General features: G+C 41.8%; 1 protein-coding gene and 1 non-coding gene across 2 annotated transcripts; both read left to right on the top strand.

Annotated features, from left to right (window-relative positions):
• The first annotated feature begins 47,686 nt into the window (after nt 1–47,686).
• trnag-gcc (transfer RNA glycine (anticodon GCC)) lies at nt 47,687–47,757 on the top strand. Its single transcript has one exon. It is a non-coding gene; the product is annotated as a tRNA-Gly (tRNA).
• Nucleotides 47,758–49,045: 1,288 nt separating this feature from the next.
• On the top strand, nt 49,046–133,857 carry ankrd50 (ankyrin repeat domain 50). The gene is made up of 4 exons (XM_055647457.1): nt 49,046–50,615; nt 90,854–91,083; nt 117,502–121,067; nt 131,819–133,857. Exons 1-3 carry the CDS (start codon nt 50,155–50,157, stop codon nt 121,062–121,064), a joined length of 4,254 nt encoding a protein of 1,417 aa, XP_055503432.1. The 5' UTR covers nt 49,046–50,154; the 3' UTR covers nt 121,065–121,067; nt 131,819–133,857.
• Nucleotides 133,858–144,179: the final 10,322 nt, after the last annotated feature.

Below are 144,179 nucleotides of genomic sequence, written 5' to 3'. Positions count from 1 at the left end.
CCAATCAAATCTACTTAACCTTATCCACTGCCTCGAGGATATAAAGTGTTGGATTGCCCAGAACTTCCTCCAACTAAATGAGAGTAAGTCTGAGGTCATCCTTCTCAATAGTCAATTTAATTGTCATTTGGACCCCTGGAGGTCCAAATGAAATGCCGTTTCTGCAGCCATACATTACAAACAAATAGACCCCAGACACAACATAATTTACATTTTACATAAACATCCATCACATTGCTGTGATGGAGGCCAAAAAAAAACTTATTATCTCTCCACTGCACTCCCCCCCCCCCCCGATGTCAGAGTCAAAGTCAAAGCCCCCGGCTGGCGATGGCGATTGTCCCGCGGCCATTAAAGCCACGCCGGGTGGTGCAAGGTCGCACACCGGGTCTTGATGTTGGAGCCCCTGGCGTGCGCTCGCAGAGTCCCGCGGCCATTCCAAGCCGCGCGGGGCGGTGATGTCAGGCCCCGCTCCAGGAGCTCTTCGACCCCGCAACTCGGGCGGGAGAAGTCGCGTTGCGGGAGCCCTGAAAAGCGGTCTCCCTCCAGGGACCCGCGGGCTCCCGGTGCCGCGGTCCGCAGACCCGCAGTTGCAGCCTCCGCATCAGCAGCAGCAGCGGCAGCAGCAGCAGCAGCGCTCCACCACCGCTCCACCCACTCTGGACTCGGCCAGCTCCGCGACGGTGAGGTGAGTCGGCACCAGAGTCCCCGGCTTCTTCTGTTGGAGGCCGCTCCTCATTGCAGCCCCAACGACAACTGAGACCCGACAAGAAAAGGTTGGCCCCTCGGACTCAATCAAAATGATAGCAGGCAGCCTTGGAAACCTTATCCCATTACTCAAACCACACATCAAAAACCTTGGTGTGATATTTGACTCAGCATTGAAGTTTGACTTCGGACGATAGCTAAAATAAAACCATTCCTCCAGTTTGACAACCTCGAAAAGATCATCCACACATTTATCTCCTCCCACCTAGATTACTGCAACTCCCTTTACACTGGCATCAGCCAATCTTCCCAGCCCCGCCTGCAACTGGTCCAAAACGCCGCAGCGAGGCAACTGACGGGCACCCGAAAAAGGGACCACATCACCACGATTCTGGCCTGTCTCCACTGGCTCCCTGTGCGGTTCCAAATAAATTTCAAGATCCTTCTTTATGTCTACAATGCCCTTAACGGGCTTGCCCCCACCTACATCAAAAGTCTTCTCACCCACCACACCACCTCCAGGTCCCTCAAATCGGTCGACTTGGGGTTAATGACCATCCCGCGGTCTGTGCATAAGCTCAGGGGCGACCGCGCCTTTGCGGTTGCAGCTCCTAGACTGTGCAACAGCATCCCCCTTCCCATCAGAACTGCCCCCTCCATCGACTCCTTTAAGTCGAGACTTAAAACTCATCTTTACTCTCAAGCCTTTCCTGACGTCCTCTGAGTGAGGGCTATATGTATGTATTTATGTATGTACTTAATCTATGAACCACTGTTGTATAACGTTAGTACCTCCACCAATGTAAAGCACTTTGGCCAACGAGAGTTGTTATTTCAATGTGCTATAGAAATAAAAGTGACTTGACTTGACTTGACTACAGCCTCACCAATTTCCATGTAATTGGCAAATGTGCTAATCATATTAGAAACCAAGGAACTAAAGATGCTGGTTAATACGCAAAAGAACACACAGTGCTGGAGTAACTGAAGCCTGAAGAAGGGTCCAAACACGAAACGTCACAAGCACGAGTTACTAAAGCATTTTGTGTGATTTTATTCATCAGACCACCTACATTTTCATCCAACTCATTAATATATATTTTGAACAACAGACTGCAGACACAAGGGACAGCAGGTGCTGGTTTACAAACAAAAAACATTTTTCAAACTGATTGTATTAAGGGGGAAAAAAGCTAGTAAAGAGATAGGTAGACAAAAGTACTGGAGAAACTCAGCGGGTGCAGCAGCATCTATAGAGCGAAGGAAATAGGCAACATTTCGGGCCAAAACCCTTCTTCAGACTGATGTACGGTGGGGGGGGGGGGGTGGGGGGAGGGGGGGGGGGGGGGGGGGGGGGGGCAGGGAGAAGTAAGGAGAAAAGGAAGAGGAGGAGCATGAGGGCGGAGGGAGTGCTGAGAAGGGGAGGAGACAGCAAGGAAACTAACCTGGTCACAGGCCTCCATTTTAAACAATATTTCCCTCCACAACTATCTTTTGACTTCTCCCTACTACACAAATTGGAATCCAATTGTCTAACTCACCTTTGGACTCCATGCACTCTAACCTTTCAGGCTAGATTGTCCTATAAAAGGCAGACTACCTATTGCTTACCGGACTCATGTCAGTAACTGTACTGAGTTCAGGGGCTCATCTGCTTCCTCGCCACAGGAATATTCTGGATGGAAATATAGTCAAGTCAAGTCAAGTTTATTTGTCACATACACATACGAGATGTGCAGTGAAATGAAAGTGGCAATGCTCGAGGACTTTTGTGCAAAAGACAAACAACAAAACAACCAAACAAATTATAAACACAATCATAACACACATATTCTTTTACCTAATAAATAATGGAAGGAAAAACGTTCAGTAGAGTTAGTCCCTGGTGAGATAGGCGTTTACAGTCCGAATTGCCTCTGGGAAGAAACTCCTTCTCAACCTCTCCGTTCTCACCGCATGGCAACGGAGGCGTTTGCCTGACCGTAGCAGCTGGAACAGTCCGTTGCAGGGGTGGAAGGGGTCTCCCATGATTTTATTTGCTCTGGAGTTGCACCTCCTGTTGTATAGTTCCTGCAGGGGGGTGAGTGAAGTTCCCATAGTGCGTTCGGGCCGAACGCACTACTCTCTGCAGAGCCTTCTTGTCCTTGGCAGAGCAATTCCCAAACCAGATGGTAATATTCCCGGACAAGATGCTTTCCACCGCCGCTGCGTAGAAGCACTGGAGGATCCTTGGAGACACTCTGAATTTCCTCAATTGCCTGAGGTGGTAAAGGCGCTGCCTTGCCTTACTCACGAGTGCTGAGGCGTGTGATGCCCATGTCATATCCTCAGAGATGTGGACTCCCAGATATTTAAAACAGTTCACCCTATCCACAGGATCCCCATTTATCCTCAATGGAGTGTACGTCCTCGGATGATGTGCCCTCCTAAAGTCCATGATCAGCTCCTTCGTTTTTTTGATGTTCAAGAGGAGGCTGTTATCCTGGCACCAGAGTGCTAGATCAGCCACCTCCTCCCGGTAGGCATTCTCATCGTTGTCTGAGATCAGGCCCACCACCACAGTGTCATCAGCAAACTTAATTATTGAATTGGAGCTGAACCTAGCCACACAGTCATGTGTGTACAGGGAGTACAATAGGGGGCTGAGGAAATATATCCAAAGAGATGGTTATTGCCTGACAATATTGGTCATCTAACAAATGAAGCAGTCAGAAAAAAAAATAAATGGGCCTCTCATGCAAGGAAAATGGCTGCTTTGGTCATTCCTCCTCCATATTACATGTCAATTATTCCTGCTGTTTGAAGCAGGCAAATATTAGAAATGGACCGATATGTGCCCACCAATTATTATGGCTGAAACCAGCTGAGAAACGTGCTCCCAATATAAACGTACAGTCATAATTAGTAACTTTCAGCAGGGAACAAAATAATAGCTCAAGGAACTAAATGAATTCCAGGCATAAGATTTTTAAAGATAACCCCATGCACAAGACAGCAGTGTCATAAATAGCTGCTTTGCATTCACGGAAGGGTGCAAATATATGTTTTACCTATCCCATGCATTTCAATGAATCAATATCAAAGTATGTGTCTGCAGTTCTGTCCCTGGACCAAGTGTTGCCAAAAATTCAAGCTGTATTTGAGAATTTAGTCCTTCACATTTAGGCTTTGGTATTACACAGGGTAATTCAACTAATTATTCGACTGGCAGTTCTCTTGATCAAAGAAGAGAGACATGTAACAATTGATTTCTACAATAAGAACACTAATTGCTACTTATAAATACAATTCATAATAATGGCTTACAACAGCGCATTTTTACTAATGATAATAACGAGAAGCTAAGCATCTACATTATTTAAATAATTAGCAGATTAGCATTGCATTTATGAGGGCATGATCCATTTCTAAGAGTTCTGGCAATGTGAAGACTAGGTAATATAGCTCTGTAGATTACAACAGATTATTACTTAATGTTAACAATTGAAAGTATGCCCTGTGCTTTGGGATACAGTCTTGTGTGAGGTATGTGTAAGCTTCAGTTACTACGCAGTCAAAAACCAAGAGCTTTGGCGCCAACTGTAAAGATTAATTCATATTCCTGTCATTACTGCCTTAATTAATTTCATTTCAGCTCTTCCAAATGTGCAGTTTTCAGTCCAAATACCTGGAATAACAAAAATAATGGTTTATTTAAAAAGTGAGTTCTTCTGCCAAGGACAAAATCATTTGTAGATATTATCTGGTCAATTTCTGTGGTTAAAAAGCTGAAGAATCAAAGATTTTCACAAAGTTGCTCTCTTCACAGTGAAAAAATACAAGAACTGTAAAATGAAAAAAAAACCCCCAGCAAAGATGGATGGACAATAGTAAAAAATTATAGCAGCCTGCAAAAGAACAAACTAGATCCACTTGGATGGGGAAATATAACCTAGAAAATAGAATCATAGAATTATACAGTACAGACCCTATTGCCCAACATGTCCATGCCAATTAACATGCCTACTTGAGCTTGTCCCATTGCCTTTGTTTGGCTCATATCTAAACCACTTCTACCCATGTACCTGTCTAAACATCGACTCCACAGTCAAAAAGGCACAACAGAGGATGTACTTCCTGCGGCAGCTGAGGAAACACAATCTGTCACAGGCAATGATGGTCCAATTCTACATGGCCATCGAAGAGTCGGTTCTCACCTTCTCCGTCATGGTCTGGTTTGGCTCAGCCACCAAGCACGACACCCGGAGGCTGCAGCGAATCGTCCGATCAGCTGAGAAGGTTATTGGCTGCAACCTTCCCTCCATTGATGAACTGTACACTGCAAGGGCCAGGAAGCGAGCGGGCAAGATCATTTCTGACCCCTCTCACCCTGGCCACAAACTCTTTGAATCACTTCCCTCTGGAAGGCGACTCCGGACTGTCAAAGCTGCCACAGCCAGACATAAAAACATTTTTTATCCACGAGTAGTTGCTCTAATCAACAGCCAAAAATCTGTAGCCTCCCCTTGATCTGGTATTTTGTTGGTTCACATGCTTGATCAATGGTGTTTTATCATTAATGTTTTATTATTATTAATGTTTAGTGTTTTCAGAGTCATTCGTAACAGTCACTGTATGTCATGTTGTTACGTGGGCGGAGCACCAAAGCAAATTCCTTGTATGTGAATACTTGGCCAATAAACTTACTTACTTACTTATTAAATGTCTTTTAAAATATGTAATTGTAAATGCCTGTCTCTGGATTGGTTGTTAAACTGCTTCTAACTAACTTGTGTATTAAAGATCATCATGGGTTTAGCCTCATCATATTCAGTGGTTGTTTATACAACAATAACCAGGCTGTAATCACCGTTGTGATAATGAGCTACATTTTCCTTAATGCATTAAATTACTGTAGTTATCCCTCTTGCCAACCATCAACTCTCCAAATATTCTGCACAAAATACATAGGACCATTACACCATTAACATATAACATTCGACTTCCATTGTTATTGTCACAGATTTATTCCCATGAAATAATTCATCCATTTCATCACTTTGGGTTCGGAATCTATTGTTGTGAAGATGTCTCACTGAATTAATCTGAGAGCTACATCTACAAATCATATCACACAACATTTAGGAAGATAACATTTTATGTTTGTTAAATAAAGCTTTATGATGTGCCATTTAAGAGACTTTTGGATAGGCAGATTGATGTATAGGGATTGGAGTGATATGGATTGTGGGCAGGCAAACAAGAGTGACATCATGTTCGGCACTGGCATCGTGGGCTGAAGGTCCTGTTCCTTTGCTGTACTGATCTATGTTCTATATATGTATTAGTTACAGAAGCTATCACTTTATGAATATACTGGACATTTTGTAATTTTAGTTATACTCTCTGGAAGGAGAAATGCTTTTTAAGATTCCTATCTTAATACCACATTTATAGCCCAGGAACAAAATCAATCTTACAAACCAAATAATTAAAAAATAATGCCAGCTATTTAGTTTTTTTGGTATATGATACCAGGCATTTTTTGGTTTCCTTTGTTAAAATATTTAACTAGTAAGTTGCTGGAAGCATGAGCTGATGAAGTTGTGGCAAGGCACTGGGATTTTAGTTAGGACCAATGCCATCGCTTTTCAGCAATGCAAGTTAAAACATTAAGGGTCAGAAGAAAATGTTGAAGAATGGGTGAATTGGAGCCAAACTTGAAAAAGAAATAGACAAGAAAATGTATAAATGGAGAATGAAAAAGCACCAAAGAGAAAAATACTTACTTTGTAAAATTTATAATAAAAATTACTGATTGCAATCTGTGAGTCAGGAAGTCAAGTATTCAGTTGCAGAGGGGTTGCTAATTGCTAGGACCAAGAGTTTGTAGATGGGTGTGGCTGGAAATCTGGTGTTGAATGTGGAGCTACAGTCAATAAATAGGAATCTGACAAAGATGTTTTTGTTATCCAGATATTCCGCGAATGAGCGTAAGATCGGAGAGCTGGGATCTGCTATGGATCTGTTATGGCGGTAGGCAAATTGCAGTGGATCAAGGCGATCTGGATGGCGGAAGATACAGTGCACCATGACCAGCCTCTCAAATCACTTCACGATGGTGGATGTCAGAACCACTCGTTAGGCAAGAGGATGATTGTGGTCTTTGAGTAGTTTGGGACCTCAGATTGGAGAGGGGATCAATCAAAAATGTTTACTAATACTCCCATCAGCTAATCCATGCATTTTATGAGGACATTGTCATTCTGAGCAGTCACATTCCACAAATTCACTCTCAAAAATGCAACACCTGTCCCTTCACCTCCCCCCTCGACTCCATTCAAGGCTCACCTGTATCTCCTCCAACCTCATCTATTGCATCCACTGCTCTAGATGTCAGCTGATTTACATCGGGGAGACTAAGCGTAGGTTGGGCGATCGTTTCGCCGAACGCCTCCGCTCAGTCCGCAATAACCAACCTGACCTCCCGGTGGCTCAGCACTTCAACTCCCCCTCCCATTCCCAATCCGACCTCTCTGTCCTGGGTCTCCTTCATTGCCAGAGTGAGCAACAGCGGAAATTGGAGGAACAGCACCTCATATTCCACCTGGGGACCTTGCGTCCGGATGGCATTAACATTGAATTCTCCCAATTTTGCTAGCCCTTGCTGCCTCCTCCCCTTCCTTAACCCTCTAGCGGTCTCCTCCCACCCTCCCATCCGCCCGCCCTTGGGCTCCTCCTCCTCCCCTTTTCTTTCCTTCTCCCCCCCAACCCCCCATCAGTCTGAAGAAGGGTTTCGGCCCGAAACGTCGCCTATTTCCTTGGCTCCATAGATGCTGCTGCACCCGCTGAGTTTCTCCAGCAATTTTGTGTACCTTCGATCTTCCAGCATCTGCAGTTCCTTCTTGAACAAGATAGAATACATTGACTTCATTAGGGAATAGGGTTGTCAACTTCCCAAATAAGGGACAAAAGGTCCAAAACAAGGGACAAATTCCGACTCGGCCGTGGCTGGGTGAATGATGAGTTGGCCCGGGTGTTGTACTGTGCACAAAGCCCAGCCGGTGGGTCAGCTGAGGAGTTTTGGCTCGGGTGCCGGACTTTGCGTGCGACGTTGAGCGCAAAGTCCAGCATCCCATCCAAATCTTGAACCGATGATCGGCCATGAGAAGAATGGGTGGTGGTGTTGGCGGTAAGCGAAGGTCCGTAGGTCGGACAGCTGACTGGGCTGCCAACCGACGGGGCCACGGGCGAGGCGCTGCTGCTGCACTCCATGGGCTGCACTACATCAGGACGGGTGAGGCGGGGCCGGACGTGGCGCTCCGATCCGACAGTCCCCTCGACCCAAGTAGCAGCAGTCAAATCCGGGACAAGCGTGGTCCCGTATGGGACAAACCAATTTAGCCCAAAATACGGGATGTCCCGGCTAATACGGGACAGTTAGCAACCCTTTTGGGGAGGGTTGCGTTGTTGCCAGCAAATCTGTCTGGTTACTTTATTGGCCTGTATAACATGTAAGCCTGCCAGAATTGACAGATGTCTTTGTACTTAGTCTGGGACTCTAGTTGGGTCTCAAATTGTCTGGAATTGCTCTGGTCATATCTAGATTTCCTGTACATGTTTGACTGTGTCGATTGATTAGCTCTTTGAGACACACAGCAGCCAAAACGAAGCGAAGATATAGAGGAGCAGCTATTTTGGAACCAGCCGCTTTGGAAGAGACTGTGTGACGGGGTGTACTGTATGAGCGTACGAGTTGTCGCATTAACTCAACAAGCTTCAACAAGAAAGCTGAGCAGAAAGTGATGGCAAGATAAGGAATAGTCCTTTATTTGAAACCTACTTGTTTAGTCTAAGTGCAGTCGGGATGGCAGTGATATGCTCCTCCTGCAGGATGTGGGAAGTCAGAGAAATGTCCAATGTCCCAGAGGACTACGCCTGTGGGAGGTGCACCCAGCTCTAGCTCCTGACTGACCAGGTGAGGAAACTGGAGCTGAAACTGGATGTACTGAGGATCATTTGGGATATTGATGGTTTCAAAGCTGAGAGTTTTAGTGAGGTGGCCATGCCATGGGCACAGGCAGAAAATAGATGGGTGACACCATGAAAGGGAGTAGACAGTGCAGGATTTCCCCCTGCCTTTTCCCCTCAAATCCTTTTGGACACTGTTGGACGTGATGACTGCGCAGGAGAAAGCAGCAGCAGCCAGGTCTGTGGCACTCGGTTTGGCACTGAAGAAGGGGTGGAAGATTGCAACCTTCACGTGGTCCTCTCTGTTTCGAGGAATGCAACCAACCCGGCGTGCACAGTCAAGTAAGATCAAGTAGAACAAGTTGTCCTACAACTTTAGGCTGTGTACGCCATAAGCAAGAAGAAGAAGAAGGCACTGAGGAACAGCAGGATAAAGTCAGATAGGGCTAAGTGATAGGAGATGCTGCAGGGGGAGGGGGCAACCAAGAGATTCTGAGATTGCAAGATCTTGTTCTGATCCATATTTTTCTCCTGGGCACCAGATGAGACATGCTCAAGCACCTTCTTCCAAAAGGTTCATTGCATGTGCTTTGTAGCGACAGATTTAGCAAAGTAGATGGCCCAATAACTTCCCTGCAACCAGATATATGAAGAATCTGCAAATCCCTCTGTCAGCTTCTCTGATATGAAGGCCAGCACCACATCAACATTTAGATGAGAGGTTATCAAAGGGTTTAGATGAGAACAAGAGGGAGATTCTAGACCACTCATTTAGTCTAGATGAGTTGACTAGGTCTATCCATTCCTTTGAGGTGAATAAAACTCCTAGAATTGATGGCTTGCCGAATGTGCTTTAATTGGTTCTGATTGACTGGACCAGTCATGTTGGAAATGTACATCAATAGTAGCAGGATGGAATCCATGCGTAAGGCTATTATTAATCTCATCTACAATTAGTGCAGAGGGAGGGCATGGTACAGATAACAAATATGCATCCCATCTCACTATACAAGATTCTGTTCAGGGCAAAGATAGATACAAAAAACTGGAGTAACTCAGCTGGTCAGCCAGCATCTCTGGAAAAAAGGAATAGGTGATGTTTCAGATTGATGCTCTTCCTCAGACCCTTCCTGGGTTCAAACCAGCAACTGCAGTTCCTTCCTATGCATTCTGTTCAGGGGCATCGCCAATGAAGACAAATCCATTCTGAGGTTGATTCACCCACTTTAGGCTTGCACTGTCCCCAGTACGAAAATCTCAGACGCATTGGTCTATGATTGCCTACTTGCATTGCAAGGGTTATGGGCATTAGCTTAATCAGCATAGACCAGGATAAGGCATTGACAGATTATCACGCATGTATAAAATGAAAAATACTCTACAAAATAAAGTTTTGAGGATCAAATCGATAATTGGCATGGATATAAGGAGTCAATCCAAATTAATGGATGAGAAAGGGAATGTTTCCTGACCAAATCAAAAGGCAGGCACTGCTGCCCTCTTTCCTCTCGACTACCTTTGTGGAGTATCTAGACAATTGTTGAATCCATCAGAAAGGATATGGACATTAGAGAAGTTATGCTCTCAAGCACATTTTTTCAGTGGCCTGGAATCTGATTCCAAAAGAAAATTCAAAAAGCAATGAAAGCCTATTAGGGTGGCACAGTGGCACAGTGACTTAGCTGGGTGACACAGTGGCACAGCTGATGGATAGAGTCACCCACCTCACAGGAGTAGAGACCCACATTCGATGCTGACCTCAGGTGCTGTCTGTGTGGAGTTTGCACGTTCTCTTAATAACTGCATGGGTTTCCTCTGGGTGCTCTGGTTTTCCTACCACATCCCAAAGTTATGTACGGGTTTGTACGTTAATTGTCCTCTGTAAATTGCCCCAAGCATGTAGACAGCAGATGGGAAAGTGGGATAATGTAGAATTAGTGTGAATGTTGGCATGGACTATCTGAAGGGCCTATTTCCATGCTGTATCTCTAATCTCTCCCTGAACTAAATATGTAATTTAGTGGAGTTAATTGTCAAAAGGACAACAACGAGAGCTTTTTTCAAAAAATGATATAATGTACCAAATTGAGCCTTCTATGTCGCATGATTTTAAGAATTAACCATTGAATATTCAAAGTCAGGCAAGAAAATTTTAAAAAAGCTGCCATTGGATAGGGTGCCTATAACACACATTTAAAATCAAATCTTTTCAACATCATATTTTATGGAAGGATGTCTTAACATATGTACGCTATGTAATATTCCAATCCACACAAATGCAGCCAACTCTCAGCAGGGCTCCAGAGTGGCTTAGGTAGCCACTAATTTAGAGTCAAACCACAGAGAGCTATTGAACGCCTACATTGTCAATGACACCCACATTTTGCAAAAGAAGCACAAAAAATGATCACAAATAATATTATTATCATCACTAAATTATTACAATGTCAATTTTCAAAAATCTGCAAGTGGAACACAAGTAGAGAACTCTAAATTACCATTAACTCATAAATCAGCTTGTTTATTTTTGGTTGGCAATTTATCAATTTTGGGGGCTCTATGAGTCCAACCCTAATTAGACTGAATTTCCCTCAGTTGGCTTTGAAGATACTCAGGCATAGAGAATGTAATAGTTTTCACTACAGCATTCATATGCATCCCATGAAAAAGCCAATTGTCCTTCACAGCTGTCATGGGATAAGTGGAGTTGAGGACAAGATTAAAAAGATTATGGAATAAAAAATAGATAATTTTTAATTAATTTGCCACTGAGTTTTCTTTCTCTTCGTAGATTTTGGCCATGTTGCTGCCATTTTTCCATAGCCGTAGTAACGTTCTTGCATTCTTCCTTTAGTTGTTCTTCCATCTTTCTTTTGCTGCCATAACCGTTCCACGCTCCTAATGAGAGGCTGAAGCTCAATTTCAGAAGTTAACTTTTCTATTTCTTATGAAGAGTCACTGATTTGAAGTATTCATTATATTTCTCTCTCCACAATTGCCGCCTGATTTTTTGGGGTTATTTTGTTCTCTATTGGCAAAACTGTCAGCAAATGACCTTGAGGCAGGGCAGCTAAACCATTAGCAAATAGACAAATGTATGGCAAATAGTTAATTTGCTGAAAGACTGTCTATTTAAAGACACCAAGAGGGTGAACATGAAATAAACTACAACTACTGTGTTTTTGCCAGAAAAATGAAGTGAAAGATATTCTATATAAATGATGTACTTCAATTCAATCTCAATCATTAGTCAAGACAAGTGCGTCTAATTGTCATATGTGCTGTAAATGACTTAGCAGACACAAGTCTGTAGTTTAATCTCCTTTAATCATAATATATAGTACAGTAGGTTGTGAGTTTATCACTACTGTTAACATGACTACTTAATGTAGGAAATGGGTGTTAATATAAAGCGTACAGTAAGTAGCAATGTTACAAAATTTTGAGATTTTCAAAATCAAGTCTGCAATTTATCCCATCAGATAAAACATAAAAATAAGTTTAATTTGACACCTAATTTACTTTCATATCTCAAGTATTTAAAAAGTTATGGCCATTTTCATACTCAGAAATTAGCATCTTGTTCCCTATTGATTTTCTATGGACAAAAAAAAAAGCTGTGATCGTGGACAGTCAAAAGCCCATAACTTTCTTAAAAATTAAGAGAACTGAATGAAATTTTCAGTTGTCATAGATTGAAGCATTCTGAAACAAATATAAATCAATCTTACTTGGATGACCTGAAATTAAAGCATATAATAGTAAGATTAAACGAGAACTTACCAGTTTGAAGTTTGATCTGTATTTTATGAGGAGTTACGATGAGGGATTACGTGAAGAAGCCCGCTCAGGGCGCAGGTGCGGCATGCTTCCAAGCAGCGGTGTGGAATCACAGACAGACACGTATTTGAAGTAACATAGTAAAGAACAAAGAGACATCAGTTTATCGGTTTGATCCATCTAATGAGGGTGGGAGCGGAGGGCACGTAATCCCTCATCGTAACTCCTCATAAAATACAGATCAAACTTCAAACTGGTAAGTTCTCGTTTAATCTTACTATTTTACTTCGGAGTCACGTGAGTGACTTCGTGAAGATTTCAAAGCTCTGTGATTTCAAACCGTGTAACAGTTTTATACACTCACTACCGAAAGCTCTTGAGGAAGGAAGTGTTATTGTAATCAACCAATGAATCTGTTTTGAAAACAAAACGGTATTTATTAACAATAACAAAAGAAAAAAAAAAAATAGCTCCCCCGGGCTTTAAATTAAATATTTGCAGTTTCTAAAATGCTGACTGCAAATATATCAGGTTCCACCAACGGCTTATTATAAAATGTTCGGAATGTGGCTTCCCGTGACCATCCTGCTTTGTTGAGGATTAAGTCCACAGGCACATCCATTCTGGCTGCCGATGATGTGGATGCTGCCCTGGTGGAATGAGATTTAAATAGATTAATATTAATTCCAGCAGCTTCCAAAACCTGTTTCAACCACCTTGAAATGGTTTGACTTGTTACCCTGCCATGTGGTTTCCTGTGGCTGACCCATAAGGCTCTCTCACTTCCTCTGAAGTGATGGGTTGTGTCTATGTAAATATTTATGTGGGTCACCACACACAATCGTGGCTCTAGTGGGTATGCCCGGAATGCCACTAGCGTGTTGGATGTTCCTGGCCTGGACTGTTTTATCAGACCTTGAATAGTGAATGTGATCTGATCCGATGTAGTGTCCATGTTGTCCAGTCGAAGTTTATGTAAGGACTGGACCCTCTGTGCAGATACTAGCGCCATGAGCATGAGTGTTTTTAAAGTCAACTGCTCTAAACTGAGAGATCTAGCTGGTGGTCTGTCCCGAAGGTATGTGAGTACAATACTGACATCCTAGATTTTTGTATATCTAGGGGTGGGGGGCTTGCTGTTAATATGCCCCTCATCAGTTTTACCACCAGCGGATGGGCTCCCATGGCTTGATGTCCCGCAGGTTTGAGGTAATTTGAAAGAGCACTACGTGCCGTGTTGATGGCACTGTAGCTCAAATCTTCACGATGATGCAAGTCTGCCAGGAATTCCAGAACATCCGCTACTGTGGCTGTTTTATAAGCAATCCCGGTTTTCTGGCAGTACGTTTCCCATTTCCTGATGCAGGTTAGGTACTGCCTCTTCGTGGATATCCGTAGGGCTGCTGACATGGTGGCGATGGTTTGTTCCGATAACCCCATATCCAGGTAAGGTCGGTCTAAAATCTGCAACCCAGGAGATTCATATCTTTGTGGCATGGGTGGCTGATGCCTGATACTGGGTGAGTCAGTAACCCTGGATGACTGGGGAATACCATAGGTGTTTCCACCACCATGTCCTGGAGAATTGGGAACCATGGCTGTGTAGGCCAGTCGGGCACCACCAAAACTCCAGACGCTGAATCCGTCTGGATTTTTCGAAGCACCCGACTAATGAGGCAGAAGGGGGGAAAAGCATAAAACACAAACTTTCCCCAATCTAACGTAAAAGCGTCTACCGCTGCTGCCTCCGGATCTGGTTCCCACGCGACATAGACTGGTAGTTGGTGATTCAGTCTTGATGCAAATAAATCTATATCTGGCTTCCCATATTGCTTTACAATTTTAGCAAATGTTTTAGGATTTAACATCCATTCGATGTTATCATTGAATTTCCGTGACCTGGTGTCCGCCACTATGTTTAGCTTACCTGGTAGATAGGTAGCTGAAAGCCAAATATGTCTTTCGACACACCATTGCCAAATCATATTAACCAATTTGTCGCATGATAAAGATTTTATGCCGCCCATATGGTTAATATAAGCCACCACCGTTGTATTATCTATTTCTAATCTAACATGCAAGTGACGCATATCAGACGCATATGCTTTTAAACCATAAAAGGCGCCCAACATTTCCAAAGAGTTAATGCCCAGTGTAGATAGTAATGAAGATTCTGAGTTAGTCCATCTACCACCTGTGCTGGATATGGAGTTAGTTGCTCCCCAGCCTTGAGCACTAGCATCGGTTTGGAGTACTAACGTAGGATTAGTAATAACAATAGGACTATAACCGTGCCAAATATATTGAATCCACCACTGTAGCTCTGCTATTGCTTCAGGGGGTATAGTCATGATCCGATCATAATGACCTTTGTGCCATTTTAATGCTGTTATCTTTGCTCTTTGCAAATTTTGATAGTGCAAAGGTCCATATTGGATAGCTGGAAATGCTGCTACCATTTTGCCAATTACTGCTGCCACTTGTCGAATAGTTGGCCTTTTCTTTATTTTTAAGTTTTTACATGATTGTGTTAATGCAATCATTTTTTCCCTTGGCATGGTAATCGTCATTTGGACTGAGTTAATTGTGAACCCCAAGTAGTCCATAATTGTGGATGGATTTAACTTGGATTTATCTGGATGTAAGACAAAGCCTAGAGTCTCTAGGAGCTGTTTTGTAGCTGATACTGCTGCTACAGCCAATTCCATAGTTTTCCCAACTATGAGGATGTCGTCCAAATATGCCATGACTATATGGTTTTGTTTCCTTAACATTGCCATGGCTGGCTTCAATATTTTAGTGAATAGTCTTGGAGCTGAAGTAAGCCCATTAGGCAGTGCTTTATACTGCCAAAGCTCCCCCATCCAGATAAATTTAAGATATCTGCTATAATCTTTATGTATCGGTACTAGATAGTAAGCATCTTTGAGATCGATGCTGGCCATATAGTATCCTTTGAAAATCAATTGTCTAGCAGTCGCAAATGTTTCCATTTTGAAATGTATATACTTAACAAATACATTCAAGGATGTCAAGTCAATGATGATGCGACATCCACCATCCTTTTTACATCTAGTAAATATGTTGGAAACAAATTCCAAGGGCTCATGAATAGTTTTTCCTATGACCCCTTTGTTTATAAGCCTTACCAGTTCAGCTTGTCCCTCCAGTTGTTGTTTGTTGGAGAGTACAAATGTCCTCTCAGGCATGTGTTGAACTGGCGGTATATTCGAAATAAACTCTATTTTATAACCTTGAATACTATTAAGTATATATTTATCATCTGTGATCCTCCCCCATGCTTTTTTAAATAAGTGTAACCTTCCCCCTGTTAGTAATTCACCCTTATTCACAATATGCGGGTAGGAACCAGATCCACCTACCTCCATGGTTATTGGCGGGGTTGAGGTTTTCTCTTTTTGGATGTTTTCTGTCGACGAGCTGGCGATGTTGGGGGGAGGCGCATTTTCCAGGGGGTCCGCTGCAGGCCCTGACCTAAAAAAAGGTTTCTGGGGATAGTGCGGCCCCAAGCTTTGACCAGTCGCATATGGATGATGCCGACTGGTGGATGCAGCGGTGTGCTGCCGCCTTGGTGTTATGAAGAGCTTCGGTATAGGTGCTGGCGGTGTTGCCCTCATGAGGCTAAAGGTTTTTGAAGCCTCCTCCATTTCTTTCAGTTGCTTATTTAAGTCTTTCCCAAAAAGAAATGAGTCGGTCTCTACAGTGGGAGCTTTGCACAATCCTGCAAATTTAGGATTCAGTGCCGGCCTAATGTTATCTCTCCTGAGATTGTTCAGCTCGTATTGCGTCGTGCACATGAGCGCCAAGACATCCTGTTGATGAGCTGTCATTTCTGTGGTCTCGACTCCCCGTGCGTATGCTGTTATCGCCGCCGTCAGGAGGCGAAGTACGCGCTGGAGTTTGACCTCCTGAATTCGAATAGGTCCACCCACGTTACCCCATATCTGAGGGTTGAGGCTCTTGACCTTCAGGGCCTCACAGTTATCCGGGGCGATGTGCTCGTCCAGCACTTGGGCGAGCACCTTCTCCTGCAGTGGCTTGTTGGATAGATGATTTATACTTGCAGCCATTCTAGGCTGCAGTGGTGCTCCAACCCGTGGGGTAGCAACGAATCGGGTTACTACCCCTAGCAGCTCTTCCTGCACACCCTGCTCTTTCTCGGTACCTTCCGCCTGCCCCATATTCAGACCAGCCTGCTCCTGGTCACCGATGCTGACCTCCCAGTCCTGGTCCGAGGTCGCAAAGGGGGGTGCCGGACTCAGCACCATGGAGGGGGCGCCTGTCCTGTCTGACCGAGAGCGCTGCTGCTCCCGGTAAACCATCCCCTCCAACAGCTGCATGATGCAGCTTAAGCGGCTGTCTCTCCCCCGCTTCGGGGTGGACACGTCCTCCTCCGACGAATCGGAATCGACCGGCCGGTTTGTCTTACGGGTGGCTTTCCCAGCCCGCCGTGTAGGCTCTGGCGTGACTGGGCCCGGCTCGGTCTGAGGAATTTCAAACCGCTGTTCCAGCGGTAGTGCCGCTGGCTGCTGCCCCGCTGGAATAGACTCCTCTGGCGGAGTTAAAGCTCGGGCAGCTCTAGTCGCGAGTTTCTTACGTTGGGACATGTTTTCCAAAACAAAACCAACTCCTACTCGCTCCGTTCCCAACGCACCCTTCACTTACCTGAAAGTGCGCTTTTAAAGTGCAGCTGGAGAGCCTGACTCCAGCTGCCGCCGCTGTTGCACTTGCTGGCGTAATGCCGCACCTGCGCCCTGAGCGGGCTTCTTCACGAAGTCACTCACGTGACTCCGAAGTAAAATTAGTTAGTTACCCAATTGGAGTTAATTCCAAACTTCAATTACGAGATCTAAACATCTATCTATTTCTTAATAAATGATTAACATTTTTAAATAGCCTAAGTGTCTAAATAATATTCACAAATAATTCACAATAAAACATGATTTTTAAATCTCATTTACATTAATTTATAGGCCAAATGGAAGGAATTTAGTGTTCAATTGCTGTAAATTAAAGTCAATTTAAATCAGCTTTCTAGTGGGTTCCTGTGAACGCGCTGGTTTAGAACGTTCACATTGTGCTAGATTTGTACCCTCAAATGCCCAGAAAAATACTGCGGGATATAATGGGCCCAAAATGAGCTACTCGCAACATTAAACTTTGTATAAAGGGATCTTAAGAAGCCCTTTTTAATGTAAAAGTAAACAGCCTACCTTCTGTTGTCTGCTGTATGAGACCCTGCCGGTTGCCAGTGGTCGGGGGTTTAGAGGTTAATTTTTAACCTACTATAACAATTATATAAAGCCTTTAAAACTAAAAATAGCTAAAGTGACAGAATCTTCCAGCGATTTTCCATTAATAATTAACTAGGCTGAACATCCTCGATTTGAACAGCCTAGTGAAAAATTGCGTTTTAAACCCGCCCCCCTCTAAACGGCGCCATAATCGCGCACACGGGCTATGACAGATTTTCAGCGACACTTCAGGTAGGCTTTGCAACATACCTACAGTAAGGTGGAGTTAGTGATGCTACACCTTGGATCACACGCAATAACCAATCTACACCCTTCCCCGTAAAAAGAAAAGGTTGTTAGGTAAATTTAAACAGTGAATGTTAAACACACGTAATTAAACGTACTCGCCGTATCTATCAGGGGGTCGACTAATTCGACCCGAACACGTACGGACGAACCCCTCTCCCTCCGCACGAGCAATGTTAGTGGGGGAGGGAGGCAGAGAAGGATGATGCCGTTGGCGCCAGTTGAGGTGACTGGCGGGGTGAGCATGCGGGAATGTTAACGTGGTTAGAGGGGGTAGCCAACCGAGGTGGAGAGTGCACTCTGGGAATGGGAACAGGAGCAGCAGGGGTCTTAAAAGGCAGAGGTGGAGCATATGGATTCGTTCACAAGCAGCAGATGCTGACGCCTATGTCTGTACAAAACACCATCGGCGTTGATAAGGTAGGATCGGGGTTCCTTAGACGGGCCGATAACGAAACCCAGTCGGGTATGTCCCACATTAGTCTACATATGGACCACTTGAGCCTGCAATAGCGGCTTCAGTGGTTTGCTGGACTTGTCATAGGAGCCCTTCTAGATGTTGTGTTTCTCCTGAATGTGCTTCTGGGCCGCAGCTGGATTAATTACCTGTGGCTTCAGCTTTCGCTGGGCAACTAGTATCGGAGGTCGCGTTGTCAGAGACATCAGGCGTTGAGCAGGTGAACCCAGGACCCCGTCCCTGGAGATGTTTCTGAGATTCAAAAGGTCGAGTTAGACATCAGACTTGGCAATGTGGGAGCGTTCCATCAGTTGTTCTGTGCTCCTGACGGCTTGTTCAGCGAGCCCGTTGGATTGGGGGTATTCAGGGCTGCTTGTAACATGGTGAAAGTTCCATCATCTGGCAAAGTGTTTGAATGCTTGGCTGGTGAATTGTCTTCCGTTGTCAGTTTGCAGACCAACTGGTGCACCGAATACAGAAAAGTGTCTTTGAAGTTTTTGTATAAGCATGTTGGATGTGATGGTGGGCAGTAAGTCGAGTTCGAACCAGTTGGAGTAGGAGTCGACTAGGACTAGGTAATGTTTACCGTGCCATTCGAAAATGTCCACTGCCAGAGATGTCCAAGGCAGTGCTGGTGGGGGTTGTTGTAGCAGAGGCTGTTTCTGTTGGTGTGGTGCCAAACTGTTGCAGATGGGGCAGGATGCTGTTCTGTCCCGTATGTACTTGGACATCCCAGGTCTGTAGAACATGCTCTGTGCATGAGCCAGCGTGGCCTCGGTGCCTGGGTGGCCGTTATGTACCTTTTTATAGTATTCGTCTTGTAAGGATGATGGGATCACGATTTTGTGATCCTTAACACCGTCTTGTATTACCAACTCATCACGGACTAGGAAGAACGGCTGTACCTCCAAGGGTGTGCTGGACTGTTTTCTGGCCAGACTCTTTTGATAATAGACAAGAGCAGCTGTAGAGTCCCGTCAGCGGCTGTGTATTCAGCCAGGTGATGCAGGCGTTCCGTGGGAACAAAGTCGACATTTAGAACAGTAAGCTCATCACATTCATAAGGGATGTCGTTCACTAGAAGCACATGACGCACGAGAGAGAGTGTCAGCAACGAGCATATCCTTCCCTTATTTGTAAACAATTCTGAAGTCGAATCGCTGGAGCTGCAGCATCGTCGTGCAGGTGCTGCATGGATGGGTTTGTTCAGGATGGTTACAAGTGGTTGATGGTCGGTTTCAACTGTGAAAGTTGTTCCCAAAGATGAAATCTTTAAATTTGGAGCAAGCAAAGACCTCAGCTAGCAGCTCCTTCTCGGTTTGGGCCTAGCGCTGTTTGGTGTCTGTCATGGTGCGAGAGGCATATGATCCAGGTAGTACAGTGCCGTTGGCAGGTGTTTGAAGGCAGGCTGTGCCCAATCTGTATTGCGAGGCATCCCAGGTTATTTTGACAGGTCGCTTCAGGTCGAAGTATGTCAAGGTAGGAGCGCTGGCCATCTGTAGTTTCAAAAAGTCAAATACCTGTTGGTGTTGCTGGTTCCTGGTCCATTCAGTGTCCTTGCGGGTGAGCTGTCTCAGTGGTGAACTGAGTTCACTGAGATTGGGTATGAACTTTCCCAGATAGTTCACCATACCCAGAAATCGTTGTAGGCTGAGCACATTGACAGGGGCAGGCATTTCGTGGATGGCTGCAGTTTTCTTCGGGTCTGGCTTCAGACCATTGCGAGTGAATACGTGTCCGACATAGGTGACCTCTGGAACGCGGAACTTGCATTTCTTGGGGTTGAACTTTAGGTTAATCGCGCGTACCCTGTCCAGAATCTACTTGAGATTGTGGTTGTGCTCCGCTATGTCTTTACCATACACCAGGATATCATCTACAATGATGGCACGTGGGAAGCCAGTCAACAGCTGTTCCATGGTTCTCTGAAGGACTTCGCTAGCCGAATTGATGCCAAATGGCATTCTGAGAAATTTGAAACCGCTATATGGCGTGGCAAACGTAGTGAGGTTTGAGGACCCGTCAACCAGAGCAGTGGTTCCCAACCTTTTTTAGCTCATGGCCTCCTTGGGCGTCAATGCGCTAGGCCCAGGACAGAATTTTTCTGTGGCCCTCCCTGACATTATTAGCTGAAAAAAAGTGGCCCCCTTCAATGTGGCCCCCTAAGGCCCCCAGAATTTTTTTCTGTGGCCCTCCCTGACCCCTGAAAAAGTGTGGCCCCCCCATTGAACATTTGGCCCCTAAATCCCATTTTTTTCATTTTGAAATTTGCCCCATGATCCCATTTTTTTCTGATCCCCCCCCCCAGTTATCTGCCAGAACTAGCTTTTTGCGCATCGAGCTTTTTGCGACGAACACTGTTGCGCGACCAATTTGGGCCACGACGTCTTTGACAGTTCTCATCGGATAATGTAGGCACTTGATTGCAGTGTTTAAGTCTCTTGGATTAATGCACACTTGGAGCTCGTCTTTGTCTTTGGTGGAGACCTGGTCTGTAGGGTCACTGATTTCCACGAGTACACCCATGGACACTGTGTTTTTAAGTTTAGTCTGGATTCTGTCACGCATGGCATGTGGCACGCGGTGGGGGGCATGGACAACTGGGTCAACGGTGGGGTTAACGGCAATTTTATAAGTCACAGGCAGCTTGCCCAGCTTGTCATCAAACAGATCAGGGTAGTTTCGAGTTGCGTCATCAGATGTAAGTAACTTGTGAACGGAGCGGTCGAAAGAGACTAACCCAAGGTCCTGGCATGCATTGATGCCCAGTAGTCACAGAGTTTGATTTTAGGACGTAGAAAGTCAGATTCTTAGCTGTATTTTCCAATACACATTTGAAGCTAGTTTTTCCAAGTGGATGCAACACCTCCCCCCCCCCCCCCCCCCCCCCCCATAGGCATAGGCATGCAAGGCAGAGCCGTCTCTCATCAAGGTCTCATTATTTCTTATCTTGTTGGAAACATTCAGGGACATTACATTCACACGCGCCCCGGTATCCAATTGGGCCTTCACAGGCTTGTTATGAATTAGCATAGACACAGAGGGATCCAAGAACTTACCAGCTGTGTGGAGGAGGGTATTAACAGTGGACTCTTCATATGAGCTAATTGGATCATCCTCGTGGGCAGATTCGGGCTGGTCCTGAGAGTCTGAAAATGTTTGGTCTTGTTGCAACAGGTGCAGATTAGAAGTCGAGCTAGAATTGCTATTCCCACGGGACCTGCAGCAAACGGCGAAATGGATCATCTTCTTGCAATAGTTGCATGGCTTACCGTTCGCTGGTCAGAATAGCCGTCCCTTGTTGTGGAAGTAGTTACAGTTTGGACACCTTTCCGGCGGTTCATTCATAAATCCTCGATTAGCCGTTCGTGGCGGTTCATTCACAAATCTTCTGGTGGCTGTCGGTGTGGCTCCTTTAATAAAGCCTGTCAGGTTTATACTCTTTTTCTGAGTGTCAAACTGGTCGCTCAGTGGGGCCACAATTTCAGACATGTGGCAGGCATGCACAGCTTGTTCAAGAGTCAGTTCAACAGTACGTAATAGTTCCATCTTGAGCTTTTGGTCAGACATGCAACTGACAAGTTTGTCCCGTATTAACTCATTGGACATTGCCCCGAAGCGACATCGCTGAGCCATGTATTTTAAATCAGAAATAAATCGTTCAACAGGTTCATCAGGAAGCTGTTGTCGTGTGAAGAACTTGGCTCTTTCCAAGATACAGTTAGAGGGTAGGTCGCACAGTTTGTGGAATTTACGTAGCAGGACATTGGGGTTATGCCAGGGTGGTATGGGTCTTTGATGATGCTGGCTGCATTTTTGAAACAGCACCTCCTTTTGAACCCTTTGATGGTGGAGAAGTCAGTACACATGATGGACCGGGCAGTGACCACTACTTTTTATAATCTCCTTCACTCTTGGGCATTCGAGTTGCAAAACAAGGCTGAGATACAACCAGTCAATGTGCTGTCTTGTGTACACCTGTAGAAATTCAAGAGAGTATTCGTTGACATATCAAATCTCTCCAATTTTCTAGGGAAGTAAAGGTATTGAGGGGCTTTCTTTATGATTGCATCAATGTGCTAGGCCCAGGACAGATTTTCAGAAATATGCACACCTGGGTACGAAGTTATTGACTCTCTCCACTATAAAACCCATTGACGAAGACAGGTTGTTGTTTTTTCCCTTCAAAAGTCAATAATTAGCTCCTCGATCTTGCTGACATTGAGAGAAAGATTGTTGTTTAATGCCAATATGGTCATGAAGTTTGATTGGCATGGAATTACATAATTATGCCTAATCTCTGGGAACAGTGTTGTCATGTATAGCAATTTACGGCCACATTTGGCTAATACGCAGACTTAACTAAATATCATGCAGAGAATATTGCCAAAAGCTCATTTAAGCTAATTTGGCAAATAGATTTTGAGTCTTATTACATTTTCTGTTTATATTTTAATATAAATTAAAAGCTATAATAGTAGAAATAGTTGCAGAAGTACAATAAATACATTAAAAAATAAGAGATTTAAGCAACAGGAATCTCTTTTGGATAGGTTTAATGAGCTAATATTTTCTTTTACTGCTTTGTGCTTATACACATTATTATTCATGGAATCTTTTTGATATGGATGATTTGACAACATCAGAAAATAATAGCTCATTTATATTCTTATAAGAATAGACCACTAATTACTTGGGGAGAACAGTAAATCAATTTGTTTTTGAGGTGGTTGTTCATTTCATTTTGGAGGAAAAGCCTGACTAATCTCAGAAGTGCATTTGCCAATCATAGTTACATCATAAAATGGCAATTTCAAATGTCTGTAAGGAAGCTTCTTTGCATGAAAACAGCTGAAAGCAGCAATATGAAGCAGTGCTGGATTGAGCAGCTTGGTTCACCTACACAAATAATTTCAATTCAGTCTTTATGATTTTGTATTTCTTCGTGTATAAATGTATTAAAGTTAATCTGCATATCATTACAGAACTGTGAGATTTAGTTTAGTTTAGAGCAGTGGTTCCCAACCTTTTTTTGGCCATGCCCCACCTAATCACCTTTAAAATCCTGATGCCCCCCCTTGCTTTCCCTTGAGAGAAAACGGAGGAAATAGATATTATAAGGGTAACTTAGCTAAAGCTCTTTGAATCGCATTTCTAAATCCAATTCAATAAATAAGGTTCTCCCATGACCTCGCGCGCTTCGTGCGACGTGCATGAAGAGCGATGGCGCGGTGATTATGTAATAACTACACAATAAAGACCTTTTTTACCCCAAAAAAAATATTTACTCAAAATAACATCTGAAACATAAACTACATATGTTTACCTGATGGAAAATCCAAAAAAATAAAAATCAAAAATTTGGACCCAGACCTCCTCAGTCGCGCTCAATTGCCCCCCTTAAAAATCAAATTGCCCCCCTGTGGGGCGTACGCCCCACGTTGGGAACCACTGGTTTAGAGAGACAGCGTGGAAACAAGCCCTTCGTCCCACTGAGTCCACGTCGACCTGTGATCAGCCATACACTAGTTCTATCCTACACACTAGGGACAATTTACAGAAGGCAATTAACCCACAAACCTGCATGTCTTTGGAATGTGGGAGAAATCCGGAGCACCTAGAAAAAAACCAATTGGCACAGGGTGAATGTACAGACAGCATCCATAATCAAGATCGAACCCATGTCTCTGGTGATGTGAGGCAGCAGCTCTACTGCTGTGCCATTGTGCTGCCCTATATTAAAATTTAAACATTGTGTTTTCACAAACAGTATTTCAGTATTAGATTCAACATGTAAACCATTGAGACATAATTGAGAAATAGCTGAACTGAACCACTGACAATGATCTTTATTCATTCAATAGGTGGAATTTTGACTGAGAGATGCTTTGACTACTATTCATTGGAAATTGATATTATTTCTAACCAATTTATTGATCGCCCATTTTTATCGACAATAACATTTGGACTTGGGTAGTTACTGGAGAGCATTCTGAGGGATAGAATATACATACATTTGGATGGACAAATGCTGATTTGGGATAGTCAGCATGGTTTTGTAAGTGAGAGGTCATGTTTTACGAATCTGATTGAGTTTTTTGAAGATGTGACCAAAAACGTTGATGAGGGCAGAGCTGTAGATGTATATATGGACCAGCAAACCATTCGACAAGGTTCCACATGGTAAGCTGCTCTGGAAGGTTAGATTGCATGGGATCCAAAGAGAGATGGGTGAATGGATAGAAAATTGGCTTCATGGAAGAAAGCAGAGGGTGATGGTGGAAGGTTTCTTCTCGAACTGGAGGCCTGTGGCTAGTGGTGTGCCTCAGGATTTTGTGCTGGGCCCATTGCTGTTTCTCATATATATCAATGATTTGGATGAGAATATGCATGGCAAGATTAGCAAGTTTGCAGATGATACAAAAATGGGTGGTATTGCAGACAGAGATTTACAAAGATATTGGCAGGGCTCGAGGGTCTGAGCTACAGGGAGAAGTTGAGCTGTCTAGGTACTCTATTCCTTAGAATGCAGGAGGATGAGGGGTGATCTTATAGAGGTGTATAAAATCATGAGGAAAATAGATCAGGTAGATGCACAGAGTCTCTTGCCTAGAGTAGGAGAATCGAGGACCAGAGAACAATGGTTTAGGTAAAGGGGAAAAGATTTAATCGGATTCTGAGGGAGAACTTTTTCACACAAAGTGTGGTGAGTGTATGGAACAAGCTACCAGAGGAGGTAGTTGAGGCAGGGACTATCGCAACATTTAAGAAACAGTTATACAGGTTCATGAATAGAACAGGTTTGGAGGGATATGGGTCAAAGGCAGGCAGCTGGGACGAGCGTAGCTGGGATATGCAAGTTGGGCCAAAGAACCTGTTTCCACGTTATATGTCTCTATGACTCTCTGACTCTGATAACAGATTTTCCCTTTAGATCTGCTTCCCACATGCCTGGCTCATGATCACAAACTGATGTAAATTAATTCCTTATAGAGAGAGAGGGGATTGCAAATTACAAGTAAATCAAATTCAATCAGATGCCTGCCAGAACTTCATTTTGTGTTATGATTACAATGATTTATTTTGCTAAGCCAAGCACATAACCACAGAGCCCAAGTTCATGAATGTCTAGCAGTAGTTCAAGCTAACCAGAAATAACACTGTTTCCATTGCCTGCAACCACCCTCTGTGGTGTATTGCAAGACACCAACAGGTGAAAATGCATTCCTGGAGAAGACTGATATTTTGTCTGATTACATTTCAGGCAGCAGCATGCCTTTTGCTGAAGGCATGTTCTACTTTTCTCATAGATTTCCGAGTGAAATTGAGTGCCAAAGAGTCAGAATCTTTTGGTCTTCTTCTCCTGATAACAAATTTTGTTCCATTCTAGTGACTCAAAGATGAATCACACCACGGGCTAAATGCAAAGTATGCCACCCACAGAATAGATTAGGATCCTGCATATCAGGCCAGCTGCACATTCAGAAAGGTAAAGCCTTGTAATTGTATTATAATTAAATAATTCTTATGTCATGCCCTCAATAGGATGTGCATATAGTTAATAGCACAGGAAGCAGGCAATTCTCATGGCTTACTGAGGGAGTTGCACTTAACTCTGTGGGACTGAATGGACCCAGACCCACTGGAAATGTATAATATTCTGTGTCTAACCAGTCAAGATCCACGAGGGCATTATCACCCTCAACTACAATCAAAAGGAGGAGAGGGAGGACATCAGAAATTGACAACCTAAATCACTGTTGTATGTGGTTTACAGAATCCTATCCAGGGTCATCATCAATTGTTCTAGGACAGGTTATTCACCCAGATCAAACCTTTACCCAACTGGAAAATCTCTGGCAGACTTGTGCTGCTCGAACATGCTTTCACCTACCTGCAGGACAATGGGTGGAGACAGGTGCCTGGTCAGCTTGGACAAGGAGAAAGCATTTGACATAATATCACATGCATAAATAATGGATATGCTCTCCAAAATTGGCTTTGGCAAATAATCAGTGATTGGATACAACTGCTATACACAGACTTCAGTAGTACAATCCCAATTGGTAGGTTGGAAATAGAAAGCTTCTCCGTCAAATCTTGTCATGGAAAGTTATCCACTCCCCTCTGCCTTGCTTCTGCATTGTACGGAACATTTTGCTGAGTCCATTTGTAAGACGTTTACAATACAATACAATTTATTTGTTGTCATTTGAACCCAGAGGTTCAAACAAAATTTGGTTTCTGCAGTCATACAAACAAGAAGAACCAAGACACAACACAATTTACACAAACATCCATCACAGTGAATCTCCTCCTCATTGTGATGGAAGGCAAAGTCTTATCTCTCCCCTGCACTCCTCGTTCTCCTCCCGATGTCAGAGTGAAAGCCCCCGGCGGGCGATGGTAAATAAGTCCCGCAGCCATTAAAGCCGCGCCGGGTGATGCAAGGCCACGCTCCTGGTTTTGGTGGTGGAGCCCCCGGCGGGCCCTAGCAAGTCCCACGGCCATTAAAGCCGCGCCGGGGCGATGTAAGGCCCCACTCCACGTCATCCTCAACCCCGCAACTCGGGCGGGAGAAGTCGCCGTTGCGGAGGCCCCGAAAAACGGTCTCCCAGCAGGGACCCACGGGCTCCCGGTGTTACTGTCCACCAGACCTGCGGTTGGAGCCTCCGAATCACGGGGGTCGGGTCGCAGCAGCTCGCCACCACTGCTCTTCCCGCTCCGGACCCGGATGGTGAGTAGTCCGTAGGCTCCGCGACTGGAGCCCCAGGTCGTTCCGGTTGGAGGCCGCTCCATGGTGCTAGGCCCCAACGACAACGGAGACCTGACAGAGAAAAGGTCGGGTTCTCCGTGCAGGGGAAAAATTTTAAAAGTTTCCCCCCCACCCCCCGCCCCCCACACACATACCCAGTTTAAAAATAAATGAAAACTACATTCAAACGAGACAAAAATTTAAAAAAAGACAGACGGATTGCAGAGGCCGCTGCAACGCGAGTCGCGCCACCCATCCTCTTTATAAGTGGAACTAGATTGGCAGTGGGGTGGGATCTCGTGCAGCTCAGAAACACGTGAGAGGCTAGAAGTTGGTATGGAGGGTGGTAGTATGGAAAGATAGTGGACAGAATAGGCAGGTGAAGGGCAGAAAGCAAGGAAGGAAGGTTGGTTTAAACTGCACGTATTTTAATGCAAGGGGCTTGACGGGTAAGGCAGATGAGCTTAGGGCATGGGTAGGTATGAGCGACTGGGATGTTGTAGCCATGACTGAAACCTGGTTATGTGAGGGGCAGGACTGGCAGCTCAATACAGGAGCTTCAGGAAAGACAGGGATGAGGGAAAAAGAGGAGGGGAGGGGAAGTTGCATTGTTGGTTCAGGAGGATGTCACGTCTGTGTTCAGAGGTGACATTACGGGTAGTTCATCTAGTGAAGCTATATGGGTGGAAGTGAGGAACAAGAAAGGGATGATCACCTTGTTGGGGGTGTACAACAGACCCCCGAATAGTCAACGGGAATTAGAAGAACAAATGTGCTGGGAGATTGCAGACAGCTGCAGGGCAAATAAGGTTGTTGCAGTAGGGGAATTTAACTTTCCCCAATATAGACTGGGAAAATGATAACGTGAAGAGTTTAGATGGGGTGCAATTCCTCAAAAGTGTTCAGGAGAGTTTTCTTAAGCAGTATGTAGAGACCCCCACACGCGAGAGGGCAACGCTGGATCTAGTATTGGGAAATTGGGAAGGGCAAGTTAATGAAGTGTGTGTGTGGAGGAGCCTTTTGGGACCAGTGACCACAGTTCGATTAGGTTTAAGATAGTTATGGATTGGGATGGAGAGGGTTCATGTGTTAAAATGCTCAACTAGGATAAGGCCAACTTTGAGAGTATGAGAGAAGGTCTCGCTCAAGTTGACTGAAGCAGGTTATTAGCGGGGAAAGGAATCGGCCAAGTGGGATGTTTTTAAAAGTGTACTGAAGAAAGCTCAGGATGTTTACATCCCCGTTAGAGTGGGCACGCTAGAGGCAGGAAACATGTTCCCGATGTTGGGGGAGTCCAGAACCAGGGGCCACAGTTTAAGAATAAGGGGTAAGCCATTTAGAACGGAGACGAGGAAACACTTCTTCACACAGAGAGTTGTGAGTCTGTGGAATTCTCTGCCTCAGAGGGAGGTGGAGGCCGGGTCTCTGGATACTTTCAAGAGAGAGCTAGATCGGGCTCTTAAAGCTAACGGAGTCAGGGGATATGGGGGAGAAGGCAAGAACGGGGTACTGTTTAGGGATCAGCCATAATCACATTGAATGGTGGTGCTGGCTCGAAGGGCCGAATGACCTACTCCTGCACCGATTGTCTATTGTGCCTTGAAAGAGGTCAGGGATATTGTCGAAAAAGTACTGAAGGTGCTGTCGTGTTTGAAGGTAGGCAAATCTTCAGGGCCTGATCTGATATTTCCAAGGACATTGTGGGAAACTAGAGAAGAAATTCTAGGGCTGATTAGGGACAGTCAGCATGGTTTTGTACGTGGCAGGTCGTGCTTCACAAATCTAATTGATTTTTTTGAAGGTGTCCAAAAAGGTTGATGAGGGCAGAGCTGTAGATGTTGTGTACATTGACTTCAGTAAGGCGTCCGACAAGGTTCTGCATGGGAGTCTACTCTGGAAGGATAGATCGCATGGGATCCAAGGAGTGATAGCTGAATGGATAGCAAATTGGCTCCATGGAAGGAAGCAGAGGGTAATGGTGGAAGGTTGCTTCTCACACTGGAGGCCTGTGACTAGTGGTGTGCCTCAGGGTTTGGTGCTGGGTCCGTTACTGTTTGTCATTTACATCAATGATTTGGGTGAGATCATATAGAGCTAGATTAGCAAGTTTACCGATGATATAAAAGTTAGTGGTTTTGCAGATAGTGAATATAGTCGTGAACGATTGCTGCAGGATCTGGATCGATTGGCCAGATGGGCGGAGAAATGGTTGATGGAATTTAATGCAGCTAAGTGTGAGGTGTTGCATTTTGGGACCTCGAAAAAGGGCAGGACCCACACAGTAAATGGTAGGCCTCTGGGAAGTGTTGTAGAGCAGAGGGATCTAGGAGTACAGGTACACGTTTCCCTGAAGGTCGAGTCGCAGGTAGATAAGGTGGACAAAAATGCTTTTGGTACTTTGGCCTTCATCAGTCAGAGTATTGAGTATAGAAGTTGGGAGGTCATGTTGCAGTTGTATAAGATGTTGGTGAGACTGCATTCATAATATTGTGTTCAGTTCTGGGCACCATGTTATAGGAAAGATATTGTCAAGCTTGAAAGGGAGAAAAGATTTACGAGGATGTTGCCAGGAATAGAGGGTGTGAGCTATAGGGAGAGGTTGAGTAGGTTGGGTCTCTATTTCATGGAGAGCAGGAGAATGAGGGAATATCTTATAGAGGTATACAAAACCTTGAGAGGAATAGATCGGGTAGAGACTTTTGCCCGGAGTAGGGGAATCGAGGAACAGAGGACATAGGTTCAAGGTGACGTGGAAAAGATTTAATAGAAATCTGAAGGGTAACCTTTTCACACAAAAGCTGCCAGAGGAGGTAGTTGAGGCTGGGGCTATCCCATCATTTAGGAAACAGTTAGACAGGTACATGGATAGGACAAGGTTTGGAGGGATATGGACCTAGAGCAGGCGTGGGACTAATGTAGCTGGGACATTGTTGGCCGGTGAGGGCGAGTTGGGCGTGTTTCCACACTGTATCACTCTATGATGATGCCAGACAGTGGGGATACTCAAATCAAAGTCTCGCTTCACCATCTTCTACCAGGACCTATGGTCAGTTTCGAGGTTCATCAGCATCTGTGACCAGTTTGAGGCCTTGCAGACCATGTAGATTAGCAACTGGCCTGAATGATCTTCCGTTCCCTTTACCATCAAGTCTGGATGTATGGCTAGGAAAGGTATAAATGGACAAGGGGGAAATGTGGACAAGTGGGACTAGTGTCGTTGGTCAGCATGGGCAAGTACGACTCTTTGACCTGAAGGTGCTTGAAATCTGGTTCAGAGGAGCATGTGGTAAAAATTGTCTGGCAACTAGCCGAGTGAAATAGAAATTTGGACTGTGAGAATTGTGCATTCTCACGATGGCAGGCAAGGTAAGTAGGCTTTCTGTGTTGGTGTACATGGTTCAGTTGCAGCCATCTTCAGTTTTATCTGGAGATCCCAGATGAATTGCTTCAGACAGCTCATGATGCATAGGTCTATTGAGAATAAGGGAATAAGTGTACCAGCCTTGCCCTTGTCCTTATGTGTGCCTTTATGTGTGGCAGTTCTTACAAAAGAAATTTAAGTTTCCTCAAGCATTGTCTTTACTGTGATGCATGTACTGGTCCTTTAAAAGGCCCAATTTCCCCCTCTACTCTTCTGACAGGTTGCCCAATTCTACATGGTGTCCCTTATATTCCCCATTTATATATAGTACTAATGGGTATAGCAACTAAGGCCTTCTTGTCTGAAAATAGAGTTTGGTCGAAGTCTGGAGACCAGGACACATTCCTAAATATCATCACACTAGTCAAAATATAATTGTTTTTAAATTTAGAATGGAGTAGAGTGCTTCCTACCATTGTGTCTTCTGTGCAACTTGAAAACACACCATATTCAAGTGTTGAGATCTAATTTTGCAAGACTGTTGATAGCAAGATTTCTGTTGTGAATACTCACAAGGTGCCTAAGTAGAGCACATGCTGCTTTCTTTACAATGACACCATTGATGTGTGACTTGCTAAAATACACTCATGCACACAGATACATTTCAATCTAAATCAGCAACTCACAGCATCCAAACATTAGAGACCACAATTTTCATAGCTCAGTAACGTTGAGATTTTCCTAGTCTTAATAATTCATTAGTCTTGCTTGAAAAAAGTTATAGACTACACCAACGGAATAGCTATATTTGTTTTTTTTTAATGTTTTTTCCACTGGTGATAGAGACATTTTGATAGCCCCAGAGAATCTAGATTTATGACACTGGACCTCACAGTAACCAACCCATAAATAAATTCATGTACCTAACTAAATCTGATCCTGCAGACTGTTTATAAAGCTGCATGTTTCTGAAGCAGAAGGTTGTTGTACTGTATCAGATTGCTGTCTGACACCTGTCCTATGTTGTATATAGATGTTAAAAAAAAACCTCAGAATAGATTCCAATCCGACTGAATTTAGATCTATCTGATCTTCAGCTGTTTTAAAAGCTCTGGGTTACCACAGCAGTAATAAGCACAACACAGATCAACCTAGACTGTTACTAATGCCAATACTATCATTTCATCTATGTACTTTTTTCTTCAAAACTGGACCGATGGATGTGCCCAGAAATTGAAATGATCTTATCAAATCTTCGTGATATACTTACAAACCAGAATCTTCGTAGTTTTGAACACAATAATGAAAACTTCAAAGAAGTGTTTACAAAAAGCATTATTGGTCTGCTTTGAAGGTTAATATAACAGGTTATCAGTACGGAATGAATATTTACAGATAAAAAGGTTATCCTATCCATAAATTCGATGATATCATTATAATCTTTATGCCTGACAAATTCCTTTTTTAATATCTCTCTACTTGTTCTGAAAAACAACCCATCAGAAATGTGTAAATTCGTAAATTTTAAAATCTTGAAAAACAACAATATCCTAAGGGTCTAAGAGCTTGGTAATTAAACGATTTCTAGTTGTTGGCATCATGATGTCAACCACAAGACACCGGGCAACTTTTTATTACATCTGAACCAAGAGTAATGTTTCTACCTTGAGCTTTTACAGCCCGATTGAATTTCAGCATATTGTCACTTACTGTACAAATTGTTCTCACTACTGCTGAAACATCTTAGTAACAATTTGCTCAGAGTTATCATCTTTATATTTCAGCCATTTTTTGCCAACACAACTAAAGTTGAGGCCTTTCAGCTTTGCTTTGTAAAAATCCCTGACATCCAGTTGAGATGATTTGTTGGCATCAATTTAATTCGGAGTGCTCAAAGTGATATGGCAGTCAAACCCAAATCTATTTATTTCTCTTTGAATTGCCATTTGCTATATATGATGGTCTCCGATCCAGAAATAACAACTGTGGAATGTTCTTCTGACTATTTTGATTAGAAATTGTATTTTATTGTTATATCACAACATTCAAAAATTACAATATTCTGGTTAGCATTTTTTAAATACAGATACAATTTATCGTGAATAAAAACTCATTGACCAAAGTATCTGTACTTAAAACAGCACACAAAACTTAAATGGAATATGAACACGCTTTATAAACACATTATCATTAATTTACTTTTACCTAAAGAGTTGCTTCACATTACTTCAGAAACAAATCCCCTCATAGATTTTGTAACAAAGTTTCTTTAGGTACTGTAATTTTTTTCCATGGTAGAACTGTGCAATAATATCTCAGCAACCTTTACTTCCCATTTGGCTGTTTGTGAGAATCATATTGGCTGCTCAGCCTACTTGTCATTATTATTAAAACCACATAGATGGGAACAAACCCAGTATTTGATGCTTATCGCTTTTGTCTTGGAGAAGGCAAGATTGTGCACCTTCTGGACCAACTGATGGCTTTCACTTGTTGCTTCAGGATTTCCACCTGCGACCAAGAAGGAATGTAATATATTTTGGACTTAAAATGGTGTGAACTTGGAAGGGGATTTACAGGTGATGTTATGTTCATGAGCCCACTACCCTTGTATTTCCAGATTGTACAGATCATAAAGAAAGAGATGCTGCAAAAGAAAATATCTTGACGAGTTGCTGCAGTGTATTTTGTAGTTGATGCATACTGCAGAGTTGGTGCATATTTATTGCAGTCAATGAGGAGTGAATCAGACTGGTTGCTTTGTCCTAAATGTATTGTTATTATAACCAACATTTTTTGTTCATCTCCAGGCATTTGGGCAATGTTATTAGCCAAGCCTGGGTATTGCTCTCATTCAATATCTCATCATACTCCCGACTTGAATTGTGCACATGGCAGAAAGATATGGAAAGAGGAGGTGAGTGACTATTGCTGCTATGGATTCTTTGCCTGGTTCATTAACTGGGAAAACTCTCCATTGTTTCTGTAGGTAATAAATATCAACAAATGTTGTCTTTGACTTCTGAGGTACAGCTGTTGCTTGGATATATTATGATGTTAATCCATCGCTTGATATTTTCTAACCACACCTTTAATTTCTTCTCTTTTTCCCCTTTTTACTGAACTATTAAACATTCATTTTGAGAAGTTGGTGCCACCCAAACATGCTGGTTTTCTTTTGTTTATTGTTATACAATATTTTTTATTTGTATTTGTTTGATTTTTAGATACAAAATCCTCAGGATCTTATGCTTGCAAACATTTTTTCTGGCTTGAAGTCCACATTTCAGTTATATGTGGAATGTGTACCTCATCGATTTAGCTACTGCATGCAAAAATACTGTTAATCATTCTGCAGTTCCCATTGCAACCATAGTCTACTACAACAGCTGATGTCTTCTTGGAGGTGAAGTTGAAATCTTGGTATTTAAACATGCTTGGCTTTTTCAAATTCATGCTGTTCATTGATAATTAACATTATTGAATTGAAAGTTGTTAATTAAAATGCTGTTTGGTTCAAAATTATTTTTCATCCTATAAGTGCCAGCTCTTTTTCTAGTCCTGTTACAATTATTGTTCCTCCTCATCCATCAGCTAAATGCTTTCACCAATTCCAAGACTGGTAATAACTCTACCTCCTGTGGATATAATTTCACCCCTATGGATTCAATTGTTTTTTCGTATGGCTGTATGGTAATTCGCATATCACTGTACCTTAATTGGTACACGTGACAATAAAATACCTTTGAAACATTTGAATCTCCTACATGATGTTGAATGTTGGACAAAAAAGGACATCTCTGACTAGCTCCCATTGTTGAAGAGCTGCCATTGCTCAATTTGCAATCACTGCACTGAATTTTTAAGTGGGAACCAAACTATTTTCAGTCTCATTAACACTATATTGTGATCTGCCAGAGTCCAAGATTACAGACACTAATCACCATTCTTAAAAGTGAATATATCTGCAGGAAGCTATCGTGTGTAGGCATTTTTCCCATAATGACTGTGATGAAATATATTTACAAACTATGAAACATCAGACCTGTCCTTCTAGTAATCTAGTGAGTTTCTAGTAATCTAGTGAGTTTCATAGCAAAAGGATTTGAGTTTCATAGCAAAAGGATTTGAGTGTAGGAGCAGGGAGGTTCTACTGCAGTTCTACAGGGTCTTGGTGAGACCACACCTGGAGTATTGCGTACAGTTTTGGTCTCCTAATCTGAGGAAAGACATTCTTGCCATAGAGGGAGTGCAGAGAAGGTTCACCAGACTGATTCCTGGGATGTCAGGACTTTCACATGAAGATAGACTGGATAGACTCAGTTTGTACTCGCTAGAATTTAGAAGATTGAGGGGGGATCTTATAGAAACTTACAACATTCTTAAGGGGTTGGACAGGCTTGAAGCAGGAAGATTGTTCCCGGTGTTGGGGAAGTCCAGAACAAGGGGTCACAGTTTAAGGATAAGGGGGAAATCTTTTAGGACCGAGATGAGGAAAACCTTTTTCACACAGCAAGTGGTGAATCTCTGGAATTCTCTGCCACAGAAGGTAGTTGAGGCCAGTTCATTGGCTATATTTAAGAGGGAGTTAGATGTGGCCCTTGTGGCTAATGGGATCAGGGGGTATGGAGAGAAGGCAGGAACAGGATACTGAGTTGGATGATCAGCCATGATCATATTGAATGGTGGTGCAGGCTCGAAGGGCCAAACGGCCTACTCCTGCACCTATTTTCTATGTTTCTATGTTTCTAATGTAACCTATATCATAGGTGCAAATTAGTATTTGGTCAATTGTGTTCCCCTGGATGACGATTATAATGTATAGAATAACACTCTCTGGCACTTGTATGACGCAAATATTAATTGTTACACATCAACTTAAATTTGAACAGAGATTTGAAATTTGACTTGCTGGGTCTATTCTGAATATATCCCATTTAACACAATGGTAGTACCGTTAAACACAACAGAGTCTCTCTATGTGAAGAAACAATTTAGCCCTTGCAAAAAAAAACTGTGTGGCAGCCACTTTTAGCAATTGTGATATAAACAGATTCATCTATGATAAAATTAGTCTCTTGTTGATTCTCACACCACCACCCACAGGCCCAATCTGCAAGTCATATGCTTTGTGACTTGACTGGTTTGGTCCCTTGTGTAACTAAGCATATGTCTCTCTATCTCTCTCTCTCTCTCAAAACTAAATTATAAATTATAGTGTGGAGGATATAAGAAAATGTTTTCTAGATCAGCATGTTGAGGAACTGAGGGAACAGGCTATTTTACATCTACTGTGCAATGAGAAAAGGTTAATTGATGATGTGGTAGCTGAGGGGCAAGGATAATAATGATAGTTTTATATAACTTTCAGGGTTATTTAGTTGAAACTGAAACTAATATCTTGAATAACAGTGAAGCAAAGGACAGTAAAGACATGTGATGTCCGTCAGCTCTGGATAAATTAAAAACTACATTTAAAGATATGAGAGTAAATAAACAATGGCAGTTTACACATTTGTTGGATATTTTAAGTTTGTAACCAGAATATGGGGGCAAACCATTGGGTGTAAGGTGTCTGGAGTTTGAGGTCTTCTATAAGATGCCAAAGGAGATTATTAATCAGAATCAGAATCAAAGCACAGTGTATTAGGAATATACTGCATGGATTGTGGATTAATTTAAAAAGAAAAAAATCAAAATAATTAATTTGTAACTAGTGGGATGCTGGGTTGGGGATTGTGTACCAAAATGTTCACTATCTACATTGACAGTTTGGATGAAGGGTGCAAATATATATTCATGTTTGCTGATGATGCAAGAGTAGATCGATATGTAGCTGGTGAGGAGGATGCAGGAAACCTCATTGGCAATCAACGCAGGTTAAATTAATGGGCAAAAGCATGGCAGATAGAATATAACATGAAAAATTGTGAGGTCATTAATTTTGGTTCAAAAAAATGTTTTTTTTAATGGCTAAAGATTAAAATGTGTTTGTATTCTGAGTGATTTGCATGAATCACTGAACATGCTCATTTGGATGGCAAGCAGTATGTTGGCTTTCACTGTGAGAGGATTTGAATGCAAGAATACAGGTCTTAATCCAATTAGACTACATCTAAAATATTCTTAGCCAGTACAATCTCCCAAGCTAAGAAACAATATGCTTGCAATTGAGAGAGTGTAGCAAAGGTTCACCAGATTAATTCCTGTGATGGCACCCGTGATCCAATGAGAACAGATAAAACAAACTGGGGAAATTTTCTTGAGTTTTACAGAATGGGAGGTGATCTCACTTTAAGTATAAAATTCAGGGCTTGACAAGGGTATCTTGCTTGAAAATAATGTGTTGGCCATCTAGCAATCTTGTTTGAAATTAATGTGTTAGCCATCTAGCAAATGTTTAAAGTTTTCTACTCATGAGTTATGGAAGTTCAAGATGAAATACTTTGATATTCAGGGAATTATGGGATTAGTAGTACAGAAGTAAAAGATTAGCCACAATCTTACTGAAATGCAGAGTAGGAAGAAGGAGCAGATTGCCCTAGTACATCCGATCATCTTCTTCTTCTTGCGGATGAAACATAAGCCAAAAGAATAGTTAGATCTCAAGCTGGGTGTTGAGCATCCAGGTTGTCTTTGCGTCAATGTCTGCCAGGCCCTGAGCACTATTTGGTGGGTGGTAGAGCGGGCACCCAGAGATGACATGGTTGACTCCGATCATCCATTCTTATGATTCTTGAAGTCTCTGCATAATTCTTGCAACCAGGCAGTGGGGGCTCTCAGGTCAAAATCTCCCTGTACATGGACGATGTCGCCGTCTTCTGCTCAGATCCAGGGTCAGTCTGCAGATTGATCAGCATCTGCGACCAGTTTGAGTCGGCCACGGGAGCCATGGTGAACTGCTGGAAAAGCGAGGCCATGCTCTTTGACAACAGGCCTGACCAATCTCCGTTCCCTTTACCATTGAGCCTGACTTCTTGAAGGTGCTGGGGATCTGGTTTGGGGGAAGGGGGGGCGGAGGTGTGTGACAATTGGCTGGAGCGAATGGACATGGTGGGGAAGAAACTGGAGCTGTGAAAGCAGCGCTCCCTCTCTATACCGGGAACAAATGTGGTCATCAGGTGTGAGATACACTCGGGGATGCTGTACTTGGCGCAAGTGTGGCCTGACCCTCCCTCCTACACCACAGGGATCACCCAGGCCGTCTTCCAGTTCATATGGGGGTCGAGGATGGACCGGGTGCGATGGGCCACAATGCACAAGTTGGCAGACAAGGGGGGTAAAAGCGTGTCCCCAACGTGGCCCTCACCCTGATGGCCACCTTTGTGTGTGGCTGCATCAGGCGGAGCGTAGAGCCGTGGGCACCAAGTGGCACTACCTGCTGAGGTTCTACCTGTCCCCGTTGTTGCAAAGGATGGGCCCGGCACAGATGTCATGAAATGTGCTAGTCAGCTGGACATTGCCGCCCCATCTGTCGCACGTGGAAAAGTTCTTCTGGACCAACGCCTTTGACCACAAGTCCATCCAGCAGTGGTCAGCATGTAACTTCCTGCATGCACTGCAGAGAAATGACTCCATGGATCCTGTGGCACGGTTCCCAGAGCAGACTGCCTAGCTTTTCTGGCGAAATGCCTCATCGCCAGAACTCACCAACAAGCACCAAACCCTGGCAGATCCTTCCTGCACCGTCAGAACCTCACTACCAGCACACGTTGCCCTCGGGACGGCTGCTGAGGAGAAGGTTGCTCACCTCTTTGCAGAGTGTGGACTTGCAAAGCGAGTCTGGAGAGGTTTGCAAGGGTTCCTGTCACGATTTATTCCGAACAGCTCTGTCACAGAGGACTCTGTGATTTACGAACTGTTCCCAGGGACACATTCAGAGACTGACTTTGAGTGCTGGTGGAAGGTCATCAACTCGGTGAAAGACGCCCTTTGGTCTGCCCGAACTTTATCATCCTCCCAGCGGAGCGATATGTCCTTCCAGTAATGTTGCCGACTGGCCCGCTGCAGCTTGCTGAGGGACACAATGAAGATTGGTGCAGCCAACGCCAAGGCTCTGTGGGGGAGGACCACAGTCTAAGGTCCTTCCGCTGCTGGGGGGGGGGGGACATGCGGGGGGGTCAGGGTGTGGTGGAGACCCCCCTCAGAAATAAGGGAAGGGATTCCACACCAGTGGGCCACATGAGTGGTAAGCGTGGATGATAAATTTGTATAAACAGTATTAAATGTATATGTAGCCTCCGAGAATGTCAGATGTTTTTTTTTGCACTGTTCCTGTATTGTATATATTTATTAATTGAATAAAGTCTATTTTGAAATTTAAAAAAAAAATAGGTGTTTGTCTTGGAAGAATACTAATTCAGTAGGTGAGGAGGTATTATCCATGGTTGGAGGTTTCCTTGCCTATTTCATCTAATGACATTAACTGAAGCAAAATTTGGGACACTGAGAGGTTACTTGGTTTGGTAAGAATGAAAGCATACAATCATGTACAATCATATACACAAGTTCGGTGAAGTACAGGTACAATGAAAATCATGCTTGCAAATGCTTCACAAGCATATGGACTCAAACAAGCACAAATTGCACCTAAAATTCTGCAAAAGTAAAAAGACTGCAAAAAAGAACACAATTAGAAAAAAAACAGGTCCATGGTAATGCAAGAGATAGCCAGGTGTTTCATTATTGAGATAGGATTATGGTTGTGCGACTACCAAGAACCTGATATTTGTAGGTATAGGGCTGCCAACATTGGGTGAGAATTGGGAGTGAGAAATTGCGAGAGACCAAGCCCGAGGGAGCATAGCGACCGGGGGTGGGAGGAGGGGTTCCCCCTCCCATTGGTACGGAACATTCGCATTTTTCAGCTTGAAATTGTGCAATATGGTGCTTACTATAGCGAGTCTTTTAACTTACACTTGAATGCAATATATATGCTTTAAATTGGATTGGAGCATTTTTGAAAGGGGGGAGGCTGTGCGATCACTGATCACTGGCCTTGGGGGTACCCGGTGAGGGAGTGGAGCAACTGAGTGGGGAGAGGGTGTGGAAGAAGGGTGTCTCCCCCTCACAGGGTAGGAACTTTTTGAAATTTGATGTATTAAAATCATGTTTTAGTGCACTGTAGGTATGATTTTAATGTTTTTTGTATGAAGTATTTTTAAGAGGTAACTTTTTAAGGGATAACTTTATCCACACAAAGGGTGATGGGTGTATGGGACAAGCTGCCGGAGGAGGTAGTTGAGGCAGGGACCATCCCTACATTTAAGAAAAAGTTAGATTGATAAGATGGATAGGACAGGTTTGGAGGTATGGACCAAAAGCAGGTAGCGTAGCTGGGACATGTTGGCAGGTGTGGGCAAGTAGCGCAGAAGGGCCTGTTTTCACACTGTATTACTCTATGACTACATTATGCCTCCACCATGCATGAATGCTTCAAAATCAAGTGATCCAAGTTTTATTGCCATATACTCAAGCATAGAAACATAGAAAATAGGTGCAGGAATAGGCCATCGGGCCTTCGAGCCAGCACTGCCATTCAATATGATCATGGTTATTCATCTAGAATCAGTATCTCTTTCCTGTTTTTTCCCCATATCCCTTGATGTTGTTAGCCCCAAGAACTAAATGCAACTCTCTCTTGAAAACATCCAGTGAATTGGCCTGCACTGCCTTCTATGGCAGAGAATTCCACAGATTCACAACTCTCTGCGTGAAGAAAGTTTGTTCTCATCTCAGTCCTAACTGGCCCCCCTTTATTCTTAAATGTTCTGAACGCCCCCAACATCGGGAACATTTTTTCTGCAGTTACAGTAAGTGAAAATCTAGCAGGCAAGCAGGATGCTTTCTCCAGCCACCCCCATTTGAAGTCCACTATCTTCCACCATTTCTACCCAGTGCTTGGTACTTCCAGCAGCCACTGGGTTGTCCTCCAGGATGCACCTGGGCGAATTTGGCACAGAGACTCTCACGGCAGCGGCGCAATGCTTCGACGCCTCCGACGGCCTGGGACTCTTGCACTGAGGCTGCTCCATGGCCGGAGCTGCAGTGAGCAACTCGCCAGCCCAGCAAACACTGGCCAGCCCCGGCTCCCCGTCTGCATCTGTCCCCGCTGCTGCTTCTGTCTCCAACACCCGCAGCCCATGCAGTTGATGAGTTTTGAAATGCGTGATTCTCATGCTCAATGCATGGGAGTTGGCAGCCCTGCCTCTCTATCCCCCTCTCCCCCTCTATCTGTCCCCTTCTTTCCTCTCTCCCACCCCTCTCCACCTCTTTCTCTCCCCTCTCTCCCTCCCACCTCACCCTCATCCCTCTCTCCCCTCTCAACCCACCCTCTCTCTCCCCTCCTCTCTATCTTTCCTCTCACCCCTTCTCACTCTCTCCCCTTCCCTCTCATCTCCTCTCTCTCTCCCCCATTTCTCCCTCCCACCTCACTCTCCCCCTTGCTCTCTCTCTTTCTCCTCTGTCTCTATCTCCTCTTTCTCTTTGCCCCCCATCTCTCTCTTTCCCCGTTTCTCTCCTTCCCCCTGCTGGACATGCGGGGGGGTCAGGGTGTGGTGGAGACCCCCCTCAGAAATAAGGGAAGGGATTCCACACCAGTGGGCCACGAGTGGTAAGCGTGGATGATAAATTTGTATAAACAGTATTAAATGTATATGTAGCCTCCGAGAATGTCAGATGTTTTTTTTTGCACTGTTCCTATATTGTATATATTTATTAATTGAATAGTTTATTTTGAAATTTAAAAAAAAAATAGGTGTTTGTCTTGGAAGAATACTAATTCAGTAGGTGAGGAGGTATTATCCATGGTTGGAGGTTTCCTTGCCTATTTCATCTAATGACATTAACTGAAGCAAAATTTGGGACACTGAGAGGTTACTTGGTTTGGTAAGAATGAAAGCATACAATCATGTACAGTCATATACACAAGTTCGGTGAAATACAGGTACAATGAAAACCATGCTTGCAAATGCTTCACAAGCACATGGACTCAAACAAGCACAAATTGCACCTAAAATTCTGCAAAAGTAAAAAGACTGCAAAAAAGAACACAATTAGAAAAAAACAGGTCCATGGTAATGCAAGAGATAGCCAGGTGTTTCATTATTGAGATAGGATTATGGTTGTGCGACTACCAAGAACCTGATATTTGTAGGTATAGGGCTGCCAACATTGGGTGAGAATTGGGAGTGAGAAATTGCGAGAGACCAAGCCCGAGGGAGCATAGCGACTCTTTCTCTTTGCCCCCCATCTCTCTCTTTCCCCGTTTCTCTCCTTCCCCCTCTTGCTTTTACCACCCCTCTCTCCCTACCCCCCCCCCCTTCTCTCACTCCATTCACGCCCCCTCTGTCTCTCCCCCCTCTCTCCCTCTCCCCCCCCCCCCCCTCTCTCTCTCCACCCTGTCTCCTTCCCCGCTCTCTCCTCTACCTCCCTTTGATAATCTGCCCCTTCGGCACAAAGACTCTCGCGGCAGCGGCGCAACGCTTCCGACGGCCCGGGACACTCACACTGAAGCTGCTCGATGGCCGGAGCTGTTGCGGGCGACTTGCCAGCCCCGCAAACACTCGACTGCCCGGCAAACATTCGCCAGTCCCGGCTCCCCGCATCTGTTCCCGGCGCTGGTTCTGCTCCCATCCCTCCCTCAGCCCCGGCTATCCAACACCCGCGGACCATGCAGTTTATCCGAGTTTTGAAATTTTCGTTGATCACAGAATTTCTCACCACAGAGCGTGAAAAATTTCTGATCAGCGTGAGAGTTTGCTTGAGGGCATGATTCTCACGCTCAAAGCATGAGAGTTGGCAGCCCTGAGGTAAGTAGCTGTTCCTGAACCTGGTTTTGTGTAACTTCGGGCTTCTGTATCTCCGGCCCGATGGGAGCAGCAAGAAGGCATCGTCCAGATGATGGGGATCCATGGTGAAAGAACCTTTTTGAGACAGTGCCTTGTGTAGATGCTTTCCACGGTGGAGTAGCCTGTGCCTGGAATGAACTGAATGGAGTCCACGTGCTTAATTTATGACATGTTTAAATTGTGACATACTATTAAACATTGATGTAGTGGGACCTGACTAAGCTAGTTCATGGAGTGCAGAAATTTAACGCAGACACAGCATGCAATTAGGAAGGGAAATTGTGTATTTGCACTCTTTACAAGGTTTAGGAAGCAATGGACATTTGAAGTTAAGAAACTGCTGAAAATGTTCAAAATATAGGGTGCGTGGAGATATACTTAGCATAAAACAGTACAAAACAAGAACAGGCCATTCAGCTGACAATGTCTGTGCTGAACATGATGTCAAGACCATTATTTACCTGCTGGCACATAACCCACATCCCTCCATTCCGTGCATAATCCTTATGCCTATCCAAAACTCTTTTAAATACCATTAACATATCTGCTTCAATCACCACCCCAGCAGCATATTCCAGGCACCCACTACCTTCTGTTTAAAAAAATGTGCCCCACACATCTTTTAAATTTTGCCCCTCCCACCTTAAAGCTGTGCCCTCTAATATTTGATTTTTTGATCCTAAGAAAAAGATACCGACTGTCTACCCTATATATGCTTTGCATAATTTTATTAACAATTCATGTCAATACATTTTCAAAATAAAAAAACATGCTCATCCTGGAAGCATTGCAGCATTGATTCACTAGATTGAATCCTGGAATGGACAGCGAGGAATGGGAAATGAGAATTGGCTTGCTCAAGCTAGAACTTTGAAGAAATTATCTAATTGAAATATTTAAGATTCCACAAGAGAGAATGGACAAGGTAGATGCCAAAAGGAATAGGTAGTTACAGGACACTGATTTAGCCATTTAGAACTGTGATGGAAAAAGATGTGAATATTTGGGCAACTCTACAGCACTTTTCCTTAACGTAAATACTAAGTAATAGTTGTTCAGGTCATTTCTTTTGGGGTGGGAGATTGCAACCTTCACGTAGTCCTCCCTGTTTCAAGGAATGCAATCAACCTGGCGTGCACAATCAAATAAGATCAATTAGAACAAGTTGTCCTACAACTTTAGGCTGTGCACACCATACGCAAGAAGAAGGTCATTTCTTTTCATTTGTAATGGAAATTGAACCATTTCCTACTACTTTATTCTTCATAAATACATGAACATTTGCATCACTGAATAAGATAACTGGGTTTGGATGATTTTTGTATGAAACTGGCAATCTGAATTAACTCATCCAGAATGCATTTCCATTTTTAGTCTGTTCGTATAATGTGTGATGGTAATTCTAAGAGTCGAAAAGCTTATCTAATTTATACAATTATAATTAATTATTGAACATCACGACACAAGAAGTAATAGTTATTGCATCTTTCAAGTACTAGATAGTTTTATGCTAATGTCCACTATTTGATATCTTAATTTCTGGCCAGTGACCGTGACTTCCAGAACTCATGACAGATTTTATGTTTTGGGCTTTTATACATGTTGATCTCTATAATACACTTAATATTTAAATGAGATTGCATTCCTTCATTGGTAGATATATATACAAATTTATAATTCAAATGCAAAACTTACATTTTTTTCCCAGAAGCCCATTTCCAAACCTTATCTACTATTGTAAGAAAAAAAAAATCATTTTATAGTGGTTGTCTAAAATGTGAAAATATTTTTAAATGCTGTTTTGGCATAATCACTTCCCCCATTGTCAAATCATCTAAAGTATTCCAATAACACCTCCCTTCTGCGATGCAAGGATAAAGTATTTCACTGTCAAAAGCAATGTGATCTCAAAGCATTGCCTACTCAGACTTCTTAAATATTGTTGGCAATCAAATACAAGTTGGATAAGAATCAGAATGAAAATCAAAATCATATGCCAGTGGGGCTGGAAACAATAAGAGCACAACGGGCTTTCACAGCACATAACGCTCATCTATAGTAGCTACCATTGTTATAATCATTATTAACGTGAAGAATTCTGAAAACTGAAAATAAATAGTTTTGTATAATGAGGCTTCAGTGACACGTGCTTTCCTTTGCTGTCCACATATATGTCAGCTAATACTCTTCACATAGCATTATTTCATTGACACACCCCATCTGCTGGATACACTTGAATTGCATCATGCTCGCTTGGCCATCATCTCTGCCCTGGCAGTCTGTGGTAAGCTTGGCTGGCGTTTCCCTACACCAATCTTCAGGGTTTTAAACCTTAAGCTTTGTAGTCACTACTGGCTTATACTTTTTTTCCTGTTTTCCATACCCTCTGCAGGGCATCTCAATTCTTTTATCTCATCTATTGTTTTGTGGCGTCTCCTACATTAAGGGAACGTATTATATTGTTTTATTTTGGTGATGACATTCATATTAGGTTTTGCCTTACACATGGGCCATGTATAGAAATACGCTGCTGTTTAATCATGGTCAAGAGAGTCAAAAGTGTTTAATTGTTATATGTGTAGGAAAGAACTGCAGATGATGGTTTTAATCGAAGGTAAACACAAGATGCTGGAGTAACCCAGTGGTACAGGCAGCATCACGGGAGAGAAGGAATGGATGACGTTTCAGGTTGAGACCCTTCTTCAGAATGATGCCAGGCCTTATTATAATAGTTATATTATTATATGTATTGGCAACATAACAATTATATTTTTACTTGCTACAGCTTTTCAGATCCATTAATACAATAACACACAAATAAATATACAATAACTAATAACAAAATAAATTAATATAAATAATTAATATCAACCAAATACTTAAAAAAGGACGTTTGTGGTGTTCCATGCTGCACTGTAATGTACTGGTTTTTGATTTTTTTTCTCCCCAAATGCAAATTAAGCCACCAGCAACAACCCTGTAAAACAGATATGCTGATATATAAATATTGTAGACCGAATGAGAACATTATTTAATACATTTCATTGCTCCTAAGATCACAAGAAACATGGAAACTTCAAATTGGATGCTGCACTGATTGTGCCCCCTCCTAGGCAGTTAAAATCCTGTAAGGGCCTCCTAACCAGCGTCATCCCATTGGAAACAACACCGACTGAAGCTTGCCTCCAGATGTGGAAGAACAGACTAGCCACTGTCCCTATTTCCACCAAGATGGGCACACACCAGCGCTTACCACCAGGTGCTGATGAACACCGGCTGGAGACGTCTCAACCGACTGCGAACCGGGATCGGGCGGTCAAGGGTGACAATGCACAAATGGGGCTACATGGAGGGTACAACAACCTGTGACTGTGGCACACAGACCCAGACAATGCAACACCTACTGCAATGCCCATTGCTGGATAATCCATGTACCACTGCAGACCTTTCACTTAATACTCCAATAGCGCAAAGATGTGTACAGCAGTGGCGAGCCACTATATAGCACAAGGACACGAAAGAAGAGGAACTGGATCTTGCACCTTCATTTACCATCACTCACACCTATTTTGGCTTCCAATCATAGGTCTGATTTTCAGTCATATACCTCTTAATCTTTAATTTTCATCAGCCAACTCCCCTTCTGAAAACTACTCTTCTCCAACAGGCTGTACATTGTCAGCTTTCTTTGTCTTATCATTGAAGTCCATTGACTCACATCTAGTCTTTAAAAACCCTAATCTTTAAAAACCATGGACTTATTTCATAACCTGTCCTCATCTCCACTTCTTAATCATAATCTTTTCTCTCTTTTGCAGGTGTTGGTAACCCCCTTTCTCTTTTCTAACTGACTAATCTGCAGGTTATAATGCTGCTGTGAAGAATCTGATCACATTTTCATTTATTAAACATACCATATAATTCCAGTTGTTGTTCCTAAAATCATATTACATATCTGCTCAAACTTAAATTGAGGTGGTTTCTATTTGCCAAACTTTATTTAATTTATCCTAATTGTGTGAAACTCACTGGCTGTTCAAAGTTATTCTGCATACTTAACATTAATGAAGCTGAATGATGACTGGAGGTAGAGGTTCCTGCCAAAAAAATCACTGGCAAAGTTCCTCTGCAGCACATACTTCATTCCTTCCTCAAACATAATTGAGATCAGAACATGACTCAAATCTTTCTGGAGCATTAACAATAGACAATAGACAATAGGTGCAGGAGCAGGCCATTTGGTCCTTCGAGCCAGCACCGCCATTCAATGTGATCATCCACAATCAGTTCCCCGTTCATGCCTTCCCCCATATCCCCTGACTTCACTATTATTAAGAGCCCTATCTAGCTCTCTCTTGAAAGCATCCAGAGAACCTGTCTCCACCGCCCTCTGAGGCAGAGAATTCCACACTCACCACTCTCTGTGAGAAAAAGTGTTTCCTCGTCTCCGTTCTAAATGGCTTACTCCTTATTCTTAAACTGTGGCAGGGTGTGAGGTTAAAATAACCTCACACCCTGCCCGTCGTTTCCCAAAACTTGAACACGAGAATGGAGCTCGTTGGTTTGACTCTTATGGACAGGATGGATGCACGTGAAAGAATGCATTCTTTCTGTGCCACAACTGTTCTACAATTCTGAATACTGCTTCTTTGGCCCCTCATTCTGGAAACTTTATATTTCAATTTATCGAGTCACAACTGTAATTGTATTCATAGAATTGCATAATGTTCAACATAGAAGCTCTTAAGGCTCACATCATCAATGCAAATCTACAGTAACCTATCTATCTACAGTAATCCCACTTCCCCATGTTAGTCCAGTGTTCCTCTTTTTCTTTCCTATCCAAATACTTCCCCAAGTGCCTTTTAAAAATATTTAATTGTATCTGCCTCTACTGCCTCCTCTGGCAGCATATTCCAAATGTTCACCAGATCTTGTGTGTAAGACGTTGCTCCTTTCAGATCCCCTTTCAAATTTATCCTCACCTTGTAACTTGTGCTCTCTAGTTCTAGACTCCTCTGTTCTGGGAAGAATAATTAATTTATCCTACATATGCCCCCACAGAATTGTATGAATCCCAAACTTCAGTGGGAAAGAACCCCACGCTATCCAGTCTCTCCTTGTAACCTCAGCCCTCTAAACCAGGAGGTCCTCTGTTGCACCCTCTCTATAGTAACACCTCTCTATAGTAACACCACCTCAGGACTTTCATACGAAGAAAGACTGGATAGACTCGGTTTGTACTCGCTAGAATTTAGAACAGCTGCATTGGTGGTTCAGTGGTAGAATTCTCGCCTGCCACGCGGGAGGCCCGGGTTCGATTCCCGGCCAATGTAACACTATCTTTTAAATGCATTTCGTTGTCTCTGTACTGTACACTGACAATGACAATGACAATTAAAATTGAATCTGAATCTGAATCTGAAGATTAAAGGGGGATCTTATAGAAACTTACAAAATTCTTAAGGGGTTGGACAGGCTAGATGCAGGAAGATTGCTCCCGATGTTGGGGAAGTCCAGAACAAGGGGTCACAGTTTAAGGATAAGGGGGAAATCTTTTAGGACCGAGATGAGGAAAACATTTTTCACACAGAGAGTGGTGAATCTGTGGAATTCTCTGACACAGGAGGTAGTTGAGGCCACAGTTCATTGGCTATATTTAAGAGGGAGGTAGATGTGGCCCTTGTGGCTAAGGGGATCAGGGGGTATGGAGAGAAGGCAGGTATGGGATACTGAGTTGGATGATCAGCCATGATTACATTGAATGGCGAATGGTGCAGGCTCGAAGGGCCGAATGTCCTCCTCCTGCACCTAGTTTCTGTTTCCTTCCTGCATTGTGGCCACCAAAACTCTGCAGAACAGATATTGAACTGTGAATTTCAAACACAAATAATACTAAGTAGTGTTTAAGAGGGAACTGCAGATGCTGGAGAATCGAAGGTTACACAAAAAAGCTGGAGAAACTCAGCGGGTGCAGCAGCATCTATGGAGCGAAGGAAATAGGCAACGTTTCGGGCCGAAACCCTTCTTCAGACTAATACTAAGTAGTGTTTCATGGGACGCGCATCTCCAAGCACGACAGCCTTCATTAACTCCATGTCCAATCAACTAGAAGAAAGTTGACTTTGGTGCCTTCCCACACACACAGTGGGGAACTTTGATTCTGCTGTGTGGGGGGGGGGGGGATGTTTTATGTCAACTCTATAGTGTGTTGTGTCCTGTTGATTTTTAATGTATGGCTGTATGGAAATTCATTTCACTGTGCCATTAGGCACACGTGACAATTAAAACTATCTTGTATCTTGTACTAGTTTCCTTACCGCCTCCCGAAAAGAACGTCTCGCTGCAAGGGCGACATCTGCGCATGTGCCGCGCGGTGCATCCTGGGGTTTGTAGTCCGGTGGGACTGGCTCATTGCGCTTGAGTGGGGTGTCTGCGCGGGGGTCAATATACTACAACTCCCAGAGAGGGGGTCGGGTGGACTGAGCGAGGGGCGGTTGGTTACGGTTGGGAGCTCGAGCTCGAGCAGCCTCGGGGAGTAACGGCCGTCCCCGAGCTGAGCCGACGCGCACGCGCACGGGAGCGAGCGGGCGGGCGAGAGACGGAGAGAAAGATCGAGAGCGAGCGCGAGCCGCCGCCGGCAGGAGGCGAGGAACCGCCAACAGGCAGCAGCCGCTGCACCCACCTCCCTCCCTCCCTCCCTACACAGGGGCAGAACTCTCCGCCCGGGGTGGGACTGCCTCCAATTAGGCTCCAGCGAGCACACACACAGAGAGAGAGAAAGAGACCGAGTCTGAAGGAGAAAGCGATAGGATTTCCTGGCACTGGGAGTGGAGCCGAGGGATCGGGACGGGAGCAGCCGGGGAAACAGGGAGGGAGGGACCGGGATCAGCTGGGCTGGGCTGGGCTGGGCAAGGAGGTCGAGATCTGCCCCGGTGTTTGGAGCAGGGAAGGGGGGTTGGGATCAGCAGGGAGGATTTGGGATCAACCGGGACACACACACACAGTGGAAACGGGATCAGGAGCTGACGATTGAGATCAGTCCGGCGTTGGGACCGCGAGCAGGGGCGAGGTTAACCCAGGACAAGACTGCCCAGTAATGTTTTGAGACTTTGGTGGAGTGGCTTTGCCTGCCTGGGTCGAACAAGCCAAAGGACGGCGAGCATTTGAAGTGGAAGGCTCTCACTGAGTGGGGGGAAGACCAGAGCCTTGCACCCGCTGGAAACTGTTCGCCTTCCTCTCGAAGAATCTTTGTTGTGCAGAGTTTACGATGTGGAAGGCACCGAGAGATCGCGGACAATTGGGACCGGTCTGCGAATGAAATAATCCGCATGGAACTACGATGAAGACAGCGATGAAGAGAGCATCGAGGATATTGATTATTTTGAGATCGGTGGAAGAATAAAACTGAAGGAAGCCACCGGGCAGATTGAAAATAGCGTGCAAATGGTTGGGTATTGCATCCAGCGTCCTCTCGTTACGATGTGGCTAATGGGTAACATTGTGAACACATTTACTGGATTTGTCACTGTTTAACCAACAAAGAGTAGCCGGAGAAAGAGGGAAATGGCTCAACTTTCGCTGCAGGTGTTTGACTGCAGGAAATATTAGCTGCAATTCTTTTTTTTTTTAGTTAAATCTTGTGTCTGTTTTGATATTAAATCTCCCATGCAATATGCAATGAGCCAACTGTAAACGCCGCACCGAAGGAAAATCGGCTCTGCACACACAAAATGTCTCAGAGTTTATTGCAAGGAAAACGATTTTTCTGCCGGGAGTGGGTTTTCCATAAATTCCAGCATTGTCTTCAAGAAAAGAACAATGAAAAAACATTTGGGACCTCTAATTCCAGCGGAAATACTGGATCCTCCGGAAAGCACATCGGAGGAATCGGGGGTATTTTGGTGGTCGGGGGACCTGGAAGTGGGAAGACGGCACTGTGCACTGAGTTGGTTTGGCCCACCTGTCCGCAGCTGGTTCAACGGGGATTGCATCGTCAGACACTCGCCTTTCACTTCTGTAAAGCCCAGGATGCAGACACGCTCTGCGTTAGCAACTTCATTCGGAGCCTCGTTTCTCAGATTCGCAACAGCAGCCTGGTCCAAGGATATGAAGAGAAACTGCGAGATCCGGCCGTCCATAGCCTACTGCAGGCTGGCGAGTGTGAGAGGAATCAAGGGGAAGCGTTTAAAAGGTACAGTTTGCAAAAAAGTGAGCAGAAGCCTTCTAAGGTAGATGCTTCAATAAAAAAAAAATGCTTATTGTGTGTGCATAAATGAGTGATTTAATTCGGGATATAGTCTTTTGCTTTTACAAAAATTTCCATAAATTATTGTGTAATTTCTGTGGATAACAAATATTGTGCTGAATGTAAAGACAAAGCCGGGATTCTATTTCTGCAAACCTACATTACAAATTTTCCACCATGTCAATGTAACATTTATCCTGTCAATAGATACTTCTCATGATGGAATGGCAACCCCAGAGTGCACTCTTGTTCTACATGAGGCCAGTTCATTGGCTATATTTAAGAGGAAGTTAGATGTGGCCCTTGTGGCTGAAGGGATCAGGGGGTAAGGAGAGAAGGTTGGTACAGGATACTGAGTTGGATGATCAGCCATGATCATATTGAATGGTGCTGCAGGCTCGAAGGGCCGAATGGCCTAGTCCTGCACCTATTTTCTATGTTTCTATGATGCTCTGACATTTAGTCCCTCACACCTCTTCACTTAGATCATAACCGATTTGCACCATATCCAGCTTGCCTACTATCTTAAATCTTTTATCTAACAGTTCATTAGTTGACACATTTTCAATATCCAAATATGAAATATTCAAACCAATTAAAATTAACTGGGGTAGACTATTATTAAAAGATACAATGTCAGATGTTTTAATGGTGCTGTATATAATTATACTGCAAACTAACTGCTGGCCATATTGTGTCGAGTTTTCCTCCTGCTCTCCTGAGTCATTGTAAAGATAAAGCTTTCTCATAAGGAGCCAAAGCACTGCTGACTATGTCCTAACATGTACTATTCATCCATCATTCCTGTATTTGCTTTATTATACGAGCTCCCATTTATAAATTTTCACCCGTGCTTACAAATCTCTACATGGAAGCATCAAGTCATGATTGCACAGTTCAAGGCGTCTTGACAGTTTTGACCTCCTTGCAACCCTAATGTACCCTATAGCAAACTGTGATAGAAGGTGAAATCAGGAGAATATTTGAGTTCCAATAAAAGTTTTTGAGGCTATTTTCTGAGATTCAGTTCCCTCTCTATCAACTTAGGTATTGGAGAGAAATGCTTACATTTCCAACTAGTTTGCATTTTTCTTTCCTTTCTGGAAAGGAAAGTACTTAAAAATTGCTTGTGCATTTGCCAGTCTGAAGAAGGGTCTCAACCCGAAACATCACCCATTCCTTATTTCCAGGGATGCTGCCTGTCCCGCTGAGCTACTCCAGCTTTTTGTGTCTATCCTCTTTTTAAACCAGCATCTGCAATTCCTCCTTGCACATTGCTTGTGCACTGTTGAACCAGCTACCTAAACTGATATTTTTAAGGTTTAGCAAGCATCAGTACTTTTCCAATAACTGACTGCCATTTCATGTAGCTATTTCAGATGAAATCTTGCTTTTTTTTACATTGACCATTAAAGTTTACAGCTACCCTTGGATAATAGTCTCTTGTAGTCTATAAAATCTCAATTCGTATATATTTAGGATATTGTATATTTGTGTGCATATTAGGAATACGTACAGGGAGTTGATAAGGTTAATAAACTGCTGCAAGTCATTCTGCGGATGAAAGACAATCGGTGTAATCTGAGTACATATATGACAGTGTTCTGACCACATGTTTTATAAAATGAGAAAAAAATTGGTATAATCTGTTTCTCAAAAGTATGTTTTCAATAAGAGTGCCACTGTCTTAGAAAAGAGAGTGCCAGAGAGTGCCACTATTGTCTTCAAAATTTCCAACCCAGGAGGCCATTTGGCCAGTCATGACCAAGCCAGCTGAATAAGCCCTATTCAGCCAAATCTCACTATCCAGTTGTTGATTTGTAGATCATGGGACATCCTGCTCATTTATGTAATTATTTTTAAGTGTGCCTTTACCACACTTCCAGACTCCAAGACTGGGTAACAAACATAGAAATTCATAACTTTCCTGAGTTTACTCTTGAGCATAAATCTTCATTGACTATTTATTGACTGTCAGTCTAATTTCCCCTCAGCCTTCTCTATTCCAAAGTGATCTAACTCAAGCCCTTCTTTCCTTGTAACAAAATTACTCCAGCTTTGACAACATGTTTTAAAAGCTCCCCTGATTCCCACCCCCTGGCAACCCCCCCTCAGTGTCATTGCACACTTCCTGTAATCCAATGACCAGACTGCACTTAGTACTATAGCTGTGGCCTAAATAATGTTTTATGCATTTGGCAGACAGAGCCATTGTAAACCTTTTAAAATAAAAATTCCATTGGCAGCAAATGAATAGCTGCTGCCAACAGCATTTATTGCCTGGTTTGCTGTTTTGAACTTGGCTTCCAGCTATGTAGACCAGTAACACGGTTTCCATATTGCTGATATGAATAAACTTTTTCTTAGGCTTTATGAAAGGTTGTGGTCAGATTAACAAGTTCTAACTATTTGTGTATGCATTTTACTATCGAGCCAAGGAACTAATCCTCCTTCAATCAGGATTATAAATGCACACCAAAGGTAGCACAAAATGCACCTAAAAATATGGTGCCAAATGTTGAAAGCTAAATCATAGCACTGAGTGGATTTTAAGTAGCAGAAGCAGTATGCATTCAACTGACAAAAGCCACACCAAAACCAAAGGTTAAGATCAAAGCTCTGGTATGGCAGGATTGCAGTTGACAATAGTAGTTATCAATTAAACAGGAGGAATAGGAAAATAGGTCTACATAGGATTCCATTACTTTGCATTGCATTTAGCTCTGGATCACTTTGGCAATAAGAACTCTTATGTCAGGATGTTATTTAAGGAGTACAGCTCAGCATTGAACCATAAAACCAAATAAGCTTATCTCTAAACTTCTAGGCCTTGGCTTTAGGGGCCTCCATCTGTAACTGACTTCTAGTTTCCCTGGCCAGCAGAACTCAGTCAGTTAGTATAACTGGCCAGCAGAACTCAGTCGGTCATTATGTATACTGTTTACTCTTAGCATTGTGTGAACAAGACATTGCATTGCACCTTCTTGCATATGATAATAAACTAAACTAAATCTGCCATGCACATCCCATTCATGAACTGAGCAAGAAAGTATAAACAATGTGGCTTTTGCATTTGCTTTCGATAGGAAATGCTGAATGATTCATCTTGTCTCTATCTTGAGGCACTCATTATCATAGAAGCTAATGGAGCCAATTCCAGCTGGCTAATTTTTTTAATCAACAAAGGGCTGAATGCACTGAATATAGTTTTTAAAAAAAAGTGCATCTTTATGCTGCTTGCTCTGCAATGGGCTGATAAAGGACAATTGCCAGGGAAATCTCACCTCCAGAAAGAGAAATAAAACACCTCTCAATATTCATTAACATTACTATAATTAGCAAAATGTGCTGAAGGAACTTAGTTGGTCAGGTCAAAACATTGCCAATCCATTTCTCTTCATATATGCTGTCTGTCCTGACTTCCTCCAGCACTTTTTTTGCACATGATTCCACACCTGCAGACTCCTGTGTCTCTCTTACTGTCATTCGTCTCCTTCCACCGACATCATGAGTTCTGACATTAAATAGAAACTTCATATTCAGTGGCACAGACCACTGTGGAATCTTTTGACTTGTCACAGCTCTTGCACTGTCTGCATAATGCAAGCGAAGGGATAAAATACATTGTACTGAGTGATGGCATGCTCTCTAATTGCCTTGATGAGTTCAGCCCCACCGTTCTTGAAGCTATAACCATGCAACAAAATGCCTAACCCATTATTTTAAATATAAACATCCTCCACCACAGATGCATTGAGGTTGTTGTATTTGCCATCAATTCGAAATCCTACAGCAATTTAGGAAGTCTTAACAAGGATTTTCCAAGCGCACAACAAGACAAATTAGGGTCAGTAGACAGATTTTAGCTCCTTCATGATTTCCACCAAATCACATACGATCTTATAGAAACATCTCAGCTGGAGTGATATCCTGAAAACTCTTCCTAAGAAAGAAAAAAAGCTGTGAGGGGGCACTTAGGGATGGATAATAAACTTGGCCTTGTTATCAGTTCCCTGTTCAATTGCATACATTTAAAACATAAATGTGCAGATGCCTTAAATTATGTAAATGTTGAGATATAGCATCAATATGAACCAAATCTATTTTGCAAATGGTTTTAATCTAGAATGTTATTGAGAATTTGTTATCAATATCATTGTAAATGAAAAGAGTTATGTCAATGTGAAAAGATGCACATCACCAGTGTTAACTTTTATACTTGACATTAGATGCCATTCTCTCTCTTCTGTCCTTCATGCATCTTACACTATTTGCATTAATGGTTGAATTACTGCTCTAAATTAAGTACCCTTCTTTTGATTGGCAATGCAGTTTGTAGATTTTGAATTTAGTTATCTATTTAACAGTTGGGTGTATCAGTACAGTGACTTAATAACTCTTGTTAATTATACGGGGCAGATTTATTGAATCTGCATTTGTTCATATCGAAAAATTACATTGACATTAATTGGCAGCACACAATCAAGGAATTAAAGCAAACATAATAACTTAGGGAAGTTATGCCAATGAGGCCAATAAGGCCTTCTCACACAGGAAGGTGAAACATTTCTGTGTTTGTTGGAACAATCAAAGTGACTCTTTCTGGAAATCTTAAGCATTAAAAAAAAAATTAAACATTCGAAAGAAAAAAAAACAAACCAAGTTTGTATTCAATTGTATACAATTGAGATGATTTATCATCTGGTACAATTGAGTTTTTCTTGTAGCCAAATTACAAAATATCAAATGCATGCTTGGAATGGCTGTGTCTGATCTAGTTTGGAAACTGATGGAGGCACATGCCTTGAGTATTTAATTTGTGTTTTGCTGTGCTTAATGGAAGTGCAATGTAATCTCTTGCTTCTGTCTACCACAAAAATAGAAGGAATTCAGAACAAAACAATACTTAAATATTCACTTAGTTAGAGAGATCTATCCTGAATCTGAAATATGAGCCAAGCTCTTGTTGTGACATGTTTGGGGAAGAAAAGTAACTTGACTTTCTTGTTAATTTGTATATATTTTTAAAATTTATTCATTTTGTAGATTAGGGATGCCACTGATAAGGCCGGCATTGTTGCCTGTCCCAATTTTCCCTTTAGGAGTTGGTTGTGAACTGCTTTCTTGATTCACTACATCCTTCTCATGAAGGTGTCCATATAGGGCTGTGGAGAGGAACTTGGATCGAACAACAATGAAGTACTGGGCAATATATTAAGTCGGGATGGGATGCAACTTTTGAGGAACATTTTCGGGTCATTATTGGACATTAAACGTGTTGCTCTTGTCCTCCTTGGTGGTAGAAGTTGTGAATTCAGGAGATGCTGTCAGACTAACGTAGCCAAATAACTGCAGTGCACCTCTATTCACAGTCAAAGTGTCACTCACTGCAGCCATAGTGTACCTTTTGTGTACGGGTTGGATATGAATAGAATACCAAAACGGTAGTTAGGTTAGTCTAGGATAGTGTTGGGTTTTATGTGTTGTTGCTGCATTCAGTCAGGCAAGTGGGGAGTATTCTACAGGTTGAACACAGATTTTTCTGGCAACTGATGGTCCGCCCATCCCTACAATATGGACAAAATAATGAAAGCTCAGTTGAAATTCCCTAAGGGGCCACTGATGGCATTGCCAGTGGTGAACGCCCTTTCCGGCCGGGTACCTTATTTGTTAAATAATTAACAATGCTCTCAATCTCAAAGACACTAGAGTGTAAACTCGTTTTAACAACCCCGTTATAACAGATGTTGGACATAGAGGACGGACCTACTGACCCATTCCTTCTCCCCACCCGTTTAGAGCTTTTTTCTGACGCCGCTCCCAACTCTCAAACTCTTTTTCACCCACCGAATGGATACAAAGTGCTGGAGTAATTCAGCGGGGCAGGATCTCTGGAGAACATGGAGAAGCGGCATTGGGACCCTTTCCTCAGACTGTTTCCGTCAGCTGAGTTAATCCAGATTTTGGGTTTCCATGTTCCCCATAAATCACCGTCCGCCCCGTCCCCCCCTTACCTGCTGTCGCTTCAAAGGTGGATTGGGTTGGCGAGGGAGGAGGAGGAGGCGGGAGTGGTTGGGGGAGGGAGATGTTGGTGGTGATGGGCTGAAGGCAGTTGGGGGATAAAGGGAGGGGGTGGAGGAGACGGCGACCAGAAAGTCTGAAGCCGTGGCTCCCCCTTCACCCACTGCTCCCTCTTTCTTCCCCTACCACTGCTGCCCCATCTCCCCCACCACCACCACCATCTCTTCCTCCTCCCCATTTATCAGTTATTTTGAAGTTCTATCTACATGTAGTTATGCACCAATTTACTTGCTGCAGAGTTGGTGAACATGATGCAACTATTAACCAATGTTCCAATTATTATGGAAAGAAGCTCAACAAAGCAATAGAAAACGGTGGGCCTTGGGAACCGTTTTGTGAAACTCCTGCACTGATGTCCTAGTGCTAATGCGATACACCTCCAATTACCACCACTATTGTCCATTACTGTTGGTATACCAGCCCCTTGATGCCTATTGACTCGAGGGTTCCTCGATGTCAAGAAAAGCCACTCATTTTGCCTTTGTAATTGATCTCTTTCATGCACGTTTGGAGTAAAATTGAAATGATATGCAGAAGATTTGTAGCTGTTGAAAAGCAATGCTGCTGTCTTTATACCAAGGAAAATAATTAATTTGGTCTTGATGCTTGCAAGTCGAATCAAGTGTTATAGTGGAAAGTTTGCTGATGAAATGGTGTCAACATTTTTTCATCAAGCTTGTGCTCTCTTAGCAAATGTGATTTTGATTGTGTTTACATGCCAAGTGGACCCACTACACCAGTTGTCTGGATGATTTGCTGGTAAGTCTTGGTTGGCTTTGCTATTGAATTCCTTGCTATTAAAAGCAGGTATGAAATTACATTATCATTTGGCAATATTTTATAAATTTTCTATCTTGGTGGACTGATTTGTACATGTGTATAAAGTAGTTCTTCGATTTTGCCATTAATTGGCTGCATGATATGCTTTCTCTGTTTAAAAATGCTATAAAATGTTTGTCTAATTATGCAAAATATATGTATCATTTTCACCTGTTCATAAATCTCCCCAGTTCAGTTTAGGGTGCACTCAAGAGAAACATATCTGCCTTGAGGGTAATAACCTGTGAAGGACAAAGTTACATTCCCTTGGAGAAGATCAGGGAAATATCTTTGTGCATGGTATTGTACAGGATTAGCTAAAAACCCTGTTTGCAGCTGATTATATGCACTGTAAACATGAATGCTGATACATGTTTAAGCAGTAGGATGTGAAGATTTCTGCTGTTTTGAAGATGAGTGAGAGCTTAAATTGAGCCATGCAGGGCAGGGTAGTTTGCTGGATGATGGAAGATAGGAAAAAACTGCTCACAATAGTTCTATATTGTTCCAGATTTTTAAGGAATCAGTTCTCCTCAATGGTCTACAATACTTGAGAAGATTACACTTTGATAAGGAAGTTTTGTGAAAATCTGCTAGCTGTCACTCCAACTTTAGTAGGACAAGAATGGATTTCATCGTTCTCCAGAATCTTTTTTCTTTCCTGTTAAGATTATGTCATAATATTCTCATTGACATTGGAAAGTTCTTGTACCTTCCAAATCAATCTTTAAGCAGAAGGTGGACCAATAAGTTGTCTCTGGTCATAACTACAGATATTTGGTTTGCTATGCCACTCTGACCTGTTAACTTGGGTTTGAGGCTGTCACCCTGCTGCATACCACATCCCCATCCCATGTTGATCATAGGAGGATGATGCCCAGTTTGAACCTGACATGATCTCCTTATCAGTGATCATAGGTGATATTGACGGACATCATTATCATTAGAAATCTCTCGTACAACCTCAGTGTATTAACTTTAATAATTAAGAATTCTCTACATGCACAAGCCTTTTATAACATCACTGGCAGACTCTAGCTAATCCAGTGATGTTATAAAAGTAGTTGACATTAGTTTGTGTAATGCAGCTTTGGTGATTTGATTCAAGGTAGCTTTAGTGATTCAACAATGAGTCTATTTTCTTGGAGTCGGCAGAACATTCCTATTACAGTTGAGCACTCAGTGAACATGAGGTTCTTAATCATGTTTGGGTGCAATCCTTATATTTGAGTGCAAACTTGGGAAAGGTGCTGTTTTGGGACAATCATATCTTCCTGTCATTTTGTGGGTCTTGAAAGCATGTGTCATTGTGAGATAATAGACAATAGGTGCAGGAGTAGGCCATTCAATGTGATCATGGCTGATCATCCCCGATCAGTACCCCGTTCCTGCCTTCTCCCCATATCCCCTGACTCCGCTATTTTTAACAGCCCTATCTAGCTCTCTCTTGAAAGCATCCAGAGAACCTGCCTCCACCGCCCTCTGAGGCGGAGCATTCCACAGACTCGCCACTTTCTGTGAGAAAAAGTGTTTCCTCGTCTCCGTTCTAAATGGCTTACTCCTTATTCTTAAACTGTGGCCCCTGGTGCTAGACCACCCCAACATCGGGAACATGTTTCCTGCCTCTAGCGTGTCCAAACCCTTTACAATCTTATATGTTTCAATGAAATCCACTCTCATTCTTCTAAACTCCAGAGTGTACAAGCCCAGCTGCTCCATTCTCAGCATATGACAGTCCCGCCATCCCGGGAATTAACCTTGTAAACCTACGCTGCACTCCCTCAATAGCAAGAATGTCCTTCCTCAAATTAGGGGACCAAAACTGCACACAATACTCCAGGTGTGGTCTCACTAGGGCTCTGTACAACTGCAGAAGGAGCTCTTTGCTCCTATATTCGATTCCTCTTGTTATAAACGCCAACATGCCATTCGCTTTCTTCACTGCCTAATAGAACACTTTCGATTTGATGTTCAGCCCTTTATTTGCACGTGTTTGGCCTATGTTTTGCTTCGATTTGCTGTCAAGTTAATTGACAGCACAGTGGGTAATCTGGAAAGAAGCAGTTGCCAGTGTATGTTCATTTGGATGAATTTGTTTATTGACCTGCATTTTCTAGGTTAGTATTTGGGTGAATTTGTTCACCATTTTTGCAGATGTTAAAATCTTTCCGTAGATTTATTTCCTTGGTAGGAAGTTCCATTGCAAATACCGTGGCAGAATTTCTCTCCAAGTTCCATATACTACCAAGATTTATTTTTGATCATGCTTGGGTTAGAATCAACATTAGTTTATTCCCGTCAAGTGCACTGAGATACATTGAGAAATTTTTTTGGCATGCTAACCAAGCAGATTATATCATGCAAGTACAACAGGATGTGCAAAAGGAGAAAGGAAACCAAGTGCAGTGTTACAGCTCAAGACAAAGTGCAGATTAAACAAATGTGCAAGGAACGCCATGAGGTAGATTGTAAGATCAGGAACATATCATTAGCAAATGAGAGGTGCATTCAAAAGTTTGATAACAGCAGAGCAGTTGTCCTTTAAAATGTGTTGGTAAGTGCTTTCAAACTTTGTTTCTTCTGCCCAACGAGAGAGGAAAGAAGTAAGAATGATCTTCATGGTCTTTGATCATGGCAGCTAATTTCCCAAGGTAGCATGAAGTACAGGTGGAGTTGATGAAAGGGAAGGCTGGTTTGCATGTTGAACTGGCTGCTTCTGAAACTTTCTGCAATTTTTTGAGGTCAGATAATAGGTATGTTGCAAAACCTACCTTAAGCGGCGCTGCAGATCTGTCCAAGCCCGTGTGTGCGATTTTGGCGCCGTTGAGAGGGAGCCGGGTTTAACACGTGATTTTCCCTAGGCTATTCAAATCGAGGTTGTTCAGCCTACTTAGTTGCTGACGAAAAATCGCTTCAAGTTTCGTTCGCTGGAGCTATTTAATTGGTTAATTTAATTGTTATAGTAGGTTAAAAATTATCCTCTAAACCCGCGACCGCCGACAATGGGAAGGATCTCATACAGGGTACAACGGAAGGTAGGTTGTTTATTTTTACATTAAAAAGGGCTTCTTAAGATCCCTTTATACAAAGTTTTATGTTGCGAGTAGCTAATTTGGGGCCACATTAAATCCCGCAATATTTTTCTGGGCATATGGGGTACAAATCCACCGCAATGGGAACGTTCTAAACCAGCGCGTTCCACAGAGTTCCACAGGATCCCACTCGAAAGCTGATTTAAATGGCCATTAATTTTCATTTGGATGAATTTGTTTATTGACCTGCATTTTCTAGGTTAGTATTTGGGTGAATTTGTTCACCATTTTTGCAGATGTTACAATTGAACACTAAATTCCTTCCATTTGGCCTATAAATTAATGTAAAAGATTTAAAAATCATGTTTTATTGTGAATTCTTTGTGAATGTTATTTGGACACTTAGGCTATTTAAAAATGTTAATCTCTTCTTAAGAAATGGATAGATGTTTAGATCTAGTAATTGAAGTTTGGAATTAGCTACAATTGGGTAACTAACTAATTATATGCTTTAATGTCAGGTCATCCAAGTAAGATTGTTTCATATTTGTGTCAGAATGCTTTAATCTATAATAACTGAAAATTTCTTTCAGTTCTCTTAGTTTTTAAGAAAGTTATGGCCATTTCACTGTCCTCGATCACAGCTTTTGTGTTAAGTCAATGGAAAATCAATAGAGAACAAGATGCTAATTTCCGAGTATGAAAATGGCCATAACATTTTTAATACTGAAGATATGAAAGTGAATCAGGTGTCAAATTAAACTTATTTTTATTGTTTATCTGATGGGATAAATTGCAGACTTGATTTTTAAAATCTCAAAATTTTGTAACATTGCTACAGATAAGAGTCCAACCATGTCTAAGGTCTTCCAAAGCAGTATTTGATGATTGACTGAATCATGTACTCTAGGAGTTCCAGCGTTTCTTCATCTTAATTAGTGGTGTTACATCTCTAATTGTTACTAAAGCTACAAGAATTCAAAATGATCTGTAGTAGTTCATGATGAATTTATCAAATTACTTGCTCTAAATTATAGTGGTTTTTGTTCTTGGTTATTACGTGACAACGATGCCTCTGTTTTCTATGGATTGTTGCTTGCTTTCCTGATTATGGACCATGCTTTTTCGCTATTATGACTTAAATTTGTGGTTTTCATTAATCCTAGCATGACATTTTTTTTCTTCTGCCCATCCAATACGCTTTTCTGCAGCAATCATACAGTGCCCTCCTAATGTTAACATAGAAACATAGAAAATAGGTGCAGGAGTAGGCCATTCGGCCCTTCGAGCCTGCACCGCCATTCAATATGATCATGGCTGATCATCCAACTCAGTATCCAGTATACTTTGGGCCAAAGACCCATCATTTATTTATTTGCCTTTGTACTCCACAATTTGAGATTTGTAATTGAAAAATAATCACATGTGGTTAAAGTGCACATTGTCAGATTTTAATAAAGGGTATTTTTTATACATTTTGGTTTTACCATGTAGAAATTGCAGCAGTGTTTATACGTAGTCCCCCCCATTTCAGGGCAGCATAATGTTTGGGGGACAGTAATGTCATGTCAATGAAAGTAGTCATGTTTAGTATTTTGTTGCTGGGTGTCTTCTCTGGTGATGCTCTGCTAGGCCTGTATTGCAGCCATCTTTAGCTTATGCTTGTTTTGGAAGCTAGTTTTATCTTCAGCATATAAAGGCATGCTCATTTGGGTTCAGATTATGTGATTGACTTGGCCACTTAAGAATTGACCATTTTTTTAGCTTTAAAAAAACTCCTTTGTTACTTCAGAAGTATGTTTGGGATTTTTGTCTTGCTGTTGAATGAACTGCCGGCCAATGAGTTTTGAGGCATTTGTTTGAACTTGAGGAGATGGGATGTGTCTATACACTTCAGAATTCATTATGCTACTACCATCAGCAGTTGCATCATCAATGAAGATAAGTGAGCCAGTAGCTTCAGCAGCCATACATGCCCAGGCCATAACACCCCAACCACTGTGTTTCACAGATGAGGTGGTATGCTTTGGATCTTGGACAGTTCCTTCTCACCTCCATACTTTGCTCTTGCCATCACTCTGATATGTTAACCTTCGTCTCATCTGTCCACAAGACCTTTTTCCAGAACTGTGGTTGCTCTTTAAAGTACTTCTTGGCAAACTGTAACCTGGCCATCCTATTTCTGTAGCTAACCAGTGGTTTGCATCTTGCAGTGTAGCCTCTGTATTTCTTTTCATGAAGTCTCCTGCGGACAGTGGTCATTGACAAATCCACACTTGACTCCTGAAGAGTGTTTCTGATCTGTCGGACAGGTGTTTATGGATTATTTTTTTATTATAGAGAGAATTCTGTCATCAGCTGTGGAGGTCTTCCTTGGCCTGCCAGTCCCTTTGATTAGGAAGCTCACCAGTGCTCTCCTCTTAATAATGTTCCAAACAGTTGATTTTGGTAAGCCTAAGGTTTGGCTGATGTCTCAAACAGTTTTATTCTTGTTTCCCACTCATAATGGCTTCTTTGACTTTCATTGGAACAACTTTGGTCCTCATGTTGATAAACAGCAATAAATACTCCAAAGGTGATGGAAAGATTGGTGGAAAGATTAGGTTATGAGACCTCTCTTATACCTGCATGCAGGAGGAAATTAAACACACCTGAGCTATTACAAACACCTGTGAAGCCATGTGTCCCAAACATTATGGTGCCCTGAAATGGGGGGACTATGTATAAACATTGCTGTATGTTCACATTGCATTAACAGAAACTGCTTGTAGTTTATTTGATTTCATGTTTGCCATCGCTCCATCAAGTTTTCAAGTTGACAGAATGGAGCAGTTTTTGATGTTACAGGTGGGTCAGATTTCAATCATGAATGAGATGATAGTGTGTGGGATTGGATCCACAATTATCTTGCTTAATAGTACCGTAGTCATCTTATTGACAAAGATGAGGTCAAGGTGATAGATTATTGTTCACGTGAAAAGCGACATAAATACAGGACACGAAACGCGACAAATATTCAGGACACGAAAATTGACGTGAAATGCACCTAAAATTCTGCGAAAATAGAAGAAAATTCACGATGCGAAAAGTGACGAGAATTTAAGATGTGAGATGCGAAAAGAGATTAAGAATTTAAGATGTGAGATGCAACTAAAATTCTGTACGCGAAAAGCAACCGAAATTGAAGACGCGAAAAGCGACAGATATTCAGGACGTGTAGAGCGACCAAAATTCAGGACGCGAAAAGTGACGTGAAATGCACCTAAAATTCTGTACGCAAAAAGCACCAGAGATTGAGGACGCGAAATGCGACCAAAATCAAGATGCAAAAAGCGATGAAACTTCAAGGATGTGAAAAGCAACAAAAATTCAGGATCGAAAAATGACTAAAATTTTATCTCGAAAAGCGACGAAAATTCAGGACGCGTAGAGCGATGAAAATTCAGGATGTGAAAAGCAACATAAATGCAGGACACGAAACGCGACAAATATTCAGGACATGAAAAGCGACGAAAATTCAGTACTCGAAAAGCGACGAAAATTGAGGACACAAAAGGAGACGTAAAATCAGGATGCGAAAAGCAACGCAAATTCAGGACAGTTAAAGCAACGAACATTCAGGACGGAAAAAGTGACGAAATTCAAGACTCCAAATACAACAAAAATTCCGTATGCGAAAAGCGACGGCAATTCAAGATGCAAAAAGTAACAAGAATTCAGCACGCGAAAAGCGACGGAAATTGAGGATGCGAAAAGAGACGAAAATTCAGGACGCGATAAGTGACGAAAATTCGGGACGCATAAAGCGACGAAAATTCAGGACTGGAAAAGTGACGAAAATTCAAGACGCGAAATACAACCAAAATTCTGTAGCTAGATTGAGCTACATACTGAATAGTTAGATAGGTTGCTAGATGGCGGTATATTGGATAGTTAGGTAGCTAACTTGTCTGACTTGCTGGATATCTAGATAGTCTGACTGAGCTACGGATAGCTAGATAGCTAGCTAGACTGAGCTACATACTGGATAGCTAACTCGTCTGAGCTAGGTAGTCAGGTAGCTAGCTGGATGGTTTGTACTAAGCTGCATACTGGATAGCTAGTTAGCTGGATAGCTACATATTGAATGGCTAGATAGCTTTCTAGACTGAGCTACACACTGGATAGCAACAGCTAGCTAGATGGCTATATACTGGATAGCTAGCTCGACAGAGCTATGTACTGGATAGCTAGATCGCCAGATAGATGGATAATGGATAGCTGGGTAGCAAGCTATGAGCTATATGCTGGATAGCTAGATAGCAAGCCAGATGGCTACATACTTGACAGATGGGTAGCTAGCTAGTTGGTTTCATACTGAAAAGCTAGGTAGCTAGCTAGATGGCTACATATTGGATAGCTTGGTAGCTAGCTAGATTGAGCTATATAAGTGGCTAGCTAGATAGATAGCTAGACAGCAACATATTGGATAGATAAATAGCTAGCTAGCTATGAGGCATACTGGAAAACTAGGTAGCTAGATGGATGGGGGGAGAAATATGGGGGATTTAGGGGAGGGCACCTGTAAATGTGGGTTTAGGGGAGTGCATGTAAATAGGAGGGGGATTTAGGGGAGGGCATCTTTAAATGGTGAATTAGGGGAGGGCATCTGTAAATGTTGAATTGGGGGAGGGCACCTTTAAACGGTGCATATGGGAAGGCAACTGAAAATGTAGATTTAGGGGAGAGCACCTGTGAAGGAGCAATACAATATGAGCAACAACTGAAGCTTTGCAATAACTATTGTGTTGTTACACCAATCCACATAAATCATCTAATATAATTGTTTCCCCCTCATTACTTTATTCTCATGTGTACCGAGGTAAAGTAAAAATATTTTAGCAGACCAGTTAGCAGAAAGACAAAACATGATCACAATTGAACCAGCTAGATGGATACATACTGTATAACTAGGTAGCTAGCTAGATGGACAGCTAGGTAGCTAGCTAGACTGAGCTACCAACTGGGTAACTGGGTAGCTAGTTACATACTGGTGTTTCGTATTTACAAACAACGGAATTGGATGAACAGCACCTCATATTTTGCTTGGGCAGCTTACACCCCAGCGGTGTGAACATGGTCTACTCTAACCACAAGTAACCCTTGCTTTCCCTCTCTCTGTTCCCACCGCCACTTTATTGCTCTGCTCGTTTCCCTGTTCGTATCTCTTCCATGACCGGCAATAGACAATTGTGGGCTCCGCCTTTCCTGGGCCATTGTTTCCGTCTCATTATTTCCATACCTTCCCACACCTCTCATTTCCATTTCCCCTGATTCATAGTCTGATGAATGGTCTTGACCCAAAATGTCACCTATTCCTTTTCTCCAGATATGCTGCCTGCCCCGCTGAGTTACTGCAGCTTTTGGGTCTGTCTACGGTGTAAACCAGCATCTGCAGTTCCTTCCTCGATGCAGATTCGGTGGGCGGAAGAGCCTGTCTCTGCGCTGTATCTCGAAACTAAACTTAACCAATCAACATTGATACCCAGCTCATTTATTGACATTATTTATACATTATATATATTTACATTATATATATACTAATTAAAATTTAAATTGTCTCTCATGAGTGATCATTGGCGGTCACTCGAAACGAGTAGGACAGTCCTCTCCATACCATTGTCAAGGTGATAGACTATTTTTCTAGCATTTTTAATTGAAATAGCTTGGCATCAGATATTGCATAAATTGTAGGTCATCTTAATGTGAAGTTATAATAGATAATAAGTGTGGTTTTTTTTCCAACTATTGTTTGTGTGGAGAATTCATATTTTTGTTTTTGGATTTGTAGACCGAGACAACTAAAATTGTTCATTATTTGTTATTAATTTTGTCTTGATTACCTTTTCTGATGTTAAAGATTGTATTATTGTACTGTTCGTGCAATTCAAAAACCAACCATCCCAACGATGGTCAATAACTGATTGGCTTTATTTGTCTTTGAAGAAACACATATCTGGTATAAGAATAGCCATGCCGTGGCTTTGGGAGTTTTTCGTATAGCAAATGCTGCTAAAAACATCTAAGTAAACCAGTAGAGTTGCTGCTTTATACTGCCAGAGACCCGGGTTTGATCCTGACTATGAGTGCTTGTCTGTATGGAGTTTGTATGTTCTCCCCGTGACATGCCTGGGTTTTCTCCAGGATCTTCAGTTTCCTCCCACACTCCAAAGGCGTACAGGTTTGTAGGTTAGTTGGCTTGGTATAATTGTAAAGTGTCTTTAGTGTGTGTAACGTTATTGTGCGGGTATTGCTCTTCGGCGCGTACTCGGTGGGCCGAAGGGCCTGTTTCCACGCTGTATCTCATCTAAACTAAATTAAACTAAGTAAACAAACAAAATGTGCCTTTCAATGAGTTCAGAAATTGGGAAATTAGTTTGTTTGTCAATTGGTGAATCGTAAAATTGTTTGACTTAAAAATTAATTTATTTTGCACATTATTTATAGTTTTGATTGTAAACTAACTGCCTGGAGGTGGCAATTAACAGTTAATCAGGTGATCTGGTGACTGGGTAAGGCAGTCCCTGGGTTATGAAAGGGTTATGTTTCTGAGAAATGTTCGTAACCCAATTTGTTTGCAAATTGGAAATGAACAGATACAGTGCGGCAGAGGGTCACAGTAACTGCTGTGACAGAGAACAAGCAGGCCCGGAAAGAACAACCTCACTGGCTCGGTGTGTGAGTGAGTCTGCTTCGTGCCTCCAACTATGCTCGGCTCTATCCCCTGATTGTTATGATTCGTTCGTATATAAAAGTGTCCATAGGTCAGACTTTCATAACACATGAGCATAAGTGCGTGAATAAATGATTATTGTCTAGGCGTTGAATGAGTACTTGAGTAACTTGGATTAGTTTAAATACATTTGTAAATGAGTAGGCTTTGCTGATGCAGAGTGGATTTAAATGGATTCCATTGTTAAAGTTCTAAAGTCATCAATTTGGTTAGTGGGGCAGAAGTGCTGTTTGTGCTTCTGATGCAGGGTTTGTGAATGTTTCGGGAGGTATAATGTTTCTGCTTGGTAGACTGGATTTAATGCGTTCCATAACTAGCCTCAAAGCATTTCATGATGGTGGTTGTCAAGGCCACTGGCATCATGCAGAAGTGGGACCCAGGATGCAGGAGAGTATGCCGTAAACATAGTCCAATATGTCTGAGGTACTTGCTATCTGAATGAATATGAAAACAAACGATTAGTATGGATGAGAAATTTGATTCCTATATCATCTCGAGGAGAGAATGAAAATTTAGTGGAAAGGGTCAGATTTGGGATAATTGATACTGTTCTTAGCAGCCTTGACTGGGAGTCTCAAAGGTAACTCAGAGCTTGAATGGGGAGGTTCCAGATTCTGTGGTCTATACAGGAGCGAGTGATGTGGGTGGAGCTAGCAAACTGAAGGCGCATGGGCTTGATTTCATACCTCTCACAGCAGCAGAGTACATTGTGATCAGAGTTGAAAATTAATTATTCCACAGTGTGTGTGTAGAAAGGACAAGCAAAATATAAAGGACAGGGCAGAAAATTTGTGAATGTTTGGGAATTAGAAGGATGAAGATGTTGGAGGGTATGGAAGATCTGATCACATAATGTTGATGATATTGATAAATTATTTTAAGTCTATTTAAAAATTGTGCCATATAAACAGGAATAGTCAGAAAGAATATACAATAAAAGCTGACAAGGCGCAAAAAACAGCTTGTGCAGAAAATCAAGAAAAGCTTCTGAATACTATGATCATGAGGGAATTTAATATTTATAAACACTGAACAAGTCAAATTGCCAAAGGTAATTGGACGAGTAGTGTGTTAAAGTACTTTTGAAGCAGTTTCCTAAAATAACGTGATGAAAGCAGAGGAAAAGGTTATCTTAGACTTTTATCTAGTGCAGTGAGCCACTGTTAATTGATAATCTCTTAGTAAGAGATACTCTTGGAAAATGTTATCACATTATGATTAAGATGCACACAATCAGAAATTAGAATTTTGAATTTAAATCCACCTATGTACTTGCGCAGTATACTGGTGAGAAATTTGTCATTTATCAGTAAATTATGACAAAAAAAGTCAGTATTTTCAACACATATTGCATAACAAAAATAAAATAAAAAAATATCCAAGGTAAAAGCAAGTAATCCATGTCAACTAACAATATCATGGTTAATGTTATATGAAAAGCAGAGGCTTGTAACTTTCTCAAAGTGTAGAAATTCTGAGGATTATGTTTTAGGAAGCTATTGAGTTAGTAGGGATGAATCACAGTGTTGTATAACATGGAAATGACCCTCACATCCATGCTGACCTATTTGACTATACACTAATCTCATTTGCTTGCATTAGATCCATATCCTACTATGACTCTCCTATTTAAATGCCTGTCTAAATGTCTCTTAAATGTAGTGATCGTGTCGGACTCCACAATCTCCTCTGGCAGTGAGTGTCCGATATTAACCACTCGGTGTAAAACATTTTTTTTTTTAACTTTTTTCGATTCTCCTTTGAAACACTTTCTGCTCACCTTAAACTCATGCCCTCGTGTTTTGATAAAATTAGATAGTGGAACCAATGGAAAAAGTGATAGACATTATTGAGTCACTTAGGTTTGGGCTTCTCCAGGGCAACAGACCAGAAATCCTTGAAATCTGTCACAGGTGGTTCTGTAGGATGTTATGTCAGTCCAGCAAGTCCCTTCAAACACTTACATCCAGAGTCAATGTAGTAATCTGAAAATGCACGACGGCAAGATTGAACTTGCTTGACACCAGTCTGAGCTTCCATTGCAATGTTCAAATTTTTGATTTAAGTTGATTGTGCAGCAATGAAAGCTGACACATAGACCAATAGATATTTTTTAAATCATAAACATGTCCACAAATGTTTTTTTGGACTTTGCACCCGTTCCATTTTTTTAAATGATGAGTTCTTAGTTAATTCTATTGCAACATATTAATATTGGTACAAGTGGATAGGGGATTAGGTAGGTAGATGAACTGAGCTGCCGGTGAGGCCAGAAGAACATCAGAACAACAAAACAGAAGGATGTAGTTTTTCATTCCTCATGTCTGCTGTGCAATTCTTGTGGCTGATTCTTAATTTATTTTGAACCTGTAAAACTGGTTGAAGATAATCCTAAGAAAAGAAAATTACCCCAGCATTTATTTGTCAAGCCCTGTCAGAAATGTGTTTATTTCTGTCCTATCATCAACCAGAGAGTGGTCCTGACCTACCATCTCCCTCGGACTATTTTTAATTGGACTTCAGAGTCTGAAGAAGGGTCTTGACCCGAAACGTCACCCATTTCTTCTCTCCAGAGATGCTGCCTGTTCTGCTGAGTTACTCCAGCTTTTTGTGTCTATCTTCGGTTCAAATCAGCATCTGCATTTCCGTCCTACACATTTAATTGGACTTTCCTGGACTTTATCTGGCACTAAACGTTATTCTCTATCCTGTATCTGAACACTGAGGTCGGATTCATTATAATTATGTATAGTCTTCCTGCTGACTGGATCGCACGCAACAAAAAAACTTTTCAGTGTACCTTGGTACAAGTGACAATAAACTAAACAACTCAAACGGATAAAGGCATTACCTGCTTAACCACTTTATAATGGCAATTTCAAGCTTTTCCAGTGTCTTCCTTTCCATTGCCATTACTACACAGATAAGTAGGAGTGATCTTACGCAGACCAAAAAGAACAGCTCTTCCAGTCATTATTTCCAATTTAATTGGTTATTTATTGAAGTAGTTGTACAAAGAAAGAGATGAACATCCCAAGTTCTCCTTATTCTTATACAAGTTGTAGCTTTCTGTTCTCCCTGATCTGGCGATAACTGTGTACTCTCCACCTCTTGTGCCTGGTCTGATCACTCCCTGTCCCCTAAGCCCATATGTTATGCCCATCTATGCATCAAATGACTGCCCCCAAGTGTCCAAAATAATACTGCTAGAAATATCTAGACCAAATAATATAATATGCCAACAGTAACTAGCCTAAACATAAATGGCTCTTACATACTTCTCATAGACCAGACCTTGCATCCCTTGAATCAATCTGCTGTATGTTAATTGTGGTCCCTCTTATGCAAGTATATCTTTAAATAGAAAAAGCTGATCTGCACAGTCTTAACCAGGATTCTGCGTAATTATAGATGTGGTTGTTATGTGGTTATAGTCAAGAAATATCTCATAGTACACATAAGCTTTGCAATGCCATTCTGAGGTTTGAAATAGCCCTAAGCAAAGATCCTATATAGACCACTCCTGCTAAATGCAATGGGCTGATGTGTAGTACGGAACGGAACGGAACGTGGGCCTTTTTTTCATCCATTTCCGTAACCGGACCCGACCCGACTCGCAGTGTAATCAACGTTGCGGGGGAACAGTTTGTGTTAATAAATTAAAATTTTGAAATAGAGGAGAAGATTTTTGCCAAATAACTTTTATTTTAACGAGGATGTTTCCGTAACCGGCTACGATCTTTGGTGCGGAGACAGAAGCCGGTTACGGAAATGGGGCCTTAAATTACCCATGATTCTGCCCATGACCATACTACGTCTTTTTCGTCGAGTGGACTATCTTGCTCGCTATAGGATCTTTGGCCCTAAGTATATGAAGTTGAGGTGCAACATATCCATCCATTAACTTTCTTGCAGTGCTGCACTTTGGACTTTGGGGCCAAGGTCCTAACATTAAACTCCATGTCTACTCCTTATAATAAACATAGCAAATAATACAAATACATAGTAGGTCAGGTTGCGAATGTGGGAAGGGTAACAGAGTTGATGTTTCAGATGAGTCGACAACCTGAGAAGTTAACTGTTTCTCTTCCCAAGGATGTGGCCTGTCCTATTGAGTATTAACAGCATTTTCTAATTATAGATTTGCAGTTTCTGCATTTTTTAAATTTTTCGCATCCATTACCTTTTTATTGCAGGCTGGAGAATCGCCCACCCTTCCCCAATCAGCTTCCTGAGGCTGAGCCACCTTGTTCTTTTACTCTTTCATGCGGTTGTGGCAAGATATCCATTGTAGCTATAAACTCTTAAAGAGTGCTCTTCCCATGTTTAGGCATTATCCTTTCTTTTCCAGATCTGAATCGGATTACAAAGAACCACCAGCATCTGTTGCAGCCGCAATGTACCTTCCCTTTGAGGCACAGACCAGCTTTATTTAGTGAAGCTGAACTTCAAATTATGCCATCATTAATTCTGTTTTCCCCATGCAAACAGAATTAATGCAGTTCAGGCTGCTTGCAGAATTCAATAATAATGACTGCAAAGTACAACCAATGCTATCTTTGAATGGTCCTGGGCTAATCGGGCATCCTGATCTGCTGCTCTGAACCGGCCCTGCTGAGTGCCCCTCCCCCCCTCCCCCATGCACTGTCTCCCTCGGATGGTCACGTCGCACATCGACAAGGCACAGACCTATTTGCACTTTATACTATTTTACTATTTATAAATCGTGTTTCTCTGGGTATCTAAATTTTATTAGTTGTTTAAGTTATGACATTGGATGGAAGCTGCATTCCAAATCTCGTTGCACCTATGTGCAATGACAATAAAATATATTATTTATTATTATTATTATCTCTGTTTTTGTGGGCTATATACAGTTTAGCCCCGACAGAATTTAAAACAACATTTAAATAAAAGTTAGAATGTGAATTCTAATGTCAAATTGCATCCTGCAAATACAATTAGGGAAAGAAGAATATGGTTGAAAATGTAGCAAAGTGGAAAGAAAGAAAAGGGAAAATTAATGTGAAAGTAAAGACAGTTCGGCAGTAATTGAAGCTTATCATTCTATGAACCGTTTTTATACGTGTCTACTACAGTGTTCCACACTTGTATTTGAATGCAAGTATCAGTGATCTTTGATGACACTTTACTGGAGAACTGGAACATGCCTGGACAAGAGCCCCCAGCTTCCACATTTGAGATGCATGTGCAATTGGGAAAGTAGCTGTCCGATTCGCCTGTATCATACTTATAATTACAATATTGATTTTGCTGCAAAATCCAGACTGCTTATTTCCTTCGCTCCATAGATGCTGCTGCACCCGCTAAGTTTCTCCAGCATTTTTGTGTACCTGCTATTTGATTACCCTTTATGCCCCTGTCCCACTTGGGAAACCTGAACGGAAATCTCTGGAGACTTTGCGCCCCACCCAAGGTTTCTGTGTGGTTCCCGGAGGTTACAGGTGGTTGCCGGAGGTTGCAGGTAGTGGACGCAGGTAGGGAGACTGACAAAAACCTCCGTTGTGTTGTTTGCAGATGGGCACCTCACAATTTTTAAAATATTTTAAGTACAGGATTCCCACTAATATTGTTGCACAACAGAATGATCTAAATGCTATAATATAAACTCCTTGACTTGACATATTCCCAATTACATTAAGAATATAGCTTTACAGGCACCTCCATGTATCCCTTGATATATTTATCAGGTATTCATACATCATATCGGTTTTCAGTGTTTTGACCGTTTATCATTTAGGCTAGCAGGATCTCTATATATTAAATTTGTATTGGGTACAAATCTCTAATCATTTTATAATTCCTGTACATTTGCGTTCTCCTTGATAAGAGATTTTAGAATTAAGAGAAACTTTTTTTGAATGTGCTTAAGATTAAAATAATATGGCAAATTCACAAATGCATTCAACTAAAAGCTAAAAACCAGCATTGTGCAAGCATTGCAGTGTTTCCTGAAGTGCAAATTAAGTATATTTTGCGGTTTGCTCAGGTGGCTTGTGAAGTTCAAAGATTAATATATACATAGAATTAAAATGTTATCTTCCAGTTTGAACAGAATGCATTATTAATGTTTACCTTGGATCTATGTCAGTTTGTGATGCCTGCAGAATACGTCAAATAAGCTCTGAACAATGCGTTGGCAAAAAAAACCTTTAAATCTGTAATTTTAAGAATTTTGTTCCTTGCTGTTAGTGAAGGAGCACTGTCAACTTGGGTAGATACAAAATGCTGGAGAAACTCAGCGGGTGAGGCAGCATCTATGGAGAGAAGGAGTAGGCGACGTTTCGGGTCGAGACCCTTCAGACTGATGTCGGGGAGGGTGGGGAACGGGAAAAAGAAAGGAAGAGGTGGAGACAGTAGGCTTTGTGGAAGAGCTGGGAAGGGGGAGGGGAAGAGGGAGAACACAAGGGCTATCTAAAATTAGAGAAGTCAATGTTCATACCGCTGGAGTGTAAACTACCCAAGCGAAATATGAGGTGCTGTTCCTTCAATTTGCTCTGGGCCTCACTCTGGCAGTGGAGGAGGCCCAGGACAGAAAAGTCAGATTGAGAATGGGAGGGGGAGTTGAAATGCTGAGCAACCGGGAGATTAGGTTGGTTAATACGAACTGAGCGGAGGTGTTGGGCAAAGCGATCGCCAAGCCTGTGCTTGGTCTCGCCAAAGTAGAGAAGTTGGCACTTGGAACAGCGGATGCTGTAGATGACATTGGAGGAGTTTTGTTAAGTACCCCTCAACTGCGATTTTGCAAAGGCTGCGTGGGTAACCAGCAACAAGTATTTGTGAAGTCATGTTAAGTAGCAGTGTAAATTATTAACAGCTGAAAACTTGGCCTTGTATGTTACTGGTTTAGCATTTCTTAGCATGTAAGTGCTGAATGACTGCATGAAAAGAAAGCAGCCAACGTAATCAACATGCTCATTTTGAAATTAGAAGTCCCACAATTCATTTCTAATATTTTTTGATTATAAAACATTGGTTATCTTTTTGAGGGTGGTTTCTGAAAAAACCTTTCTCTGTAATCCAGTGTCACCACCATACTTAGTGGGCAGCAAATGTGGTGAGGTAAATCACTGCCCAGTATATTGTCTAGTCTGATCTTGCTGGTATGAGCAGAAGTATGAAGATCCATTTTGATTCACCTGTCCACGCTCACAGTTCAAAGCAATCTCTCATACAGCTGTACTTACTTGAATTGCTCAGGCAGAATTGAGTTGCAAATGGAGTAATTGCTGTCTTGTACCCAATACATGTTGATTCAGTGATGAATATTTAAAATAAACAATGTCGTGTTGAATGGATAACATAGCAAGTTTATGTTGGTGGTTTGAGATTAGAGCTTTACACAGGAGGAGTTCCAAACTTGTAACACTCATTAGGGCACGAGGATATCAGTATTTGAAATGATAATGTGTTACTCAAAGTCAACTTAACCTCCTCTATAAATGCAAGATAACATTACAATAGCATGACTGTTTGCCATTTTTACTGAAATGAACTGGTGATGCTAATAAATCTGAGCATATTAAGCACTGTAATGAGCTTTGAAAGGACACAAAACAAATGACCTACTATATATTGATAAGCATAATCTATTTGTTACTGGAAATCTGAAATGAAAGATGCTGGTCAGGCAGCATTAGTGCCTCTACGTAAACCTAATGGTTTTCTTAAATTGTAATGCAGTAGCATTTTTGTTGGTTGATGTAATCCTTGGTAAAGTGCTAAGCCATAAAGCAATTGTGCGTTCTGCTTTCTGATGAATTAACTGATCTCTGGATTTACGAAATTTGTTAGGATGTTCCCACACTAGTGAGGCTAAAAGTAGGCAGAATTCCCATTCCTCATGGCTACTACTAAAGCAATGCAGATAGACAAAATTGAATGAAGTTGCATTTTGTTTTGATCGGGATGCTTATTTTGGCTATGTGACCCCATGGTTAAATTAGCTCAATTTAGATGAAGGCTCTCTGTTTGTGCTGGTCCCTGAATCTCAGGGTGGTGGTAGGTGTGGGGAGGAGAGAGAGAAATATAAAGCATTGTTTCTCTATCTAGTCACCCTGCAATAGCACTCTAGCATGCACAGTTCTATGGGTGTGAGGTGGTGGTAATGGGAAACAACTATGGTTTTCATGCTATATATGTTTGCATATGAAAAATAGAATCTTGCCAATAATGTTTAAAGAATCAGGGTGATTCTTAAACTTGTGAAGATATAATGATTAACACGATGCCATAGTGATAGTGCTACTGCCTTACAGTGCCCGAGACCCGGGTTCGATCCTGACTACGGGTGTTGTCTGCACAGAGTTTGTACGTTCTCCCCAAGAGCTGCGTGGGTTTTCTCTGAAATCGTTGGTTTTCTCCCACACTCCAAATACGTACAAGTTTATAGGTTGATTGGCTTGGTAAAATTGCAAAATTATCGCTAGTTGTAGGGTGGTGTTAATGTGCGGGAATAGCAGGTTCGTGCGGACTTGGTGGATCGAAGGGCCTGTTTCCGCGCTGTATCTCTAAACTAAAAACAAAACTAATAAGTGAAGAAAGTTAGAAAGAAATAAAAAGTAGAACTGAGTATGACATGACAATATAATTTTGCTTGGAGTGCAAAATGTTAACATTTCTTGGACAGCCATGCATGCGCCTCCTTTGTGGCCAGAGGTGTTATTGCATCACGGGTGCATGCTGTCCAAGGAAAGACTCATTTGGCACTCGCAGGCCAACCTGATCTTTCCTGTGCAGCACAGGGTGGGATCCAAATATGGAAGTGTCTTATTTTTTTCATCCTTTATGCTTTTCCATGTTTCCATATCGACTGCCATCCCTACCTCTCACTCCTAGTCATCCTCCAGAACACCACACAGGCACATGTGACTAACTCTATCCCACCACCACCAAATCATATAGTTTAATAACACATTTTTAAAAGCTCTGCTGGTGTGCCACTCCAGTTCTCATTTTATGCACATTTTTTAGGTGTACAGCACAAAGAGCCGCGTGTATGCACATGTACACACATGGACAGGGTAATTTAGTATGTGTTTCTGCTACATTAAAGAGCTGTGTTACTGGCTTCTTTGTTATATTAGAACAGAAGATGGCGAAAGTTATTCTTGTGAATACAGGCCACAGCATTAATCCCATTTGTTTTTGCACTGAACCTAGGTTATAATAAATAATTAGCTCTTTCATTAATTACAATTTCAGTAATCTGTCCAATCTATAGCAAAGGTGTGATGTATGACGTACTACAGTTCTACATTTATCTGGTTCCCATTCGTTAGCTTTAATTTTTGTTTTTATAGAAAAATATATTTACTGTTATCTTGATTAAAACGTTGTACTTTATTTGCAGATTCTACAAGCCGGACATATATATTTAATTCATGACAAATAAAGCATTTCCATGCCTAAATGATAATTATCCCATTGATCCCTCCTATCAATCTGGTTATTTAAATTCCTGTTATTAGGTATCACAAGTCATGATGGTAATTTTGAAGGAGTTAGGATCATAGAATCACACAGCATGGAAAAGATGCTTATATACAGTTGTACAGCACAGTAGTACCTGCCTGAGTATAATCCGCTTAACCTTTCGTATCTACGAACCTGTCAAAATATATTTTAAATGTTGTTATAGTAACTGCCTCAACTATATCCCCTGACAGATTGTTCAATATGTTCACTACCTCTGTCTGAAAAGCGTAAGAAGGTTGGCTTGTAACAATTGAAATTCAGGTCTTGAAACTTTTTCTGTTTTAGGTTGTTTTTTGTTTCTACAATGCCCTCCATAATGTTTGAGAACCCATCATTTAATTATTTGCCTCTGTACTCCACAATTTGAGATTTGTAATAGAAAAAAGCACATGTGGTTAAAGTGCACATTGTCAGATTTTAATTAAGGCCATTTTAATACATTTTGGTTTCACCATGTAGAAATTACAGCTGTATATAGATATATATATATAGATATAGATATAGATATAGCTATCTATATATAGATAGATATATATATATATAGATATAGATATAGCTATCTATATAGATAGATATATATATATATATATATATATATATATATATATCTATATATATCTATATATATATATATATATATATATCTATATATATATATATATATATATATATATATATATATATATATATATATATATATATATATATATATATATATATATATATATCTATATATATATATCGATATCTATAGCGATATCTATATCGATATAGATATCGATATAGTGGTTTCTCCCCCCCCCACATTTCAGGGCACCATAATGTTTGGCACACAGCAATGTCATGTAAATGAAAGTAGTCATGTTTAGCACTTTGTTCCAAATCCTTTGCATGCAATGACTGCTTGCAGTCTGCGATTCATGGACATCACCAGTTTCTGGGTGTCTTCTCTGGTGATGCTCTGCCAGGCCTGTATTGCAGTCATCTTTAGCTTATGCTTGTGTTGGGGGCTAGTCTCCTTCAGTTTTCTCTTCAGTATATAAAAGGCATGCTCAATTGGGTTCAGATCAGGTTATTGACCTGGCCACTCAAGAATTGATCATTTTTTAGCTTTGAAAAACTCTTTTGTTGCTTTAGATGTATGTTTGGGGTCATTGTCTTGCTGTAGAATGAACTGCCGGCCAATGAATTTTGAGGCATTTGTTTGAATTTGAACAGATAGGATGTGTCTATACACTTCAGAATTCATTATGCTACTACCATCAGCAGTTGCATCATCAATGAAGATAATTGAGCTAGTACCTTCAGCAGCCATACATGGCCAGGCCATAACACCTCCACCACCGTATCTCACAGGTGAGGTGGCATGCTTTGGATCTTGGGCAGTTCCTTCTCTCCTTCGTACTTTGCTCTTGCCATCACTCTGATATAAGTTAATCTTCGTCTCATCTGTACACGACCTTTTTCCAGAACTGTGGTTGCTCTTTTAAGTACTTCTTGGCAAAGTGTAATCCGGCCATCCTATTATTGCGGCTAACCAGTGGTTTGCATCTTGCAGTGTAGCCTCTGTATTTCTGTTCATGAAGTCTTCTGCAGAACGTGGTCATTGACATATCCACACCCGACTGCTGTAGAGTGTTTCTGATCTGTCGGACAGGTGTTTGGGAGGTTTTCATTATAAGCGAGTTTGGTATTCCGACTACGCATGCCCAGGTCATGGGTCAATGGAGATAAACATTGGATCTGCTGTGTGTTATCTTTGGTTATCAGACCTTCATTTCAGTGAGTGCTTTATGCTTTGTGCTGCTCCGTGGGGTCGCGGTCGTGGTCTATTTTCTTGCCGCCCCCGGACTCATCCATTCCCATGCCGAGGGATTCGATAGTGGAAATGGCCCGACCCTTGGGAGCCGTCACAGGACCCCCCCCCCGCTAGAACAGGAGGCACAAAACGCACCGGCGGGCGTACTACCCGACTGGCAACCACCGGCTGGTCAATGTCCAAATGTGCCGGCTTTAACCGGTCAATCGACACGGCCTCCGGCCGGCCCCCAGCCGGCCCCCCATGTCCAACACAAAGGTTGCCTATCCGTGCTCCAGCACCCTGGACGGGCCTTCATAGATTGGGGCAGTCCTGGAGGGCCGATGATACGTGTGGGCGGAATGTCCCATGATGGGACGTCAGCACGGGCACGAGCCTGTAGAGTGGATGACGGCATTCCCTGCTGCCCCGGCACTGACGGCACAAACTCCCCAGACACCGCGATTAGCTACCCGTAAACGAGCTCCGCTGAGGATGAGACCAAGTCCTCCTTAGGTGCAGTTTGGATGCCCAGCAAGACCCACGGCAGTTCGTCCATCCAATACGGGCCGGAGAGAATCGCACCTTCAGCGCTGCCTTGAGTTGCCGGTGGAACCTCTCCACCAGGTCGTTTGCCTGCGGGTGATAGTGGTGTGGTGCAGCCGAACACCCAACAAGTGAGCCATGGCCGACCACAGCTCAGAGGTGAAATATGGCCCCTGGTCCGAGGAGATGTCCACCGGCACCTCAAAGTGAGTAATCCAGTGTGCGGACAAAGCACGAGCGCATGTAGTCGTTGAGGTATGGCCTCCGGCCACTGCATGAAGTGGTCTACCATCGTAGGAGATGGGTGATGACCTGGGACTGCGGGAGTGGCCCCATAATGTCCACGTGGAGGTGGTCGAAACGCCGGTGTGGTAGACCGAACTCCTAGAGGGGAGCTCGGACATGGTGCTGGATTTTTGGCGTCTGGCACGGAATGCAGGTGCAGGCAGTGTCACATGAACCAAGCAGCCACAAGGGCCGTCGTCGCCCTGATGGATGGGTGAGCCAGTCCGTGGATCATATTGAAAACCCTCCGGCGCCATGCAACAGGGACGATGGGGCTCGGCTGACAGGACGACACATCACACAGGATTGTTGCTCCTCTAGAGGCAGGGCAGAATAGTCAATGCCGGGCGCCACTACGAAAACAACGTCAACGGTGGGGCGGAACAACGCGTCGGCCACCCGGTTCTCCTTCCCCTCGATGAAGCAGATGGAGGTGGTGTATTCCGAGATGTACGCCAACTGCCGCTGCTGTCGTGCGGACCAGGGGTCGGAAACCTTTGCCAGGGAAAATGTGAGCGGCTTGTGGTCTGTGTAAACGGTGAATGGGTGGCCCTTCAGGAAGTAGCAGAAGTGGCGCACCGCCAGGCACAGAGCCAGGAGCTCGCCGTCGAAAGCGCTGTACTTCGTCTGGGCGTGGTTGAGGTGTTGGCTGAAGAAGGCCAGGGGCCGCCAACCCCCGTCCATCAGTTCCAGCATGGCACCAACCGCCAACTCCGAGGCGTCCAGCGTAAGGGCATCCTTGGGAGCCGCCACACCCAAATATAACCAGCATGCTGATCATACAGTGCCTCGGCCCCACGGGTGGGCTCCGAACTAACCCTTATTGGAACTTTAGCGAGCAACTTGTTAACTGGCGCAGGGACTGCCTGTGCAAGAAATGCAACTTTCGCTGGAAATCACCAAGCACCCATCTACATTAATCTAATTTACCAGTAGTTGGTCCAGAACCTTCTTTGCCTTGGCAATTCATATACTTTTAGATACAGAAGTGTTATGTGAATCTCTGCTCTACCACTTTATCAAGCAGTGTGCTGCAGAATGCTGATTTTTACTTTCTCAGATTCCCTCTAACTCTTTCGCTCCTTATATTTAACCAATGCCCTCTTTCAGCTATCTCTGCTATGGAGAAAACATTTACTCTATCCACCCTGCGTATGTCCCTCATAATTTTGTACAGCTCTTAATCTTTTCTGATCTCCTCTCCATCGTCTCTACTTCAAGGAATCAAATTCAGCCCAGTTCTCGCAACTGAAACAGTCTATTCCATTGCAAAGCCAAAAAGAAAAACAAAACATGAAAAAAGGATGAAGATCATTAAAACGAGTTAAAATAAATGATAAAAATGTAAACACCTTTCTCGGGAGCTGATGTCCACAATTCATATTAATAGAATAAAAAATCAAGTTTTCAAAAATCAAGAAATCTGAAATAAACAAATTTTGGAAACACTGAGCAAGTCAGACATATGCATTCTGACCTGCAGAGTTTTTATTTACCAAATTTCTGTTTTCAATTCTTTCAAATGGGATTAAACATGGAAACTTAGAAGTGTTCAAGAAGGAACTGCAGATGCTGGAAAATCGAAGGTACACAAAAAAGCTGGAGAAACTCAGCGGGTGCAGCACCATTTATGGAGCGAAGGAAATAGGCAACGTTTCGGGCCGAAACCCTTCTTCAGACTGATGGGGGTGGCGGGGAGATGGAAGGAAAAAGGTGGAGGAGGAGCCCGAGGGCTGGGGGATGGGAGGAGACAGCTCGAGGGCTAAGGAAGGGGAGGAGACAGCAGGAGCTAACAAAATTGGGAGAATTCAATGTTCAAGCCCGCAGGCTGCAGACTCCCCAACGGAATATATGGTGCTGTTCCTCCAATTTCCGTGTTGCTCACTCTGGCCATGGAGGTGTTCGGCGAAACGATCGCCTAACCTCCGTTTGGTCTCACCGATGTAGATCAGCTGACATCTAGAGCAGCGGATGCAGTAGATGAGGTTGGAGGAGATACAGGTGCGACAGAGGTTCCACAGGCTCAGTCATAATGTTCCAGCCTGAGAGTTGTGAACTCTGGAAGGTCACATCACCCTATTGGATGCCATGTGAAGTCCACTAAAACAGCACAGGCAGTTGGTCAGAAGATGTCTCTGTCAATTTAAACTGACAGCTGTGCTGAACCCAGAACTTCTGCATGGATATGCAGCTAAATCCTGGTATTATCTTTGGTATTGATGGGTTTCACTGTTATTTGGAAATGCGAGTCATGTAACCAACATGCTTCCAAACCAAATAGGCATTTATGATCATGATCTGTCTCCGTATATACTTTTACATGGTTCATGTTCTGTTAAATCCACACCCTGATCAATGCACCCTTAGGTGGTCAGGATATTCATCAAAATACTAAATGTAAGTCATAACAATGGACTTCTTAAGTGCTTATTATATGTATGGCAAACCATATTAAAAAGAGATCTTGTAGTTTGATATTTTATCCTGCTAGTATGTTAGCATACCCTGTATTTTTACAATACTGCACGCAATAATGTGTCAAAGGGAGTCAAATTTCAAATTCCTTCAAAAAAGTTAACACGCATTTTATCGGGTTCATCCCTAACATAGTATCAACAAAAAAATATAAGAAAAGATAGCATATTGATGGCATGTTTCCGAAAATAGCATCAGAATACACAAATACATTTTGTGTAACTGTTGTCGCGTGGTATCCACCGACACATATTTCTTATTCCTTTCCCGACACACATCATACACACAAATGCACGTTGTGATGGACACTCAAAGGTTTGGTATCCCAGAAAACAAATGTTACATTATAAGCGAAAACTAAACATTTTCACCAATGTGATTTAAACGGTGCATTACCTTATGGATTTGACCTCTTTCGATGCCTGATGATTCGTCAGAAGCTTTGATTTGGGATGATTTTTTAGTGAGTAAAATGTCTCCGTAATGATCGTTATGGAGCTTCTGGAAGTTGACACGAAGGAATGAAGTTAGCGACTTGGTCTGTACGAAAGGGAAACAAGAGACAGTGTATTGCCAAATTGAAGATTGGCTTGTTTTTTTTTGTCTTTTTTAGTTTTGATGACCAATTTATGTCCAACATTTTTTTATAATTGATTTTAAGTCGGAAAATATATCCTAAACGGTCGTTGCGTTTTTGACACCATGATGTTTTTGATATATTAAATTGGAAAATAAGAAAAAATAATTAACTCGGCCAAAAATTACTACTACCATAGGATACCAACGGACACCAAGCACAACGACCATTACGGGATCTTTGCTAGGCGGAATACCAGTCATGCTACTGTATTTTTCTCCTGGTATTGATGAATATATTTCCTTAGATCATTAACAAAATGTATATGTATGAGGGGCCATATGAAGTTCATGACTAAATGTGGCAGAGTTTTTAATGTCACATTTTTGGTGTCCAAAATGGTGGTAAAAAGATGAAAAGTTGTCTGTTATGAAAAAAGTTTTTGACTTTCGGTCTTGAAGTAATCTAATTTATAACTGTTATTCGTAAGGTTTCACATGATGGATAGATGTTTGTGAAGTACAGTGTAATGTTGTAAAAACCTGAATAATAATCTTGTTCCTCAATATTTCTCCAATATTGTAAAAAGACTCGTACTTCAATGAAGATCGCTGTTTTATATTGAATTACACATGGTTTATTGCACAGAAAGTTCATTGACCCAACTGGGTATGATTTATACCATAAATGAGCCTCCTCCATCCATTTTCGTCCTGCTCTATTAGCACTAAGCTTTTGATCCTTCTATTTGTACAATTTCTATTTCTTAAAAATGGCAGTGAATGCTCTCTGGTAGAAAATTACATTCTAACATTTCTCCAGATAACCTTTTCATAATCATTTCTATCACTTCATCCTGTTTCCTAGGGAGGACAGACGCATTTTTAATGAATTAACCAAGCAAACATTAAATAAATGCAGTGATTTGATTGTGGAGGGAACCCCCCCTAAAGGTAATTTACACAAAATATGCATTTGTAATGACCATACAAATTGAAGGGAAAATATAATCAGATGCTTTAGTGTATGAATCCATTTTACCACCACAATAGTATTTTTTTTCAGGGTAAAAGTGTCCCATGGTTAAACAATCCCAGTCAGTTGGCTTATGTGAGAAATATATGCAATCTAGTTACTGAAAGAACTGTCTTCATTCATTTATACACGCCTTTGATAACAAGGATCTTCTTGTAATATCTCTGGCCTATCCTTGACTTAGGTGAAGAGACCAGCCTCACAAAGTGGGTCATTGGATATTAATAAATGACAAGATAAATGAATCTCAGCATATCATGTGGATGGCATGATTATTTTTTCTTTTATATCCAGCAGATTTGTTATTTTCTCCGAAAGTCATCATTCTCCACACTAAGAACAAAAAAAACACATTAAAGAAGCATGCTATAGAGCCATTGGAAATACTGAGTAGGTCATCCCCAGAGAGGAAGTTCCATAGTTAAAATGGGATATAATAATGACTCGTGCACTCGTAGAAGGAGGTTAGAATTGATATTCAAGCCGATGTATAGATGAAGAATCATATTGTCACAAAAGATAACCATAACATTAGTTTCATCAGAAAGCCACACGCCCTCTACTTATCTAACCAAAACATCTTATTTGCGGCATTGCAGACAAACACTATTTTTATAATTACTGTATATAAATTAGTTGAAAATATATTGAGCCTAAATCAAATAAATGGAAAAATCTTTTTTGATGTATCTAAAAGAATGTGATGTTCTCATCACCACCCTCACCCCCACCCCCAAATCTCCAAAAGCACCTCGTGCAGGTTTTCTCGGTATCTGACATGTGAGAAAATTTGCCACACCAGCTGTTTACACACAAAAGGATGTGTGTGAGTACATTTGTTTGTCTGGGTATGGAAGCTCTGTATTAGAAGATACAAATCAGTAGAATGGTGAAGAGGTTTAGAGGTTCATACAGGCATCCACCTTTTCAAAAAACGGAATTGTTCACAGACAAAATCATGCTGACTGGCTCTAATTATTCCATTCTCTTCCAAATAACCTAATTATCCGTTCTTTTCCTTGCCTGAGAGGATGGTGCTGCTGCACTTTGAGGGCAAAATTGATTTGATGACTGGGTGGAGGGGTGGCAGGCAAAAATGATGTATTAGATTGGGGCATGGTCAGGTATACAAGAAGTGCTTTGTGTGATATGGGTAGCTGGGTGGGTGGGAATCATTTGCTGGGTTGTCAGTTTTAATTTTGGTGGAAAGACTTTATAGAACTAAATGGCAGATATATAATTCAAAACAATTGTTTTATTGTGACATGTGAGAATTTTTGCACGTTTTTAAACTTCTCAGTGAAGCTTTGTGCATGCTGCCAGATGAATGTTGCTCCAACCACAAGTCATATTGCAAGGCTTATTGTTTTTTCAGCATCGTCTGGCATAATTCATCCAACGTGGAGTTTAAATTGTAAGTTTTCAAATGAATCTTTGTGGGTCGGCTGTTTTAATTTACAAAAGTCATGGATATATTGAGATATCATCTTCAGGTGAAAATGGTAGTCAGTTTAATCCACACGCTATTGTTCGCATACAAAAAAACTCACAAAAATGTGTTGGAGAGGAACTGCAAAATGCTCCAAATTGCTGGACAATGTGTATCACTTTACTGTGGGCCTCCTGAAAATTGGAACATTGACAGCTCCATTGATTTTATCGGGGTGCATCACAACGATTAGACAATAGGTGCAGGATGGGTCATACGGCTCTTCAAGCCAGCACCGCTATTCAATGGCTGATCATCCACAATCAGTACCCTATTCCTACCTTCTCCCCATATCCTCTGACTCTGTTATCTTTCAAGAGCCCTACCTCGCTCTCTCTTGAAAGTTTCCAGTGATACGGCCTCCACTGCCCTCTGACGCAGAGAATTTCACAGACTCGCAACTCCCTGTGTGAAAAAGTGTTTCCTCATTTCCTTCCTAAATGGCTTATTTGTGGACGATTCAGTTTGGGAACAGCTCCATCCAAGACCGCAAGAAATTGCAGAGAATTGTGCATGCAGCCTAAACCATCACACAAACCAACCTCCATTCCATTGACTATCTACTCTTCACGCTGCCTCGCCAAGGCCATGGGCATAATCAAGGGCCAGTCTCACACCGGTCACTCCCTCTTCCCTCTCCCATCAGGCAAGAGGGACAGATGTTTAAGAACGCATACTTCTAGATTCAGGGACAGTTTCTTCCCAGCTGATATCAGGCAACCCCCCCCCAGCTACCTCATTGGAGACTTTTGAACTCTTGTTGTATCCCATACCTGTACACTGTGGACATCCTGCTTGTAAACATATATAGAGTTTTTCACTGAATAATACACAAACAAATGCTTTTCACTGTATGTTTCGATATGTGACAATGATAAACTATAGAATTCCTTGCAAATAAAATAGTTGGTATTTAATGATATAAGAATCCTTGTAATGATTATATTTATGTGTCTACTGTGTCATACAGCACAGAACCAGGCCTTTCGGCCCAACTCGCTCATGCCAACCAAGACGCTCCATCTATGCGTCCCACCTCCCTGTTTTGCCCCACATCCCTCTAAATCTTTCATAGCCAGGATCTAAATAAATGAGATTTGGCCCAGAAATTGAACAAATGAGATTTGAGAGGTGGAAAATGTCGCAATTCTTACTTTTTCCATCTTGCCTTTGTTCTTTTCTCCATCTAATTGTTCCTTTTAAAGAAAACCACTGGGCTTGATTCTTTTTATAACTTTTTCCTTTCCTGTTCTTGTTTCAATCTCTGTCATTAATGTTCATTGATTAAACTAGTCGTCAAGTTTATTTGTCACATACACATAAGAGATGTGCAGTGAAATGAAAGTGGCAATGCTCGCGGACTTTTGTGCAAAAGACAAACAACCAAACAAACTATAAACACAATCATAACACACATATTCTTTTACATAATAAATAATGGAAGGAAAAACGTTCAGTAGAGTTAGTCCCTGGTGAGATAGGCGTTTACAGTCCGAATGGCCTCTGGGAAGAAACTCCTTCTCAACCTCTCCGTTCTCACCGTATGGCAACGGATAGCAGCTGGAACAGTCTGTTGCAGGGGTGGAAGGGGTCTCTCATGATATTGTTGGCTGTGGAGTTGCACCTCCTGATGTATAGTTCCTGCAGGGGGGCAAGTGAAGTTCCCATAGTACGTTCGGCCGAACGCACTACTCTCTGCAGAGCCTTCTTGTCCTTGGTAGAGCAAGATGGTAATGTTCCTGGACAAGATGCTTTCCACCGCCGCTGTGTAGAAGCACTGGAGGATCCTCGGAGACACTCTCAATTTCCTCAATTGCATAAAATATCCCAGGTGCCTTTATAACTTTTTTCTATCACTTCTGGTAATTTGTGATTATTAAATATTTTGAGCTGAAGTGCAACAAAAATAAAATCTGACTAGTGGGCTGCTTTTTCAGATGCTTGCCTCTTGAAAATCCGGAGGATTTTGTCCAGTTTGAACAGAATGCTAACCCTAATGCAGCATGATACCATTAGAAACATGAGTAGGCCATTTGGCCCTTTGACCCAGCGCCGCCATTCAATATAATCATGGCTGATCATCCAAAATCAGGACCATGTTCTGTGTTTTTCCCCCATATCCCTTGATTCCCTTAGCCCTAAGAGCTAGATCTAACTCTCTCTTGAAAACATCCAGTGAATTGACCTCCGCTGCCTTCTGTGGCAGAGAATGCCACAGATTCACAACTCTCTGGGTGAAAACGTTTTTCCTCATCTCAGTCCTAAATGGCTTACCCCTTATTCTTAAACTGTGATCCTTGGTTATGAATTTATTGTGATGTATTCTGTGGGTGCATCCAAAATGTCACACATGTTCACATTTTCAACAATTTAGTTTATTTCCTTTTGATGAGCAAAATAAGTGCAAGTAATTATTCCTGAGGACATTTGGCATACAATTAAAAATAGCCCAGGCTTTCAAATGATTTACCAGTAACTATTTGAAAAACACATATGCAGAAAGAGTATTGGTTGTATTTACATGTTGCCCTACACTTAATCCACCATGTATTACGTTTGTAGCCAATCCTTTATCTCGTTGCAACTTTCTTGCTGAATTTAATACTGTTGTCCACATAGAGAACTGAAAAATAGAACTGGTGACAATGACTTTAGTCAACAGATGATTAAAGAAAAATAGAAAATGTTGAAAGCTGGGTCGTTCTTTTGGTAGAAGGGTCCAGCACCCTTTCCAAGAACTGGAGATGTTTTGACAAAAATCCATATCTGAAATGTTAACTGTTTCTCCTTCTATGGATGTCACTTGTGATGTTGTGTATTTAAAGCATTTTGTTTCAGATTCCCAGCATCTGCAGTTTTTTGGTATATTCTTCAATAAATTGTTAAATGTTTAAGACATTTCTAAAGCAGCAGTTGAGTAGTTTCCCTGTTGGTGGCACTGTAATATTAATTGAGGTAATTACTGTGGCCATATAGTGAATTAATAATTGTTCTTTTCTTCATTTCTTTATAATCTTTATTTCAAATGTTCTTTTTGAATTAAATATCATTATCAAACCAAAAATGGACAATTGGAGGCTGGATACAAAATGCTGGAGTAACTCAGCGGGACAGGCAGCAAATCTGGAGAGAAGGAATGGGTAATGTTTCGGGTTGAGATCCTTATTCAGATCTACGAGGTTAGATCTATATAGAAATCCTGGGGATTAATTTTGATAGTAGATATGTTGAGGATAAAGGACAGAATGGTATGATATGATTGTAATGCAGTCGAGCAGTCCACTATTGTCTGTCGAGTCATGTTAACGGCTTTAAACAAGATAGTTCATGTGTACTTAAATGTAGTTTGCAGGATGTTTGCACTAACATAGTCATAACATAGTGTTAATCAGTTGTAAGCTTGTTTACATTTCTCAAGTAGTTTTATCTGAGTTTACCTGTTTGCTGCTGAGGAAGAGAAAATTGATTTGCCAGACCTCATGACAGGACCAGTAGTTCTATAGAATTTCAGAAGGAAAACACTATAGAAGGAATAAAGAGTAGAGTGCTAACACCTTTTGGAACCACCATTGTAATATAAAACTAACATAATTAATTGGTCGTACACAAAAAAGCTGGAGAAACTCAGCGGGTGCAGCAGCATCTATGGAGCCTATTTCCTTCGCTCCATAGATGCTGCTGCACCCGCTGAGTTTCTCCAGCTTTTTTGTGTACCTTCGATTTTCCAGCATGTGCAGTTCCTTCTTAAACATAAATAATTGGTCTGTGAGACCTGAATATTTTACTTAATTATTGATAACAGCAACAATGATGTTTCAGAATACAAAAGGGAGATCAGGAACTATTGTTATGGTGCAAAAGGAAAAAAAAATAGCCTTTTACGTCAGCAGGACAGGAAGGGTAGTTGTTGACCAAAGGAAGCAGATGGGTAAATACACCGTGCCTCAATCAACGGAGCTGCTGTAGAGAAGCAACCTACCCTGGTCCCTTCACATTGATGCCATGATTAAGAAAGCACATCAGTGTCTTTATTTTCTTGGGTGCTTTCTTAATCACTGCAACAATGTGAAGGGACCAGGTATCTTATGATATTGGATGCTGAGGAACTTGAAGCTGGTGACCATCTCTGCAGCAGCTCTATTGATGAGGACAGGGTGTGTTCGTCCCCCTGCTTCCTTGGGTGCACACCCAAATTTTTATGTTGCTGATGTGAAGGGTTAATTTGTTATTCTGGCACCATGACAAAAGGTTCCTGATCTCCCCACTGAGAAGATTCCGCAGGTCCACAGGGATTATTTTGATCTTCTACAGATGCGCTGTATAAAATATACTGATAGGATGTGCATGATATGGTAACCAGTCTGCTCTCTCTGAAATGCCCAGATCAGTACTGGGGCTTCCTTGACACAGGTGCCCTACTGCATTCACAGAACTCCTTTGACAGCCAGCAAAGCCATCCCCCCCCAGACTTGTGTACTGTGTGTGACTGCAAATGTCGAAGTCTTGAGACATATTTTCCTTTTCTAAAATAAATGGCAAAATAATGAAAAATATTGTAAAGGAAATTACATTTGAAGCACTGTAGACATTTTCATGCACTACAGTTGATTGAAACCATTGAAGCTAACTTCAATAACAAAAGACTACTTGTATGTGGCCACCAATGACTCACATTGATTTGAATGGGGATAGGTATGTTTGTCCCTGAGAGCTGGGTAGCTCACGAACAACAATATTTGCTGCTGGATTCCAGGTAGAGTCCATTAGAGCAGCTGTGGGCCTGCTGTTGGAGTTGCAAATGCCCCATTATTTACATTGAATTTACAAAAATACTGAATCCTTTGGTGAAGAATGCTCAAATCAGTTGAACAAAGTTTTATAGCAGGGAAAACACTAATGTACTGGCTTCTCCAAAAACACTCCAACCATTGGTTGTCATTACTTCCAAATATTGCATGTATACATGAAATAATTAAAATATTTACAGTCGGGTAAGTACATATTCCCAATGAGATACAATTTAACCTATAAACTTAAACGTTTTATATCAAAATGATGTTTAAAGAATTTCTCTAGCTTATGAAAGTTCAACTTTTTACTTTATAGGCGACAGGGATCCCTCAACTAAGTAACTTTAATAAAGTTGTGTGAAACTACGCTCTTGTTCTAAGTAACCCAAATGGGGGAAACTTCATCTCAGCATCCTCTTTACCAATTTGTATATGATTCAATCGGGTCACTCACTTCATATCCATAAAAAACTGCAGTGTGTGGAGGGTTAATCTTGTTAAGGTTTATAAATCTGCTTAACCTTCATTGGAGCGAATCGTTATTCTTTCTTAAATATGAGATTAAAACTTACGCGGTATTCCAAGTACAGCACACCATTACCCTGTATCATTGCTTCAAAACCTTCTGCTTTTATACTTTATATCCTGTGTAATAAAGACCAATATTCCATTACCATTTGTAATTGCTGTACCTATGTTTCTTACACTAAGACCCTCAGATCCTTGTGCAGTCAATGTCTTATAGTCTTATTCTTTTTCTTCGAGTTTTTCCATCCAAAATTGATTGCCACAAATTTTCATATTTTATATTGTAGTCAATCAACTTGTTAACTATGCGCTTGTCCGGTCACTTAATCTACCTCTCTCCCTATCCAGGTTTCATCCTTATAATTTGCTAACATCTATTTTTGTATCATTACCTTAAGGAATTGTATTTTCAAAGATGTGTGAGATTTGAGTAACCGGTCTCATGTTTCCTTCTTTAAGGTGTGTGCTTTTGCCACTTTTGGGAATAAAACCACCTCAGCAGAATCTCTTCATCGTTGTGGACTCAATTGACGAAGGCTGCAATTATGCTGAAGGAGAGCAAAGGCCAACAGGCTTGACAAGGACTATTGCAGAGCTTCTAGCATCTCATCATGACTTTTTCCCACCGTGGCTAATGCTTGTCTGCTCTTCCAGGAGGCAAAGTAAAATGGTGACAAAAATGTTCACAGGTGAGCTTGTTTTTCTTACCTGATCTGTTCATAATATGAACCCCAACTGTGTTGTATTGTTCAGTAGACATCTTCAAAATTCACTCTTTTATGTTCTGAGAATGTGAGCTTCCGGCTTGATTGACAGGTGAGTTACCCAATCTTATTCTGTCTAGCTGAAGGATTGTTCCCAAAGACAAACACATGTTAATTGCCAACATTTATTTGCTGTTTACTTCTCAGAATCCAATAATCTTTAAATCTCTTGCCACTACAAACATTATTCATATTAAGCAAACAACTACAATGTTAAGGGACCACTGCTGTATTGGATGTAACATCTTTTGTATGAGACATCGATTGGTGTTCCTTGTCCTCCTAGTGAAACCTCATTGACAAAACCAGAGATGCTTCCCCTGTCAACTGACAAACATTTTTCTTCAACTGACATTAAACTCACTGTAGGCATTTGATTAATTGATGTTTAATTTAGAGGTACAGCACGGAAATAGGCCTTTTGGCCCACCGAGTCTGCGCCGACCAGCGATCACCCCACAAATTAGCACTGTCCTACACACTAAGGACGATTTACAATTTTTGCCGGAGCCAATTAACCTACAATTAGCCACACAACGGCTTTCCCAACTACACTCTTGCGGACTCAATTAGCACAGCTTGTTTGCTCAGCCCCGCCTCTGGGGCTTTATTCTCCAGCGCGTGCAGGAAGGGGCATTACCTTCATGGTGACTGACAGACGAGAAGACCAATCTGCTGATCTCATGATTTTTTAAACCTTCATAACTTTTTTCCATATTTCACTGGTCAGAACAAAACTTGGTGTCTTGGAGGAGAATGGTGAGTAATGTGGTGAAAAAATCCTAGCGATATAGGGTACACCACAGCTACTCCCTTGCTCCCCCTCCCCATAGTCCCCCTAGTCCTTACCTTCCACCTCATCAGCCGTCACATACAACACATAATCCTCTGAAATTTCCGCCACCTTCAATGGGACCCCACCACTAGCCACATTTTCCCATCTCCACCCTTTCCTTCTTCCGCAGAGACTATTCCTTCCGCAACTCCCTGGTTAACTCATCCCTTTCCACACAAACCACTCTCTCCCCAGGTACCTTCCCCTGCAAGATGCAACACCTGTTGCTATACCTCCTCCCTCGACTCTGTCCAGGTACCCTGACAGTCCTTTCAGGTTAGGCAGAGGTTCACTTGCACCTCCTCCAACCTCATCTACTGTATCCGTTGTTCAAGATGTGGAGACCAAACGCAGACTGGGCGATCGTTTCGCGGAATATCTTCATTCAGCCCTCGTGAACCAACATGATCTTCCGGTTGCTGGACACATTAGTTCTCCTTCCCATTCCTATACAGACCTTTCTGTCTCCTCCATTATCGGAGTGAGGCTAAATGCAAATTGGAGGAATGGTATCTCATATTTCGCTTGGGCAGCTTACAGCCCTGTGATATGAATATTGATTTCTCTCACTTCCGGTAGTCCCAACATTCCCTCTCTCTATCCCTCCCCCACTCATGTCGCACTAGCTTCTCATTTTCACCCTACAAACAGCTTACGACAAGTTTCCTTTATCATCGTTACTTTTTTGCATACCTTTCAATCATTGTTCTTTATCTCTCCACATCACCATCTATATCTCTTTTTTCACTTCTCCCTAACCAGTCTGAAGAAGGGTCTCGACCCATTCCTTCAAGTCAGCAGGTCAGGCAGCATCTCTGGAGAAAAGGAATAGGTAACGTTTTGGGGCAAGACCCTTATGCACAACCTGAAACATCACATATTCCTTTTTTCCAGAGATGCTGCCTGGCTCATTAAGTTACTCCAGCTTTTTGTGTACATCTTCGGTGTAAACCAGCATCTGCAGTTCCTTCCTACACATTTTGTCTGCCTCAAAGAGACTGATATTCAAATTGGAGCCAAAACATTCAGAAGAGTAGATAAGAAACGCTTCTTCATGCAAATGTTAGTGTAGGTGACCCTGTGTTATGGGCATTTGGTGTATGGAAATTCACCCTTCCAGAATTCACAAATCATTCAAAGAAATCATGCAGAAGAAAATAAATAAATCAATGCAAAATTGATTTTATTTCCAAATACGATTCTCGACGTATGTGTTGATGAAGCAGCTTCATGCGGTAGATTTGCACCATACAACACCAGAGACCTGGGTTTGATTGTGACGACGGGTGCTGTCTGTACTGAGTTTGTACGTTCTCCCTATGATTGCATGGATTTTCTCTGGAATGCTACAGTTTCCTCCCATTAACCGAAAGACATGCAGGTTTATAGGTTAATTGGCTTCTGAAAATTGTCCTTCGTGTGTAGGATAGAACTAGTATATGAATTATCACTGGTAGGCCAAAGGGCCTATTTTTAGGCTGTGTCTCTAGCCTACTATCTATGATTGAAACCACCTCCCTCCTTCCATCCATATCACTGGGATCGCCTATGAAGATATTCTCTCAAAAAACAGATTCTCGCACAGTTAAAGTTTAAATCCGAAATTTCCAGATTTTTCTAGCTGTGTGAAGGAACTCAGATTGAAGGCGTGTAGATGGAATTTGAATCCACATTAGCCATTATTTTATTAAGTCATGGAATAGGTTTAGGGTAGGTACAAACCTGCTGTTCCATGTACCCGATTCAAAAGCATTTCAAAGAACTGATATTGTACAGTCCAGATTTTACAGTTCTATATGAAGTTTGAACTTAGTTGAGAAAACAAAAGTGAGCTGTAGAAGAATTAATTGAGCAAATGAAGTTGCAAAATATCCATCCTGTGAAGTGTTAATTTTGCATAAACAGGACAGGATTGCACACATATCTGCGAACATAAATTTATCAGTGTGTCAAATATGTTTTAAGTACATTTTGTGTAGATTTATTTCAAGTATGCAGTTTTGTTTTTGTTGAGCAATTGTTTACCCCTTCAGCATATTTGTACTGGGTGATTATAATTGGAAAGCCAGTCTTTAATAATTCTCAGATCTTTGGTTTGAAGATTTAATTATTTCTGCAATGAAGGTTTTGTCCGCCAGCTTGAAAGCCTGTCGTCTTAAAATACCATTTGCCAGATTTAAACAAAAAAATGCCATTGACATCAATGAATGTATATTGTAGCAATTTAAAAAAAAAATGGTTTACATTCTTTTCTCCTTGACCTTTTGCAATATCAACATGAACAAGAAAGTAAATAAATTTAAATAATTACTGATAGTATTAAATCTTAGTATTGAGGAAAGGTCAGAGCCGCCCACTCCCTGTTTAGATTCCTTCCAAAAATAACACCATGACAGATGGAATGCAGAGTAGAACGCAGATATATAATCATCATATATATTGAAAGCAATAACTGTGCCTGTCCCAGGTATTGCGCAATAATCTAAGTTCAAACCTGTGTTATAACAGAATTTGCAATGAAATTGACATACAATTTTATGGTAGTTGTGATATAAAAGTATTTAATTGAAGTGTCAAGACAGAAAATGACTCTCTTGCCAACTGTAGCAGCGCAGCTGAATCGATCTGTTTTCCACTTCCTGTAACTTTCCCGTCCATTTAATGAATTCTGATTAGATTAATTGTGATTTATACTATATGTATTTATCGATTAACTTAGTTTGTGGATGTATATTGTGTAAAGTCTTAATCTTAACTAGACAGGCAACTTCTAAAATAAGACAATTTCATACTTCTGAGAGAAATTCCAGTGACAGGGTTTTCATTAATTCTTCTGGATTGCCACATGGAATGAGGAAGTAAAAGGCCTGACCCACTTGGCAATTTATTTTGGCGACTGCCGGCATCATTGACTGACGTATCAGGTCACCGAAACTTTTACGGCGTGATGCGACGGTGACGCGGCTTGATGACGTATGAGGCGCGGTTTTTTCAAATGTCGCACCATTTTGTCGCTGCTGGATTTTGAAATGTTTAAAATCTTTTGGCGACACTGATATGACACCAGCAGTCGCCGAAAAAAATCACAGTGGGACAGGCCCTTAACTCTTTCGAAAGCATTTCAGATGTGTTAATGAATTCATAGATGTATTCAGATATTTTAACAAAAGATGGATACAGAATCTACAATATATTGAAGAAGGTTTTGTCTGCGATGCCAGAATACACAATGCTGTTATATTGTGAATCCTGGAATGATATAGCTATAGACTAATCTACAACATCTTTACAATGTATGCTTTGTTGACCGCAATTGATCTTAAATTGGCAAACAATATACATAAATGACTTGGTCCACATTTTTTCGGCTTTTGATAGCATGTTGAACAATGTAATCTGTAAATCTCATCATCAGAAGCAATCCAATGTACTTTTGATGCCAGTATAGTTCTGCACCTCCGAATAATCTAAATGTGCTACTTGCAGCATACCAACCAACCCACCTGACCAGTGAACAAAATAGTAAGGTTGTTGATTGAATGCCTGGTAATCCAGAATTGAATTCATTAAGTACTCTGTGTGAAAATTATGTTAGTAGTGCAAAACAGTTCCATAACGAAGAAACATTCAGTTTTATATTGCAACCAGTTTGCTTCTTCTGCAAGACCAATTGTAGGCAGTTCAAAGGGATGTAGTGGACCAATTCCTGGTTGTTCTATCACAAGCACTTCAAGAATATATTTATATTCTTTGGCGTTTAGAAGAATGGGGTGATCTTGTTAAAACATATAGGATCTTTAAGGAACCCGACAGCAGATGTTGAGATACTTCCAATAGAGGAAGAATCTCAAATAATGGATATATTTACAAGATTAGGGGGTGGAACTGACATGCATAACTTCCTCCTGATGCTGGCAAATATCTGGAATTCCTTGCTCTAGAGTATCATGGAGGCTGGATTGGATTGGATTTAATTTATTGTCATTGCACTTTTCAGTGCAACAAAATGGTTTAGCCTGCAGTCATAACATAGAATAAATAACAAACACTCAACACAGTTTAAAGTCCCAAAGTGATTGTCTCTTCCCTCCTTGCTCTCCCTCTGCGCTGAGGCAATCCAAGCCTCCGATGTTGCGACCCTGCCGGGTGATGGTAAGTAAGTCCCGCGGCTGAATCCGGGCCGGTTTAAACTCCGTGTTCCGGGGCGGTTGAAGCCACTGAAGCTGCCGACCTCCAGTCCAGCGGACGGAGCTGTAGTTGCGGGAGCTCCGGAAAAACAGGTCACCACCTGTGACCTGCGAGCTCCCGATGATGTCGTCCATTGGCCTGCGGCCGAGGCTCCAAAGTCGGGTTGGAAGTCGAGTCGCACCGCAACCACAGCCCCGAAGTCGGCCAGTCTCGCGTTGGTGAGTCCTGGCTCTGCCTCTGCAGCCTCGAGGTTGGTCACAGTTGGAGGCCACCAGCTCCGCGATAGGCCTCAGCGCAGGACAGATCGTTTCGCCGAACATCTCCGCTCGGTCCGCAAGAACCTACCTGACCTCCGCTGGCTCAGCACTTCAACTCCCCCTCCCATTCCCAATCCGACCTCTCTGTGCTGGGTCTCCTCCATTGCCAGAGTGAGCAACACCGGAAATTGGAGGAACAGCACGTGTTCCGCTTGGGGAGCCTGCATCCGGCGGGCATTGAATTCTCCCAGTTTTGTTAGCCCTTGCTGTTTCCTCCCCTTCCTTAGCCCTCGAGCTGTCTCCTCCCATCCCCCAGCCCTCGGGCTCCTCCTTTTTTCCTTCCTTCTCCCCGCCAACCCCTATCAGTCTGAAGAAGGGTTTCAGCCCGAAACCGTTGCCTATTTCCTTCGCTCCATAGATGCTGCTGCACCCGCTGAGTTTCTCCAGCATTTTTGTGTACCTAAAAACAGGGGAGCTAGGAGGAAGAAGATAGGGTTGCTCAAGGATAGAGTGAATTTGTACTTGGAGTACTTCGCATCTGTTTACATCAATGAGAAAGACATACAGCACATTGGAATCAGTGTGCAGAATATTAATATGCAAGGGCAATATGAGATTAAGGTGGAGGTGTAGGGGTTTCTGAAGTGCAATAAAGTGCCTTCATCCCTTGTGGTTGACGGCAAAAGAGGAGATTGTAGATGCTTTGACAAAGATATTTGTGTCTTCAGTAACCATAAGTGAAGTCTCAGAGGACTGGAGACGATTCCTTTGTGTGAGAAGATAAGTACGGAGAATCCAGGGAATTATAGCCAGGGAATTAGCCTCACATCAGTGGTAGGGAAGCTAGTGGAGAGAATTGTTTAGGATAGGATTAACTCCCATTGGAAGAGAATGTGTTAATAAAGGGCAGTCAGCATAGTTTATACGGGGCAGGTCGTGTCTCACTAAATTGATTGACGTTTTTTTGAAGGTGAAGAAGATGATCAATGAGGGTAGAGTGGAGGATGTTGTCTATATGGATTTTAGCAAATTATTTGATAAAGTCCCCATGGTAGGCTGATCCAGAAGATTAAATTCACAGGATTAACAGTAACTTGGTTAGCCCACAGAGATTTGGGTTCAACCCATTTTGGAGACTGTCTACTGAGTATAGGAATTGAATTGGATTGAATTTAGGTCGGTGACGAAAACTTTCTGAAGAAACTTTCTGAAGAAGGGTCTCGACCTGAAACATTGCCTATTTCCTTCGCTCCATTGATGCTGCCTCACCCGCTGAGTTTTTCCAGCATTTTTGTCTCTCAGAAGCCAGTTGTTCGGTCAGACGACTGTGAAGCGGGCAGTTGTTTGAAATCGCAAGTGATCCGCCATCAAGCACTATCATCTAACAATCCCAACCTTCATTTAAAACAGATGGCCAGGTAGAAAAAGAGGGGGCACATTTTTCCATATTTACAGCATAATTCGTTGCTTCAACATTACACATACGACCAGGAATAACTATTCTGTTTCGTCATTTAGTTACATCATAACCATTTTTTTTAATCTTAAATTTATTTACAAGCTTTTGACCCCCTTTGTGTTTACTCTTACCAACATAAATGCAATGATACCAGTCTTGTGAGTCTCGATTGATTCAATATTAACAATTATCTAACAGAATAACAAAATTACTCCCATCTCAGCATGATTTATGATTTCCAGCCCTCTAATTCTCACCGTTATGCAGCATTATTGTGGATGCTCTCACCAGAGTAGATTTAGGCTCAATTCTCTTAAAAAATATCTTTGCATCGTATTAAGACAAAGGTTTTATCCACAAATGGATGCAAGTTGAGTGTCTGCAATCTTACACTTCTTTTAATTATTTCCATATTTTCCTGTGCGACAGGGCCATTTGGTCTGTTGAGAACATGCCAGCCCACAGAACAATCACACGTCCCTGCTAATTTTATCTGTGATCCATTCTCCCTACATTTAATTCAACTTGCCCACTGTTCTGCCACTTACCTATACTGTTAGGAATACGTTAGAGTGGCTAATTAACCTGCACATCTTTAGGATATGCGAGAAAATCAGAGCACCTTAAAGAAACTTGTGTAATCACGGGAAAACTATGCAAACTGCACACATACAACATTGGAGGTGAAGTACACCTCCTGTCCACGAGGCAGGAGGTGTACTAACTGTGCCATTCATGTGCCTGTTATAAGTTCATATTTTCGCACCAAAGGGGCACATTTCCCCCCCGCAAAGTTTCCCTGCGATTCATTTTCACTACATTTCCATCCAAACATCGTCACAGAGGTCGATGCCGTATTTCAATTCATGCGCGTGTTTTGGCATTATTTTTTTAGATAATAATAATAATAATAATAATAATAATAATAATAACAACTTTATTTGTTAAGCACCTTAAAAAACAACCAAAGCTGACCAAAGTGCTGTACAGAAAAGGAAAATAAGCAAGACATCATAAAACAGGCAGAACAACAGAACATACAGCTATCACGAGGCGCATAAATTACATACGAAAATCCAAACAATAAATTAAAAGACATAAAACACGAGTACGAACCACGCAGCAAAACCAAGCAAATAAAGTAAATAAATAATTCGACACCTTACTGGTCTAGATCCACCCTGCATCATCTAATTTTGGAATATGAAATTAAACCAAGAAATAAGTAGATAACAATGCAAAACATGCCAATTCAAGGAAAGTAAAATTCAATATGTGGCATTTCTGAAGGCTACTTTGAAATCTTCAATGCCATTTTTGCAAACTAGCTTGATTAACACTGAAAGTAGAATCTATTTTGCTTGACATAATGGAGTCCTAAAATTATTTAATCTCCATTCTTTCATCATATGCCGGTCCCTCCATCCCGGGAATTAACCTTGTGAACCTACGCTGCACTCCCTCATGTGCCTGTCCAATATTCTCTTAGATACAACTATCGTCTCTGCCTCCGCCACCACCCCCAGCAGAGTGTTCCAGGCACTCACTACCTCGTACATCTCCTTTAACCTTGCCCCTCTCATTTAAAAGCTATGCTCTCTTGTCCTTGATATTTGCATCCTGGGAAAAAGGTTCTAACTGGTTACCCTATTTATGCCTGGACCCTTGGACTTTTCACTAGACTACCTGCGCAAGACATTAATTAATCTTGCATTGTCTCTGGACAATAAAGGAAACGGGTTTGAGATTGGATATATTTCCAGTTGTATTGTCTCTCGTCAGTCTAATAGATGGTAGACCTCAGCAGGAATCTGCCTCCAATCTTTTTTTTTTACTTTTTTTATTTTTATTAGAAGTACAGTAAATTACATTAATACACATCACATGTATCTTATTACATTTTGTTGTACCACTTCGTTTTTTGAGCTTTAAAAAAGGTAGAAATAAAAGAAGTAAGGAAAGTGAGCAAGAGTCGTGAAGGTGCAGGAAAGTGTTGGGAGAAGAAAGCCCCTTAGGGAAGAAATTAGAAAAGGAAGTAAAGAAAGGAAATAAGACCTTTGAAAGAAAAGAACAAAGGAAAAACAATCGCTCTATTGTAACGCAAAACTCCGCAAAAAAGGATATACCAACCATGTTTTTATTAAAAATTTATTTTATACCAGATCCTGGTACCATTTATATTTTAAATTACTATTGCACCGTATGCTTGTAATAGTTCCGTAAATGCAGACCACGTATTTTGGAAGTGGTCTGTTTTGACTGCTAGGAGGAGTCTCATCTCTTCCAAGTGTAGTGTTTCGAACATGTTTGAAATCCACATTTTTATTGTTGGTATTGGAGCATTTTTCCAAAATTTAAGTATAAGCTTTTTTCCCATTATTAGCCCGTAATTAAGTAAGTTCTTTTGAAACACATTTAATTCGGGGTTACCTTCCGATATTCCAAAAATGATCCATTCTGCTTTTGGTACAAGTTTTATTTTAAATAATTTTGTGAAGATTTCAAATATTTCGTTCCAGAATTTTTGAATTTTTATACAGAAAACAAAAGAGTGTGCTATGTTAGCTTCTTGTGACTGACATTTATCACAAATGGGTGAAACATTGGGGAAAAGTTTATTTATTTTAGTTTTTGAATAATATAGTCTATGGAATGTTTTATATGTCGTACGTTGATCGAGCATTTATGCACATATAGTAAGTGTTTATCCCAGCTCTCTTTTGAAATTTTTATAGCTAGTTCTTGTTCCCAGTCTCTTTTAATACCATCGGTTGTAGGTATTTCTATATTTAAAATAATGTTATATAAGTATGATATTAGATTTGCTGATTCAGCCTTTGTCTTCATGGCTTCATCCAATAAGTCTGGGGGCATGTTATGATAGTCTTTTGTGTATTTTTTCAGATAGTCACGGATTTGAAGATATTTAAAATATTGATTATTTTTCAAATTATATTCCGGTGGAATTGTTGAAATGATAATAATTTTCCTAATTCATACAAGTCTCCGAGCGTTTTGATTCCCATTCTTTCCCATTGTGTAAATGATTTATCTATAATTGAGGGTTTAAACGACGGGTTATTGACTATTGACATTAAAAGAGATAGATTTCTTAATTTTAGATTCTGTTTTATTTGTTTCCAAGTTCTAATTGTACTATGTATCATTGGATTTTTATTATAATGTTTGTTATTCAGATTCATTGGTGAGAGGAGAGTCGCTCCTGTATTCAGAGCGCAGTCCTCTCTCTCCATTACAATCCAATCCACCTGCTGGGCAGAGTTGTCCAGCAGGTGAATCATATTTTTAATATTTACTGCCCAATTATAGTACATAAAGTTAGGGAGCGCTAGACCACCCATCTCTTTTGGTTTACTAAGGATGTGCACTAAGGTGTATTCTGTGGGATTTGTAATCCCATATAAAATTTGTAATGTCTGAGTCTACTTTTTTTAAAAACTTTTTTGGAAGATATATTGGAATTGATTGAAATAAATATAGGATTTATGGTAAAAAGATCATTTTTATAGCATTTATTTGACCTATTAAAGACATCGGAAGCGTTTTCCAGAATTTAATTAGACTATTTGGTTTCTTAAGTAAGGGGCTATAATTGGCATTAAACATACCGTGATAATTTCTAGTGATTTCAATTCCTAAATATTTAAATTTTTCTGTGGCTATTTTAAAGGGGAATTTCAAGAGATGTGTTGAGTCTTTCGGTTTTATCGACATAATTTCACTTTTGTTCCAGTTTATTCTGTATCCCGAGAAAGATCCAAAGTCCTCAATTAGATTTAATATGTTTGGTATACTGATTTGGGGTTTTGTGATATACAGTAATACATCGTCTGCGTATAAGGATATTTTGTTATTTGAATATTTTGTATTATAACCGTAAATATCCGGGTGATCTGCCTCCAATCTTAATGGGTATAGCATCATACTGTTTATTCCAGTGGATTAGTATTCCAAAGACCTAGACTAATGATCTGTAGGGTAAACATTGATTGATGAAACCAACAATTTATTGCTGTGAAGAACTATCTAATGAAACCAAATAGTTGAAATTAATAGAAAACAGATAAACCTTATTGAAATGAATCATTGGTCTACAATCCATCAGAGAGATTCAAGGACATGATTGTAGCTAAATATCTGGAACCTCTCAGTAGAGGTTACCAGCATTATCATAATATCTGAGATGAAATCATTGTAAAAGCTATTGAGCATGCAAAATTATTTTTTAAAAATACATGTAGATAATTATTTTTTTGAACAATGCATGACCAACTCATCAAGATATGATATGGATCTTCACTGAAGTTTTAAGAAATGAAGCAGTACAGTTGTAAAGCTTTTTTGCATCATGATTTGGTTAGATTTAGCGTAACTATGAGTAACTATGAGTAGGCAAACAATAGATCAGGAATAAAAGATCTCTATTGCTGAAAGTCAATTTTACCACCAGCGAAAAAACTGAAAAACAAAAAATCTGCGATACTGAAAAATTGAAATAAACGCAGAAAATACTGGAGATACTCAGCAGATTATGGCATTGTTTGTGAAGAGAATGAGATTTAATATTTCAGATCTATGATCTTTCATCAGAACTGGAAGATTGAGAATATATATAAAAAAGGGAAAAACGTTGTTCGGCACGGACTTGTAGGGCCGAGATGGCCTGTTTCCGTGCTGTAATTGTTATATGGTTATATGTTGTTTTAAAGTTGCTGTGCAGGGGATTGATGAAAAGAACAACAAGAATGTCTGCAAAAGGATGAAGATAACATTATCCAGGTGGTAGAAATGCCGTTGTGATATAAAATAGGCAACAGATGCTTTTTAATCTTAGCTACTCTATCTGCAACATAGCGAAGATTAATGAAGGCAGTTGAGAGAAAATAATGCCGAAATTCTGATATGTAAATAACAGTAGATGCTAAAAATCTGAAAATAAAGAAAAAGTGCTGGTAATATGAATATCCTTTATCTGTAAAGGATATAAAAGAACATGCAGAGCAAGGCAAATCTTTTTTTTAAAGGGGCATTTGTTGAATAAAGATTTGTTCAATATGACAGAAAACCTCATGGAGTACAGAAAGCGATGGAGTGAAAGGAAGACAAAAGGAAGTAATATGGAAGATAGACACAAAAAGCTGGAATAACTCTGCGGGTCAGGGAACATCTCTGGAGAAAAGGAATAGGTGACGCTTCGGGTCGAGGCCCCTTCAGACTGAAGATTACATTTGTATAATACTGACTTCCAGCAGTAACAATAAAATGAATGATTCTGTAACTATTTTATTTTGATGAATATGTTATCCTTGTGCAGAGAGGCAGACTTCTTACGACATAATTACAAGGGTTACCTGCATTGAAACATTGTCAGTGTTGGTCACGATAGATGAGATGTGACCGTAATGACCAGATAGATGAGATGTGACCGGAATGACATATCCGGAAGTGGCGGCGCTGCCTTAGTAACTGCGGCTCGCCTGCAGTCCGTCTGTTCTTTCTTTTTTTGTTGTTTTCTTGTCCTGTTTTAGCTAGTTAATTTGAGTTATTAGGTTGTATATGTGTGGGGGGGGGTGGGAGAAACTTGTTTTAGTCTCTTCCTTCGGGTGGATGCGACGTTTCTTGTCGTATCCCCCGTCTCCATCTCCGTCTGCGCTGAGGCCTAATGGCGGAGCTGGCGGCCTTCAACTGGGACCGGAGGCAGAGCCAGTCAGGACTTAACAACACGAGGCTGGCCGACTTTGGGGCTGTGGCGGCGTTCCGGCGACGGCCCGACTCAGGGCTGGGGCCGTGTTCCAGCGGCGGCGGCCCTGCTCGGGGATGTGGCGGCGTTGCGGCAGCGACCCGACTTCGGAGGTTCGGCCGCGGGCCCAGTGGACGACACCGTCGGGAGCTCGCAGGTCACAGGTTGGTGACCTGTTTTTCCGGAGCTCCCGCGGCAACAGTTTCGTCCGCTGGACTGGAGGGCAGCAGCTTCGACCACCCCGGGCCGCGGAGTTTGAACCTGCCCGTTCGCGGAGCAAGGTTGAGCCGCGGGACTTACTTACCATCACCCGGTGGGGTCACAACATCGGAGGCCTGGATCGCCTCAGCGCAGAAGGAGAACAAGGAGGGAAGAGACAAAGACTTAAGACTTTTGCCTTCCATCACAGTGAGGAGGTGCCTGGTGAACTCACTGTGGTGGATGTTAAATTTGTGTTTATTGTGTGTTTTGTTATTTTATTATTTGTAGGACTGCAAGGCAACGAAATTTTGTTCAGACCAAAAGGTCTGAATGACAATAAAGGATACTTTGACTTGACATTTTTTTGACAGCAGATCAATGATGTTGGATTGGAATGCAGCAAAAATATATTTAGGCTTTCCGGATGAAAAGCTGCTAGTTAAACCTCACAAGTATACAACGCTTTAAAAAATGATAATTCAGCTGTTGTCCTGTTGTTTGTTGGTGTCTGGATTCATGATCAATGACTTCTTTCATTCAGCCATTTCTTGGTCATATAATCATTTGTATGAACTATCAGTTGCAGTTGGTGGGATTGAATGGAAAGCACCAAATATAAAGCCATTTGCCGTTTATCATTGAAAGATGAATCAGTTGACCTTGTGTGGATTTATTTTTTAATGTAATTATTGTATCTCAACCCATTTTGGCCTAGCTCCAGTTCCTGCAGTCGCAACAGCTGATTTTCGAAAGATGCAGAACAGCTTGGATCCTGGGGTGCTTGTCTCTCTCATGTGGTTTGGAAGCTTATTTCCATGAGTTTCCAACCCACATGAGAAAGTATGTAAGAACAAAAGTGTTATACACAATTCAAATTTAATTAGTGATTGGAGAAGTATGCATGGGTCAATTGTACTTGCATATTTCCACTGTTGTGTTCGTAGTATACTTTACCATGCAGTATTTCACTACCAAGTTTGTTTTATCTCTTATTATTAAAGAATAGTGAAATTGCTACTTTCTACTACTTCATGCCTTGGATTGATTAAGAAAGCACCGAGTTCTGAGGCCCACATCTTTTTTGTTTTAACTGTATAAAAGAAAATATTTATCACTTTGCATTTGATGCAAAAGTATACATTAACTGAAAGATTGCATTGTTTGGTGAACGAAAGTTAACAAATTGGATGTCTTGTAGAATATCTCGTTAACCTATTATTTCTTACCTTGGATGACTTGCGGAAGTTGAATTGTCTTTACTTTAAAATGCATCCAATGATTTAATTGCTGACCTTGGCTCACAAGAAAATGCCAGTTGCAAAAGTGCTTGTAAATTATTTAATGTTTTCATTATTCAATTTTCCACAAAACAAAATCTGAATGAAAATAACATGGGTCAACTCAAATTCAACTCGCGTGTAGAGAGTAAATATGAATTTACACCAACAGATCATTTGTATATTTTTTAAAGCTAACTATTTCTCATTTGGCACAAGCCATGAGAAGAAAAGACAGGATCAAGAAGAAATTGTAATAAAAGGGAATTGTAGGTGCTGGATAAAGAAAGACAAAGATAAAGAGAGACACAATGCTGAACTAACTCAGTGGGCCATGCAGCATCTATGGATAGGTGATGTTTTGGGTTGGGACTTTTCTGCAGAGTGATTGCAGGGGTACTGGGGAAAAAAAAGCTGGAAAAGATAAGAGGCAGGACAGAGCATGGCCAGTAATAGGATAACATTTGCAATGGTCTTTTTTGACAGACTGTTGGACAAAGGGCAGAGAACAAAGACAGGTGTGAGCCCAAAAGGATAAAGAGTGATGAATTGTGAAACTCGAGGGTAGAAAAGTTGCGAATTATGTAGCTATTGGAAGGGATGCAGGTGGAGAGGAAGGGGAGGGGAGAAGGTCACATCTTCCCAACTCAACTTCCTTCCGCCTTCCGCGGAGTAGCTCCCAATGCGACTCCCTTGGTTGACTTATCCCTTCCCACCCAATCCACCCCCTCCCCAGGGACTTTACCTTGTAATCGCAGGAGATGTAATATGTCCTCCCTCACCACCTTCCAGAGACACCTGTAGTCCCTCTAGATGAGACAGGCTTATGCACATCTCCTCTAACCTCATCTACTGCATCCGATGTTCCCGATGTGGCCTCCTGTACATCTGCAAGACCGGGGGTAGACTCTGCAACTGCTTTGCCGAACACTTGTGCTTGGTCTGCCAAGGCCGACTGGATCTCCTGGTTGCTAACCATTCTAATGGGCCGGTCCCACTTAGGCGATTTTTCAGGCGACTGTCAAGTTGCCGGCAGTTGCCTGAAAAACCGGCGACTGTCATAGTGGAACACACACACAGACACTTCCTTCACCAGCCTGTTGTGCAGGCGGGAGACAGGGCAAGCGGGGGGAGTGCTGTCTGAGTGAAATTCACACGGTGCAGAGCCAATGTGATACAGACACAATGAACAGGAAGGTTGGCGCTGTAATTAAGACGGTGAAAGCACAATGTATGGTAAGTTCTTTAAAAGATGGGGGTAGAACGAGTGGAGACAACCTTTAAGAAGCCAGGGATGCTCGGCGAACATTAAAACGACTGCTTACGTTTTTTTTTCCCAATTCACTGGTCAGCACCAGCTACACCTACGAGAATATTTGATCTCCTGGCAACCCACTAGGACCACCTGGCGACCCACCTACAGCACGAGAATTCTCGCTACACTCCATGGCGGCTTCATTCTAGTCGCTCCTAATTTTTCAACATGTTGAAAAATCCGCGGCGACCATAATGAGGCCGCGACTAGTTTCCCAGAATGCGGGAACTCCTCACAACCATGAAGGCGACTCCCCGGCAACCACCCGCGAACACGTGGCGACCATGTGGCGGCCGCAGAGGCTCCTGCAGTTGCCTAAAAAGTTGCCTAAGTGGGACAGGCCCATTACTCCTTTGGTCTGAAGAAGGATCTCGACCCAAAACATAACCCATTCCTTCTCTACAGAGATGCTGCCTGTCCTGCTGAGTTACTCCAGCTTTTTGTGTCTATATTTAGCATCTAAAGTTTTTTTGTTTCCTAATTATAATAAGGTTAGCAATTAAGTTTGAGTTTAGTTTATTATTACATGCACTGAGGTACAGTAGAAAGCTTTTGTGTGTGCTAACCAGTCAGTGGAAAGACAATATATGATTACAATAAAGCCATTCACCTTCACGGGAGGGTGGGGGCTCAAAAACAGAATTCCTTATAAAGGAGTCCGTTAAAACAAGGGTTTACTATACGTTGATTCCCATAGTGAAAACTTCCTTTCCTGAGCCATTCTGAAAGGGCTTAAAGTCCTGGGAGCAGAACTACCAATATGTTCTAACAGCTGTCAAGTCTTCTAAAAGCCTTAAATATAATCTGAATGTCTTAGACACTGCAAAATATGTTTGAATTATAACTAATTAAAATGATATCTTTCAAAGACTGAAATGTATATATCATTTTTATCCAGCCTTTAAACATTTAAAGTAATTAATTCAAATGGTGAAATTCTATTTCGGTTATTTAACAATGAGATTTTTGTTTTAAATAATTGCTGAAAGGTCGGAAGGATTATGTAGTAAAGTTAAGATATGGCCAATCTCATTCTTGTATCAATTATCTCAACTCTTTAAATTGACACTTAACCACTTAGCTCAATCCATGATTACATATCACCCTCAATACTAAGTGCCCTTATGTGGAATAACTTTATATCTAGTACCTTATAGTCTGCCGTTTGAAAATATTCTAGCTCTCTTGTACATTTTTACAAATGTATAAAAAGGGAAACATGGTTTCCCTTTCATTGAACAATGTTAGCTCTCCCTAATTCTATTTTGTATTTTTAAGTAGTGTATTATCATTTTCTTAATAATGGATTACTGGGATTTGCCAATTATATTGAGATAACTGATCTCTTGAACAGTACAGTTGTTGCTTTTAAATCCATTGGGATCTTTATAAAATCTAGAGAAATGTTGGAAATTCACAATCAATTCCTCTACTTTCTGCAGCCACATTTTTTTTAAATCACAGGATAGAGGCCATCAGATTTAGAAAATGTATCTGTGGCATTTTAAGGATTGAGTGAACTCAGTTGATACTGAGCAGAGTTTGAATTAAAAAAATGGTAGGAAGCAACTGCAGATGTTGATTCACACCAAAGATAGACACAAATGCTGGAGTAACTCAGCAGGTCAGGCAGGATCTCTGGAGAAAAGGAATAGGATTGAGACCCTTCTTCACTCTTCAGCCTAAGAGTTAGGGGAGAGGAAAACTAGAGGTATGAAAAGGTTTGGAACAAATCAGCGCCGGCACCGATGACCAAGGAGCCCACAATGGTCCATTGTTGGCTCTGGAGGAGGTGATAACGAAGGAATATAAACAGTGAAACTAAAAGAGCAGGGCGAGGAAGTGGTGGGGAGAGAGGAAATGCAAGGATTGCTTGAAATTAGAGAAATCAATATCGTTGTAAGTTGGGTTGCTGGGTTGTAAGCTGCCCAAGCGAAATATGAGGTGCTGTTCCAATTTGCATGTGACAGTGGAGGAGGCCCAGGACAGAAAGAAAGAATGGTCAGTATGGGAATAGGAAGGAGAATTGAAATGTTTGGCAACCGGGAGATTGCGTAGGCTATAGCGTACTGAGCGTAGGTGTTCAGCAAAACAATCGCTCAGTCTGCGCTTGGTCTTGCTGATATATAGGAGTCCGCAGCTAGAACAGCGGATACAGTAGATGAGGTTGGAGGAGGAGCAAGTGAACATCTGCCTCGCCTGAAAGGACTGTCGGGGTACCTGGATGGAGTCGAGGGAGGAGGTGTAGGGACAGGTGGTGCATTTCTTGTGGTTGAGAGCCATATCTATGATAGGAGTGGGGAACCCTGGTCCCTAAAGAATGAGGACATCTTGGATGTCCTGGTATGCACACCTCATCTTGGCCACAGATGCGGCAGAGACAGAGGAATTGGGAGTAGGGGATGGAATCTTTACAGGAGGCAGGGTGGGAAGAAGTTTAGTCTAGATAGCTGTGGGAGTCAGTCGGTTTGTAATAGATATCAGTCGATAGTGTATCTCCTGTGATGGAGACGGTGAGATCAAGAAAGAGGAGTGAGGTTTCGGATATGGTCCAAGTGAATTTGCGTGCAGGATGGAAATTGATTATGAAGTTAATGAAGTCCATTAGTGCTGCATGTGAGTAGGAGGTAGCCCTGATGCAGTCATCAATGTAACGGAGATAGAGTTCAGGAACTGGGCTAGTGTACGCCTGGAACAGGAATTGTTCAGCGTACCCTACATAAAGGAAGGCATAGCTAGGGCCCATGCGAGTGCTAATGCACTGCCTTTGATTTAGAGGAAGTGGGTGGAGTCGAAGGAGAAGTTGTTGAGAGTGAGGATCAGCTCTACTAAGTGGAATAGAGTGTTCATAAATATAATTCAATTCAATTCAATTCAACTTTAATGTCATCGCACAAATACAAGTATGAGTACAACAAAATGCAGTTTTGCGTCAGTCCGTAGTAGTTGTGCATAAAGAAATAAAAAGAAATAGAAAGAGAGAAGATACAGAATAATCAAAAAATACAGAATAATTAAACAATGGGGACGGAGGGACCAGAGAAATCTATCGGCGGGACTCCGAGTTCAGCAATGTGATTGTATTGTTGTAGAAGCTGTTCCTCATCCTACTAGTACGTGACCTGAGGCTCCTGTACCGCCTCCCTGATGGGAGTAGGGCAAACAGTCCATGGTTGGGGTGTGAGGGGTCTTTGATGATCTTCCCAGCCCGTCTCTCATATAAACTTAATTATTGCATTTGACATAAATCATTTGAATTCTACAACATTCCTGAGCAGATATGGACAAAACAGACTAAGTGACAAAGAATTGAGTTGTAAAGAAGAGTGTGAAAACTGTGTTGTATTGAGGTACAGTGGACAGCATGGTGCTGCTGCTGCTAAACATCTTCAAGGACTCGTATTAAATCCTGACCTCAGGTGGTGTTTGTAGAGTTTCTACAAGTTTCCTCTGGGCTTTCCCCTAATGTATCAGTTTCCTCTCATTCATGAGGTTCTTTGGCAACTGAGCATTGCATCTCGGTGTGGAAAAATGGCAAAAGAATCAAATGGGGATCTGTGAGAGGGAAATAAGGATAGGGGAATTGGAACCAGCAGTGGCCCAGTGAGCTGAATACTTATCTTCTGCTTTCCAGTAAAACAACCTCCAAGACAGTCTTAAAAGTAATCAAGGGGAAATAGGGAGATAGTAATGACATATAACTGGTAGTTATTGGAGCATTACTTCAGAAAAGGCGAGAGGATAAATTATAAGGCTAATTTAGGATTGATGTCAGCCAGCACTTCACAGAAAATAGTCAACAAATTGAATTGAATTGAATTCCTTTATTGTCATTCAGACCTTACGGTCTGAACGAAATTTCGTGCCTGCAGTCATACATACAATAATACAATAATAAACAACACTAAACACAAATTAACATCCACCACAGTGAGTCCTCCAAGCACCTCCTCACTGTGGTGGAGGGAAAAATCTTAGGGCTGCAGTCTCTTCCCTCCTCTTCTCCCTCTGCGCTGAGGCGATACCCCACCGGGCAATGGCACAAACAGTCCCGCGGCTCACTGAACCCCGCAAACGGGCCGGCTCAAACACCGCAGCCCGGGGTGGTCGAAGCTGCCGCCCTCCAGTCCAACGGACGCAGCCGCTGGCCCGCGGCTGAACCCCGGACTCAGGTCACTGCCGCCAGAACGCCGTCCCAGCCACTGGAGCACCGTTCCAGCCCCGAGCCGGATCGCCCTCACGTGAGTGCCGTTCCTCCCTCGAGCTGGGCCGCTCGGACGGGAGTGCCACAGCCCCTCACGGGAGAGTCTCAGCCCCTCGCCAGGCCGCCCTCACGGAAGCGCCACAGCCCCTCACAGGAGAGTCTCAGCCCCTCGCCAGGCTGCCCTCACTGGAGCGTCGTTCCAGCCCCTCGCCAGGCCGCCCTCACGGGAGCGTCACAGCCCCTCCGGAGTCTCGAGGTCGCCAGCTCCGCCATTAGGCCTCAGCGCAGACGGAGGCAGAGAAGGGGGATACGACAAAAAAGTCGCATTCCCCCGAAGGGAGAGACAGCAAGCCCCGTTTCAACCCCCCAACCCCCCCCACCACCACCACATAAACACAACCTAAAAACTAAAAACCGAAAACTTAACTAGACAAAACGAAAAAAAACAACACAAAAAAGCAAAGACAGACGGACTGCAGGCGAGCCACAGCCGTTCACCAGCTCCACCACTTCTGCAGTCATACATACAAATGACATGGAATCCCAAATAAGGTAATAAAGGCAGCAAATGGTTGAATCATTTGAGGGTCGATCATCTATACGGTTCAGGTATGATGGATTGAACAGCTTTCCATAAAGATACCCAACATATGCTGAGTTCATCGGTGAAGTGTGCCTATTACTGAGCCATGTAATTCATAGTCTATGCTGATGTTTTGAGTTAATAATCTCATTTGGGTCAGGTGTGGGTCTTCTCAACTGACATTAGTTTCCTTTGGGTAGGGATGGATACATTTGCTAGTCCTATTATTAGTCCTTCAGAAAACCTGCTTATGGTGAAGAGGAGACACAAGGAATTGCAGATGCTGGAATAATGAGCACAACACAAAGTGCCAGAGGATCTCAGTGGGTCAGGTAGCATCTGTGGAGGGAATGGATAGACGATGATTCAAGTCGGGGACCTTCTTCTGCCTATCAATTCGTTCGACAGATACTGTCTGACCCACGGAGTTACTCCAGCTCTTGCCAGAGGATCTCAGTGGGTCAGGTAGCACCTGTGGAGGGAATGGATAGACGATGATTCAGGTCGGGGACCTTCTTCTGCCTATCAATTCCTTCGACAGATACTGTCTGACCCACGGAGTTACTCCAGCTCTTCGTGTTTTGCTTATAGCAATTTAATGTGGGAAATGTAGATGTAATTTGCTTGCATCCAATAAGTAGGCAGAGGGGCACAAGATTTTTATCAGCAGGTCGATATTTAATTAAATTGTTATGGTGCAGTATAGTGAGTACTGGGACGTTTGATTTTTAATGCTTAAATGTTTTCTTGATTTTGTATGTGAAACTTAAAAACTGAACTTGGGTCCATACATTTTCACATGGACCCAGGACAATCTAACTTATAAAATTAACTTTATAAAATTACAAACACTGCATTTTAACCACTGCGTTAGAAACTAGCAATATCCAAGAACAAGAACAAACCACATGATACATGTGAAAAGGCACCAATGTGATCTTGATCTGTTATGGTCTACATTCATGGACATTTTTAGTTTGCAGCAATGATGAATTTAGAGGTTACTGCAGAGGGATAACATTCAAGTACTAATAGAATGAAATTAATTTCCTTCTCAAAGTGGTCCTTATGTTGCTCTGATGTTATTTTTTTGATGTTTATACCTTTTCCTTTTATTTAAAGTTTCCTATACATATGCTTTTTAAGACTTCACAAATATGTATATGACACCTTAAACCATGGAGTAAAAAGTTAATTGGCTGTAACTCGTGTGTATTGTGCATGTTTAACATGAAAGGGAATTGTTATTTTTGCATATGCATTAATAGCAATATAAAATCCTTTTTATTTATTTTTTAATTGCTTATGTCCCGAGGAGTAGTGGAAGAAACATTGTGGAATACATAAGACAGTGATTGTATTCATATAATTAGATTTGCTTTTAGAGGATATAGGAGAAGAGTACCTTGTGGGATGTTTCTTTGCCCTGAGGTATTGTGTGACTGGAGACATTCCTCTGATAGCCAGGGGCCTCAAAGGGAAACAAGGAAGTGTATTTGGGTAGGGATTGTTTATGGTGAAACAGAGGAAATTAATAAATCAAGGAAACTTATACACAAGGTCCAATTAAATGTTGAAAATAACATCTTCAATAAAAAAAATCAAACTATGATGTAAGAGACAAAGTTGCAGGGTCATGGAACTGTAATTTGTGACTGGTATGCCATAGTCTGATAGGTTGCACCAAACCATGGGAACTTGACTGAAATGAATAGATGTTTATCAAAATAAAGCACTTATTTGCCTACAGGCACATTGTAAGAGATAAGTGGTTGAACAGAAGTCTCCCTCTTCCTGCAGCAAAATGACTGTCAACTAATGAAATAAATGTGTTTGAATTCATTAGGATTTTCATTTTCTCTGTGGGCTAGCCTTATGGTCTGAAGCGAGACAAAGAGCCACAGACAATAATATTCAGCATACAAATACCTTAAGGTGTGACTGGAAAAGTAATGTAGCTCAGTTATCCAACAGCATAGCAAGATAATTTATGCATTGTTTTTAGGACAATAATCACAAACACAAAAAAATACCACAAACTTCCTACGGTTTTATCATGTGAAGTTAACAGCAATGTGTCCGTTATTGCTGTGAACAGCAGCAGGCTAATAATGTCATGGCTTAGCATTAATTTGCTAATTTTACCTGAACTTGATGGAAATCAGTACTTAGAACAAAAATGAATTGGAGCCTTGGTGACACCACTTGACAAGAAACTGAATCTCACTTTGCACAGTTAATACAGGTGCACAACCTTTTATCCGAAAGCCTTGGGACCAGACACTTGTCGGATTTCGGACATTTTCGGATTTCAGAATGGAAGATTTTTAGCGTAGATTAGGTAGGTAGCGCGGGCGGCTTGAAAAGTCTGGAGCAGCTGCCTCCTCCCCGGAGACCGGGAGAATCATTGCATAAATGTTAGTCAGTTAGTTTGGAGGGATTTTATGTGGTGGTGGTGTAGGGGTGAAGGGGGAAACTTTTAATTCTTAGTCCCCTACCTACCTGTGGTCGGCGACTCCCAACCTCGCGGAGCTGGGGGCTCCGTCCGGCCGCGGGCGGCGCCGGTTGTAGCTCCGACCCCGGCAACTCTACCCCTGACTGCGAGGCGCTCCAAATCCAGCGCGGCCCGCGGCCGTACGTCGCAGCGCTGGGATACCAGCGGGGAGCGGGCAATGCCTTACCGGGTCGCCGTGCGGCAAGCTCCGGAGCTGTGGCCGCCTTCTTCCAACATTCGCGGAGCATCGCTGGATTTGGAGCCGCGGAGCTGGGGGCTCCGTCCGGCCGCGGGCGGCGCCGGTTGGAGCTCCGACCCCGGCAACTCTACCCCTGACTGCGCGGCTCCAAATCCAGCGACGCTCCGCGAATTGTTGGGTCGGCGGCCACAGCGCTCCGGAGCTTGCCGCACGGCGACCCGGTAAGGCATTGCCCGCACCCCGCTGGTATCCCAGCGCTGCGACGCCGCCGACTCCCGACATTCGCGGAGCTGGGGGGTCCGGCCGCGGGCCGCGGGCCGCGCTGGATTTGGAGCGCCTCGCAGCCAGGGGTAGAGTTGCCGGGGTCGGAGCTACAACCGGCGCCGCCCGCTGCCCCACCGGCCACAGCGCTGCGGAGCTTACTGCACAGCGACCCGGTAAGGCATTGACCGCTCCCCGCCTCTCCGACCAGGTAGGGGACTAAGAATTAAAGTTTACCCCTTCACCCCCCTTCACATAAAAGCCCTCCAAACTAACTGACTAACATTTAAGCAATGATTTACAGATGTTTAAGCGTCTCCCGGTCTCCAGGGAGGAGGCAGCCGCTACAGTAGTACAGACCTGGGTTGACCGTGGGTCGTTTTGGGTCAGGTTTGGCGCCAAACGCGAGCTTTGGTGCGCAGACGACATCTGGAAAAAATGGCCGGTTTTCGGAGCTTTTCGGTTTCTGGAACACCGGATAAAAGGTTGTGCACCTGTACTGGCATTGTAATGTAAATAGAGATATTTATTGGTACTGCAACCTATCTGCATCTTTATCTCTGAATAATGGGGTTTGTCATAGATAGATGCAGTGTGGAAATAGGCCTTTTAACCCACCAAGTCTTTTCCAACTATCAAAAACTCATTTACACCTCACCGAAACTCATCCCATTTTATTCTTCCCATATTCCCATCATTCATAACCCCCAAGACACCAAAGACAGCAGATGCTGGAATATAGAGTTAATAACTATCTGCTGGAGGCAATCAGTCTCTTCCTTTCTTTTTCCCGCCCCCACCCCCACATCAGTCTGAAGAAGTGTCTTGACCCGAAACGTCACCTATTCCTTCACTCCATAGATGCTGCCTCACCCGCTGAGTTTCCAGCATTTTTGTCTACCTTCGATTTTTCCAGCATCTGCAGTTCTTTCTTAAACATCTGCTGGAAGAACTCAGTTGTCAGGCGGCGTCTTGTGAAGAATAATGGTCAGGTAACATTTCGGGTCTAGGCACTTTATCTCGACCGAAAGAGTGGAGAGGAGCTGGCCAGTACAAAGATGTGAGGGAGGTGGGACGAAAGTTGGCATGCAATAGGTAGATCTGGGTGTGGAGGGTGAATTGATGGATGAAATCAGGTGGGAGGGGGGGGGGGGGAGGAAAAAGGTGGATAAAACAACAGAGACTGGCATATGATAGGTGAGGGTAATCAGGGTATGAAAATATTGGAATCTGATGAGAAAAGAAGGTGGAGTATGGGACAAAATAGGAAAACGGGGTGGCCAGATGGGATCACTCTCCTCTCTCCCACATTTGACTTCACCTGGATCCACTTATCGCATGTAACTCTTGCCACAGACAAAAGAATCAACCTGAAAATCAATTATCCATTTCCTTACATAGTGCCTGACCCCTGAGTTCCTGAAGTAGTTTATTTTTTGAAATGGATTTCATAACTTGGCTTTACATCCCATGACATGCGTTCCACCCATGATTTGACGCAAAGGCAACTGGTTTGGGAACAGATTTACAGATGGCAGTAGTCGGTCCATTCCTTATCTAACGACTAAGTCTCCGATATTTGAATTCATGAGGAGAAACAGGATCATGTTCTGGAAGATTATTTGCACGTTTTCCTTTTATGACACTATCTATGGGGAGTAAGTCTGGAGTCTATTCACTGTATCCCTTTGCTAACAAATTAATTACATGCCACATTCTTTTGTTCTTTCTGAATCACTGAATTTCTACTAATCTCTATTACCCATTTTAACAATGCCCTGCAATTTTGCCCTTCCATTCAAGTGCTAATATTTATTATTTGTCATCAGTTATTTTTGCTCAAGTTATTTTTGCAGTGTTCTGAACTTTATTCGCCAACAGTCTGTCTGTCCTTTCCTTCTTTGTGTTTAAATAGTATGTTAAATATGTCTTTAGCTAGTTTTATGTGGGGGGGGGGGGGAATTGGGGGAACCTTTTCTAATCTCTTACCTCGACGGAGATGCGATTTATTTCCGTATCGTATCTCCGTCCACACTGCAGCCTAACATCGAGAAGTTAGTGGCCTTTGTTGGAGACCTACTTTTGAGAGTTCTAGGGGTGCCTAGGGGACTTTAACATCGCAGCGCCCACGGTCCCATTGCAACGACTTGGGAGTTTCGATCACCCCAACGCAGGAGCTTCGGCCGCCGGCAACGGGAGTTTTAATCACACTGATGGATGGTTCGACTGCCCCGACCACAGGAGAAATAAAGAGGAAGAAGATTGGACTTTTTTTGCCTTCCATCGCAGTGAGGAATGTGGGGAATCAGCGGATGTGGTGGATGTTTATGTTACCTTTTATGTATTTGTGTCTTTTTTTTCCCATTTGGCTGTATGGTAATTCACATATCACTGTAATTTAATTAGTACATGTGACAATACAATACCTTAGAGACCTTTGAACGGTTCAGTCAGCCTTAACTTGATTCAGTTATAAGAGAGCTCTCAGCACCTATTCTTTCCTCCAGCCTTTCCATCACCTTTGGAAACTTCTATTGCTGTTTATCAACATGAGGACTGTTGTCCTGTTAAGTTTCACTGTCTATACAACTCGTTATCATTTACCCTACAGCCAACAATAGACTGTTGTAGGCTCCACCCTTGATCATCATTGCTTTTTGCATATCTTTCATTTGTTCTATGTACCTTCTATATCTCTCGATTCCCTTTACCCTGACTCAGTCTAAAGTAGGGTCTCGACCGGAAACATCACCTATTCCTTTTCTTCGGAGATGCTGCCTGACCCGCTGAGTTACTCTAGCTTTTTGTGTCTATCTTTGGTGCCACTATATATCTGCTCAAGAATATATAATTAATCATATATTACGCTGACGGTGAATAGGGTATCATCGGCATAGTATATCTGGTGTCAGGTCTTTAAGTGATATTTAGTTGGGGCATAACTATACATTAAAGGTAAGAAAAGCTTGTGAGGTTTCAGAGGTAGGACTGTTTGAACAAGAAAATAAATCATGGTTAATTATCCACTAGACTCGAGAGGTAAGATCTGTTTAACTGTGTAACAAGGAGGGGATATTAGAAGATGGTCTGATAATTTCTGTTGCAGTCTGGAAAGGCAGATACATATTCCAAAATAATTATTGTTCAAAATCTCTGAAGTGAAAAGAGAAGTTGCTGATGGCCTAATTGTTGGGATGTTATAAAAGGCCAAAGGTTATGCAATCAGGGCTGAATTTATAAGGTTCAGCCACGAGTTCACTGAACTTCTACTTTAATAATATTATCTTACTGCAATTCTTTCTCTTGCAGGCTTCCGAAAAATTAGCTTGGATGATCTACGTAAAGCCTACATAGTGAAAGATGTACAACAATATATCCTGCATCGGCTGGACCAGGAAGAAGCATTGAGGCAGCATCTGACAAAAGAAACAGCTGAGATGTTGAACCAACTTCATATTAAAAGCAGTGGTTGTTTCCTTTATCTCGAACGTGTCCTTGATGGAGTGGTGGAAAGTTTTATTATGCTGCGAGAGATTAGGGATATTCCAGGAACATTAAATGGACTTTATCTTTGGCTTTGTCAGAGGCTTTTTGTGCGAAAACAATTTGCAAAGGTGCAACCTATTTTAAATGTAATTTTGGCTGCTTGCAGGCCATTGACGACTTTGGAATTATATCATGCCGTTTGGACAAAAAATATGACCCTAACCATGGAAGAGTTTCAGCGGAAATTAGATATATTATCAAAGGTTCTTGTAGATGGCTTGGGAAGCTCGAAAATACTGTTTCATTACAGTTTTGCGGAGTGGTTGCTTGATGTGAAGCATTGCACTCAGAAATACTTATGTAATGCTGCAGAGGGCCACAGAATGTTAGCTATGAGTTACACTTGTCGTGCAAAAGACCTCTCCCCCTTGGAGGTTCAAGAGTTGGCGCTGCATCTACTTAGTTCTAACTTACAGCTCGAGACGCATCATTTGGCTTTGTGGATGATTTGGAACAGTACACCTATAAAAGGAGCGTTGTCAACAATGATTCCTAAAGAACAGGAAATACTACAGCTTTTGGTAAAGGCGGGAGCTCATGTGAACAGTGATGATGACCGCACATCATGCATTGTTCGACAGGCATTGGAGAGAGAGGACTCCATTCGAACTCTATTAGATAATGGCGCCTCGGTTAACCAGATTGACTCTAATGGAAGAACACTGTTGAGTAGTGCAGCCTACAGTGGCAACTTAGATGTAGTTAATCTGCTGATATCTAGGGAAGCTGATCTGGAAGTTGAAGATAATCATGGGCAGACAGCACTTACACTAGCTGCACGGCAAGGTCACACCAAGGTTGTTAATTGCCTCATTGGACATGGTGCTAATATAAATCATACTGACCAAGATGGATGGACAGCACTCAGGTCAGCAGCTTGGGGAGGACACACTGAGGTGGTTTCTGCACTTCTTTATGCTGGAGCAAAAGTGGATTGTGCGGATGCAGATAGTCGAACTGCTCTTCGAGCAGCAGCATGGGGTGGACATGAGGACATTGTTCTAAATCTTCTCCAACATGGAGCAGAGGTTAACAAAGCAGATAATGAAGGAAGAACGGCACTTATTGCAGCAGCATACATGGGACATCGAGAAATAGTCGAACATCTGGTCGATCATGGTGCTGTGATAAACCATGAAGATGTGGATGGAAGGACAGCTCTGTCAGTTGCAGCATTGTGTGTCCCTGCAAGCAAAGGTCATGCATCAGTGGTTAGCTTACTGATTGACCGAGGAGCAGAAGTTGACCATTGTGACAAAGATGGGATGACTCCACTATTAGTTGCAGCCTATGAAGGTCATGTTGATGTTGTTGACTTGCTTCTTGAAGGAGGGGCAGATGTGGATCACACGGATAATAATGGTCGTACTCCTCTTCTGGCTGCTGCTTCCATGGGCCATGCATCTGTCGTGAACACCTTGCTGTTTTGGGGTGCAGCCGTGGATACCATTGATAGTGAAGGAAGAACAGTATTGAGTATAGCCTCAGCACAAGGAAATGTAGAAGTAGTGCGTACTCTGCTGGACAGAGGACTCGATGAAAATCATAGGGATGATGCCGGTTGGACTCCATTGCACATGTCAGCATTCGAGGGTCACCGAATAGTATGTGAAGCACTTATTGAGCAAGGTGCTAGAACTAATGAGGTGGACAATGATGGTCGAATCCCTTTAATACTGGCAGGTCAGGAAGGCCATTATGACTGTGTACAGGTTATGCTTGAAAACAAATCAAATGTGGATCAGAGAGGCTATGATGGAAGGAATGCGTTACGTGTTGCATCATTAGAAGGTCACAGAGATGTCGTTGAACTTCTCTTGAGCCATGGGGCCGATGTTAATTGCAAGGATGCTGACAGCCGCCCAACTTTGTACATCCTGGCACTTGAAAATCAGCTAGCAATGGCAGAGTATTTACTAGAAAATGGAGCAAATGTAGAAAGCACAGATGCTGAGGGGAGAACTGCCCTGCACGTCTCTTGCTGGCAGGGACACGTGGAAATGGCTCAACTTTTGATAAATTATCATGCTGATGTTAATTCTGCCGACAATGAAAAAAGGTCTGCTTTACAGTCTTCAGCTTGGCAGGGGCACATGAAAGTTGTACAGCTGCTGATTGACCACGGAGCATCAGTGGATCATACATGCAACCAGGGCGCCACTGCTCTTTGCATTGCAGCCCAGGAAGGACATGTGGATGTTGTCCAAATATTGCTAGAACATGGTGCTGATCCAAACCATGCAGACCAGTTTGGGCGCACTGCAATGAGAGTTGCTGCAAAAGGTGGCCACACACAAATTATAAAGTTATTGGAAAAATATGGAGCCTCTGGTTTAAATGGATGTAACCCATCGCCAGTTCATACAATGGAACAGACAGCCACTCAGTCTGTCACTGTGAAAGTGCAGTCTTTGACAACTAAGTCAAATAGCTCAGGCAGCACTGGTGGAGGAGATCTACAGACTGCAATGCGGTGCTTTTCTAATGGTCCTCAACATCCTTTTAGTTCACCTTCTGAATCACCAGATTCAACAGTTGATCGACAGAAGTCCTCTCTGTCTAATAATTCACTCAAAAGCTCCAAAAATTCCTCACTCCGCACAACCTCATCCACAGCCACAGCCCAGACTGTACCTATGGACAGCTTCCATGGTATGTCCTTCACAGAACAGATACAGCAGCATTCTTTGCCACGCAGTCGAAGTAGGCAGTCTATTGTATCTCCATCTTCTACTACACGTTCCATAGGACAGCATGCTGGCTCCCCATCCAGTGAATATGAATGGGGACAAATGAAGTCCAATGTGAGATCTAATAAGAGCAACAAAACTGGGCACAGTATGACCAGTGAAAGTTCCAAATCTGCTTCTTCAGGAAAAAGAACAGCACAGAATAAACAAAACAGCTCTCCTCAGCCAAAGGTTTTAGAATATGAAATGACACAACTAGACAAAAGAACAGCCATAAATAAAGTGGTGCAGAATAATACAGTGTCACTTAAGCAGACACCACATGATTCACAGTGTAAAATCCTGATTCCACAGAGTCCGCAGGAAAACACAAGGGCTCAGCAACAGTTCTTAATTCAGCAGCAAGGGGAGCAGAAGAAACGGAATGGAATAATGACAAACCCAAATTACTTACAAGGGAATCCTGTTTTCTTGAGCAGAGTTGCTGTTCCAAGGAGTGCACAGGAAAGAGCACATAATGATTGTTTGGAAGGTTATCCATTAGCAGAGACTGAACTGAGTCTGAAGCAAGCCTTAAAATTACAAATTGAAGGGACAGACCCGAGCTTCAATTACAAGAAAGAGACACCATTGTAGCAGGTACCTTCACACTTATTTTCTTGTTTATCTAACATATACAGTTATTACTGTTAAAGATCAAAATTTTATTTAATAGGTACAATATCTTTACACGTGATGTCATCTGTCACAGGAATATATGAGGAAAGATTGAAAAGACGAGTCTTGTATTCACTAGAGTTTAGAAGGATGAGGGGGATCTTATAGAACCATATAAAATTATAAAAGGACTGGACAAGCTAGATGCAGGAAAAATGTTCCCAATGTTGGGTGAGTCCAGAACTAGGGGCCACAGTCTTAGAATAAAGGGGAGGTCATTTAAGACTGAGGTGAGAAAAAACTTTTTCACCCAGAGAGTTGTGAATTTATGGAATTCCCTGCCACAGAGGGCAGTGGAGGCCAAATCATTGGATGGATTTAAGAGAGAGTTAAATGGAGCTCTAGGGGCTAGTGGAGTCAAGGGATATGGGGAGAAGGCAGGCACGGGTTATTGATAGGGGATAATCAGCTATGATCACAATGAATGGCGCTGCTGGCTCTAAGGGCCATATGGCCTCCTCCTGCACCTATTTTCTATGTTTCTATATGCAATAAACATTTAGGAAGGAACAAAGAAAAGAGAGTAGGCATTTTAGTCCCATGAAATGTCCACCATTTCAGTTATGCCATGGCTGAAATGTACTGTCACTCAATTCTTCAAATGATTTAAAGATACAGAATGGAGACAGGCCCTGAGGCCCACTAAGTCCACGCCGACCATCAATCACCCGTTCCCGCTAGTTCTATATTATCTTACTTTCATGCACTAGGAGGTGGGGGGAAACCGGAAAACCCAGAAGAAACCCACATGGTCACAGCATCCGAGGTCGGGATCGAACCCAGGTCGAACGCTGTGAGGCAGCAGTTCTACCAGCTGCGCCACCCTGCCACCAGTGGTTTCTCTCAGTTCCTACATAATGATATTGACAGATTCATTGTATCTAAATCTGTATATTTGATATTGTTAATTTAAGTGGAAGCTAATTTGATTTGAATCTTCAGAAGAAAAATATAGAATGTAGTAATTTCCTCAAAAAGCGTATTTTTTAGCAAACAAAACAATGACTTGGATAGACACAAAATGCTGGAGTAACTCAGCGGGAAAGGCAGCATCACTGGAAAGAAGGAATGAGTGACATTTCGGGGTCGACACCCTTCTGCAGACTGATTTCAGGGGAGTGGGCGGAACAGAGATAGAATGCAGTCGGAGACAGTAAGACTGGTGGGAGAACTGGGAAGGGGAGAGGATGGAGAGAGAAGGAAAGCAAGGGCTATTTGAGGTTGGAGAAGTCAATGTTCATACTGCTGGGGTGTAAGCTACCCAAAGCGAAATATGAGGTGGTGTTTCTCCAATTTGCGCTGGGCCTCACTCTGACAATGGAGGAGTCCCAGGACGGAAAGGCCAGATTGGGAATGTGAGGGGAAGTTACAGTGCTGAATAACCGGGAGATCAGGTAGGTTAAGGCGGACTGAGCGGAAGTGTTCAGCGAAACGATCGGCGAGCCTGCGCTTGGTCTCGCCTATGTACAGATGTTGACACCTGGAACAGCTGATACAGTAGATGAGGTTGGAGTAGGTGCAAGTGAACCTCTGCCTCACCTGAAAAGACTATCGGGGTCCTTGGATGGTCGAGGAGGGAGGTAAAGGGACAGGTGGTACATCTTCCGCGGTTACAAGGGAAAGTACCTGGGGAGGGGGTGGTTTGGGTGTGAAGGGACGAGTTGACCAGGGAGTTGGGGAGGGAACATTCTGCGAAAAGCAGAAAGGGGTGGATATGGGAAAATGTGGCCAGTAGCGGGATCCCGTTGGAGGTGGCGAAAGTGTTGGAGGATTATATGCTGTTTGCGACGGCTGATGGGATGGAAGGTGAGAACAAGAGGGACTCAATCCTTGTTGCGAATGGGGAGAGGGGGAGGAAGAGCGGAGCTGCGAGATATCGAGGAGACCCTAATGAGAGCCTCATTTATAATGGAAGAGGGGAACCCCCGTTTCCTAAAGAATTAGGACATTTTCGATGATCTAGTATGGAAAACCTCATCCTGGGCGCAAATGTAGTGTAGACGGAGGAATTATGAGTGGGGGCAGAGTCTTTACATGATGCGAGGAAGTGTAGTCTAGATAGCTATGGGGAGTAGGTTTCAGTAGATGTTGGTCTATAGTCTATCTCCTGTGATGGAGACGGTGAGATCCAGAAACGGTAGGGAGATGTCGGAGAAGGTCCAAGTGAATTTGTGCAGGATGGAAATTAGTCGTAAAATTGATGAAGTCAGTGAGTTCTGCATGGGTGCAGGAGGCAGCATCGATGCAGTCGTCAATGTAGCGGAGGTAGAGTTGGGGGATAGGGCCAGTGTGCACCTGGAACAGAGATTGCTCAACATACCCTACAAAGTGGCAGGCATAGCTGAGGCCCATGGGAGTGCCCATAGCTACACCTTGGATTTGTACGAAGTGGTAGGTGTCGAAGGAGCAGTTGTTGAGGGTAAGGAGAGTATTGGTAGACGGAAATTGGCTGGTTCTGTGGTCGAGGAAGAAACGGAAGGCCTTAAGACCTTCCTGGTGGGGAATGAGGTGTAGAGTGACTGGACATCCATTGTAAAGATGAGAGAGTGGGGCCCTGGAAAATGGAAGTCATTGAAGTAACGAAGAGTGTGTGAGGAGACTTAAACATAGGGAGGGATTGGACGAGGGGAGATAGGATGGAGTCGAGGAATGTGGAAATGAATTTGGTGGGACATGAACAAGCAGAAACAATGGGTCTGCCAAAACAGTTCTGTTTGTGGATTTTGTGGAGAAAGATAAAATTGGGCCGTGCGGGGCTGGGAACGATAAGATTGGAGGCTTTAGAAGGCAGAGAGCTGGAATTAGTAAAATCAGAAATGGTGTGTGATATTAAGGTCTGGCGCTCGTCTGTGGGGACATGGGTCCAAGGATAAGTAGGAGGAGGTGTCTGAGAGCTGTCGACTGGCCTCAGCCCGGTAGAGGTCAGTGCGCCAGACTACCGCGTCGCCTCCCTTGTCAGCGGTTTAATTATCAAGTCGGGGTTGCTGCAGAGTGAGTGGAAGGCTGTATGTTCAGGGGGGGAGAGGTTAGCGAAAGAGAGGGTAGTGGACAAGTTGAGGCGGTTGATGTCCCACCAGCTATTGGAAATGAAAAGGTCTAAGGAAGGTAGAGTGCCATCCGGGGCAGTCCAAGAGGGGGTCTGGTGGAGACGGGAGAAATGGGCATCACTGGGTGGTGAGACCTTCCCATAGAAAAAGGAGCGGAGGCGACGGAGGAAGAGCACTACATCATAGCGGACCCGGAACTCGATGAGGTTGAGGCGGAGGGGAACAAATTTTTCCTTGCTTTCCCTCTCTCTCCATCCCCTCCCCCTTCCCAGTTCTCCCACCAGTCTTACTGTCTCCGACTACATTCTATCTCTGTCCCGCCACACTCCCCTGACATCAATCTGAAGAAAGATCTCGACCCGAAACATCGCCCATTCCTACTCTCCAGAGATGCTGTCTGTCCCGCTGAGTTACTTCAGCATTTTGAGTCTATCTAGATTTACACCAGCATCTGCAGTTCTTTCCTACACAAAATGACTTGGATATTGGAAATAAAGATGGAACATGATGAACATGCTCTGCGTGTGAGGCAGCATCTTTGGAGAAACAAAAGTAACAAGGAAAGGAGGGAAAACAGCACCTCATATTTAGCTTGGGAAGCTTACAATCCAGCGGTATGAATATTGACTTCTCTAACTTCAAGGAACCCTTGCTTTCTCTCTCTCTCTCTCCATCCCTCCCCCATCCTAGATCTCCGACCAGTCTGACTGTCCTCCTGATTAAATTTTAGTTTTATCTCCGTATGCTTCCTTGTAACCTTCCCCGAGCCTTCTTCTTATCGAGTCCACACACAAGATTAGAAGTTGTTCAGCCAGAGCTGAACACACTTCTCGGTATCTGCATACAATGGTGTCTGTCTTGTCGCTTCTTGTGCTTCTTGTCCGTGGCGATGGAAAGATTGGTGGAAACAGGCCCGCGACATGAACGCTCTTTCCTTGACCCCTTCCTCGAGCCAATGATCTATTCTACATTTTCCTTGAACTTTGTCCCCTTTAATGTCTTATTTTCACACCTTATCCTTCCATATATCTGTCTCCCTCTCCCATGACTCTCAGTCTGGATGGATCTCAACCCAAAACGTCACCCATTCCTTCTATCCAGAGATGCTGCCTGTCCTGTCCAGCATTTTGTGCCTATCATAGAAAAAATTAGAGATATATTCAGTTTTAAAAATATATAAAGGCAACATAAAGAGTGAGGGATAGAAAAAAACAACAAAGGGGAAGATCTGTAATAAGTTGGAGAACAAAAGAAATTAAATAACGTGAATGTTATTGCCTGATTTGGTCCCTACTCTGTTGCGTATTACTTTGTTCTTTCCCCAGCTTCCCTATTTCGCTGCTGTTCTATCTGGTCAATAACTGTTAAGCCTCTAAGGTTTTTCATTTCTCATGCAAGATCATGAATCTGAAATATCAGCTGTCTAGCTGCTTGAACATCAGAAGTATATAGATGACTTTTCGATTTTCAGTTTAACTACCCGAGGCCCTGATCATGCATCTTTATATCACTCAATCATATTTTTATCTTGCAAATTATTGTCCAAGTGGTGAGCAAAATTCTTCTGGCTCTTAGAGTGGTGTTTGTTCAGCAAGAGATACTGACATCAAACATCAGTTCCATTCCCATTCACGGTTGAGCATACCTTAAAAAGTACAGTAAGTTTGTCTCACCTGTAGGAGGGGTAATAAACATTTTTTTTTTCTCTGTCAAATAAAACGGGCAAATTTGACAGCTCCGGTTTCCACCCACACTCCAAAGACGTACAGGCTTGTAAGCTAATTGGCTTGATAAAAATTGGAAATTGTCCCTAGTGTATGTAGGATAGTGTTAGTGTGGGGATCACTGATCAGCACGGACTCGGTCGGAAGGGCTTGTTTCCGCGCTGTATCTCTAAACTAGTCTAAACTAAACTAAAGAAAGACCGAGCAATCTCAGTAACATGTCCCTTTCCAATTATTGCTATGCTTGGAAATCAGTTCAGTCCAGTAAGAATTCTCATCATGCATTCTAAGAAGCAAATACCACTATATCTAATTAACTATTTAAATATTTATAACATTTTAAATAAAGATTGGGTTTATATAAGATTATGCAAGATGCATAAATCATTTTTTTAGTTTTAAAATCGTAATAAAATTACAGAGCCCACACATAATTCGTTTTTGAGCTCAGATTGTTTCCTATGTTGTAATTATTGCTAATAAGTATGTTTTAAATTCACTTAGATCCGGTAAAAAAAGTATATTTTAAAATTAATTTGTAATACCTTAATTTCACAGAATTTCCTTTTGAAGTGTGCTGGATTGTTCAAGCAATGTTGTTACCTCTGTGCTAAGTTATATATGCATGGAAATCCCAATGTTTCTGATATTTCATGGATAAAGTTGGTTTCATATTGGTTTATTATTGTCATATGTACCAACATATAGTGAAAAACATTTGTTTTGCATGCTATTCGGGCAAATCACCCCATACATGAGTACATCAGGCAGTACAAATTTGAAAAGAAATAGTGCAGAAAATAGTGTCCCAGCTACAGGGAAAGTTCAGATAAAAAATAAATGCAAGGATCAAAATGGGGTAAATTGGAAGGTCAGAAATGTATCTTTATTATAGGTCCATTCAACAGACTGATAACAGCACAGCTGAAGTTGCTTTTGAATCAAGCCGTGTGTGTGTGTGTGTTTTCAAGCTTTTGTATTTTTTGTCCAATGGTAGGGGGGAAAAGTAGAGAAGCCCAGGATGTGAGTGGTCCGTGGTTATTTTGGTTGCTTTCCCGAGGGAGCATGAAGTATGGATGGAGCAGGGGGTTTGGGAACGCTGGTTAGCAAAATGGATTGACCTGTGTTCACAACTGAAATTTTGTGCAGTCTACAGTACTACTTCTCCTTTGACCTGCCATGGGCCTGTATTCCCAGAAGTCAGAGGGGTGTTGTATGTTTTCAAGTAGGGTTTGAGAACATTGTTGAATTGATTCCTCTGTCAAGCTGGTAATCCCTTCCTTTCACAAGGCACAGGGGTCTGGCAGTTTAAGGCACAGGATGCACAAGGGGCTCATTACATTCCCAGGAAATTTCAGGCCATTAGACATAGATAAAGTGAGTGGCTTTGTTTTGTGCAATTATTTTGGGGAGTGCAATTGATGTAACAGTGCTAAATGAATGTAATAGGAGCCTTGAAGCTGAAAATGTTGGACTGGAAGAGGATTTTGAACTTGGTTTGCTTAGACTACAAGATAATTCATAGATGGCATGGTGCCATCTCTCCAAGGCTGAAGGGCCTGCTATACATAATTTAAGTCTCAGAAACATATACAAGGACAATTCGCCGATGCTGATGAGACCGTATTATTTTATGCTGGGTTTGAGATATTTGCCTTCAAACAACCTGTTCCATCAGAAATCAAAGCCTTTCTTAAGGCGGTGAAGAATTTCACCATTGCTGTCTACTTTCAGTGAGATGTTGTTCCTTAGATATGGGACATGGTCTCGTCATAGACCGTTATTGTTGGAGGGAGTGTTCTGCAGAGGGCAAGCTGACCGTTGGGGGTGGAAGGAGGACGGGATAGAGTCAACTGCTGCAAAAGTGAGGCCATGCTCTTTGGCAACTGGCCTGACTGAACCTTCATCCCCTTTTCTGTCAAGTATGACTTACTTGAAGGTGCTGGGAGCAACTGAAGAAGGGCTCGATCTGAAACACTACCTATCCATGTTCTCCTGAGATGCTGCATGGCCCACTGAGTTACTCCAGCACTTTGTGTCTTTTTGTGTATTAACTAGCATCAGCAGTTTCTGGGGATCTGGTTCAGAGGAGCTGGGGTATATAGTAAAAATGATTGGAATGGAGATGGAAGATCAATAAAAAATAAGAGCATGGGAGCAGCACTCCCTCTTGATGGCAACAAGAAGTTTGTCAGGTATGAGTGATCTCAGTGTTGCTGGACATGGTGTAGGTATGGGCGATACCACATTTCTCTACCATGGCAGACATCTTCCATTTCATCTGAAAATCCAAGATGGAGCACGCCCAAAATGTCACGATGCACATGTCCCCAAATAATATCAGGGAAGGGGGGAATATTGACCTTATCCTGACTCCTATTTTTGTGGCTGCATCAAGCTGTGCATAGAACCTAAATACGTAAACATCAAGTGTTACTGAATTCTGAAGTTTTACATGTATGTGGCGTTCTAGAGCAGAGGTTCCCAACCTTTTTTAGCTCATGGCCTCCTTGGCTTCTTTTAATTTTTCTGTGGCCTCCCCTGACATTATTAGCGGAAAAAAAGTACTTCAATATTATAATACCTTCCATAAAAATATCAGTGTCTATTAATTGCACATATATTCTCTTTTATTCTATTCCACAACCATCAAAAATATTTCAACTACATAGATTTAAATGTATTAGAACAGAAATTTAGGAGGCAACAGGGTGGTAGCTCTGTGGCCCCCTTCATTGAACCTGGGGCCCCCTAAATCCCAAAATGTTTCTGTAGCCCCACCTGAAATTTGCCATGGCCCCTGGTTGGGAATCACTGTTCTAGAGGATTAGCCTGACCTTGTTGCTGCTCAATATTCCATTCATTTCAATTACCTACCCTACCTGAATTTTGTAGGAAAGTTCCATCAGTCAAACATCTTGACCACAAATTGATGAAGCAGGGAGCAGCACAGAATATGCTGCAGGCTCTATGGGGGGGGGGGGGGGGGGGGGGGGGGGGGGGGGGGGGGGGGGGGGGGGGGGGGGGGGGGGGGGGGGGGGGGGGGGGGGGGGAGGAGGAATGCCTCATCCCAGAATTCGCAAAAAGTACCAAATTCTTGCCTGGCTGCCAGTGGGAGGCTCTCCTTATCAGATCCTTCCTGCACAAATCCTTCTGACTCCCAAGACGGCTACAATGAAAATTAGAAAATTGCCCAACTCTTTATAGCCTTTGCAAAGAAGATCTGGAAAAGGATGCAAGAGTCTTTGTTGAGATTCATTCTGAGTAACTGCATATCAAGGACGACCTGATCTGTGGGTTGTTCTTGGGGATGTTTACTGAGGTAAAACTACTGCTGGACGATCACCCAGTCGGTGAAAGGTGTACTCTGGCCTTCAGGAAATCTGGTGGTCTTCTCATACAATGAGATATCAGTTATGCCCCTGTCCCACTTAGGAAACCTGAACGGAAACCTCTGGAGACTTTGCGCCCCACCCAAGGTTTCCGTGCGGTTCCCGAAGGTTGCAGGTGGTTGCCGGAGGTTGCAGGTAGTGGAAGCAGGTAAGGAGACTGACAAAAACCTCCGGGAACTGCATGGAAACCTTGGGTGGGGCACAAAGTCTCCAGAGGTTTCCGTTCAGGTTTCCTAAGTGGGACAGGGGCATTAGTAAATGATGCTGCTTGGCACATTTAGGACTACAGGAATATGTACTGAGATATACACTGAAGCTTGGTGCATCCAATGCAAAGGCTATATGGGGATGGACTGCAATCTAAGTTCCTGTTGTTCCTGGGCATGGAGTAGCTGTATCCTGTGTAACAGCCCTGCAAGCACCTGAACAGCGTATGATGCAAGCAAGCTCCCATACATTCAAAAGTCTGACTTCTGATCACGTTCATTTCTACAAGCAGCCGTTTCCTTTGTACATTGGATGAATGAGAGCACTTGATTATTAGTGTAATAGATAGGGTGAATGCATGGTCTTTTACCTAGGTTGGGGAATCAAAAACAAGAGGGGTACCTTATTAACTCAGAGGATGGTGGATATATGGACTGAGCTGCCAGAGGAAGTATTTAAGGTAGATACTATAACAGCATTTAAATGACATTTGGACAGGTACATGATAGAAAAGGTTTAGAGGGATATAGGCGGAAAGCAGGCAAATTGGACTAATTTCGATGGGCATCTCGATTGGCATGGATGAGTTGGGCCAAACGGCTTGTGACCGTGCAGTATGGCTCTACGATTTCATGACTTGTTGGGAACACAACTTGAACCTGCTGCCACACCAGTTCGCTTGAAGTTGCCGCTTTGAGAGCACCGTTTGTGATTATTTGCAAATGCACATGTACCGTGCAGTGCATTTTGCAATTATCACACCTCTCAAGTAAAAAATGGTAGACGTGATGGCTGTGCATTTAAGAAAAGGAAAACCATCACAATGGCAATTAAAATTAAAATTAACCAACAAGAAAAGGGAACACGCCATTGTAAATTGGCAAACACTTTGTGTTTGATTTGTTCAGTGCAGGGTACCATCATAAAGGACAAAGCGTGCATTTTCGAGCACATTAAAGGGTTGGCCCTGATGCAGGTTTTTATTGTTACAAAGCATTGAGGTGGTTTGATAATTGAAATAGAAGAACTGTTGGTGACTTGGCTTAGAGTTCAAAATCAATGCTGAATTTCCTTTAGCCTAATAATTAATCAAGAAAAGTGCCTATTCAAAGATTTGAAGCAAAAGCTTGGTAATGAAAGTGAAGAATGTGTTGCAAGTGGAGAATGATTTAACAGATGTAAAGCAAGGGCTAATTTGCATAACATTTTGGAGGGGAAAATATAACATTAAACAGCAGACTAGGCAACAGTGAATACATTTCCTGATGCTTTGGCTCTGGTCCGGTAAATGGGGAGAGGGATTATAGTGCTGAACATGTGTTAAAAAGTAGATAAGACTGGTTTATATTGAAAATGTATACTGAATGTACGTACATTGCAAGGGAAGAAAAGACTGCTCCAGGTCAGAAAGCAGAAAAAGAGACACAAAAGACTGCTGAATGCAGTCAACCTTGCATTCCCTCTCTCTCTCTGTCCCTCCCCCACCCTAGAGTTTAGTTTCACTCGTTACTTTCACTCGTTATCACCTTCTCCACAGCCAACAATGGACCATTGTGGGTTCCACCTTTCCTTGATCATTGTTGCTGGCTTTGATTCATCCTTTTGCATAGCTTTCATTCATTTGTCCTTTATACCTCTAGTTCTTCATATATCTAATTTCCTTTCCCCCCTGACGCTCAGTTTGAAGTGGGTCTCAATCTGAAACGTCACCGATTAATTTTCCCCAGAAATGCTGCCATATCCGCTGAGTTACTCCAGCATTTTATGTCTATCTTTGGTGTAAACCAGTATCTGCAGTTCCTTTGTACACATTTTCAGAAATGTTTAGTTTCTCTTGACTACATTGGTTAATTTGCTGTCACTTTGGAATTCTGCCAAACAATCAAACTAACCCCATGTACGAAAGCCTGAATATTAGCTCACCTGCAACTGTGATACAAAATAACATACTATGTATGACTTTGGGGAAAGTTTTGCTTAAAATAATAACAAATAGCTGCTATCCAGTGAACATAGCTTTAAAATGTGTGTGTGTGCATGTGGGTTAACACTGGGACCATATCCAATGGTTCTTTGTCAGAAGGTTTACTGTTTCACAACTTATATTGACATGAAGATAGGTTTATTGGCAGGGGTACCAATGAACAACTGCAATATTTATAAAATGGAGGTTATCATGTAATGAAATACTATTATTTCATTTAAACGATATAATTAATTACTAACATGCATGAATTCAATGTGATCCTTGGCATTAATATATGCAAATGTATTTTAATATGTACATTGTTTAATTTTTACAGATATAGCAGAATGGATTTCCTTGAAGTGCGGCATTCCCATCATCCTTTGCTGCCAGCAACCCAAAGGCACTAAAGTAACTGCACCCTCAGTGGAACTGGCCTGGCTATGAAGAATTTATTCTATATCAGTTTTGAATGCACCTTTACTCAATGAAAGCAGCAGAAGTGACGTTTTACTACTATTATAAAGTTTCATTAAAAACTATTTTATCTGTACCCAAGTTTTGCTCTTTAAATATAACCATATACATATATATATATGCTTTATATATTTGTGTACATTATACTTTCATAAAGACAAACCAGTATATAATGCTCAAACAATTCTAGTTATTTTTTGTTGCATTGGGGAGAGATAAGAATGCAGAATGCAATTTTAAATATGTCCAGTCTGAGAGCAAACAAAGGCTGTACGAGAAAACAATGCATTCCTGATGATCTAGTTCTGAAGTGGGCTGCAGATTGTAGCAAAATATGCTCAGCCAAATACTATGAGCTATTTGAATTCGTACCATGATTACACATGAAGTTTTTGTCCTATCTCTCCTTTAAATTATTTAAGAAGTTGATTTCATAATCATGATATCCACATGGAATGAAAATGATACTGGAATGAGTTGGTCTCATATTTATTTTGTTTTCTTATTATGAATTGATGTATTCATGAAAACATGCCAAACAAAGGGCAACTTCATGATTTTGGAAAGAGGTTTGTATTCCTTGTAATGAATTTAAGATGGATGTACAAAATGTAATGGTGTTCAAGAATACACAGTGATTTTTATATACAGTTTTCTTTCCCATTTTGACAAAAGGATATCCGATAACCAGCTGCATAACATGTATGACGGAAAAGAGAATTGCTTGCTATTTGTTTGTGGTTTTTTGTGTGGATTAAAAGGTGTGTCACTGTAAGGTGTTGAAGGTATTGATGGCAGGACTACTGTGGTGTATTGCATGTCGATACTTAGACAATACTGATTCCAAAGTGGGATCAATTTATGTCCTGTAGATTAGAATTAGGTGTAGCCTCTTGGGAGAAAAGTTAGACGTTTATATTCTAACACAGTATTTTTGTCCCTGTGGGACTATTCTCTTTGATCAATATTTTAAGACTGCAGTTTCAGATTTTGAAAGTGTTGACTTTGGCTCTTCAAGCTTTATCATGTGCCATTACACCACAGAATCCAAACTTGAATCCTTGGTTCAGTGAAGCAGTAATAAACACAGATTCATTTTGGTTCTTCTTTGTGTTTTATTACACCAGGAGTGCTTACAAATTAAAATAATGCCTGCGGCCTTTATTACTATTTAAGTTTTTAAAAATATCTCTAAGAACCATTCTGGTTAGATAATAACTACAGCTTGATACATAAGGTGCTAAGATTTTCAGAAAGGGTGTTTGCATTCATATTTTGGTTTGAACTCATTAGAAATACAATTTTTAATGTTTCTATGTAAATACTGTAAAGTGAAAAATTCCAAATCTCTGTTTCTTCCGATTCCTGTTTTGTCCTTATTTCAAATTCCCAGTAGTTCCAGTCAAGTGGATTGGGGTTGGTGAGTAAATTGTTTAAAGTATAAAAGTATAAAGACTCAAAACATTGAATCTATTCTTATAGTCAGTTTCTTGACTGGAACCAGACTCCAAATCTTTCATTTACTAGTTTAGCCACTTTTCATTCTATGGAAAAATGCCTATGGTTATTTATATATCATTTGGATGAAAAACATCTGTGGAACCCTCAAGCTCTACTCTTCTATCTTTAACTCCAGGCAGTATTTGAGTTCTGTATGTTTCTTTCATCTTTTATCCAATTTTGTTTTGATATGCAAATCTGTGTTTATTCAAATAATCACTTAACAGTATTTTCAGTTAGTTAGATTTACACTTCAAACATTTGGTTTTGTATTTGGTTGTAAATAGCTTAAATGTACATTGAATTTTGCATTGTAAGATTTTATTTTATTTCTTGTATTATATTGAGCAAAAAATTCTTATGTATAGTAAAGTGCTTAATAAATATATTTGCTTTTCAGCAGGTTGACTTTGATTTAATGTCAACAATATTTTGGCTTGTATGTGATTGTGTGCATTTACTTCCAAAAATAATTCAGTGTATCCCAAATTGTGCGAGGGTAGCAAACCGTAAGAACTGTTCATTGCTTGATTGGGGAGAGTCTCTCAAAAAAGCAAATTTGTTTCGGTGATATATGGTTTATCAATGTTTTCCTTGATACTAATATGGGATATTAGTGTGATTAAAACCAGCAATACAAGGAAAATTCTCAACAGTTTATTTAGAATTTTGCATAGTTATCTCCACCAGTGCCTTTTTTATGACAACACATGTTCCATTCAAACTAGATTGACATATAACAGCCATTAGTCATGTGAACTGGTATTTGTATACCAGAAACCTTTTGTCTACATAAGATGCACTAATCTCTACTAATATTACTAACGCTCTCCAATAAAATGTTCGCCCAACTCCAACAATGTTTAGAAGAAGTAACTTACAAAAATCAAGAGGTAATTGGCTTTAACATCTATAAGCATTTGGAACTGCTTAAAATAATGTGACAGTGCAACCATGGTGCTGCTAATAGTGAATCTGCTGCTTATTAGGAGGTATGGTTGTGTGGTAGTTCCAGATACTCTTATGTAGCTTCGATACAAATCTTGGGTAAACAATACAAATGAGCAACTAAAGCTGTTAAATTGATTCGTTATAGCAACAGATCAGAAAATACCACATAAGTGGAAAAATTGTCCTTAATGTTTGTGTCATATTTATTGAATTGCCCTTACCTGCAGGTTTATTTGTACCTTGACAAATAATTGTTTTCCTGTATCTCCTTTTGTACATTTGATCTCTACAATGCTATGCCCCCTCTTGCTACCTTACTGCTATTTTTCTCTGAAATGCGTCCATTCTAAAATCTCTAAAAAAAACTCTAAATTCAGATGTTGTTGCTTTCTTTCCAATTGGCTTATCTTTCCCAATATCTCTGACTAATACTTAAATCTTATTTTCATTTCTCATTCCAAGCAGTACAACAATGCACGTGTTATGTAATTCAATGTAGTCATACAGCGTGAAACAGGCCCTTTGGCCCATCTTGCCCATGCCAACCAACAAGTCCCACCTCCCTGCTTTTAGCCTATATCCCTTTAAACCTATCCTATCCATGTATCCATCTAAATGTTTCTTAAAGATTGTGATAGTGCCTGCCTCAACTACCTCCTCCGGCAGTTCTTCCATCCACCTACGTGTCTTGTGTAAATAAAAGTTGCCCTGAGGTTCCTATTTAACCTTTCTCCCCTCATCTTAAACCTATAGAAACATAGAAAATAGGTGCAGGAGTAGGCCATCCGGCCCTTCGTGCCTGCACCGCCATTCAATATGGTCATGGCTGATCATCCAACTCAGTATCCTGTACCTGCCTTCTCTCCATACCCCCTGATCCCTTTAGCCACAAGAGCCACATTTAACTCCCTCTTAAATATAGCCAATGAACTGGCCTCAACTACCTTATGTGGCAGAGAATTCCAGAGATTCACCACTCTCTGTATTTTCCTCATCTCGGTCCTAAAAGATTTCCCCCTTATCCTTAAACTGAGAACCTATGTCCCCCTGTTCTCAATTTCCCCTACTCTGGGTAAAAGACTCTACATTTACTCTATATCTACAACTCTCATAATCTTGTTTACCTCTATAAGATCATCCCTCATCTTCTTGCACCCCAAGAGTGTACCTTCTACACAACTAATGCTTCCTAAAATTCCCTTACCTTGAGCATTTACAAATGTTGAAGAATTGTTTAAGAAAGAACTGCAGATGCTGTATAAATCGAAGGTAGACAAAAGAGCTGGAGAAACTAAGCGGTTGAGACAGCATCTATGGAGCGAAGGAATAGGCGGCGTTTCGGGTCGAGACCTTTCTTATTCTTTGTTTTTCAGAACCCTTCTAAAATCCTGTGCTACACCAAAATTATGGAGGGTGAATCATTAGGCTGTAATTTCTGCCAGGGGTTGGTTTTTAATTATTAGTGTTGATGCTATGGGTTACAATACGTAGATATGAAATCCACATGAGTTCAGCTCAGTATTCATGTTCTCAACCATATATTTTTTTAAATTATTCTAACCTTAATAAAATACAAGAATTATTTATTATTCAACCCAATTATCAAGCAATAAATTTTGCAGATTGATTTGAGATCATAGCGATATCATCACAGGAAAATACATGAGTTGATTGACAGGAGATTTCATTAAAGGCAATATTTTGCATTTCTAAAGCAAATTCTAAGCCAATAAGAACTACATTTATACTGCTCCAGTCCACAAGGCTGCCATGGTCATCAGCTATTGGTGGTTTGATTTTTTTAATCAGATTCCAGACATCTGGGATGGGAAGATCAAAAGGAAATTAGAAATTTAAGCAGCATTAGATGTTAAAAGAAAGGCAGGAACTTGTGGATAATTAAATAAGAATATTATGAATAATTGTCTCTCTTCTGTAGCACCGAAGCACAAGGTTTAATTTTTTTCCACCTAAGTATTTTTCTTCTCTAAATTATTAAAACACATGATTTCTACCGCAAAGATTCCACTGTTTTCAAGCATATTTTTGTCTTAACAATTTGCTTTCTCCCTTTTCAGTCTGGCACCCTTTTTATTTATTTTTTGGCCTATCAGTCATGGATTCCCTTTTGAGTATGACAGAAAAATAAAACTTTCACTTGCATCTCATTTCTCTGAACTACAACCATAGGGGGAGAGTAAATTAAAAGCTTCTGTGATGTATCAGGTGGTTTTAGTTTCTGCACATAAGAGTAATATACAAGGTGAACAGTGGATTATGACTTTGCAGCATTTGCAGACTGGAATTACAGCTATTAGTTTGAGCAACAACATTTATTTTTCTGAAATGAAACAAACTAGCTACCTGTCCCACTTAGGTACTTTCCAAAGTGATCAGACAAAAATTGATACCAAACTAATGAAGGTAGTAAGAGTCAAAGATACCTCATACCCAGCCTGACTCAGTGAACAACAATAGCAAGCCACCCAGATTCCCTGCTGCCAACCTGCGCTCACCTGCAGTTAAAAGTTGGTTGTTATAGTTTAAAGTTTAAACTTTTGAGGTACAGTGTGGAAACAGGCCATTCGGCCCAACAAGCCCGTGTGATGACCACCAATCACCCCATACACTAGCACTAGCCTACACACAAATTACAATTTACAGTAGGTTAGTCAATTAACCTATTAACCTGTACATCTTTGGAGTGTAGGAGGAAACCAGAGTTCCAGGAGAAAAGCCATGCAGTCACGGAGAATATACTAACTCCGTACAGACAGCACCCATAGTCAGGATCAAACCCAGCACGCTGGTGCAGTTAATGCCCCTGTCCCACTTAGGAAACCTAAACGGAAACCTCTGGAGACTTTGCGCCCCACCCAAGGTTTCCCTGCAGTTTCCGGAGGTTTTTGTCAGCTCCCTACCTGCTTCCACTACCTGCAACCTCCAGGAACCGCACGGAAACCTTGGGTGGGACGCAAAGTCTCCAGAGTTTCCTAAGTGGCACAGGGGCATTAATTCTACCACTGTGCCGCCCAATAGCTGGCACTTCACTTCCAAGTGGCTGCAGATTACAAATGAATCCCTCCCTAAATGACCAACTTCCCCCAACATAAAACACTCTGACAGCCATGCCCCCACGCTTGCTGACTGTCAAACATATTAATAGACTTTGAGATGTCTGTGAATATCTCTGCAGGTTTCATGGGCTGATTCACTAATGTGATTGATGAACTTCTAGGCAATTTGATGCTGGATTCTAGCAGTCAAACATCAGATACAAATGATGACGGCAAGAAGTTTTCAGGAAGGTCAGGACGTGTGTTCTCATTTGAATAGCTTCAGAATTCAATCAGATTGCTAAACCAGTCCTGTAAAAAATAGTGCACACCTGGCTTAGGCAGCTTTTAGATGTAGGATGAGGAACTAGTAATGCTTTCTCATAAAGTCATGGAGGCTTTTCAAAGTTATTACAACGTTCCTGATATTACCTTGAATTTCAGCCCTAGATAAGTGGCAACAACATTATTAGCACAACATTCATTTCTTCTCAAACCAGCATACATTATAACTAAGTTGCAATCGACATCAATTATTGAACGTGGATACAAAATGCTGGAGAAACTCAGCGGGACAAGCAGCATCTCTGGATAGAAGGAATGGGTAACGTTTCCGTTTGGGACCCTTCAGACTGAAGAAGGGTCTCGACCCGAAACATCACCCATTCATTCTATCCAGAGATGTTACCTGTCCCGCTGAGTTGCTCCAGCATTTTGTGTCTATCTTCAGTGTAAAACAGCATCTGCAGTTCCATCCTACACAATTATTGAACAAATCACGTCACCACTACAACATTGCACTAATAGGATACTTTTCTATTATTTGCATTATTTACTGGGCAGCTTCGGAACTCATTACAAGATGCTCCAAATACTTTAAAGAAATATATAGACTTTCCTGCAGCTAATAGTGAGTGTTATCTCTAACATGTAGATTCTGAGTCACTTATTCAATGAATATCACAGTGATGACACCCAAGATCATGGTTTTCACTTATATGGATAACTCCCATCACAGATGCTTGGGAATAGGGTACTAAAAGAGCCATGTTCACAAAACAGTTAAACAAGTTCAGTTAAGCAATACCTTGCCAGTTGTCAAGTCTTGCCTATTTCCTTCGCTCCATAGATGCTGCTGCACCCGCTGAGTTTCTCCAGTATTTTTGTGTACTGTCAAAATCTTCAACATGTTTCCTGCATTCATAATGTCAAAGCCTATTGAAAACCATTCAAGTAATTAAAAAAAAAACTTGTTTATTTTAAATGAATGTTTAATCATAATTGAACATTTGAGCAGCTCCAGTCAAAAGAAAATTAAATGTGAATTACCTAAGACCAGCTCTCGTGAATAGCTACTGTCAGTTGAAAAAAATGGAAATGTTATAATCAGGCCTGTAGGGTTTTTTTTTTTGTATGGATTTTCCATTGTAAATTACTCAATTTGCTGCAATTTTGTACTTCATAAAACATCCACAGCCACAAAAATGCTGTGAAATGCAGGCAGTAAATTTGGATCTTCCAATTTGTTCACATACCTATGAATTCTGACCCAGGATACTTAATGTGGGATAATCTACATAGAATTATGAGCAGACATCTATAAATCCAAGCTATGATTCTCAAAATGAAAATTAAAAAAAAAAATTAAATCTCAAGATGATAAACTGCATTTAAATGTTACTTCCCAGAGTTTACACCATGTATGGCAAACTATAACAGAACATCTATTTAATAAGCTTCTGGAGCTGCAGCAACAATCATCTGCTATCATGATTGCCAGAATGTTTGATTCATATTAGTGGAAAGAAAGAGATTCTGTCATTTGTAATTTGGTGAAATGTGTTTGGATTAGGAGGCTACTTCACATGAGTGTGTGACTTTTATTTATATGTTACCTTTCTATACTTCTACAAATACTGCCATTCACCTAGAATAAAATTGCGTTGGTGTCCGTGAAGCAACGTGGTGTGGGTTTATTGCAATGAAAATAAGATTCCACAGTGAAAATTATTTTTGAGTCATTAAATCATACAGCACAGAAATAGGCCCTTCGGCTCAACTTGTCCCATCTACACTAGTCTCACCTGCCCACATTTGGCCCATATTCCTCTAAACCTCCCTATCCATGTATCTGTCCAAGTGTCTTTTGAATGTTGTTAAAATACCTGCCTCAACTACCTCCTCTGGCAACTCACTCCATATACATGGGTTCCTATTAAATTGGTCCCCACTCATATTAAACCTATGTCCTCTAGATTCCACTATTCTGTGTAAAACATTCCATGCATTCACCTTATCCCCCTCATATACCGCTATATAAGATCATTACTCACCTCCTGTACTCCAAGGAATAAAGTCCTTTAGCCTATCCAATATCTCCCATTAGCTCAGGCCTCATGCCTGGGATCATTCTTGTAAATCTCCTCTGGACCCTCTCCAAAGCCAACGCTTTATTCCTCAGGTAAAGCGCCCAAAACTGCTCACAATAAGGTTTCAGGCCAGGACCCTTCAGACATGTGCCTGACCTGCTGAGTTACTTCGGCATTTTGTGCCTTAAGATTCCAGCATGGCAGTTTCGTGTGTAGTTTCAAAGAATACCTGTTATCTTGTCAGGCCTTATTTTCCATGGCACAGAAGGAGGCCACTTGGTCTATGCTGACTCTCAGAGCAATCTCCTTAATCTCATTCCCCATTTATTTACTGCAGCTTGTGATATCCCACATGCTCATTGGCTCAACCTGTTTCTCATGTACACCAGTGGGAACTTAAACTAGTCAATTAGGCTAGTAACAGTTTAGAGTAACATCATTACAGTTGCATAATAACTGAAGCATTTGGCCTCTCAAATCCACTCTGCCCTCAATATTATATTGACTGCTCTATTTTCCCAGTTAATTTCATGTCAGTAACCATCATACTGATTCCCTACACACCATATCAACATCTGCCTAAATATTCTCAGTGATTGAATCTCCATAGCCCTCTTGGGCATAGAATTCCAAAAATGAATAACCCTCTGCGTGTATAAAGTTCTTTTCAACTCAGACCTGAATCCCCCAACTTATTTATTTTATATATTAACCCCATGTACATTCAAACGCTGGCTATTCCATGTGGAACAGAAAGCATTTCTTAGGCTACCTGAGCCAATGTATACTGACTCCAATTTTTTTAATTAAAAGCAAAGTCTGGGAATACTCAGCATATCAGAAATAGTCTGGGTGGGAGATTTCACATGAGCAACCTTCACATGGTCCACCCTGTTTCAACAAATGCAGTCAACTTGGCATGCACAAACAGAAGATCAAACAGAACAAGTTCTCTTACAACTTTAGGCTGTGCACGCCATACGCAAGAAGAAGAAATAGTCTCAGGTCAATGAGTATCAGGACAGAAAAAGGTGACAAAAGTCGTTTTTGAAGTGGCAGAGAGAAGGGTGAAGAGAACAGATGAAACATTGGGTAGGATGAAGATGAAAGTTTTCCAGGTGCCATGATTGTTTTCAGCGCCACTTAAGAGGGAAAAGTGACTGTTGCATTAATCATGGCTTATTTATGTGGACGAGTGCGAGTTTGCAGAGAAAACATGCTAGAACTGTAAGATGCAAAACACAGCAGTTGCCAGAAATTTGAAAGGAAAGAAAATGCTGGAAATGCTCAAGTTTGACCACATCTGTGGAGGGAGAAAAACTGAATTGATGTTACTTTAAAACCGAGATGAGAAGAACTTTTTTCACACAGAGAGTGGTGAATCTCTGGAAACTCTCTGCCACAGAGGGTAGTTGAGGCCAGTTCATTGGCTATATTTAAGAGGGAGTTAGATGTGGCCCTTGTGGCTAAGGGGATCAGGGGGTATGGGAGAGAAGGCAGGTACGGGATACTGAGTTGGATGATCAGCCATGATCATATTGAATGGCGGTGCAGGCTCGAAGGGCCGAATGGCCTACTCCTGCACCTAATTTCTATGTTTCTATGTTACAGGTGGATAACATTACATTTGAGTTTGCTGGTCCAGAGATAAATAGGAAAGGCTGTGGAATTGAAGTTGTTGAACTCATTATCGAATGCCAAGGGCTAAGAAGTACAAAAATGGAAGATGAGGTATTGTGCTTCTTTGGAATAGTGTGGGGTGGCAAAGACAGGTAGGAGTAAAATGGAGAATTAAAGCAACAGGTAACAGGATACTTACGGCATCAAGGTGTTTGTTTAGTCTGAGCTCGATCATTTGCCATCTTTGATGTCTGAGTGTGACACAGCAAGGAGCAAGAGCAGCAGCTGCCACATCAATATCACTTGTCTGCACACAGTGAAAATATTATATTTGTCCTAAATGGATCATATTGAAATATGCTAGTCTTGAAAATCACTCACAATAAAGCGAAATCAAATAATACATCAATGGTGAAGAATTATAATTGAGGGACCACAAAGAAGTAGAAATCATTTTTGTGGCTTCTCTCTGTGCCATCAACGAAGCTGTGTGCTGCATTATTAACCATTCTATGATGGGTTGTCAGAGATCCCACACAAAGAGGAAGGCTTGTTCTTGTGAATGTGCAAAACCCCCCAGATTCCGACATATACTTTATCCTCTTCTGTCAGCAGACTGCGTGGGCACCAGCCTTGATATGAAACATCCCGACTGTGCACCTCATCTGGGCAGTACAATGGATGGACATATGCCCATAATACATGTCCTAGGCATGCTATTTGCCTGGTGCATTTACCAGTAACCCGCAACCCTCTGATGGGCACGAGTGCTGCCCGATGCTAATTAAAACATTTGACATTTTGTACTTTCCTCACCCAATCTGCAACAAATTAATTATAACCACAGTGCATCTTGTCGTTGCAAAAATATATTAACAACATCTTTGTTTTGGAACTAAGACTCCCATCAATTGCTGATTGTAGCTTCCGCAGCGAGCCATGTCAATAACATATTTGCTGTTTTTTGAGAAAACAGTTGTTCGTTTTCAAAAATGAGTATGTCGAAAATACAGTAGAAAGATCAAGAGCCTTGAAGTAAAATAAAGGATTGTTGCACTGGTTCACATGTTAGTAAAGGAAACCATTTAACAAAAATATATCATCTAGGAAATCTGTCCACTTAAAGGAGAATTATCAAAGTATTTTCAGCTACAGTAATATAAGCTTCTGGTTTTGGCGTTGACATTGCACTCCCATTGAAACTTGTGAGAAGAGAACAATAAAGTTAACGATTTCATAGAATGGCTCAGAACATGTTTTTCTACTAAGATCGAAACAGAGAACAGATGATGGTGGTAGTAAAAGTTTAATAAACTACAGTTAGCGTACTGAAAGTAGTTTCCTTAAACTGAACCACATTGCAAACCACAAACAGAATCGTGACCTGAAGAACTGGTAGCTTGGATTAGACTGGATAGCTCTTTTCTGACCAGTATTAAAGCAATGGATGGGATTGTGTGCTGATCAGTTTTTATGTCTCTTTGGAGGTCTGATAAACGAATCCTGGAGTTTTTAACAATACTTTATTCGAAAGTTCAAGGTGCAGCATACAGGTTTAACAGACACGTCTGGCCACATCGGTGGTCAGCGCTGAACTAACGCGCGCGCGGGAAAAACCGCGCAAAAACAACAGCCCTGCCCGAGTCACGTGACCGCGGCTTCCAAACGCCAGGTTCGATATCTGCGTGGGCTAGCAGGCACCGCTACATCTCCATGATTGAATTAATCATACAAATAAAATGCTTGCATTGACTCACCAGTAAAAAACTAATGCCTGCTACACAAAGCCATGTAAGAAGAGCACTGCAGTTATCATGGGTTATTTTAATTTGTACATTGATTGCACTAATCAAATTGGTGGAGTGCATCAGGATTTTTTATGAGAACAGTATGTTGCAGAACCAAACTGGGGGGACAGGCTATTGTAGATTTGGTCATGTGTATTGAGGTAGGATTAATAAAAGATGTTGTGGTTAAGGATCCCCTCGGGAGGAGTGATCACAGCATGGCGGAATCCCAGATACATTTTTAGGGGTAACAGCTGGGATCCATGACTAAATACATTTAAACAAGGGCAATTACAATGGATTCATTATAGAGGTGGCTGTTCCTTCTGAAAATTATCCCAATTAGAAACAGTTCTAAGGAGGAAGATGAAACATCCGTAGTTAATAAAAGTGGTTAAGGAAAATATTAGGGCAAGATTATTGCATACAAATTGTCAAGGCCTAGTGTTAGTCCAGAGGACTTGGAATGTCACCAGAACCAGCAGCGTCAAACGAAAAGTTAATAAGGAGGAAAAACATTGATATGAGAGAAAAACTGACAAGTAATATTAAAACATAATGAGCTAATAATGGGAATTTAGGAAATGTTAGATAACCTATTGAGTCATAGATCATATAGCACAGAAATGGGCCCTTTTGGCCTAACTCATCCATGCTGATGAAGAAGCCCCCATCTAAACTGGTTCCATTTTCCGTGTTTGGCCCATACCAATCTAAACCTTTCCTATCTACGTACATGTGAAAATGCTGTTATAGCACCTGGTACAACTACCTCCTCTGGTATATCCAGCACCCTCCAGGTGACATATATGCCCCTCAGTTTCCTATTAAACCCTCTCACCTTAGGTAGACAAAATTGCTGGAGAAACTCAGTGCCGGGTGCAGCAGCATCTATGGAGCGAAGGAAATAGGCGACCCTCTCACCTTAAACATGTCTT

This window comes from Leucoraja erinacea, chromosome 1, assembly GCF_028641065.1.
Source record: "Leucoraja erinacea ecotype New England chromosome 1, Leri_hhj_1, whole genome shotgun sequence".
Lineage (NCBI taxonomy): Eukaryota > Metazoa > Chordata > Chondrichthyes > Rajiformes > Rajidae > Leucoraja > Leucoraja erinaceus.
This window is presented reverse-complemented; position numbering and strand designations above follow the sequence as displayed.

What these genes read in the sequence shown, in the direction of transcription:
- ankrd50 (XM_055647457.1), top strand. Translation starts at nt 50,155, where the DNA reads ATGTCTCAGAGTTTATTGCAAGGAAAACGATTTTTCTGCCGGGAGTGG. An exon ending in CAAGGGGAAGCGTTTAAAAG is followed by an intron (nt 50,616 to 90,853) that starts GTACAGTTTGCA and finishes TCCTTCTTTAAG; the next exon opens with GTGTGTGCTTTTGCCACTTT. An exon ending in GGTGACAAAAATGTTCACAG is followed by an intron (nt 91,084 to 117,501) that starts GTGAGCTTGTTT and finishes TTTCTCTTGCAG; the next exon opens with GCTTCCGAAAAATTAGCTTG.